This window comes from Dipodomys merriami, unplaced genomic scaffold (genome assembly GCF_024711535.1).
Source record: "Dipodomys merriami isolate MVZ:Mamm:240054 unplaced genomic scaffold, mDipMer1.0.p SCAF_166, whole genome shotgun sequence".
Lineage (NCBI taxonomy): Eukaryota > Metazoa > Chordata > Mammalia > Rodentia > Heteromyidae > Dipodomys > Dipodomys merriami.
Window position 1 is genome coordinate 1,177,076 of NW_027203004.1, and position 144,179 is coordinate 1,321,254.

At 40.1% G+C, this 144,179-nt stretch overlaps 1 pseudogene; it reads left to right on the plus strand.

Moving 5' to 3' along the window:
* The first annotated feature begins 46,158 nt into the window (after positions 1–46,158).
* Positions 46,159–46,255, plus strand: LOC138828868 (U6 spliceosomal RNA; annotated as a pseudogene).
* Positions 46,256–144,179: the final 97,924 nt, after the last annotated feature.

Sequence of the window (144,179 nt, forward strand, 5' to 3'; positions counted from 1 at the left end):
CAAGTCACCAAGAAGGATTCACTCCCTTTTCCACCAGGTGAAAAGTGCATGTAAAATTTGCTGACACTCATCCCAGATGTGCTTGTGTGTGAAAATTACAGTCTCTAATGAAGTAATGAACCCCTTTTTTCTGAAAGGGATGGATTTTGCTGTTTCTAGTTATATAGGTCACTAGTTGTAAAGGGAACATATACTAGAAATAGGGCTTGCCCACCATCTCCTCCATGTTCCTTTCTCAAAGGTAATAAGGGTAACATACCACATTGTACCACCTCAGACTAGTACAAGTAACCACTTTTGGTATGGGAAGACTTAACATTAGAGGTGCTGATGGCAAAGAATAGGAGAGAGAGTACATCAGTGCATCTTCCTCTGAGGAATTCTGTAAACCTGGGGGAGAATATTTTTTTGGATATGACAACCTAAGGCCTTGTTCTCCCATTCTGAGAAAAGAAGTAAACAGGTGTATGCAGGACACAGATAGAACTATCAGCATACATACAAAGACCAAGAGCCACAGACACTTAACCAATATGTGTCATACCTCTCAATGTTGACCTCTACAAGAGGTCCCAGATGACAGAGAGAATGTCCCAGATTGTGTCTTGAGGAGGCCACAGATGACCTCTGGATGATTTCACATATGTCCTCCCTAGTAGGCCCTAGATGACCTCTCATGGAGGTTCCAAATTGATTCCCAAGGAAGTGTCAGATAATCTCCAAAGGAGTTTACAGATGTCTTTTCAATGAGGCTGACATTACCTCTCAAGTAGCTCCCAGATGGCCACTCAAGGAGGCCACATATGAACTCCAGAGGAAGTTCCAAATAACCCTCTTGAGAAAGCAACAGATGACCTCCAGGGAAGGTCCTATATAGCTTCTCAAGGAAGTCCCAGATGATGTCCAAAGACGGTCATAGATTTCTCATCATGGTAGCCTGAGATGACCTCCCAAAGAAGCTCCAGATGACCTCAGGAGGTGGTCCTAGATTGCCTCTTAAGAAAGCCCCAATGCTACTTTTGAAGAGGTCTCAGGTGGCCTCCTGAGGAAGCTCCAGATGACTTCTGGAGAATTCCAAGATGGCCCCTGGAGAAGGCCCCAGATGACCTCCAGCATAGGTCTCAGATGGCTTCTCAAGAAAGTTGCAGATGTACTATTGATGAGGTTCCAGATGGCTTCCCATGGAAGCCCTACATTATCTCTCAAGTAAGTTCCAGATGGCGTCCCAAGGAAGCCACAAATTGCTTCCAGAGGGGTCCTAAACAAGCTGGCAATCTTGCCAACATGCACCTCTAGAGGTACATAAATGACTTTTGTCCATGTTGGACCTCCGGAGACAAACACTCGAGGTAGACTCTCAACCCTGAAGGCTTACACTCACACCTATGGGGATTTTTCCCTGGGTCCAAGGCCTGATGCAATCCAAATGGATTATCTCCATGGAGTCTTCAAAATTAAAACCTCTGTAGTTCAAGAAAATCCATCGAGACACGTTTTATATAATAAATGTTCTCCAAACCAGCAACCCCCAAAATTATGATATCCAAAGTTCCAAACATTAAAGGGACAGCCTCTTTTCCTCTTCTCTTTATCTCTCCTTTGCTACAGACCTATACTTCCTTCGAGGTCTTTTCCTTTTTCCCTTCTACCAGTTCCTTCTTCTCTTTAGAGCTCTCCACTCTCCACAGACCTGAACTGCTTTGCAGGGCTCGTCAGTTGCCATCCTTCACCTTCTACCCTCTCTCAACTTCCTCTCCACCCAGGTCTTTCCCCTTATGCTATCACACCAGTTCTTTCCTTCCAAGACTTTTTCCTTTTTCTCTCACCTATTGCTCTGAACAAGCAGCCTTTGTAAAGTCTGTACCCCTTCTCCACTCCAACTGCCTGTTTTCGACTATCACAACCCAAACTGCCCACAACCCAATCACTTCTTAACAGCTCAACACATGGTGATTAATGCATCAGTCCCTCCCACAGGATGCCTCACCTTCTTTGGTGGCATTCTTTGTCCTCCCCAGCTGGCCAGGAGATGGGCCCATGCTGATTATCAGACCCTATAGATTATCGGGCACTGCTAATTATTACAGTATCCTCCTTGTGAACTAGTAGCAATTGAAATTGGAAATTTGATTGTGGTATTACAAACTCGTTGTGACATCACAAATCCATTTTGACATCATCACCGCCACGACATCACAAAGCCATTGTGACAACATTGTCATTGTTACATGATGATTCCATTGTTACATCTCAAATCTATTATGACCTCTTAGCTCCTTTGAAAATCACATGCCCTTTTCAACATCACAGTCCCTTTGTGTATCCATATCCTTGTTGTTAAGTAATGACAATTGAGATCAGACATGCCATTATAACATCAAAAATTTTTAGTGACATCCTCAACAGTGTGACATCACATTTTCATTATGAGAGCATCAGCTCATTGTGACATCACCAAACTCAATGACAGAATCGCATTATGACAACAATTCTCATTGTGACATCATAGATACATTGTGAATGCCTATTCTGTGATTTCATTGTATTTCAAATGTGGCATGAGAGTTGATATCAGAAACGCAATTTTGTGCCTACAAACCATTTTGACATCATAATCACTTTGTGACATCACAGTACCATTGTGATATCACTAACACAATGTGACATCACAAAGCTCTCCTGTCCTCATAACTTTTGTGACATGCTGACATTGTGATATCTTAGACCTTTTTGCCCTCATAATTTGTTATCAACCTCATATTTCATGTATGACTTGAGATAACAGAAATCAACTGTGACATCATGACCATTGTGATATCACACTGAGAGATGTCATGATCATCTTGTCACATTGTGACATTACAAAAGGTTTTGATGTCACAATTAATTGGTGATGCCATACGGTAAGGGGTCTATGATGTCACAATTGATTAGTGATATCCAAATGGCATAACGGATCTCATTTGTCATGAAATCACAGAGAATATGAGTTCAAAACAGACTGTGGTATCTCCAAAGTCATGTGTTTTCACAAACGTTATGAAATCAGAGGAGGATTGTGATGTCACAGTGTGACACAATGTTTATGATGTCTGTCAGTGTGATGTCACAATGGTCATGATGCCACAGTGGATTTCTGATATCATATATCATAACTGCAATATTATAAGGTTGAAAACAGATTACGAGCTCATAAAGGGCCTAAGACATCACAATTGCTCTACATCACAAGACTTATGAGGACAGGGCAGGTTTGTGATATCACAGTGTGTTAGTGATATCACCATGGCACTGTGATGTCACAAAGTGATTGTGATGCCATATATTTATAAGATCACAATATATTTCTGACATCAACCCACATGCCACATTTGAAATAGAATGAAATAAGAGAATAGGCATTTACAATGTGACTATGACATCAAAATGACAATAAATGTCATAATGCTATGAGGTCATTGTAAATTGGTGATGTTGCAAGGAGGTAATTGTGTAATAATGAATATGTGTTGTCCCACTGGTGATGGGGTCACAAAGGTTTGTGATGTTACAATGGCATATATGAATTCAATTGTCAAGTATTCACAATGAGGATATGGGTACACAAAGGGACTATGATGTCACATATGCCATGTGTGTTTTCAAAGGTACATAGGGGTCATGATAGCTTTATTATACACAGTTGTGATGAGGTCACAATGGGCTTTTGATGTCATAATGATTTGTAATATCTAAACACAAGTCCATTTTCAATTGTTACTATTTCACAATGTGCATACTAGTTCACAGAATGAGTTGGAAGTACTAATGGACATGAATTTTTAAAAATGTTAGGAGGTCATTTTAGGTTTGTGAATGAACAATGGGAGAGTGATATCACCATGACAATGTCAACTCATTACATCATGTCAAAATATTGTTTTGGTGTCACTATTAGTTGATGATTCCACATTGGTTGTGAGGTCACAAAATATTGGTGATGTGTTGGGCATGTCACAATGACATTATGATTCTCAATTGTCCTAACTTACAATGAGTATATGAGTTCCCAAAGGGACTGTGGTTTCTCTAAAAGTATGTGTTGTCACACATATTTTGAAATCCTAAAAGTTTTGTGATGTCAGAATTTGACAAAATGGATATGACATCTGGCAGTAGGATGCCAACATGGTCATGATGTCACTGGGAATTTGTGATATCAAATGTCATATATGAAAACTAATGAGGTCAACAACAGATTATGAGGACAATAAGGCCTAAGGTATCAGACTTGCAGCATGTCACAAAAGTTATCATGATAGGTTTGTTATCATGATAGGATAGGTTTGTGATATCACGGTGGTTTAGTAATATCACAATGGCAACATGATATACAAAGGGATTGTGATCTCACAATGATTATGAGTTCCTGATTTTTTATGATATCTACCTACATGCCACAATTGAAATAGAATGAAATCACGGAAAAGGCATTCATAATGTGTCTATGAAATCACCATGACAATGTGAAGTTATAATTCTATCATTATAGTTTTGTGATTTCACAATGAGTAGATGGTATAAAAATGATAATGTGATGTCACAATTATGATGATCTCACAAACTGTTTTGGATGTCAAAATGTCATGTCTGATTCTCAATTGTCAGTATTTCACAGTGGGGCTTTGGGTACACAAAGGGACTCTGATATCACAAAGCTATGTATTTTTCAAATGTTACAAGACATTATAATAGATTTGAAATGTCACAATGTGATCTTGGTATCAAAAACAACAATGTGAAGTCACAATGGGTTTGTGATGTCACAGTAGTGATGAGGTCACAATGGGTTAGTTATGTCACGAGTTTGTAATATCACAATTATTTGTCCAATTTCAATTGCTACTAGTTGACCATGAGGACACTGTAATAAACAGCAGTGCCCCTATAATCCATGGGAACAGATAGTCATCATGGCCTCCTAATCTGGACCAATTGAAAGGGGGGGTGCATGACACTGGAGGGGGCAGGACATGCTGCTGAAGGAGATAGGATGTCAAGTCCCACATGGTGAGCTGCCAAGAAGTGAATGGGCATGGGCATTTGGTAAGTGATAATTGAAAACTGGAAGGCAAGAAATTATTGCAGTTGGCGAAGGGTACTGCCTATATATAAGCTGCATTTTCAGAGCAAGAGAAGGGGAGAGAAAAAGGTTAAAGGCCTGGATGGAAAGAAGTGATGAGACTGCTGGAGGCCAAAGACCTGGGAGGAGAGGAAATTGAGAGAGAGAAGGAGGTGAAGGATGGCAACTGGCCACCTGAACAAGGCAGGGCAGGCCTGTCAAGAGCAGAGTAGCCTGAAACGAAGAATGGAATCCTGGAAGGAAAAAATGAAAAGAGCTGAAAGTTAGGACAGATCTGTAGAGAAGGAGAATGAAGAGATAGGAAAAAAGCCTTGTCCTTTGAAGTGTGGAGCATTGGAGATCATTAATTTGGCAGTTGGTTGTTTGCAGACCAGTTAACAAATGGCTGAACTGCACTTTGGAGGTCTGAAGGTTCATGGTTGAGACTGAATTTAGCTCTCCGCATCTAGCCCGGCCAAGGTAGTCGCTTGTTACAAAACTTATGAGGACAAGACAGGTTTGTGATGTTACATTGCATTAATGATATCACAATGTAAATATGAGGTCAAAAAGGGATTGCAATGTCACAATGATGGTGTGGTCACAATGGGTTTCTGAAATAAACCTATATCCCACATTTGTGATATAATGAAATCACAGAATAGGCAATCGCATTGTCTCTAGGACCTCACAATGAAAATGTGATGTCATAATGCCATGATGTCATTGTCATCTTGGAATATAACAATGGGCTGATGGTATTATAACAACAATGTGAGCTCACTCTGGAGGTGATGTCACAATGCATTTGTAATGGTAATTTGGCATGTCTGATGTCAGTTGTCTTTGTTCATAATGACATGGTTACCCAAAGGGACCATGATATCACAAACACCATGTGCTTTTTCAAAGGTGCTAAGCGGTCACAACAGTTTTGGGATGTCACACGGTGATCATGATATCACTGTGGCAATATGATGTCACAATAGGTTTGTGATGTCAAGTGATAATAAGGTCACACTTGGATAGTGATGTCACAATGAATGTGTAATATCACCATTACATGTCCAATTTCATTCTACTAGATCACAATGAAGATACGAGTTCAGGTAAGGAGCTAGAAGTCAGAAAGGCCATGAATTTTGTAAAATATTATGAGGACATAATAGGCTGGTGAAAATGCAATGAGATAGAGATATCCCATTGGCAATGTGATGCTACCATTACATGAGATAGTATGGTTTTGAAGTTACAAATGGTGATGCCATACACGTGATGAGGTCACATAGGTTTGTGATTTCACAATGGGTTGGTGATGTCACAATCTCATGCCAGATCTCTAATTGTCAATGACTATATAAGTTCACAATGGATAATCATGTATCCAAAGGCATATGTTGGCACAAGTGTAATGAGTCTTAACACGTTTGTGTTGTCTCATGTGACTGAGTGTCAAGAAATCTGGCAGTGTGATGTCACAGTGGTCATGATATCACAGTGGATTTTTGATATCACATATCATGCCTGAAGTATTATGAGTTAAACAACTTATGAACTCAGGGAGGCCAAAGAGATCACACTGGCAGCATGTCAAAAAATTTATGTAGATAAGACTGTTTTGTGATGTCACAGTGCATTAGTGATATAATAATGGCAACGTGGTGTCATCAAGGTATGGTGATATTATAATGCTTATGTGGTCACAATGTATTTCTGATATCAACCCACCAGCAATATTTGAAATAGAATGAGATCACAGAATAGGCATTCCAATGTATCTGTGACATCACAATTACATGTGATTTGATGTCATTGTTGTTTTATGATGTCATGATGGGCTGATGTTATCATAATGACAATGTGATGTTACACTGGTGATTATGTCACAAAGGTTTTGCGATGTTAATTGGCATGCCTGATCTCAATTGTCATTAGCTCAACATGAGGATAGGAGTATACAAAAGGCCTGTCATGTCACAAAGGCCATGCTTTCTTTCAAAGCTTCTGAAGTCATAATAGTTTTGGGATTTCACAATGTGATCATGTTGGTACAATGGCAACGTGATAACACAGAGTTTGTGATGTCTCCAAGGTGATGAGGTCACAAAGAGTTAAAGATGTCTCATCAAGTTTGTAATATAACAGTGACATAGACAATTTCAATTTCTTCTAATTCACTATGAGGATACTAAAATAACCAGTGGGGCCAGAATTATCTGTAGGAGCTGATATTCATTGTAAATTCTTGGCTTGGCCCACGAAAGAGTGTGGGGAATGCTGCCAAAGGTGGAGGTGTCAAGCCTCACACGGTGAGCTGTCAAGAAGTGATTGAGCATTGGGCAGTTTTGGAAGTGATGGCTGAAATCTGTTAGTATTGAGATCCGTTGGAGGGAGGAGGGGTACAACCTATATATATGTTGCATTTTCTGGGCATTGTAAGGGGAGATAAAAATGGGAGTTACCTGGATGGAAGAAAGTTGTCAGACAGCAGGAAAGGAAAAACCTGAGAAGGGGGGAAGCTGAGGGAGAGCAGAAGGTTGGCAATTGGTCACTGGGGCAGAGTAGGGCAGGCCTGTGGAGAGTGCAGAGGCCTAAAGAGAAGAAGGAAGTGGTGGAAGGGAAAAAGGGAAAGATGAGGAAGTAATGACACGTCTGTAGAGAAGGAGGGAAGAATGGAAAACAAAAAAGCCTTGTCCATTGAGCTTTGGAGCTTTGGAGATCATAATTTTGTGGTTGGTGGTTTGCAGAACAATTAAGAAAGGGTGGAGCTGCCCATTGGAGGTCTGAGGTTTGGTGGTCAAAGGCTGCTCTTGAACCTGGGTATCCAGTCCTGGATAAGTTCATCACAGTCCCCTTTCTAGTGAAAAATGGTTTATTATATTAAATGTGACTCAATGTATTTTCTCCTTGCCTTAGAGGTCATATGTACATGAGTACACAGAAAGAGCTTGAAGTCTCAAAGTCCATGAATTTTCTAAGATCTGATGAGGCCATAACAGGTTTGTAAAAACACAATGGGATAGTGATATCACAACAGTAATACCACAATATCATGTCAAAATAATGATTTGATACAACAATTAGTTGTTGATGCTATTCTCATGATGAGGTCACAATAAGTTTGTGATGTCACAATGGGTTCATGATGTCAGAGTGGCATGGGGGATCTCAACTGTAATTAATTGGCAATGAATATGTGAGTTCAAAAAGGGACTGTAATGTCTCCAAAGGCATGTTTTGTTAGAAATGTGAGGTCACAATATGACAAAATGGTCATGTCATCTGGCAGTTAGATGTCACCGGGGATTTCTGATATCACCTGTCATACCAGAAATATCAGATTGAAAACAGATTATGAGCTCAGAAAGGGCCAAATATATGGCAATGGCAGTATGTCACAAAACTTATAAGGACAGGACTGGTTTGTGATGGCACAGCAAGTTAATGATATCACAATGGCAATGTGATGTTACAAAGGATTGTGATATCACAATGGTTTTATGGTCAAAATGGGTTTCTGATATAGAATGAATTCACATAATAGGCCTTCACACTGTTAAGTCTATGATGTAACAATGTCACTGTGATTTATATTGCTGTGATGCCATTGTCGTTTGGTTATGTCACAGTGAGCTGAAGGTGTCATAATGACAATTTGATGTCATTGCTGATTTATGATGTTACAATGGTTATGAGTTCACATTATGTTTCTGATATTAACACGCATGTCAAGTTTGAAATAAAATGAAAAAGCTGGGCGCCGTTGCCTCACGCCTGTAATCCTTGCTACTCCAGAGGCTGAGATCTGAGGTTACCGGTTCAAAGCCAGCTTAGGCTGGAAAATCTATGAGAATCTTATTCCCAGTAAAAACCATTAGAAAACTGAAAGTGGCTCTGAGATTCAAGTGATAGAGCACTCGCCTTGAGCTGAAGAGCAGGGACAGCACCCAAGCCCAGAGTTCAAGCCCCATGACCGACAAAAAAATATTAAAACAGGCATTCACAATCTTTTTATAACATCACAATGACAATGTGATCTCATAATGCTATCTTGTCATTGTTGTTTTGTCATGTCAAAAGCAGTTGATGCTGTTATAATGAAAATGTTATGTCACTCTGGTGATGTCACAAAGGGTTCATGATGTTAAATTGGCATGTTTGAAATCAATTGTCAGTTCATAATGAGGGTATAGTTCCACAAAGGGACTGTGTTGTCACAAAGGGCATGTGTTTTTTCTTTTCTGTTTTTTTTGGGGGGGGTCCGGTTGTGGGGCCTGAACTCTGGGCCTGGGTGCTATCCCTCAGCTCTTCAGTTCAAGGCTAGCGCTCTACCACTTGAGCCACAGCGCCACTTCCGGCTTTTTTCTTTTTGCTTATGTGGTGCTGATGAATCGAACACAGGGCCTCATGCATGCAAGGCAAGTGCTCTACCACTGAGCCACCTTCCCAGCCTGACATGTGTTTTTTCAAAGGTGATATGAGGTCTTAATAGGTTTGTGATGTCACAATGTTATAGTGATGTCAAATGGCAATGAAAGCTCACACTGGGTTTGTGATTACACATTGGTGATGATATCAAATAGTTTTGTGAAGTCACATCTCATAATCACATGTCCAATTTCACATGTCCAATGAGGATATGAGTTCACAGAAGAAGACACGTATAAATGGCCATGAATTTTCTAAAATGCTATGAAGACATACTAGGTTTTTGAAAACACAATGGGATAGTGATATCACGATGGCAATGTGATGTTGCAATATGATGACTTAATAATGTTTTGATATCATAATTTGTGATGCCACACAGATGAATTCACAAGAAGTGTCTGATGTCCAAATGGGTTGGTGAAATCAAAATGACACATGTGATTTCAATTTTCATTAACTCACAATAAGTACATGAGCTCACAAAGGGACTCTGATGTCTCCTAAGGCATGTATTTTCACAAAAGTGATGAAGTCCTAACAGGTGTGTGTTGTCAGAATGTGACAAAATGCTCATAACATCTATCAGTGTGATGTCACCATGATCTAGATGTCACACTGGATTCGAGTATCACATTTCATACCTGGATTGGGCTTGAGAGGATTGGAATTTCACAGTGGGTTAGTATTATCACTATGGAAATGTGGGGTCACAAAGGGATTGTGATGTCACAATGACTATTAGATCACAATGTGTTTCTAGTATAATAGGCTTGTGCTGTCACAATTGGTTGGAAATGTCACAATGGCATGCCAGATCTCAAATGTCATTAATTCACAATGAAGATATGAGTTTACAAAGGGACTGTGTTGTCTCTAAAGTCATGTGTTTCACAAATATGATGAAGTCCTAACAGATTTGTGAGTTCATAATGTGCCACTATGATCTTGATGTCTATCAATGTGATGTCACAATGTTCATGATGTCACAATGTTCATGATGTCAGAGTCAATTTCTGATATCATATGTCATACCTGAATTATTATGTTTCAAAACAGATTATAAGCTTACTAAAAGCCAAAATATCCTAATGGCAGCATTTCACACAAGTTATGACTAATTTATGACCTCCTCATCAGTATGGCATCGCGAATTGTGACATCAGAACATTATTATAACATGATGTTGAGACATCACATTGTCATTGTGAAATCACTGTCCCATTGGGTTTTCACATAGTATGACCTCACACTATGAAGCTTCTTCTATCAAATGGTATCCTCATATTGAATTATGAGTAATTGAAATTGGATCATTCTGATATTACAAACAAACTGTGACATCACAAAGCCATTGTGACCTCATCACCACGGTGACATCAAAACCGAAAGGGACATCTCATTCCATTGTGACATTATGGATCACATTGTGCCATTCCAAAACTATTATGACTTATAATCACCTTTGAAAACACACATGGCCTCTGTGACATCACAGAACATTTTTTGTATTCATAACTTCATGGGGAACTAATGACAACTGACATCACACATACCAAGGAAACATAACAAATCCTTTCTGACATCATAATTGTGACACCATGTTGCCATTATGACACCATCAGATCATTTTGAACTACAATGACATCATAGCATTTCCACATCACATTGTTATTCTGATGTCATAGACACGTTGTGTTTGCCTATTATGTTATTGATTCTATTTTTAATGTGGCATGTCGGTTATCAGAAACCCATTGTGTGTTGATGACCATTTTGATATCATGATGTCTTAATTCCATCACATTGCCATTGTGATGTCACGTTGCCAAATTAATGTCACAAAGGAATTTTGATGTGACAATCGTTGTGAAATCAGAATGAGTTTCTGATATCAACTCACATGCCACATTTCAAATAAAATGAAATCACAGATTAGGCATTCATAATGTGACTATGATATCACAATGACATAATGGCAAATGTTATAATGTCATTGCCATTTTGTGATGTCACCATAAGCTAAAGATGTCATAACAACAATATGATGTTACACCTGTTATGACGTCACACAGGGTTTATAATGTTACAATGGTGGGTCACAATGTGTTACTGATATCAACTGACATGCCACATTTTAAATAGAATGAAATCACAGGATATACATTCACAATGTGTCTAAGACAGCAAAATGGCAATGTGGTGTCATAATGCTATGAGGTCATTGTAGCTTGTTAATGTAACAATGTGCTGATGGTGTCATAATGACTGATATCACACTGGTGATGATGGCACAAATGGTTTGTGATGTCACAATGGTATGTCAGATCTTAATTGCCATTAGTTTACAGTGAGGACATGAGAATGAAGTCACCATGACATATACAAATCAACTGTGATGACACAAACGCCATGATTTTTGTCAAAAGTGCTAAAGTTCCTAACAGGTTTTGGTTGTCAAAATGTTAATGATATAAAAATGGGTTAATGATGTCAAAACTAGTTTGTAATATCACATATTATGTCAAATTTCCATTGCTACAAGTTCCCCATGATACAAGTTCACAGAAGGATCTTGATGTCCCAAAGGCCATGCATTTTCTAAGATGTGATTAAGTCATAATAGGTTTGTGAAAGCATGATGGTACAGTAATATCACAATTGCAATATGATGTCAAATTCTAATTAATTGGTGATTCTATAATAATGATGAGTTCAAAATTGTTTTGTGATGTTGCAGTAGATTGATGATGTGACAATGGCATTCCAGACCTCAATTGTAAGTAACTCACAATGAGTATATAAATTTAGAATGGGCTTGTGAGGCTTCCAAAGCATTTGTTGACACAAATGTAATGAAGTCAAAACAGATTTGTGATGTGACAATATGACACAATGGTCATTACATCTAGCAGTGTGATGTCACTATGCTCATGATGTCAAAGTATATTTCTAATATTTCATGTCATTCCTGAAATAATTTGAGGTCGAAAATAGATTGAGCTATCAATGGGCCTAACGTAACACAGTGGCAATATGTCACAAAACTTTTGAGGACAGGACATGTTTGAGTTGTCACAGTTGTTTAGAGATATCACAATTTCAATGTTACCTCACAAAGGGTTTGTGATGTCACAATGGTTATGAAGTCAAAATGTGTTTTTGATATGAATCCACATGCCACATTGGAAATGTAATGAAATCACGTAATAGGCATTCATAATGTATATATGATGTCACAATGACAATGTGATGTCATAGTGGTATGATGTCATTACAGATTTGTGATGTCACAATGAGCTGATTTCGTCACAATGACAATGTGATGTCACACCTATGATTATATTGTAAATACTTTGTGATATTTCTTTGGCATATCTGATCTCAATTGAAATTTCACAATGAGGATATGGGTACACAAAGGGACTTTCATGTCACAAAGGCCATGTGTTTTTTTAAAGGTGCTAAAGACGTCATAATGGGTTTGGGAGGTCTCAAGGTGATTGTACTGTCACAACAGCAATGTGATATCATAATGGCTTTGTGATGTCACCTTGGTGATGAGGTCACAATGGACAGGACCAGTTTGTGATGTCACAACAGGTTACTATCTCAATGGCACTGTGATGTCACAAAGGGATTTTCACAGCACAATGGCTTTGAGGTCACAATGGATTTCTGAAATCCACCAATATTGCTCACTTGAAATAGAATGAAATCACAGAATAGGCATTCACAATATGTCTATAATGTCACTATGACATATGATGTCATAATACTATGATATGTAAGTTTAGTGATGTTAAAATGGCATGTCTTATCTTACTAGTCATTAGATTACCATGAGGATCCCAAAGGTTGCTATTGTGCTGAGTCCATTACACAGGATTCTTTTTGCTATTTTTTAAAATCGTTCTGAGTCCTTGCAAGGTTGATATCCCCAAAAATCACACACACACACACACACACACACACATACACACACACACACACACACACAAACAAACATAAAGAGACACCGTGCACCAGCTTGGTGTGTGGGGTGGATGGAGAAGAGTCCTCTGTTGGGCTGAGTGGAGATTCGATCCCTCCCCCCTGGCAGCTGCTGAGGTTGGGGGGAAGCCCTGACCTGAGGTGAGGCTGCTTCTGCCATGGCCTGGTAGACTTAGGGCAGATTCAGGACAGCACAAAGCCAGGGATGGAGGCATGGCTGAGGGAGGGAGGAGGCGTGACCCAGCGGAGGACAGGGCGTGGCTGAGGGGACACATATCTGCTGCAGCCAGGGGCACACATGGACTGCAGCACTTGTGCAACAGGGGCAGGTCAGCCCTGGAGAGAAGTGGGGGCAGAGAGAGAGCAGAGAGAAGAGCAGGCACATGCACCAGGGGTGGCGGCCTCAAAACCTGATGCTGTGGGAGAATTGGGCTGGGCCAGGAATACAAAGCACAGAAAGCCAGCACATCAGGCACATCCCTCACACCATTGCTGCACGCTGCACACAGAACCACAGCCTACAGATTCTCCCAGCAGCACAAGTGAGTGGCCGATCACAGGTCAGCACCTTGCGACCTCCCCCTACCACTCCCACTCCCCCCCCCCCCCGCAAATCCCGCCTTCCTCTTGTGTCCCAACCATGCCTCCCCAGCACCAGGCAGGCCAGCCCTGACTCTGCCACAAATGCGCCCCAGGAGTTGGGGGTTGGGGAGTGGGTGTTGACTCTGGGAACTCACCCCCATCCCTAGTGGCCAGTATCCCTGGAAATGGGGAGATGCAGGAATGGGTGAGAAGGGGTCACCACTGAGCCCCTGGCTGGAGCAGTGGGAGCCACACAGTCCCACATCTGCACCCTTCCTCTCCCTGGTGGGAACCTGGTGGCTTTAGTCAGAGGTGAGGAACATCACCTCTGCACCTGCCTTATTGGGTCTTTTCCTTTTTTGCTGGGAGTGGGGGATGTTGGATGCAGAAGATAGGCCTCCCTTGCTATGTGAGCCCTTGTCCTCTGTGCTCAGTCACCCTTTCATCTGAGGAGGGTCCCAGAAAAGCCCACTAGGGAGTTGAGGGCACGGGGGTCAGATACTAGGTGAATATATGGGAGGAACACACACCCTCAGATACATATAACCGGCCTATCCCCCCACCCCAGCTGTCAACAGTACTCACAGGGTGATCACATTTCCCAGCTCTGCCAGAGTCTGCTGGTGTTCCCTGTCCATCTGGTCTCCTTGTCCTCCCCAAGAATCTGCCCAGTTGCCCAGAAGTATCTAGGCTGGAAGTAGGAGTCTGTACATGTATGTAGCCTTTAGGACCCCATCCATTTCCTCAACACCGCCCCCACCCTGGGTCAGACACCCCCCTTGGGACCCCATGACCCACTGCTTGTTTCACAGCCCTGCTCTGAGGACCCACCTGTCTGGGGATTCCTTCACCCAGCATCCTGGTGTAGGGTTTTGGTGAATGGGGAGTTAAGGCTGGTTGTTCCCAAGGAGAAGGGTCTGGCCCTGGAGAAGGGGAGAGGTGGGGTCGTGCTGTGTCATTAGAGTGGTGCTCCCCTTGTATGGGAGCTCTTTGTTCTGACAAGGGAACGGAGAATGGGAACCCACGTGCTCCGATGAGTAATCAACAAACTTAGGAGAAGTACTACTCTGAGTCTGTGTGTGTGTGTGAGAGAGAGAGAGAGAGAGAGAATCTTTCTCCTTGTACAGCCTGACTGTCCTCAGGTGAGTGATCAGTTGGCAAATTGCAGGTGCTGCATGGAAGTGTCATATGTCACCATTCTGGAGGTGTGTGTGTGTGTGTGTGTGTGTGTGTGTGTGTGTGTGTGTGTGTGTGTGTTGGGAGAGCAGGGAGATGAGAACAATGAAAATATATTTAAGTCACCATGTCTAAAAACAGCAAAAACATTTTATTTCTCTCTCTGTGTGTGTATTTGTTGTTGTTGTTCTTCATCAATACCAAGTACAAGCCCAGCCACACTTTTTGTTTTCTCCTTCACAGTTTCATGGCTCCTTTATGGAAGATTTCAGTAGGCATTACTTTCCTCCCCTTTCCACCTCTCTCTTCCCCCTTTCCTGTAGCCCACAGTAGCTGCTGGGCCAGAGTGGGCCTCCTCTAGAAGAACTGTGTGAACCCTGGACTGGAGTGGTCGCCTGTCCTTCTATCCCCAGCCGGAAGTTTCATGAGGCGAATGAGATCACAGCCACATTCTTCAAGCCAGACACTCTGCTCTTGTGTGTTTAGTTGGAGGTAATTCAAGGGTATGGAATGTGTTTGCCCAACATAATTAGGGAACGAGATGAGGGAAATGATAAGGCAGGGGGTGTGAAGCTATGAGGTTTTGGGGACTGGGGTATGGTGTGACATGGCAGATGGTTCACCATGACAATGGATGAGAGGGGAACCATATCTAGGGCATTAACGGTCTCTGTGGGCATTTCTGGCACAGGGTTGTGGGCCCCCACTGTTGGTGAGGATACCCTCCTGGGGCAGTGATCAGTGTCAATCCTCCCTGGAGTCCTGCAGAATCCAGTCTGTGTCCCACCTGGGCTGTTTCCAGCTGGGCAGTGGTAGGCAAGTCCATTTACCCTGCTGGAGCCCGCTCGGTATCAGGAGGTAGCAGTTAGTTAGGGCTGGCTGAATGCCAGTTTCTGTAACCTGTTATAGGCAGTCTGGAAGGAAAAGGGGACCACTGATTTTGGAACCCTTTAAGTTTGATTGGGACAAATTAAATACCACATTCTCCAGGGTTTTTTTTTTTTAAGCTGGCAATTTCCACTAATACCTGGGATTATGGATCAAATTAGATGGATGATTTCAGCCAACAAACAATGATGTTCAAAGCAGCACAGGCAGAGTTCCCAAGCCAGATTGTCTCCTGCTTTGAACATTGTGCCTTGACTGCCTTTCTCTGGCAGCTGTTGCATCTCACCAGGGTGATGACCCCAATCGAGGACATTGTGGGGAACAGACATTGTGACCTCACCATCCCCAGCCTGCCAACAATGAGCAGAGATGATTCCCAGCATCTGTACTGGACTCTGGGAGATTCAGAGAACCCAGGCTACCTCAAGCATCCTTCATCTGCAACATGAAATTTAAGGGCCACATGTGGTGGACAATCCTGGCCGGCCCCAGGGGGAGGACAGGAGTCCCCTTGAGCCAGCCATTCAGCTCACAGCAAACTCATTCACACCTCTATGGTGAATTGAGTGCCACAGAGCTGGTCAGCTGCTGGACAGAGATCGTTAAGAAGACAGGCATCCCAGAGGCCCTGGAATGTAGCGAGTACATAGTGGCTCCCACCCTCAGAGCCAAAACAGTTAAGTGTTGTGGCACCAGGAGTGGGTAAGAGGGAGGAGGGAGAACTGTGGGAGAGCTACATCAGGCTTTCTCCCCACTCCCCCACAGAGGATTCTTACCTGAATCAGATGGGATTTTCTGTAGTATTGTCATAGACAGATGCTCATTCATTTAACCAACAAACAATTACAGTGTGCACGAGGCTCTGGGGGGTCATAGACAATGAAAAGTTCCAGGCCTGGTTCCACAGCCCATGAAGAAACCTTGGATTGATCTGGATGCCAGTGCTTCAAGCCTGTCATCCTAGTTACTTAGGAGGCTGAGATCAGAGGATTGAGGCTTTTGGCCAGGGCAGGAAAGCCTGTAAGACTCTTGTCTTCAATTAACTACCAAAAATAAAACACCAGAAATGGATGTGTGGCTCAAGCCATAGACTGCTAGCCTTGAGTAAAAAGGCTTATGGAAAGCACCTAGGCTCCGAGTACAAGGCCCAGAACTGACACAAAGAAAGTAAAGAGAGAAAGGAGGGAAGGACAGAGGGAGAAAAAAGGAAAGGAAGGAAGAAGGGAGAACATGCAAGCCATGGTTTGGAGTCTCTGGATCAAGGGAGCCAATTATTCACAATCTATGTGGGGACAGTTTCAGAGCCTAAAGCCAGTATGGAGGACCAAGCCACTGACCCCTCAGAAACTTCATGCCATCCAGGAGCTGTGTGGTCACTGACAATATAGGGAACCAGCCTCAGGTAGAACCTAGGGCTCAGAGTGGGTCACCAGGTTTCAATTATGCCCAGCCTCATTGAGTTTATTTTCTGGTCAGATAAAAAGAAAGTTTTCAAGGGCTAGGGAGGTATTGGAGTGAGAGAGTTTCAAGGGGGGGGGGATCAAAGTATAAGTAGGAATTTGAAGAGGGAGAATGATCCTGGGTCACATGTGTCAGGCCTTTGGAGCCATGACCTCGCCTGACAACATAGACTACCAGCCTTTGATCCAGCCACACTGCTATTAAAAGTCCTGGCACCTTGGGTTCATCATTGACAACCTGACTGCCTTTCACTGCAGGATGCCTGTGCAGTACACCCTTAGGGACTAGGACTTTCCAGGGCTCAATCTGACGATACCACTCCCGGTGTTCATTCCTTCACCAAAGACTGAGGTAAGCATGCCACTGACACAGGACAGCCTGGGAATGAGGGCAGGAAGTGTGTCTCTTAGCTGGCTCACTCTTTAGTATAGATGGCAGATCTAGGATTCAGAGAGGGCAGGCTGAAGTTGGGGCAGAGCTGGGTAGAGGCTGGTGGAAAAATCAGAGGCACTGTGGTCTGAGCAGGGTTGTTTCTTTGATAATACTCACAACATAGGAAAATTTCTGGGATAGAGCAGCCCTTTTCACCTCCCAAAGAGGGAACTAGATCCCCTCAGTCTCCGTCCCTTGACCAGGAATCCCTTTGGTTCCCATATCATGTGGTGGATAACTAGATCTTACCTCACTGCCTAGTTTTCAGGCAGGACAGCGAGAGATCCTGAGTGATAAGGTCAGGGGATCTTCAGTATGAGGTTGTACTTGAATGTCCCAACTTGTTTCATGGTCAGTCCCATCTAAGACTGCCATGGTGTAGGACATAGAATCTAGAGAATCAGAGCTGGATGGGGTCTGTTCTGCGAGTCCTGAGTATTATGTGTTAGCTTTGAGCTCCCATGTGCCCACTTGCTTCCCTTTCTTGGGTGGGTCTATGCTAGAAAAAGCTTGAAACTAAGGCATGGATCTTATCTTCTTGGCTCCAAGATAGCACTCTACCATTTGAATCATAGCTCCACTTCCAGCTTTTTTGGGTGTTTAATTGGAGATAAAGAGTTCTCACGGGCCTTGCTGCTAAGTGGCATCCAACTGCAGTCCTCAGATTTCATTCTCCTGGGGGAAGAGGATGACAGGAATGGAAGTTTGTTTGGCTGGGTGCCAGTAGCTCATGGCTGTTATCCTAGGTACTCAGGAAGTGAGATCTGAGGATCACGGGTCAAAGCTAGCCAGATCAGGAAAGACCCTGAGACTCTTATCTAAAAGGAATTGGCAGAAAACCAGAAGTTGTGCTGTGGCTCAAGCAATTGAGTGCTTGCGCTTGCCTTAAGCTGAAATGCTCAGGGACAGCAACCAGGCCCAGAGTTCAAGCCCCACAATATAAAAAAGAAAGAAAGTAAGACATCTTTGCCTGCAAATGATGGTGGAAGTGTGGGGGTGTGGGGAGGGTGCTGTGTTTGGGAGACCAGGTGCTGGACTCACTGTAAAGATATTTGTAAGAACTCCCCAAGTTTGCCCCAGTTTGAAGCCACAGCTTCAAGAGGACGTGTCCTGTGGCAGGCAGGGAGTGGGCGAAGGGGTGCAGATGTGATTGTTTTGTCTTTATTTTCTCCATTGAAGGATAGATTTGGATGCTGGGTATCAAAATCTGAAGTGAAGGGTTGCAAAAAGTTTGTGGACTGACGAGATGGGTTTCCTCTGTGTATATGAAGGTGGCTGAAACCAGAAGCCACCCATGGCTCACAACTCCCATCCTAGCTACTCAGAAGGCTGAGATGTGAGGACCGTGGTTACAAGTCAGCTTGGGCAGAATAGTCTGTGAGACTTGATGATAGACCACTAGAGAACAGGAAGTGTTGCTTTGGCTCAAGTGGGAGAGTGCTCACCTTCAGCTGAATTGCTGAGGGACAGCACCTTGGCCCAGAGTTCAAACACCTTGACCAACAACAAAAAAGAGGTGACTAAGTTTTCCACATAGCAGTGTGCATGATAGGAAATGTCATACTGGTCTATGAGACATTCCAGATACATGTGCGGCTCAATGTTTTGTCTACAGTGGGCCTGATGTTGGTACTGCCACCTTCTAGTGGGTGGGATCTGATCCTAATTGAGGGAGTTCATGTTACTGTTCTCAGGGACTGTAGAATCCTTGGGCTATCTTGTGTGTGTTTGTGTGTGTGTGTGTGTCTGTCTGTCTGTCTGACTGTCTGTGTCTGTGATTGTGTGTGTTTGGAGGTAGAAGAACTGGGCCTTGAACTCAAGGCTTAGGTGCTGTCCCTGAGATATCTTGCTCAAAGCTAGAGCTCTGACACTTGAGCCACAGATCCACTTGTGGTTATTTGGTGGTTCAGTGTAGATAGGAGCTTCACAAACTTTCCTGAGTGGCTGGCTTTGAACAGTGGTCCTCAGAACTCAGCCTCCTGAATAACTAGGATGACAGACAGGAGCCACCCATGATGGCTGTGTGTGTGTGTGTGTGTGTGTGTGTGTGTGTGTGTGTGTGTGTGTGTGTGTGTGTGTGTGTGTGTGTGTAGAAGTTGGTTGTTACAAGGAGTGCTGGACCCTTTGGTAACTTCTAACCGCTGTCTTTAGGGGGGTGCATGGACTTTGTGGCTGAGGTCTGGGGGCTTGGAAGGGTGAGATGTTTGAAGGGGACTCAGCACCTTTAAATTATAAAAACAAGGGACCTTTGTGATCTGGAACTGTCTACTCTCTTGGGCCTGGTTGGTGGCAGAGGGAGCACGGGAGGACCTGGGGGTGGGGCCCTTACGGGTTGGCTCCCCAGGGGGACAGAGAGCATGGTTAGCACTTATTAAGGCTGTGAGCCCTGTTAGTATGGACCTTATTGGCATGGGTCAGACTCTGGGTCATCTCATCATGACGTCTGATGGGCAAGGCCAACCCTACTTTAAATCTTGACCTGTGATCTTCAGATCTCAGCATCCTGAGTAGGTAGCAGTATAGACATGAGCGTCTAGCACCAGGTCTCAGATTTTTTTGGTATATTAAGGTTTGAACTCAAGAGCTTAGGTTTTCCAATCAGGTCTTGTTCCATGGGAGCCAAGCCTTTCTGTCTTGGGCATTTCTGAGATAGAGACTCCATATATGTTCAGGCTTGGCTGGATCATGGTACTCCTGTGACAGGCAGGTGTCACCATGCCTGTCCTCTGTAGTTGGGATGGTAGATATGTAGCGCCATGCTCATTCATCGGTTTAGATTACTGTCCCAAACTCTTAGTCCACAGCAGCCGATTTTTGACCACAGTTGAAGCTCTGCGTTCAGCCTGGAACCATTGGTCCTCAGTCTCCTCACAGGACAGTTGTGAGGAAACAAGGGATCAATACAAGGGGAAATCTAGGGCAGGGCCAGGCATAGAGACAACGGTCATCAGATAAGTTTCTTGGCAATTCTGTGAGCATATAACAAGAAGATACCTGGAAAGGACTCAGAAGGGGCCTGCTATTTATTAGGCTAAAGGTATGGGATTATGAAACAAAACATGGCTCTCTTTCATCCTTACCCTATCCTCATGAGGAAGGGGATCCTTCACTGTTCAGCTTTGCAGCTGGGACAAATGAGGCACGGAAAAGCTGGGTGACCTACTCATGACCCCCAGGAGACAGGAAGCTTGGCCTGACTTCTTGCCCATGCTCCCTAGGACAATGGGTGCTATTCAGTCCATTTCATGTGGTGGGAAGTCCACTTATTGTCAGTCGTGGGGCTTGAACTCTGGGCCTGGGCACTGTCCACAAGCTGCTCAGATCAAGCTTAGGGCTCTACCACTTGAGCCATAACACCACTTCTGGTTTTCTGGTGGTTCTTTGGAGATAAGCATCTTACAGACATTCCTGCCTCGGCTGGCTATGAACCATGATCCTCATATCTCGATGTGTAGTTTCCATTGTAGGCCTGTGCCAACGGCAGCCTGATTAAGTGTAATTCTCTCCCCCTCTCTCTCTCTCTCTCTCTCTCTCTCTCTCTCTCTCTCTCTCTCTCTCTCTCTCTCTCTCTCTCTCTCTCTCTCTCTCTCTCTCTGTCTCTGTCTCTCTCTCAGTAACTTGTTGAATTTGTCCTGGAGGAGTTGGCTCAGTGTTCCCATGTGGCTGGGACCCAAGGTGACCCTCTCATTCTGGAGGTAGGCTGTGTGTCAGGATCATTCCCAATTGGACTGTGGAACTAGCTCCCTTAGGTAAGCCCCTCTGTGCCCGGGGTAGACTGTGATGGTTACTCATTGTCAGTCTGTCTGGTGAGTCTTTCCCCACTACCCTCTGCTAAGACAGTTAAAGCAAAGTGGATGAGGAGGCATCGCATTGTCCAAATGCACAGCACTATCCTGAGCCTCTGATCCTCACTGCCACCTATCTGGCCAGACCCTGATTATAAGAAACTGAATTTACTCTGTCTACTTCATGTTGCTGCAGTGTGTCATTTCAGGGAGTAGAGTCAGTGTGCAGAGGAAAGACCCCAGGTCTGACACCTCCTGGGGGACATTTGTTCTATGACAGCGTGAAGTCATTGCTGTGGATATGGAGGAAGCCGGCATCAGACTGAGCCAGAACAATGCTCAAAGGTAGGTAGGCGGTTGAAGAATCAAACCCACACAGTTCTGCTTCCAACTCACAAAAAGGAGGATGCAGTGCAGGTAGCCCAGCACTGGATCTAGGGGACTATGAATGGATGGTGGCAGTCAGGTACTGTGGAGCACATGGGCAGCAAGGATGGCGCTGAGAGGCGGTTGAGTGGGCAGAGCCTAATTTACTGTAGAGCACATGGGCAGCCAAGATGGCGCTGGGAGAGAGTAGAGTGGGCAGAGCCCAATTGACCTGCCGATCAGTGCCTAACCAGCCCGTGAAGGATCAGGTGAATGATAGGGTGTGACCTTGACAGTGATTGGTTCCTCTTCCTCCCTTACCATGCCACCAGTCCTTTATGTCTTTAAAAGGGGCTGCTCTCTGTTAATAAACGAGTTTTTTACCTGCTGGATTTGGCTCCCCGCTGTGTCTGATTGTCTCCTGGGCTGAGGGAGGCTGGGGAACAGGTGAGTGCCGCACTTACCTTTCCTTTCCTCGGACCCCGTCCGTCCGTCTTTTGTTCGGACAAAGACCCAACAAGGTGCCAGTGGCTGTCGCCTGTCATCCGGCCTATTCCGGAGGCTGAGTTCTGATGGTTGTGACTCAGAGCCAGCCCAGGCAGGAAGGTCTGCGAGATTCTTATCTCCCATAAACGACCTCCTTCACCCCACCCTGAAAAAAGCCAGTTTTGGTGCTGTGGATAAGTTATAGAGCCTCAGCCTTGAGTAAAAGAAGCTCAGGGATGAAACCGAGTCCCTGAATCCAAGACCTGGGACTCACAAAAAAAAAATGAATAGTGGACATTTGTTTTCTTACTACCAAAAAGGAAGGATACATTTTTTCTCTGGTACTTGTAGCCAAAGGTAAGGGGCTTCCCTTGATGTTCCTCTAAATCTCTCCTTCTCTCTACTATCTCTCCTGGCTTCAGTTGCAGGATAGAATTCAGATCATCCCACTTGATGTGACCTTAAGTACCCTCCCCTACCCACCTTTCTTGGGGTGGGGATCCTGGAGGTACTCACCTCTGGGTGAAAGAAGCACCAGAAAGATGGGGGTAGGTATCCCTGAAACTCATACACACACACACACACACACACACACACACACACACACACACTCACTCACCTAGGCCAACTCTGACTAGCCTTTTCCAAAGATATTTTATCTCCTTGGGTTAACTGACCTAGGAGAGGAACATGATCCTCTATAAATGACTATTTTAACTAGGGCTTGTTAGTTGACATGAGATAAACAGAAGCTCAAAGGAAAGGTTCTGGAGCCTGTCTGGCTCAGGCTCACACTTGACATCCTGGCTCCTCAGTAGGCAGAGATCTGAGAATCAAAGATCGAAGCCAGCCATAAGCTGGCAAGGTTATAAGACTTCTATGCATGGTACCACCAAAAATCCAGACGTGGAGCTGTGGTTCAAGTGGTAGAGTAGCAGCCTTGAACACGAAAACTCAGAGAGACAGCTCCCAGATCCTCAGTTCAAACCCACACAAGACTAAGATCTGGAACCAACCCAGATGCCCCTCAGTAGATGAATGGACCAAGAAAATGTGGTATATATACACAATGGAATTCTATGCCTCCATCAGAAAGAATGACATTGCCCCATTTGTTAGGAAATGGAAAAAATTATATTAAGTGAAGTAAGCCAGGCCCAAAGAAACATAGGTCCCATGATTTCCCTTATTTGCAATATCTAGTATATGTATGAGTCAAGCAGAAAAGGTCAGATAATGTGATGTCAGGAAAATGAACCCTTAGATATGTAATTTAATGTTTTATTTCTTTCATGCATGTGTTTCTAACGCATTTATAAGATTATCTCTTTGTTGCTTTGTATGTCCCTCCCCCACAGTATAACCCCTGCTTTCACTATATTTGATGTCAGTATAACTTGTGGAGGAGATGGGGAAAAACCAGTTTTTTAAGGATACAGGCGGACCTGTTGCAACAATGAGAAGTACAAGTTGTCATGTCCAAAACGAGCTTTACAACGTCGGTGCAGGGGGGGGGAGGGGGGCAGGAGAAGGATTGGGATTGGGGGGGAGGGAGGAGGCTGGGAAGTGATGTGAAGGGTAAACAAAGGAGGAGGCTGCAATGCTTGGTAAGAAATGTACGCATTATCCTGCCCATGCAATTGTAACCCCTCTGTACAGTATGTTCACAAATAAAATTAAATTAAATTTAAAAAAAACCCACACAAGAAATGGCCCCATTTGTTGCCCCTAGACTGCCTGGGCCTCAAGTGCCCTCTCACAGAGTGTGATTCCGCACTGATCCCTGGGTAGTGTATCAGAGCCTTCAGAAATTGGGTGGTGAAAGCAAGGCCTTTGCCTTTGTCCGCTCTCAACCTCACCAGCTTGAGGCAGAGCATGACAAAGCCAAAAGCCTGCAGAGTGGAGAAGATCCCCCTCTGCCAAGGTGATTAGAGAGGGCTTTTTAGAGGCAGCACTTGAAAGGAGGTCTTGCTTAAGAAGGAGGATGGGACAGGAAGCACAGAGAGAAAAGATGCCATAGATAAAGGACAACATAGCAGAGCGTGTTCTTTTCCAGACAAGGCTGCTGGTTAGATACTCGGTAAAGATGTGCCAGACTGTCCCGAGTCAGGCCTAAGGGGTCACAGAAGAACAGCCATCCAATATTGGGATTTTGTCTTAGCAGTAGTGGGCTCACCTAGCACACAGGAAACCCTGGGTTCGATTCCTAGGTCCCACATACACAGAAAAAGCCAGAAGTGGTACTGTGGCTCTGGTGGAAGAGTGCTCACATCAAGCAAAAGAAGCTCAGGGACAGCGCCTGGACCCTGAGTTCAAGCCCCAGCTCTGTCAAGGTAAAACTTCACTCCAAGGGACCTGGGTGACAGGTGGATGGTGTGCACTGTAGCACTTAGTAGATCCATTCATGCTTTGTGTCTCCTTCTTTGACAGAGGGGATCTGGACACTCTTTCTGCCCTGGGCACCCCTGGACCCAGTTATCAGCAACTTTCCAACGTCTTCCACTGGGACATGGAGCAGCTGGCCCCAGAAATTCTCAGATACCGGTTGGGTGTGACGGGGGGGGGGGTGTGATACAGGGCAGGCCTAAGAAGTCCTAGTAGGTCTGATCTCGCCAGACATCCAGGCCATCCAGAGGAAGTGGATGGGAGCTTAGAAAGGGTTAGTGATGTGATAGGGCCCCTTTTATGCCCATGGTCCTTCCCAGATTCTGAGCCTCCCTTTGCTGTCCCTGAGGGAGGTAGAGGAGAGTCTAGGTGGTAGTGTCTAGAGGAAGACTAGATGGAAATTGTAAAGAATGAGACATCATAGGCCAAGCACTGATGGCTCATGCCTTTCATCCTGGCTGAGATCCAGAGGGTCTTGTTTCCCCGCACAAGGAGGAAATTCTGATGAGATTCTCATCTCCAATCTCCAACTTGAAATGGTGCCATGACTCAAGTGGTAGAGCACTGGCTTTGAGCAAATTCATCATCTAGGACAGTACCCAAGCCCTGAGTTCAAGCCCCTCATCCAAAAAAACAAGAAAGAAAGACACCCCTTGTTTGCCAGAGATGGTGAAGGCGTGGGGTTGCTGTTGTTGGGACACCAGGTTCTGGCCTCAGTGTACAGCCATTTCTAAGAACTCCCCACGTTTGCCCAAGTGTAAAGTTACAGCAGGCTGGGCGTTGTCTTACCAAGAACTCCAGAGGTTGTGGCCTATCTTAGGCAGGGAGTGGGAGAATGGGAGTAGGGTTGGAGGGCAGTGTCGATTATATTCTCTCCAACAAAGGAAGAATGGCTTTGGATACTAGTTTCAAAGTCTGAAAGTGAAGGTTTGCATGTGCTTTATGGCCTGACATTTTGGATTTCCCCTGGTTGTAAGAAGGTGGCTGAAACCGGGCACTGCCAGTGTCTCACAACTGTCATCCTATCTACTCAGGAGGCTGAGATCTGAGGATCACAGTTCAAAGCCAGCTTGGGTAGGAAAGTCTGTGAGATGTTAACTCAAGGGAAGCACCAGAAAACTGGAATTGGTGCTATGGCTATAGTGGTAGAGCGCACACCTTCAACTGAAGAGCTGAGGGATAGCACGCAGGCACGCAGTTCAAACCCCATGACTGACAACCAAAATGCTGTGGCTGAGTTTTCTTCATCGTGGGGTGTACAGTAGGAAATGCCATGCTGTTTTATGAGCCATTCCAGATGTGTGAGAGGCTCTGAATTTTGTCAACATTTGGCCTGATGATGGTAGTGCCATCTTCTTGGAGTTTGGGATGTTCAGTTTCTCAGGGACTGCTGAGTCCTGGGGCTACCCATGTGTGTGTTTGTGTGTGTGTGTGTGTGTGTGTGTGTGTGTGTGTGTGTGTGTGTGTGTGTGTGTGTGTTTCTATGTGTGTGTATTTTTCCCTGATCATTCTCTACCCACTTCCTGGGTGCTTGTCTGCCTCTTCCTAACCTTGGATGGAGCCCTTCCTCAATAGCAACCTTGTCTTTAGTCCCCTATCATGGTCTACAATGAGTCCCAAATTGCCAGAGACCTGCATATTCCATCTTTTCCTTGGGACACAAGTCTGGCTGTCCATATCTTTGTCCTCATCCAGGGGATTTTGGGTCCTCACGGCTGGCTGGCATATGTTCTCTCCTGCCTCTGGGGGCCAGGGTGACTCATGCTCTGTCCTGTCTTTTTCTCAGCTGGGACCCTGGCTGCATTTCCCACTCCCAGCAGGCTGGCAGTGGTGTGGGGGAAGGGTGGTTGCCAGTGGCTCTGGCCAACTCGACCTTGATAGCAGACTGAAGGCTCCCCAAACAAGGATAATATGGGGCTACATGAGAGGTGAGGCCAAGGTGGCTTGGATGTATTGTTCGATGTCTAGGAAATGTCAACATACCTTATTGTAGGCAAATATATCTTCTGGCAACAGCTGGGCCTCTCAGGTACTTCTAGACAATTCTGGATTCCCAGAATACAGAGGCATATAATTTAGATTCCAGGACCAGGGAATTGGGGGATGAGAGACTGGTATAGCCAGTACCTCAATGTTCTGGGGCATTAGTTTTGCCCTGGATGAGCTGAGCTACAATTGGAGGGCAGTCCTGAGTCATAGTCACAGTAAACTCTCAAGCCAGATCAAGTGGTTTCTCCCTAAGTCCTTCTTGGGCTGAGGGGTTTGGGCCATGGCAATAAGTTCTATGGAACCTGCCCCTCGATCTCAACATGGGGCTACAGGATCAAGTGAAGGACACTAGGGTTGCTCTTTGGTAGTCAGCCCATGATTCCAGACCTTCATCTGCTCCTCTTCCCCAAGCACTGATAAGGAAAGCAGGGCAATGAGCCCTCGGACTCCTAGGATAGTGACTGCTACAAGCAGCAGCCAGTTGGCTGTGCATTCCTGAGCCTACAAAACTTTCATGATCACAACTCAACACCTGCCCAAGGTCTGAGTGATAAATTAGCACTCTTGTGATACTCATGTGATTGGCATTATCTGGTGTGACATCTTACAGCTCCTGCCCCTCCTGGCCCAGAACTGTGGTCTGAGATAGTGATTTACTGCTCTCATCCACATTGCACCCATGACAGATGCCATTCTGATGATCTTCATGCCCCACGGGTGGATACTTCTCTGCTACTGTGTCATGCTCTGTAGGCAATGTCCTCCAAACAGGCTGCTATCAAGACTTGTAGGACACTTAGACATTAGGAGACCCTCAGGAACCCACTGGAAAGAACTCTGCCTAGAGCTACAGAGTAAGGTCTAAGCAAGCCAGGTGTTGTTCATGGGGCTTGAACTTTGGGCCTGGGTGCTGTCCCCCAGCTCTTCACCTTACCACTTGAGCCACAGAGCAACTTCGGGTTTTCTGTAGGTTCCTTGGATATCTGAGTCTCCCAGACTTTCCTGCCTGGGCTGGCTTTGAAACGTGATCCTCACATCTCAGCCTCCTGAGGAGCTAGGAGGACAGGCTGAGCCACCTGTGCCTGGTGATCTGGCCTTACACCACAGTGGACTAGGAGCTCCTGAAAGCTTTTCTTTAATTTTCCTGTGCTAGTATTGGGGTTTGAACTCAGGGTCTTGGCTCTGGTCTCTTTTTTCCTTCAAGGTTACCACTTTACCATTTGTGCCACATCTCTATTTCTGGATTTTGGTAGTTAATCGGCAAGAAGAGTCTCATTAACTTTCCTCTCCAGAGCTGGCATGACCCTCGATCTTTATCTCAGTCTCCTGAGTAGTTAGGATTTACAGGGGTTGAGCCACTGGTGGCATTGGGCTAGAAGCTTTTCTAAAGCAAGAGTTCTTCCCTGCATTTGCCCTGACTCCTCCATGCAAAGGAGGCCTGAGGGTCAGGAGCTGGGAAAACAGGTTTCCAACCACAGGAAATGGCTTTGGGTCCCTGGCGAAAAGCCAAGCTAAGCTTCCCCCTGGGCACCATTCTAGGACCCCATCTTCTGCCCTATGACTCAAGTCAACGTTGACCCAGCCTTGAATTTCCTGCCAGACATTTCTGAAGCCATAAAACCTTCATACCACTCACACCACCTGATCTACAGCACATCTCAGGATCTTTGCCCATGCTATACCTTCTGCCTGAGGCTCTCTGTCTTGTACCCACATATTAGAACTACTGTGGAATTTTGGCATTAGCTATATCACTTCCTGGAGCAAATCTTTCCTTCCCTTCTCCATCTTTTTTTTTTTAATATTGAGTTGCTAGAGATGGAACTTGTGCAGGCTGACTGGCAAATGCTCTATATTGGTGTGTGTGTGTTTGTTTGTGTGTGTGTGTGTGTGTTTGTGTTTGCGTGTGTGTGTGTGTGTGTGTGTGTGTGCCAGTCCTGGGGTTTGAATTCAGGGCCTGGATGCTATCCTATCCTTGAGGTTTTGTGCTCCATGCTAGCACTCTTCTACTTGAACCACAGCTCTACTTCTGGCTTTTGGGGTGTTTAATTGGAGAAAAGTGTCTCATATTGACTTTCCTGCTTGCAGTTGGAATCTTCGGATCTCATCCTCCTGAGTAGATTACAGGGGTGAGCCTCCAGAAGTTCCAGAATAATATATCTCACCAGGCTCAATTTTTTTGCCAGACTTGGGCTTGAACTCAAAGCTCATACTTGGGATGGACATTAAATATGTGAAGACTGGGACAAATGCTTCCATTCAATTATGTATCATGTTTCAACACTTAATAAAACGTTAATTAAAATGGGTCAATGCCCTAAATTATTATGTATAATTTTATAATAGATGTGCAAAATATAATATTATGTGTATAATAATACTAAATACCATAATGAATAAATGAATCAAAGAAAATACAATATAAAATCAATAATAAAATTCATAATATGAAATTAACATTCATATATATGTATATATCATGTATTACACATGTATAGAAATATTTCTTCCATTGCAGGACCTTCATTCAGGCCCTGAGAACACTAGCCTGAATTTCTTTTCCTCAAGGACAGTGAGCTTCGCATTCACCCATGTTGCAAAAGAGTTACCTGGATGGTGAGCTCAAAAACTAGCAAAGGCAGAAATACTGACCCTAGTTCCAAGAGAGTAACTTAATTTTTTTGATGGAAGCAGTTATGTTTATTCAGTTCCATACTGGACATTTAAAAAAAGCAGTGTAGAGTTTTGTACAGCTATTCAAACGTCCTTCCCTTATCTCCAAAGTGCTTCTCTGAAAACCACATTGTTTCTCTTTTTTGTGTATATTTTTTATTGTAAAAATGCTCTACAGAGGGGTTAGAGTTCCAGGAGCAAGGTAATGAGTACATTTCTTATTGAGCATTGTTTATTCCTCCTGTGTTTTTCCCCTACCATCCCTTCCCTCACATCTCCACAATTACCTCCCCCTGCCGAGGTCAGTGACTTAGTTTTTCATTTTTGGTTGGCACGGGGTTTGAACTCAAGTAATGGCAACTCTTCGCTCACATTGCTACAGATTTACCAAGACCCTGAGTTAAAATCGCAGGCTAGAAAAGAAAACTGGCAGAAATTCCAAACCAGAGAGCTTTATTTTTTTAATTTAGTGAAATAATTAATTTATATATAAATTGTTTTTTTTTTGACCAAGCATGGGGTTTGAACTATTTAGTGGAAATTCTACTTCAGGTTGGATCTCCCTTTGCTGGTGTGCAGTCTCTGTTTCCATAGCCCATCCTGGGATCCTGGGCCCAAAGGTCTTTCAGGAAGAAAAAATCATTGGAAAACACAAAAAGTGGTGACCTGCAGAGAGCTGGGGTTTTACGATTTTTTTCTTTGGACAGTGACCATCCTGTGTCTGAATGACAAAGCTGCAATATGGACTTGAGCTGCCATTGCTTGTGGCTGGTGGGCTATCAGTGAAGCCATAGTCTAATTTTTCAACATAGGCCCTGGGTTCAAATCGCATTCCTGACATCAATCACAGGAGAATACAAGGGACTCATTCCTATTCCTATTCATAGGAATACTGATTGAAAGAGTATTTTATACATCGATCTACACTAAAATTGGATGCAATAATCCTAGAATGCTGATTGAGCATAATTAATAGTTTATTAAGCATGAAAAGAATAATATTTCTTCAATTGGGGTATAATAAATACCTAAGAGTTGGTAGGAACATAGTAGGTGTTATTCTATCATAGATGACTATGGAACTCTTTACATATATATATATATATATATATATATATATATATATATATGTATATATGTATATATGTATATTTGTATACCTCTGTATACCTCTGTCTGCCTATCCATGTATCACTGTTTTGGCCAAACCTGGGGGTCGATCTCAGTGTCTGGGGATCACCTGACATCTTCATTGGCTAGAGGCTGCCATGCTCAAACTCACCCAATCATGAATTGGGCCTGCTAGGCACTAAGTTCAGATCCTGGCACTGCCAGGCATGATGGAGAACACATCTTACATCTGGATGGTATGTGACAGGATGTAAACAATGTAATAAATGGTATAGGTGTCATCAGAGTCAATAAAATAAATTCTAAATAAATGAATGAAACAAGAAATAAAATAAATAACCACACCAAACACAATATAGACTGAACATCTGTATGGAAATATAAATCCTATCTTTAAAATATATATAAAGAGGGCTCGGATGGTGGCTCAATGGTAAGGCGCTTGCCTTGCATGGATGAGGTCCTGGGCTCGATTCTTCAGCACCACATAAGCAGAGAAAAAAAGCCAGCAGTGGCGCCGTGGCTCAAGTGATACAGCGCTAGCCTTGAGGTGTAGAGCTGAAGGTCAGTGCCCAGGCCGAGAGTTCAGGCCCATGAATGGACTAAAATATGTATATATATACATAAGGAGTATCTTTTCCAGGCCTGAGGCTTGAATTCAGCCCCTCTATGGAGAAGAAATGGCAGCAGATCCTGAGATACTCATTTCTGGACCTGGGATGAGTCATGGAATGTGATTGATCTCATCCTTGAATGAGTAGTTTGTGCATGATGCAAGTAGGAAATGATAGGCACCACTCATGGGGTATCGATTATTTGTAAAGAACAGTTGATGAAGCATGACAATAATCATCACAGTATGAAATGGAGGCATCAGGAAATATCCAAGAATCGGGAGTCACGCAGATTGGATTCCAACACAGGTTACCATCTCTCCTACTCTATTTTAATGTGTACTTATTTCCATATTACCTTCACCTTATGAATGGATGACTGTTGTGCTCCCCGCTGTCCCCTCGGGGGCGGAGGCTCAATCGCAAGTCCTTGGAACAGCCTAGCTCCTTCGTGGCTCAAAGGCTGGTGTGCTCATATGACCCCATTCACCGCTTGGTCCTGCTAGGTCCAGAATTCAGATTCCCCACCCTGCCAAAAAATTCATCTTGATGTCAGAAGTCAATCGTTGCACCTGTTTTCTGTCCTGTGCAAGTCCTGGATCTCAGTTAGGTCGGAGAAAGCATGGGCCACCCTGTGGCCATGGGAATAAGTTGTTATCCATGTCAGCCCAGTTATTCCTGTCATCATATACTCAGGAAAATACACAATACACCCATGAATAACATACAAAATAAAGAGAATAACTACACTCAATGCACGATGCAGTCCACACACGGATGTGAATATACATCCCATGTTTCAATGATCATTGAGGACTATTTTGGCTTCCCTGGGGCTCGATCTCAGTTCCTGGGAAAGGCCCAGTACCTTAGTGGCTCACAGTCTGGTGTCATCACATGGACCCATTGGGCAGTTGGGCCTCCTAGGCCCAAAGTTCGAATCCCAGCACTGCCAAAAATTCACCTGATGTGAGAAGCCATTCGTTGCACCTGTTTTCCTGTACTGTGCAAGTTCTGGGGCTCAGCCAGGAAGGAGAACGTATATGCAACTCTATACTCATGGGAATAGGTTGTCATCCAGTTCACCGCAGTTATATTTGTCATCCTATACTCAAGGAAATACAAAATACATCAATGAATAACACACAAAACAAAGAGAATGACTACACCAAACGCAAGATGCCACCCACCCATGTTTGGAAATATAGATCCTCTATTTAATTATGAATTTATGACTATATTGGCCCCCACCAGGGCTCCATCTCAGGTCCCAGGAATGGCTTAGTTCCTTAGTGGCTCAAAGCCTGGTGAGCTCACCATGACACATTCACCAATTGGGCCTGCTAGGCTTTGAGTTCAAATTCCTGCACTACCAAAAGATTCATTCTGATGTGAGAAGCCTAATGTGGCACAGGTTTTCCTGTCCTGTGAATGTCCTGGGTCTCATTGAGGATGGAGAATGCTATACAGGCAACTCTTAGCCATGGGAATAGGTTGTCATCCATGTCAGCACAGTTATATCTGTCACCCCATATGCAATAAAATACAAAATACATCCTTGAAAAAGACACAAAATAGAAAGAATAACTACACTGAATGCAAGATGCATACCACACCTGCAGTTAAAGAGAAAGCCTATGTTTTAAAAAGGTGGGCTTGTTATTTTGTCCAGTGCTGGGGCTTCAAATCAGGCCCTGCACCAGACCTGACATTCTACTCTTCAAAGATGGTGAGCTTCCCCTTCTCCCACAGTGCAACAGAGTTACCCAGACTTGAGCTAAAATCCCAGCAGTGACAAAAGATTCATCCTGATGTCAGAAGCCAGTCGTTATGCCTTTTATCCTCTCCTTTGAAAGTCCTGCGTCACAAATATGATGGAGAATATGATAGACAACCCTGTAACTATCAGAACAGGTTATCATCTATGTCAGCACAGTTATACTTGACACCATATTTATTAAAATACACAATACCTCCATGAATTAGAGACAAAAAAGGAGAATAATTGCACTGAACACAAGATGCTGTCCAAACATGTATGTCAACATATGTTTAAATTATGAATTTATGACTATAGTGGACCACCCTGGGGATAAATGTCAGATTCTGGGAATGGCCATACTCCTTAGTTGCTCACAGGTTCAGATGATCACCTTGACTGATTGGCCAATTTGTTTTGCTCTGCCCTGAATTCAGATCCCATCACTACCAACAAGTGGATTGTGGAGTAAGAAGGAGAATGTGAAACTTGTTTTCCTTTTCTCTGAGAATTCTGGGGGTCAGGCATAATGGAGAACATTTCTCCAAATATGGATGTTCTGTGATAGTTTTTCATCAATGTATTAAACAGAATGTGTTTCATCATAGTAAATCAATGGTAAATAAATGAATAAAACAAAAGATACAAGGAACAACCACAGCAAACATGTATGGACTGAACATCTATAGGTAAGTATAAATCCTATCTTTACAATACATATAAATAGTATGTTTTCCAGGGCTGTGTCTTGAATTCAGGACTAGTGAACATGCCTGACTTTTTAATCTTCATGTAAGGTGATCTTCCCCTTTATCCACATTGCTGCAGATTTACCCAGATCCTGAGTTCAAATCCAAAGCCTGTAAGTATAAACTGTGTGAATTGCAAGCCAGGCAGCTAATTTTTTTCTCAGCATGGGGCCTGAACTCAGGTCGTAGCAAGTCCGCCTTAGCTTCGTTAACCCTAGGATGGGGTGCAGCCACTGGACACCCAGGTGCTGCTGAGGTCCTACACCCCCAGGGAAAACAATGCACAGAAAAATGTGGCCTTATATGTTTTCTTCTTTTGCACAGTGACCCTTATGGGTCTGAATGACACTGTTGCAAAGGGTACTTCACCTTGCATTTCTGAAGGCTGGCAGACTATCAGGGAAGCCATAAGCCCACGTGGCAACATAGGCCCTCATTGCGAATCCCCGTCCTGACAACAACCAATGGCAGGAGGTACTAAGAAACTGGTTCCCATCCAAAGGAATAACACTAGAATTTTGTCAATGTCACTGTTGAATGAGTTGATCGTGAATGATGATCCTATAAAATTAAACAGCATCATTTCCGAAGGCTGGTTGATTTTATTTAATATTTATGAAGCATTAAAAGAATATTATTACTTACAGGAACACAATAATTTCAGGACACTGAGTGCTTTCATTAATATTTTAAGAATGAAAACAATAACATTAATAACATGGACACATAATAAATACCCAGGAATTGGTAGGAATATAGTCTATGTAACCGAATAATGTATAGACATCTCTGGCACTCTATAAATATATATATTTCTTAGCATACTGCCATTTGCATGTCAATCTGTTCTTATTGAGTTAACCCCTGGGGCCCATTCTCAGGTCCTGGGAACAACCTGTCAGCTCAATTTGCCCCAGGATGGCGTGTTTACACTCACCCATTCATGAATTTGGCCTTGTAGGACATGAGTTCAGATGCCAGCACTTCCAAACAATGAATCATGGATTAAGAAGCTGATGGTGACACATGTTTTCCTTTACTGTGAATCTTCTGCGTGTCAGGTATGAGGTGGAATACATATGTAACCTATATCCTATGTAGTCAATGTTCTATTTGCTATAATAGTCATTATAATAAATGGTCAATACATGAATAAAACAAAAAATAAAGTAACTGCACTGAACACAATATGGAGTCAACATATGTGTATAACTATAAAACATAGATGTAAATTGTACATGAATAGGGTTTTTTCTATTGCTGGGGATCGATTTCAGGCCTAAGGAACAGACTTGAATTTCTTGACTTCAAGGAAGCAAGTTTCCTCTTCCCACACAGTGCAACAGAGTTACCCAGACTATGAGTTCCAATCCCAGTCCTGGTAGAAAAAAATGTCACCTTAATAGTATGTGAGGCCCAATTCTTAGGTATGTCGTTATGCCTCCATTTAATGAATGTGATTGTTTAAATACTTAATAAAATATTAACTAAAATCAATCAGAGTCGTGTAATATAATTGTGTATAATTTTATGCTAGAATTATTCAAGAATTGTTCAATCATGACTTATATCACATTCCATTGGTAATCATATGGATAGGAACAAGTTTCTTAGGATCTCCTATCATTTAGAGGTGGCAGGACCAGGATTCGAATAGTGGGCTCCAGCTCCCACCACTTCAACCCGAGGATAGGGAACTCACCAGTCTGTCCAAGAACATAAACAAGACCAGTGATTAGGCAGGCACCAGTGGCTCTCAGCAGACCTCCTTGATACTTACAAGGCTGTGATAGTAGGATCATGGTCAAAGTCACCCTAAGCAGGAAAATTCTTGAGACACCTGTCCAACTTCAGTGCCAACAAAGCCAGAAGCTTTGTGGCTCTAATGTAGAGGACCAGCCTTGAGGAAAAGCAGCTCATGGACTGTGCCCAGACCCTGAATTCAAGGTCTGGGACTGGCAACAAACAGAAATACACAACAATCTGTGTAGCCATCCAGTTAAAGCAGGTCACCCTCTTCTCTCCAACTGAATTGGACAGAATTCCCTGGGAAAAGGGCTGGGAGAACCGCTGTGTTCTTGACTCCACCCATGCTGCATGCTTCACAGGATTCTGGCCACACCACCATTCTTTCATGCTTCTTTCTGACCAATGGAATACAAGAATGGTGGCCACGCAACATTCCATGTTGCCAGGTAGCACTGGGATTCCCTCTGTTAGTTTACACCATTACCAGCAGTTGAGGAAAGAAGCGGTGGCTGAGTGGTGAGGAAGAGACTTGAAGTGACTTTGGAGTATAGTAGAAAATTGATGCTACCACCCCCACCTGGCCCTTTCACTCCCTTCACATGGTGCCAGGTTTCAAACCTCAGGAAAGGCCGTGCTGCCAGCAGGCCTAAATCCCCGACCTGGTCCCTGCCCCTAGTCTTCTGCTCTGGGCCCATGTGTCCGCGATGCTGCCACCATCGCTGCTGCCCCAATTGGAGCAGTTGCGAACAGCTTCTCCCAGCAGCACAGGTGAGTGGCTGCCCCAACACCAACCTACCTTGGGTCAAACAACCCTCTGGAGGCACCATGACCCCTTTGGGTGTTTCCTCTCCCTGGCTCTGATGAGCCACCTTTCTGTCTTGAGCATTTCTGAGATAGAAACTAAATATGATCAGGCTGGGCTGGATCACGGTCCTCCTGTGAAAGATATGCTCCACCAGGCCTGGTCCTCTCTAATTGGGATGATAGACATGTGGTGTCATGCTCAGTCATAGGTGTAGATGGATTATCCCAAACTCAGTCCACAGCAACAGATTCTTGACCACACGTGATGCTCTTTGTAGGGCCTCAATCATTGGACCTGTCTCCTCACAGGACAGTTGTGAGGCAACAAGGGATTTATACAGAGAGATCTCTGTGGAATGGCTAGGCAGAGAGGGAGCGACCTTTAGATAAGGTTTTGGCAATTCTGTGAGCATATGACAGGAAGATACCAGAAAGGGCTCAGGTGGGGCTTGTTATTAATAGTGCAACAGGTGTGGGATTATGAACCGAAACATGGCTCTTTCATTATTACCCTATCCCAATGAGGAAGGGGATATTTCACTTTGTTCAATTTTGCAGCTGGGGAAACCGAGGCACAGAGAAGCCAGGTGACCTACTTATGACCTCAAATTCACAGGAAGCTCGGCCTGACTTCTCTACCATGCTCCCTAGGACAATGGGTGCTGTTCAGTCCACTTCTTGTGGTGAGAAGTCCACTTCTTTTCAGTCGTTTGAAATCTAGGTTTGGGCACTGTTCCCGAGCTCCTCAGCTCAACGCTAGCGCTCTATCACTTGAGATCACAGTGCCACTTCCAGTTTTCTGGTGGTTCTTTGGAGATAAGATTCTCACAGACGTTCCTGCCTGGGCTGTCTATGAACCATGATCCTCATATCTCAGCCTCCTGTGTAGTTAGGATTAGAGTTTTATGCCACTGGCACCCGATTTAAGTGTAATTCTGATTTCTCTCTCTCTCTTTCTCTCAGGAACTGGTTGAATGGGTGCTGTAGGAGGTGGCACAACGTCCCCAGGTGGCTGGAACCCAAGATGGCTCACTCATTCTGGAGGTAGGCTGTGGGTCAGGAGCTGTCTCATTCAGCGTGTTGATCTCCATGAGGTAAACCCTCTGTGCCATTGAGAGACTGTGAGGGTTATTCATTGTCCATCTTGCCTTACTGGATTTATTTTATTGTATTCTTTTCTACATTATTTTCTATCACCTGGACAATACTATGGTACATAGTTACTGAATGAAAATGTGATGTCAACTTAAGAAAGTCATTCAGGGCTCTGGGAATGTGGCTTCATGATACGGTGATTGCCTAGCATGCATGAAACCATGAGTTCAATTCCTCAGTACCACATAAACAGAAAAACATTGGAAGTGGTGCTGTGCCTCAAGTGGTACAGTGATAGCCTTGAGCAAAAAAAAACAAAAAAAAATCCCAAAGCAAAACCAAACCAAAAAACATTTAATTAGTAAATGCAAAATAAAGAACCCATACTTGGAATATATTATTGCTCATGCCTACTGACACCTGACAATAGTCCCTAATTCATGAACTTTACTTATATTAGGATATTGTGTTGAAAAAAAAGTTTTGTTCATTAGGTCACAGCAATTAATGTCTTGAATGTACTTAGATGTCAGGTGAAGATTAATTCTGGAAATTCAAAGATTCCAGGTTTTTGAATTGTCACTGCTAATCACAATGAGAAGTGTAGTCTAAGTGAGATTTGGAAATATTTTTGGTCATTCATTTCACCAAAACAGCAGAGGCAAATTATCAGTTGTGAAAGAAGAGAAGGAATAATTCCAGAGTTAAGTAATAAGTGGTAATAAGTAAGGTATACCAGAAACTGTTTTAGAGAACCATTTTTGGATATTGAACAAATAGTTATCAACTAGCCTTATTCCTCATTACCTTTAACATTCTAAATCTCTTACGCTACCTCTTAATAAATGTATCTCCTTCTGTGCTATTTTTTCTTACTTTATCTTCTTCGCTTTCTAAAAATCTTAGTCTTTCTATGTTTCTCTATGAACATTTCCTGATACTAAATACCTACACAGACGGAAGAGAATGATCATTTAAGGGTCCCATAACTGATGAGTTATTAATGAAACCACATGGACAAGGAGGACATATTTATTGTTACCTCAAATTTTCTGAAAAGCTGCAATGCCATCATTTGATTCAAATTTCCATTATTTGTTTACATAGTGTCATTCAGCACACATAAACGCAAATATGAGCTGGTCGTTGGTGGTTTATGCCTGTAATCCTAGCTATTCAGGAATCCTGAGGATTGCGGTTCAAAGATAGCCTGGTCAAGAATGTCCATGAGACACTTATCTTCAATTAACCACCAGAAACCCAGAAGTGGTGCTGTAGCTTAAGCGGTAGAGTGCTCAACTTGAGCTGAAGAGGTGAGGGAGTGCACCCAGGATCAGAGTTCAAGCCCCACAACAAACAAAAAGTGCAAATATTACCTTAAGTTTCCCCAAAAGGAAGAACAAGATCAATAATCTTCTCAAGCAGAAAAAGGTAATTTCAAAATGATTCAGTGCACCTACATTTGCTGAATTATTTACGTTATGGCTTCTTTGCTAGACATATTCTCTTCCTTTAAAAATTGTCAAATATTAGCTTTACAATAAAATTCATCTAATATTTCTTGTTTCAAAAGAGAAGTCTATACAGTTGATGTCACTTAGCTTTCTTACTATCTTAATTCAAACCCAAACCAGGCAGAAGAGTTTGTCAAACTCTTATTGCAAATTGAACACCAAAAAACCAGAAGTGGGGTTTTGGCTCAAGCAGTAGTGTACTAGCTTTGGGGGCAGGTGGGCAGGAAAGACAACTGTTCACGGGCAAGATCCAGCCTCTGGATTCAAGACCCAGAACCAGCACAAACTAAGGAACAAGCAAACAAAAATCCCAGATATTTCTTTGGGACCCTCCTTAAAGGAGTACTGGTCAGAGAAGATGCTCCTTTTGCTGATCAAACTCACTGGATCCTGCTTTTTTGGAATCCTTATTGCTCTGGAGAACTCAGGACCAGACCAAAGGAACTGATAACTGACTCCTGCATCAAGAGAATCATCTCAGGATTGAAATATCCATCCGTAAGGCACTTTAAAACCTCCATGTCTTTGTTCCTTTGCTGGAGAACACTTTTAAAACAATGTTTTTTTTTTTCTTTTGTTCTATGCTGGCCTTCAAATGGTACATTATTTCTTTTTGTAACACATGAACTAGAAGTTTACAGAAAAATATTATATGAGTAAAGAACACACTCAAAAAAGCCAGGGACAGAGTTTCCTTCAAGCCTTGGGATACTTTTCTTGTACAGTAAAAAGGAAAGCACAAGGTAACTTGAACTTTGTTATTCCTCTATGTTCCATTCCTATCCTGGGGTCAGTTTCCAAATCCAGTAACAGTTACTTCCAGTAACAATCGATGGTGCTGCTTGAGGTATAATGAATGTTTTCTGGCTTCACTGAAATAACACTAGAACACCTATGGACTCAGAGACAACTTAGTAAAAGGAAAATATGAAATTTATATTGCTTATACATACATTATACATGAGTACATTGAGATCAAATTTTGTAAGTTCTCTGTTAATAAAGGTGATTTTTAAATGGGAAGGTTTTCAGAACATTCTTTTTGTGAGTGTATGTGCTGTTCATTGTTTCCCAAGTGTACATGAGCTAACAGTAAGGAAACAATAGCAATAATAGGAGAAAGAGAAGTTCTGTGTTTAAGTATAAGGGTTCAATACAATATAGAAGACTACAAATAAGGCAACATTGAAACAATAAAGCCAAGTCCAGTATGTAGATTTATCGGAGTGTTATACAGAAAGCAAGACTCCTACATGGAACATGAAGTATGAGGCCAATCCCATTGTAAATCATGTTTGGTAATCATGCAACTTTGTAGAAAGTAGAATGGAAGAATGATTATGTTTTCAATGCAAGTCAAATATAACAACATGGAATTAACTGGAAAAAATGTCCATCTTGTGAGAGCAGGGATTATGCTAGCAATGAACTGGTGGCTAAGATCACATTTCTTTTTTTCTTTACACACATGCACACACACATATATTTGTTGGCGGTGGTCTTGGCACTTGAACTGTGGGTCTGCGAGCTGTCTCTCTTCTATTCAGTTCAAGGCTAATGCTCTACAACTTGATCCACAGTGCCATTTCCAGTTTTCTTTCAGTTAATTTGAGAAAAGAGGCTCTGGGACTATCCTACCTGGGCTGGCTTTGAACCTCAATCCTCATATCTCAACATTACCCACCTTACGATCACATTCCTAACAGTGTACACTCAGGGTATGTAATGTGTGGGTTCAACTATCTTTATAAGAATTCTTGAGTTAGGGGCTGGGAAGGTGGCTCAGTGGTAGAGCTCTTGCCTTGACTGCATGAGGCCCTGGGTTCAATTCCTCAGCACCACTTAAGCAAAAAAGAAAAATGCTGAAATTGGCAATGTGACTCAAGTGGTAGAGGGCTAGCCGTGATCTGAAGAGCTGAGGAACAGAGCCCAGGCCCAGAGTTCAGGCCCCATGACTGGACCTCCCACCAAAACAAACAAAAATAATTCTTGAGTTAAAAATCTGGGCTACAGCTTAGACATTACCCTCAAAAAATGTTTGTAGTTTAAAATTTGATAGTCCTGGAGAAATAAAACCTAAGAATGTAAAGGAGTCTTAGAAGTTCAGTTTGCATCCAGCCAGGGCAGAACACTCTTTGCAACTGTATATAAAATTAAGCAGTCAAAAGCTGGATTGGAAGAATGGCTCAGGTGATGGAATACCAGTCATGAGCTGAATAAGAGCTTGAGGCTTTTGCATGCATACATGCAAGCATACACATAGACAAAGAAGCACTTATATATGCACACACAAATACACAAATGAAACAACTCTCAGAATGTGTAGAAAAGTTAGAAAACAATAAATGTATGTCCTGAACAAGACTAGAATCAAGTGATAATTTTTAATATTAGAAGTCCTCAAATGAACTTCCTTCAATGAAGTTTGAGAATATTTCATTGGTAGGGATCAGAGATAGTAAGAGAGTCAATAATCATTATTAAAGGGATCAGATCCATGGTGGAATGAATCAGAGATCCCGCAGGTGCATCTGAAAATATTCATATCCTGTGTCAAATATTAGAACATCCTTGAAAATAGAAAACAGTCTAAGCAGTCACTCTGGTGTATAATATCACTGGAGAAGTTCAGAATTGGTAGTCTGTATCTAGATTAAATAAACCAAGAAACTATGGCAGGGCAATGTGATACAAGCTTAGAATTCTAGCACTGAGATTAAGACAGGAGATTAGATAATGGAATTACATAGTGATATGTTCCCTGGACCAGGTAATTTTGTCTTAATAAAACAAAACAAACAAGAAAGGAATACATAGTTGGACGTTTGGGCTAATTTTGTCATTATGTTTTGAGAAGTCAAATTTCCTGTTGAAATGCAACTCATACTTAATCCTCACTTGTGTTTTAAATTCTCTCTTCATTACAGAACATTCCTAGATGTTAAATGACTTATGATTCCCATCCAAAATTTGATAAATAAGTTATCATCATTCTGTTGTATCCCAAAGAAATGATGCAGGATTACAAAAGATTAGGCCTGGAAAAATAGCAAAGTTCGTCTAATATAGGATTTTGAAGATCTGGCTAAATTAGAATTTAGATTTAAAATAATTTGTTTTTGCTTGAAATTTTATATTCTATAGGATTCTACGAAATTCTTTTTAAGTAGAGAGTTAATGACAAATTCACAAATGATTTTGCATTCTATTTCCCTAGAATATTCTTTCAAGAGAGTTATAATTAGAACTTAATGTGAATGTTGTAGACAGAGTTGCCAAAAAATTGATGATATTAATTTATAAATTGAGAATAAGAGCAATTTTTGGAATCTTTGGTATAACATGGTATGAAGAGAATAACCGTGTGACATCTTCTTTCTTCTACCTGTATGTAACACAGGAAGCAATTTCCTTAATTATTTGCTACTGTATACACTGAGAAAAATGTTAGGTTTGGATTTGTTTTTGTTTTATTGGTTTGTCCTAGGGCTTGAACTCTGGGCCTGGACACTGTCTCTGAGCTTGTTTATGCTCAAGACTCGTGCCCTACCACTTCAACCTCAGTGCCACTTGCATCTGGCTTTTGCTGAGATGTTTATTAGAGATAAGAATCTAGGGAATCTTTCTGCCTGGGTGTGCTTTCAACTGTAATCTTCCAATCTTAGCATCCAGAATTTAGAAGATAGTTTAAAAAGTATAAATATAAATAATATTTACAAGTGTTCCGATCTCAAGAATCCCAGTGGCGGGGTGGGGGGTGGGATGATGCAACCCAGTTTATTATGGTATTCTTTCCAGAACATGTATGTCATCACATTAGTAGAGTTCTATTTTTTCACAATAGAGATAAGCTATTCATGATGTGAATGAAGGGAAGTTTGAGGTGCACCCTAAAAGTTGGAAACTGTTGGGCTAGGATGACTCTATATCATAAATATTGGGATTGATGGTCATAAAAAACTAGCTTATTGAGATAAACAATTGCTTACTCTTGAAGAATTAATTATTACCAATGCTACATAGTTTTATCCTCTACCAGAATGTGGTTTTTTTTCTGTTGAACCTCAATCTGTAACATCCCTTTGGAAAATGCATCTATTGCAGAATTACATAACATGCAAGCCGGTACTTTTTTGAATCTCTCAGGTATGGAATCTTCTGAATTTGAAAATGAGTAGTTACTAGTCATTGGAATGTTGAAGAACACATACATTCTGTCTTCTTAACAACTTATTTACTTTTAAAAGTTATAAATTTCCATAGAATTAAACTGTTTTCCCTTTTAGTATGAGAATGGACTATATTTATTCTTTTTTCAAAATATTGGTAAGTATAATGTGAAAATATTGTCTAGTCGGATAGCATTCAATTTGATGGTCCTCTGATTAAAAATGGATAATTAATTCAAATTAGACGCCAAACAGTATTGTTTTTTTTGACTAATCTGTAGTCAACAAGAAAGTTTAAAAATGCCTTAGAATGTGTTCCTAACCACCAGTTTTATAAATGGCTTTGTACAGTGGTTTGTGATTACTTTATTTTACATGGGATAATATTTTCTACTACTATAAGTTTTGGCAAAAGAAGAAAACTAAAAATTTACTACTGTAGAGGAATATGATAGAAATAGAAGACAGTTTTATGTTTGTCAAATCTGATGAGTACCCATATTCAAGACTTAAAATCATATTTCTTACTATGCTAGACAGATAGGGAAAACATAAAACACCATATGATAAGGCAACAATTCATGACTTTTTAAAATGTACTTATTATGTGATTAAATTTACTTTATTAGCTAATATTTTGGTTTGAAATATGGGAGGCTGATCTAGTTAACAAATTTTCGAAGGCACCTACTGAAAAGCACAAATGGAGGAGGGTACTATTTCTACACATTAATGAATGGTTGAACCTGTTTGGCATTAGTGCAGAGTAAATAAATCAACTCTATTGTAACTTGCTCCTTACACATGAAAAACCTGTAACATCACTAAATATCATCTACTTGTAAAGTGTTATTTTGGCAAATGTGATTTTAAAAAGTTTATTTGAAAAGGAATATACTTTCAGGAGATTCAATGTAGGTTATCATTTGCTTGAGAATGACAACATTTTTATACTACAGAACCAAGTTTTACTGAAGTACCAGTGTTTTGAAGCACTAAGGATCTTCTCAATTAATGTTTTCCTGAATTATATTTGACCTCTATGTCAAGTATTCCTAGCATTGGTAGACAATTATGAATCTATCGTTCCAGGAACTATTTTTTGGCCTGATGATGTTGGACTGAAATCATTTATTAATCATTAGGAGAGGGGTATTACAAATAATCTTGTGACATTTGTGATCTTTTTCACTCATATTGGATGGTCATCTGAAAATTGAAAGTTTGAATTACTGTACTTTCACATTTTGTGATTTCATCTTGCATTTTAGGTTGCCTTGCATTTCCCAAATTGCTTACTGCTAATTCCTGCATTTCAAGGAATTGGGGCCCTGAAATATAGGAAATGAGAAATTGAGATGGGTCTTCAATTACTTTCTGCTGGCATGTTGCATGGGCCTAGGTGAGAACTCTTGCCCTAGTTATGTGATGATGCGGATAACTGGGACCTGGGATCCTAGGACCCATGGATCCTGTAGAAGAATAATAGCTTTTATATATCATATCAATAAAATTTGAGTATAATCAGTAGGAATGCTTCAGAAATATGGAGAAAAACAGTTTGGGACAAGCGAGTTAAAACAATAAACATCAGCAGAGTAAAATCCCTTATAGATTAGAGGAAAACAACATTGTTTTTGTTTTTTTTTTACCATGTGAATTCAGAAACCAAGAACACTTAGAAGGTATCACAAGTTTATACCGAAAACATTGCATTGATACTTTTTATATTCTAATATATATTCTAATCCTGATTATTTATATTCCAATCTATTTATTGGAATAAATATCAATTAATTTGTCAAATTATAATTAATTCTAGTAAAATTCACTGTGTGAAATATAAAATCAGCATATATAAATATAAAATATATAATTATATATAATATATGAAAATGTTTTGCATTGTTCTGTTGTGGTTATGGTATCAAAGGCAACTGTTTGAAAGTATTATTCCATTACCTCTACCTCAGTGTTTGGTAGAATTAGAACTAAAGCATTACCATTCGGAGATGTACAGCCTAGAGACAAGAAGAAACACTGTGATTAAAACATTACCAAATTAAGGCCTAATAACAAGAAGAAACATATGGACTTCTCCTGGCACTATGGAATATATTTGGTGATAGAAAATCAGTGGTGTAAGTTTCTGCCTGGTTGGATGGTAGACAGGCCAGGGCATTAGGGAATCATGCATATGAATAATTTTTCACCTTCTAGGCTTTAGCTACTTTTGAAATAGTAGGGTGTAATAAACAATTATATTTTGAAAAAAGACCTTCTAGTCTGAACATTTCTGTCTGAACTGTTCGTCTCTCTATGATCCCTTGTAACTAAGATTAGTTTTGCTCCAGTAAGACAATCTATGCTATCAGGGTAAGATATTCTGGTTGGTCTGTTCCTACATGGAGCAAGGGTAAAGGGTCAGGGAGACATTTGTGCCAGTAAGCCTTTATTTGGGAAATTTTATGCTACTGAAGTTTAGAAGTAGCTCTTAAGTAAGGCTTACTTTGAATGCATTAGCTCCACAAAGCTCAATCAGTTGATAAACAAGTATTTGAAAAGCCATCACCTTTGGACCTAGCTATAAAGGCTTCAAAGTATGATCAAATTTCAAATGAAAAAGACTTAAAATAATCATTGACAAAAATTACAAATGTGAGCAATCGAAGAAAAAATATGTTTTTTCCACCATACACAGAATTTTACAGAAATAATATGAATAGAAATTTTGGGAACAATAAGGTTTCCTTGTTACAAATAGGCAACCAAGGATATATGCCTGTCTTAAGATTGCATTATTAACTATTTAAATTTACAGGATACTACATGCTTCAGCAGCACGTCTACCCAAATTACAATACAGAGTTTTACATGGTTCTTGTACAAGGATGATATGAAAATTTGTGAAGTATTCCATATTTTTCATTCTTCAGATGCAAGAAATTAAACAGTAATTTAAAAATTGAGTACAAATATACAAGTGTAATAATACATGTAATTAATAGAAATAAATGTTAGTTTGACATCAATGTATTCAATCTTCACCTTTTTAGAAAGGCCTTTACATAGCATAACTTTTATAAAACTTTGAAATATGATAACATTGTCATTTTATCCCAAAGAAATAAAATTCTATAAGGACCTAGGAATTAAAGGAATCTTAAACTGTTTCTATATGGAATGCAATCTGAAAGGTCACATTTATTAATTAATTTATTATTATTGTAAAACAATGTTGAATTCAAAGTATTGTATCTAGGAGAGAATGAAATAGATTATGGACATTATACAAACAGAATACTAAATATTTTAAAATACACTGTTTCAGAAAAGCACCAGAATTATCTTTAGTTTCTGTACTACTCATTTCAACAGATAACTTAAAATTATTTCTGATTAAAAAATCACAAAAATCATTATAGGTGTATAAAAACAACTCAAATATATTTTTATATCAAAGTCAGGCAGTTCACTTGGAAGAATACCATGGAATCCATGAATTTTTAAAGTAAATATTGCTGCTGTATTGTAAAAATATTTTGTATGGACACCTAGGATGGACTGGCAATTTTGAAATTTAAGAAACTTACCCAAACCATTAGGATTTAGGAGAACAATTTCTACAGCCTTCTACAACTTCAAAGAGGTAGTGATACATAATTATTATTTTGGCAATATCAAATGCAGTTTCTTCCAAGTTGTGCTTCAGACCTGGTTTTATATAATGGTTCAACAGAAGGAGATCTAGCATAACTTTGCTATTTCTATTCTCAGCAGAAAGATGCAAGGGGCTCAAGAAGCCTTTAGTTTGGTCATTTGTATCAGCATCATGATGAAATAAAGAAGCCACTCTGGTATTATTCCATGTATAAGTACTGTGCAGGGTTGTCCAGACATTCACGATTATTGCATGAATATCTACCTTGAGCCACCAACTCATGGACAATATCTAAGTGCCCACTGTAGGCTTCTCGATGAAGAGGGGTATATTCATCGTTATCCCTAGCATTCACATGAGTGGCCTTTTTGGAAAGTAGTCTCTACACTGTAGTAAGGCGATTATTTTCGGCAGACCAAAGAAGAAATTTACATGAATCCTTCTCCATTTTTCTTTTGCAATTGATACCATTTCTTACTTTTTCATCTTGTTCCTCATCTTCATCAGAATTGCCTAGCCAGAGATTTTGAGTGCCAGTGAGAATGAGGTGTCCATGTATTTCTCCAATAGTTCACATTGGATGAACTGGTCAGAAAAATCCAGTAAATTTTCTGCATCTGTTTTTTTCACTATTATTTATTTTCTCCTTTTTAATTTTTACTATTCTAAATTATTCTAACTGGAAAGTAGGGAATTGGTAGAGAGCAGAGGAAAGATTTTCCTCCGTATTCAAAGGTACAGACTGAAAATGAGGACCAGTGGTGTCTTCATGTACAGCTTATTCTAGGAATGAGAAAATAGGAAATAATGCCTTCTATATAAATGAATTGGGAAATGGCAGAGCAGAAAGTGAAATGATGCAACCAAAAATATAAAAGCAAAATAAATTAGGATAATTATGGAACAATCATATTACCTATGAGAACCATGAAAGGGAGAGAGGAAGAGAGAGACAGATGTAAAATGATCTAGCTAACTACAAAATCCATCCCTCTGATCAATTTATAAAGAAAATAATTAAATTTTTTAAAAGAGATGGAAATAGAATTTAAGATCAGATGTCTCCATTGTTTTTAATTATATTTTTATTATCTTAAATACTTGGAAAATGGAATTTCCATTCAACAAATCAGTATTTTTTTAAGTATAATGGATCTTTATATAACTTTTCCACACCCTTCCAAACCTCACCCCACTTTAATTTTTTCTAGTTTCATACTATCTGCATTGAATATTATACCTTCACTCTCTTCCTCCATAACTCTCTTTATTCCTTCCTTTTGACTTCCCCTCACATCTTCCAAGTGATAGTTTCCTGATATATATTTTGTTGGATTAAAACTTCAATTTTATAAGAAATTACACCTTTGAAATACTCCTCTGCAAATAGCACGCTTTGGTTAATATATTTGTGTAAACCTGTATAAAGTTCTAGCTTCCAAATATGAGACAAAACATGGGTCCTTTGTGCATCTGGCTTAGTTCACTTAGTGACTTAGTTCACTTAATATATTTTTAGATCTATCCATTTCGTTGCAAATAATGTAACAGTCTTCAGAATGGATGGGTGCAATCAATTGTGTATATGTGCCAAAATTTTCTAACCATCACTCGGCCAAAGGGTATCTGGGTTGTTTCTGTAACTTGGCTATGGTGAATAATGCAGCAGTGAACATGGTTGTGAAAGTGATTTTATTGTAATCTTTTGGTAGAATTCATCACTACCTTTATGGGAGCAATCCTCTAGCCAGTTTTCCAGAATAAGAACATCCCTCCCTTCATCTTCATCACAATGTATTGCAAGTCCTCAAAAACATACTTCCCCCTACAGGTCTAAATAAGCTAAAACCACATTGTTCCCATATTTTTTCAATACATTATTTCATAATTGTACATATAATTTAGTGAGAACCATCTATGTACTTTCCTAATGTGGGAATGAGGGACATCACAGAGTAAAAGTAAGAAGTATGCAATTGAATTAGCTATTATCACATTTAATATAATTTTCAGCTCCAATTCATAGCCTCACATAATATTATTTTAATCTTTATTTGATTACTTCATCTAACCTGTAAATTATAACAGGTGAGTTAAAAGCAAAGGCAAAAATTGTGGTTTGATTTTGACACTCATGTGTGAGGTTGCACAACATGGGCAAACAGATGGATTGGAATTAATAGCTCTTATCTATTTTGTTAACGTACAGATAATTTTCCCAAACTGATTTTTGCAATTCGTATTCCATTCAACAACAAGAAACATGTGGTCATTTCCTTTGTTTTGCTCCTTATTAACTTTTGTCTCCATTTTATTTTATAATGGATGATTTCATAAACCTACTGTAGATACAAAAATATGTTAAGATATTTCTATCTGTATGCATTGTTATATACATACACACATATATTACACAGGTTATAATGATAATGAATAACTTCAGTAACTGTACAGTTTACTAAATTATTAAAACTATCGACGGCTCATGCCTGGCATCCTGGTTACTCGGGAGGCTGAGATCTGATGATCATGGTTTGAAGTCATCCTGGGCAGTAATGTCCAGGAGCCTCTTATCACCAAACAATCAACAGAAAATCAGAATTGGAACTGTGGCTCAAAGTAGTAGAGTGGTAGCCTTGAGAGAAAATTTTCAGGGACATCATCAAGGCTCTTAGTTCAAGAAGTACAAACTACCCAAATAAAATCTATTTAATTTACACCTGTGTAAGTAAAGTATGTCCATCACCCAAATGTACAACCATGCTCATTTGCCAGGTAACTGTTTTTTCTGAAGTACCAGAAAATATTTTCACTTAAGTTGAAAGCATTGCACCATGGGTTCATTCTATCTCGCTCATGCATTTTCCACTCAAATATTCAAATCTTACAATTATTCCAATTATTTAAAATCATAGTTTTTTACTTTAATGCCCATAATATTAGAGTTTGAATTGAGTGTCTTGTGCCCCATAAGTGGGTGTTCTTACCACTTTGTCATGTCTCCAGCCCTAAATTATCTTGATTATTCTTCAGATACTTGTATATGATCTTGAGCTCAGTCCACATTATGTTATTCTTCCTGGAATTTAGAATATCAGGTGCATGGCATTGTGTACACATCTTTGTCCAGTCTGGGCTTTAACCTCTATCCTCACAAGAGTAGACTCCCATGTAGTCAGGATTTTCATAAGCTTGTCATACCTGATTTTTTTAAGTCTTTGCATTTCCTGCAGGTTCTTCAGTACTTAATTAATTTGTTTTCTTGGGTTGTTTTGTTTCATTTGAATGTATGTGTCGAGTTGTTCCTCACTTTTCCTTTTGTTTCTTTCAATCAAGTTCATTCCTAAAGTTCTGAGAAACCAATTCTTCTTTTTCACGATAGTCAAGGTGAACATGATTCATTCCAAAGCAATTTCAGTAATATTTAAACACCTTCATATCTATGAATGGTATATAAATGATAAGTGCTGCAAAGGGTCTTTTTATTTGCACAGCAGTCTTTGTCATACACAGACAGATCATGAAATATAAGAAGATATTAAAACTACAGATGCTAGCAAGGAGAAGAAAACCTATTATTAATTGTTTGAAAGAGGCTTCCCGTCTAGTGAAAGAAATACGTGGCTTGATGCAGGATTTCACAAAATTATATTGGTTGGACCAAGCTAAACAATCATCTAATTCTACAGAATTGAGGGAGATAAATCGAACTTCTGAATAATTTACATTTGGTTCAAATAAAAGCATGCTTCCAAAAAGAGAGTTCACTTTAGAGAAACATGATGAGTTGTATGTAAGTAGGTGCTTAGCTGATTTTGTTAATTTGTAAACTAATACAGGGAAATAGATTACAACACCGTAAAAAAAGAACTTTGCATTGAAATACTCATTTGTGTGTGTGTGTGTGTGTGTGTGTGTGTGTACACATGCACGCGTATACATGCACGTGCATTTGCAAGTGCTCATTCATTCATTCATCATTCCTGAGGCTTGAAAGTGACTGGGCACTCTCCCTAATCTTCTGTGACCAAGGATAGTGGTTTACCACTAGAGCCATTGTTCCACTTCTGTTTTTTTTTTTTTTTGGAGATAATCACATTTATTTTCATGATTGGACTGGCTTTGAATAGTGGTCTTCATATCTCAGCCTCCTGAGTAGCTAGCTAAGCTTATTCAGCCTCTAAGTAGCTAGTTAAAATTGGGCCTGTCCTTTATGTTTCACTGATCTTTTATTCTTGTCCTGAGGTTTTCACATGACTAAGTCATATATATGTGTAGTTGCTTTAAAAAAAAATAGTCTTACTGCGTGGCACCAGGGGCTCCCATCTGAACTCTTAATTATTGAGGAGGCTTGAGAACAGAACCCAGGCCAAAAGTTTAGTGGACTTCCTTCTCTATTTATTGCTGGGTGCATTGGATTATTTCCACCATCCTGCACTATCTACAGAATAAAATTGGAAGGACTACAGAATCCAGGCCAACCAAGGTAGGAATCTAGACAAGTTGGTGTGCAACTCTTATGCCATTGATAATGGGAAGGCTAAAAAGACAGATCAGGAGAATGTTCTTGTGGAAAGGGAACCCTTATCCTAAAATTAACCACTGATATGACACCAATTTAACAAAAATAATACCCCAAGTTGAACACAATTTCCAACAACCAAAATAGGTATAAACATTAACATCCAAAACTTAGTAGAATCTGCTCTTTGTTCTAATATCAGCTTCATCCCAGTTTCATATGATGTGACAGAATAGTTTCTTCATTAAACTTACTATATATTTTAAAAGACCTAGAAAATTCCTTCTCACTTATAAAGTGCAAACGAATGGCAAATTGCCTCATTTCTTACATATTTGATTACCACTATAAATTCATCTTTTGATTATTATTAATAGTAATATATTCTGATTTATTACTTTACTTTGTAACATTTTTAAACTTTTGGCTTCTCTGCTGAAGTTGAAGTATTTAAATAGTATCATCAAATTATATTACTTGGGTAATTAGGGAAGTTTTCTAAAAAGTTTTTAACCAATGGCTTCTAGTAATTCTGGTGGGGTTTTTTTGTTTTTGTTTTTTTTGGGGGGGGGGTCCAGTCGTGGAACCTGAACTCTGGGACTTCGCCCTGTCCCTCAAGGCTAGCTCAAGGCTAGCATTTGACCACTTGAGCCACAGCGGCACTTCCAGCTTTTTTTCTGTTTATGTGATGCTGAGGAATCAAACCCAGGGCCTCAAGCATGCAAGGCAAGCACACAACCACTGAGCCAACTTCCTAGCTCCCTACGAATTCTTAATTGGTATATTGATTAGTTCATTTTTAATTTCAATTTAATTCTACTGTAAAGGTAATGTAGAGAGGGGATACAGTAACATAAGTAAGATAATGAGTACATTTATGATGGAAGGAACATTGTTATCTCTTCCATTGAATTTTTGCACACTCAAAAAAAACTACTGATGTTTTTCCTGTCGCTATTGACCAATGGGTATATTTCTTTCTTTGTTCATGCATTTTTTATTAAAAAATTGATATACAAAGGGTTTACAGTTAATTAAGTCAACTAAAGAGAACACTTCATTTTATTTTCTAAATTTCAAATTTTGAACTTATTTTGTTTGGTTTCTTTAGGGTAATTCTTTTTTCAGAGTTGGAGGATTTGTTAATTTAGTTTTGTATAATATTAACACATGTAAATTATTCAGATATATATTTTGCTTTCAAAATAGTTAACATGTGAATATGTAAAAATTATTTTCTTAAATTTTATATGGTTTGTGAATTTAAATAAATGTGTTTTCTTATAGTTCTAAACATATTTGTCCATGTAACAAATACTGTATTTTCAAGAAGCACATACTTTATTTAAAAAGGCTTTATTACCTGGTCACATTTTGGAAATATTTGTACGAGAATTAAAAAAAAATGTTTGAGCTAGGCATAGTGATTTGTGGTTTTCATTTTCTAACTATTGTGGGAAGTGTAAATAGGGTTTGTAATTCGGAGAGACTGAGAAATTATGAGACCTTATCATAAAATTTCCAGAGTGAAATGATTAGAGATATAGCCATCCCTAGCAAGATATAGAGCACCTGGTTATCATATTCTAAATCTTGAGTTAAAACACTAGTAACATCAATCTTTTGTCAAAATAAAAGGACACATATTTCAAAATGTTTATTACTTAAAACTTTTTTTTTTTTTACAAATTTCTCATTTCTTTTATTTCTTAATTTTCAATTTACTTAATATATAAGAATCCACTCCCAAATTACTCAAGCTAATTCAAAACTTTGGCAAATTACCAGGGTATAAAATTAACCCCCCAAAATCAATGGCTTTTCTGTATCCCAACAATGAGAAAAGTGTGGCTGAAATTAGGAAAGCAACTCCATTTGTGATAGCCCGACAAAAACTAAAATACCTAGGAATTACCTTAACCAAAGAAGTGAAGGACCTCTATGATGAAAACTTTAAAAACTTGAAAAAGGAAATCAAAACAGAACTTAGAAAGTTGCAAAAACTTCCATGCTCCTGGATTGGAAAGATTAACATCGTGAAAATGGCAATACTTCCCAAAGTTATCTACAAATTCAATGTGATACGTATCAAAATTCCAACCTCATTCTTCAAGGAAATAGAAGAGGCAATCAAAAAATTCATATGGAACAATAAAAGACCCCGAATAGCAAAAACGCTCTGCAACGGAAAGAACACACCTGGAGGAATAACAATACCAAATTTCAAACACTACTATAAAGACATAGAAATAAAAACAGTTCTTTACTGGCACAAGAACAGACCTCAGGACCAATGGAATAGCATTGAAAACCTAGTAATGAAACTTCAGACCTATAGCCATCTAATCTTAAATAAGGGAGCTTATAAAATAGAATGGAAGAAAGAGAGCCTCTTCAGTAAATGTTGCTGGAAAAAATAGGTTAAGTACTTGTAGAAAACTAAAGCTAGATCCATATATATCACCTTGAAGCAGAATCAACTCCAAATGGATCAAAGACATGGAGTCAAAGCAGACACTCTGAAAACATTACAGGATGGAATAGGAGAAACTCTAGGTCTCCTTGGCGCAGGCCAAAATTTTCTTAATAGAGACCCGGAAACACAACAAATCAAAGGAAGGTTGGACAAATGAGATTGCATGAAGTTGCAGAGCTTCTGCATGGCAAAGGAAGTAGCTAGCAAGATCAATAGAAAGCCCACGGATTGGGAGAAGATCTTCAATATCCATAAAACGGACAAGGGTCTCATATCTAAAATATACTTGGAACTCAAAAAATTAAACCCCCAACAACAAATCCTCAAACAAATAACTGCCCAATAATGAAGTGGGCTAAAGACTTAAAGAGAAACTTCTCTGAAGAAGAAAGAATGATGGCCAATAGACACATAAAGAAATGCTCAACCTCCCTAGCCATAAAAGAAATGCAAATCAAAACAACACTGAGATAACACCTCACCCCAGTTAGAATGGCAGACATCAAGAACTCTAATAACAACAGATGCTGGAGGGGATGTGGACAGAAGAGAACCTTACTTCATTGGTGGTGGGAGTGTAAACTTGTTCAACCACTTTGGAAATTAATATGGAGGTTCCTCAAAAGACTTCACATAGAGCTCCCCTATGACCCAGCAATCCCACTTTTGGGCATTTACCCAAATATTTACAAACAAGACCACACTAAAGCTACCAGCACAACTATTTTACTGTAGCATTATTTACCATTGCTAAGATATGAAACCAACGCAGTTGCCCCTCAGTACATGAATGGATCAAGAAAATGTGGTATATATAAACAACGAAATTCTATGCCTCCATCAGAAAGAATGATATTGCCCCATTTGTTAGGAAATGGAAAGACTTGGAAAAAATTATATTATGTGAAGTAAGCCAAGCCCAAAAAACATAGGTTCCATTGTTTCCCTTATTTGCAATATCTCATATATATATGAGTCAAGCAGAAAAGGTCAGGTAAGGTGATGTTAGGAAAATGAACCCTTAGATATGTATTTAATTACTTTTTCTCTCATGCATTGCTTTCTAACGCATTTATAAGATTATTTCTTTGTTTCTTTGTATGTCCCTCCCCCACAGTGTAACCCCTGCTTTCACTGTATTTGATGTCCGTATAATTTGTGTGTGTGTGTGTGGGGGGAAACAAGTGGTTTAAATAAGGATACAGGTGGACCCATTGCAACAATGAGAAGTACAAGTTGTCATGTCGAAAACGAACTTTACAACTTTGGTGCAGCTGGGCTGGGGGAGGCTGGGAAGGGATGTGAAGGTAAAACAAAGGAGGAAGCTACAATGCTTGATAAGAAATGTACTCATTATCTTGCCCATGAAATTGTAGCCCTTCTTTACAATATGTTCACAATAAAAATAAAAATTAAAAAAAAAAGAATCCAAGAATCTTGTGACTATTTTATTTCTACTAAACTTTTAAATAGTATGAGCAATATTATGATTTCATATTTTAAAATACTTTTACTATTTGTGGTAATTTCCTCTGTTTAATATGATAATAACAAATGTGTGTATGTGGTGTGTGTGTGTGTGTGTTTATTTGTTATTTTGTGTGTGTGCTTTGGGTGTACTTTGTAATGCTTGGGAGATCACACAATTGCTTCACATATGTTAGGCCAATGTTTTACCTCTGAGCTATACTATCTAGTTATAATACAAATTGTATTTTAAATTATGACTTTGATTTTTTGGGGGGGTCCGGTCATGGGGCCTGAACTCTGGGCCTGGGCACTGTCCCTCAGCTCTTCAGCTCAAGGCTAGCGCTCTACCACTTGAGCCACAGCGCCACTTCCGGCTTTTTTTCTTTTTACTTATGTGGTGCTGAGAATCGAACCCAGGGTCTCAGGCATGCAAGGCAAGTGCTCTACCACTGAGCCACCTTCCCATCCCCGAATTTCAAATTTTCATACCTAGTATGGTTTTTCAAAATTATGTATGATAAAATGTGATCCATCTTCTATCCACGTTAGCAATTGTTATTGTTATTCTTTCTCTTATTTATTTGGAAATTAATTAGATTCCTAGTACAGCTTCTTTACATTGTAACAGCTCTATACAATGCTTTATTTTCTATTTTATTTTTCCCATGTTATCTGACTTTCAGTCCAATCTATCAGGTGGATTAAAAAGAAACTAGATTCAGGACACTTTATTTTTCTCCTTCTCTTCTCTGAAGTCTTTCTGTTTTTTGAAACAATACCAATGACATACAGCTCCTCTGTGGTCCACCATTCTTCTCCCTCTCACTCTCTTCTGCAGTGAAGCTCAAGTAGTTATCATTCAGCTTTATTATGCTGTACTGCTATCTAAATCTTAACTCATTCCTAAATGAGACTGCATTGAGCAGTCTCTAAGACTTTTTCTATATATAATATCAGGGGTTTGTATTTTCACAAGGTGTGAAATATGAATGACTATCAAATACTTAGTTATCTCTGTAGAACATTGGTCCACCTGCTCAATAATCTCATATGTAAATTCAAGGAATACAGGTCAGTCAGAGAAATCTTGTAAAATGGTGTAGCTTGAGCCTTCATACTAGTTTTGAATAGTATTACCATGTTTAGTAGTGAAGACAACATAGTTCTACTATAAGAACAGACACATAGAAGAAGGTAACAGATATTTCAAAAATAAATTCTTAGTTTTATGATCCACAGATTTTGAAAAGGATGCTATGACTTTATGAAATAAAAACAGAAACTTAAATGGTTGTATTGGCACTATTGCCTCTCTAGATTTAAAGAATGATCTTAGACTACTACCTCAATCCATTGTTTGTTTGTATGTCTGCTGGTCATGGGGTTTGAACTCTGGGCTTGGGCGCTGTCCATGTGCTCTTCAGCTCAAGGTGAGCACTCTACCACTTGAGCAACAGCAAAAACTTCCAGTTTTCTAGTGGTTTATTGGAGATAACAGTCTCATGGCCTTTCTTGCCAAGGCTGCCTTTAAACCACGATCCTCAGATCTCAGCCTCCTGAGTAGCTAGGATTACAGGCATGAGCCACCGGTACATGGCCTACCTCAAACCTTATAAAGAATGATTATCAAACTAAATGTGAATTGTAAAAACCTATAAAAATTAAATGTAAAAATTCATGACATTGATCAGTAAAGGTTTCTAAAAATTTGACATGGAAAACATTAGGGGATAAAGAAAAGAAAGAAGTGGATTATATCAAGTGATAACGTTTCATAAATCAAGGGACAGTCTAACAGAAATGAAAACATATCCAACAGAGGGCACAGATTTGTTAATGCTACAATGTTAATGCTACAGTGATTCTGAAACTTTATTTTTCTATCTTCTAATTCTATATAAATTTTTTCCTGAATATTTCTTTAAATAACATATGTAATTTAATAGTCAATAGGAGGAACATATGAAATAAGCTCCTCTTTAGTGTCTAAGAAATAATAAAAAGAAAACTCACTAGTATGACCATAATATAAAAAGAGGACCCAAAATATAGTAATGCATTTGTGGATAAATTGATATACTTCTCATAGTGATCGATATGTTTAATAATGCAATCATTTTAGCAAACAAGTTTTCAAGTCTTCATAAGGTGAAAGAATTGTACAGGATCCAGGTATTACACTTCTATGAATGTATTAAACAGAAGTAAAAAACTTTTTTTTTTAAATTGTATTTTATTTTATTTGAGAACATACTGTACAGAGGGGCTACAATTACATGGGCAGGATAATGTAAAAAACTTTTTTGGACAGAGAATGTAGTTAATTGACAGTGAACTTGAATAGTATGTGTGAGACCCTGGAAATGATCCCCAAAAACAAATTTTGAAAAGACACACTATAGAGAATGTATGCTGGGCAAATTCCAGTAACTGAATTTTATATCTATTTTAATGTCTGTTCTAAAATTTACAGCATTTCTATTTGAAGAAATGCAAGTTTGTGAAAATTAGGCTTTTAAAACCTATGAAGGTACAATTCACTTCCAAAGCACTAAAATGTATACAATAAAAGGAGATATTGTATTGTAAGTGAATTGCATGTCATTAAAAAAACTATTGTTAAAACTTCTTCACACAAACTGCAGAATTGCTAAAAAGATATTTTTGGTAAACTGCTGCATTTAAAACAAAGATGTGATTTCTGTTTATTTTGAGGGTATTTTGTCCGTTTGAGTTTATACAGAGATAACTCAATCCAAAAGTATATGTGATAAGTAATTTTTATTATTTTTTTTTTATTGTGAAAAAAACTGTACAGAGGGGTTACAATTACATGGGCAAGATAATGAGTACATTTCTTATCAAGCATTGTAGCCTCCTCCTTTGTTTGCCCTTCCCATCCCTTCCCATCCTCCCCTGCCGCCCCACCCAATCCTCCCTGCTACCCCCCCCCCCACTGTTGTAAAGTTCATTTTTCGACTTGTACTTCTCACTGTTGCAATGGGTTCATCTGTATCCCTATTTTTCCCCCATGGTTTCCCTTATTTGCAATATCTAGTATATGTCTGAGTCAAGCAGAAAAGGTCAGATAAGGTGATGTTAGGGAAATGAACCCTAAGATATGTATTCAAATGCATTTTTTGTTTCATGCGATTGTTTCTAACACATTTATAAGATTATTTCTTTGTTCCTTTGTATGTCCCTCCACCACATTATAACCCCTGCTTTCACTGTATTTGATGTCGGTATAATTTGTGGAGGGGAAGGGAAAAAATTTCTAAGTAATTGAGAAACTTTTCTGGAAGAAACTTTAGCAAATGACAGTAGACACAAATCTATGCATCTGCATTTTATGAAAGTCATATGTTACTTGTACAATCCAATTGCTTATCTCTACCTTGCTAGGAAAAACGTATTCTCAAGATAAGAGCCAAAAGCAATGAAAAGAACAAAATACACAATCATCTTGATTTATTGGTGATAGTAACAAATGAAATAAAGCAATTCCACTTAAGGGAATCCAATATTACTGTATGTGAAGATGTTCCTGAATACCAATATCCATTAAATTTTTGGAATTTTAATTTCTACAAACATATGAAAACTAGAACAAGAAAACAAATATAGACTTAGAGTGAACCAACCTTGAAATCATTTTCTTAATTGTTTTGAAATCACAAAAGAATTGATACTCCTTTGCTTTGGAAATCATTTAAAAATATTTATCACTTATGATAAGTCAAATACCAAGCAAGAGTAATTTTATATAATCATTATAAATATCATTTTATTACTATTGTAAAATAGAATAAAAATAGAATAAAAAAACCACTCCCAGTATATGACCTACCTATCATTATTCTTAACTTCTAATCATTACCTAAATATCTTAAACAGTATAAATAGTCATGTCTTTAAAACAGACGTAAATATTCTATACTTTTTTACTTAACATTTTACAGAGGTATGTATTCATGTTTCTAAGAAATGTTCACAGCAGTTAAAAGATGCCTTTGTGAAATTAATGTGATAAAATTTGTTATTGGTGGTGTTGTTTGCGAGGCCTGGGAATTGTCCCTAAGCATTTTTATGCTCAAAGACAGCACTCCAGAAATTGAGGAAAAGAGCTAATTCCTGTTTTCAGTGGTTAATTGGAGATAAGAATTTAATAAGTACTTTTCTGTCTGGGCTGGTTTTGAAAAAATTCTAAGATCTCAGCACCCAGAATAGCTCGTATTATAAGGGTGAGTTACCAGCACTTGGTTTCATGAAGTATTTTTTTTTATTTTAATTATGTTTTAAGATGTTTGTTTCACTATGATGTATATCACTTTGCAAATAAATTTAGATATATGTATATATTTCTGATCACAAATAGTCTCTAAAATGTACTTTTTTACACATAACATATATATATATATATATATATATATATATGACAGACACCCTCTAAAATTTTCATGTTACTATTCTTGACCTTTTTCATTTCAAAGATATACACTCTAGTTTTCTAAAAGTTTCCTAGAATAAAATAACTAATATTTCAATAGAAAGTAGAGTTCATTACTTTCAAGGGAATTTTAGATATACATATGATATTGTAGTAACATTTACAGTATATTACTTGAAAAGGTTCTGCCCAAACTCTTAAATATTTGTTTGTAGTTAAGGAGAGGGAGGAAGTTAATTCATACTGATTAGGAATTTTCAATGCTTCAAAGAAATCTATTCCATAATTTGTTATAAGCACATAGTGAAGCAACCTGATATGGTTTAGTTTTTTGTTTTGTTTATTTGTTCAAAATTTCAATATGGATGCATGCAGAGTGGTAACATTAAAATTATTAATCAAAAGACAAATAATAATAAAATCATAGACAAATATCCAACGTTCAATAATTAGCACTTATGATACTAATAATAATTTTGATGGAGAGGATGATGACGACAGTGTAGCCTGATAATGACGATGTTGTGATTGAAAAGGAATAAAAAAATCTTTAGATATCTATGAAGCTAAATTTCCCATATTGAATGCATAGTTATAAACAGAGTTGGATTACATATAATAACAATAACAAGAGGAAGGCTGGGAAGGTGGCTCAGAGGCAGAGTGCTGGCTTTGCCTACATGAGGCTCTGGGTTTGATTCCTCAGCACCACATAAGCAGAAAAAGTGGGAAGTGACACTGTGGCTCAAGTGGTAGAGTGCATTGAGCTGAAGAGCTGAGGGACAGTGCCAGGCCCAGAGTCCAGGCCCCATGACGAACCAAAAAGAAAAAAAAAAAAAGAACCAGAATAACAAGAGGAGAGTTTGAATATCAAGAAATACAATCACATAAACAGGTAGAGACAGTAAAAACAGTAATGTTATTCCAGCGGTCTTTCTAATGTATACTCACTGTTCTTGGTGGTATTATTTTCTTATAAATAAAATCATTTATTTCCATATTTTGATGTACTAAGATGTAGGTTTCAACTTAGTGTGATTAGTTCAAATAACATTCTCATATAGATACTATTCAATAACCAATGTTTACCAATGATATATTAAGAACATGTTCTTCATTACAGCTGTAAATACATGATACAATTTACATAATACCACTTACATAACTGCAGTTACCATAAAAGGACACAAGCTACAGAGCCAGGAGTTAAAATTTATTTTTATTTCTGCATGAAACTATTTCTGACTTTATACCAACAAACTGAATTTGACTCTTTCCTTATTTGTAAGCTAAGGTAGAAAATGTAAGGACTGTTTACTTTCTTTTTCCTTGCTCTAGAATAAAACAAATATAGTCTTCAATATTTCTAGTAGATTACATCCATTTACAGATGAAAAATATAACACCAACAGTCAATGTTGTGAGTAAATAATGGTACTAGAATTTTTCTCTGAGTTCTTTACTCTGTGTGCTTACAAGGAGAGTCATTTGGTGAAGGAGAGGACCAATATGAAAATACTATGGGGAAAAATGCATACTTTGTAAACAGTTGTTTTAGGACTGAGTGACTGGTGATGAGTATTTGCAATAGGCTGGTGTCAGGGGCATAAAAAGGAGTACATAGAAATTACATTATGACAGAAACTGAAAAAATCTTGATCATTCATCTTATCTATGGATGGAGGTAGGGTAAGAAGAAATATAAAGTGTTTTCACATCTCTGTCTCCTAACTGTGTTAGTTACATTCTTGGTGATAAGGACTACAGGAGGAAAAGATGGATTTAGAGGAAAATAAACTCTCTGATAGTTCTAAGGTTTATGTTAAACAGATGCCAAGATAGGTCTGTTTGAACAACATCAAAATATCCACGAACATGAATATGAAATGTAATGATAAAATCAGGGTCATAATTAAAGGGAAGAAGAAAAGGAAAGTTCTGACGAAAGTGTGAACAATGTGAGTACCAGTGTGGACAAGATTGGAGGAAAGAGATAAATAAGGAAAGAAAAAGGTAATAAACACAGATTAACAGAAGAAAAGGAAGGAAAGAAATTTCAGTAAGGAAATCTACTATTTGGATTTGAAAAGTAAAAGGACATAGACTAGATCAATAAGAACAGTGTTTTGGTGAAAGTCATATTGATAAAATGTTGAGCTATGAATGTGAAGACATAAAATTCTGGACCAATAAATTCAACAGGTCCTGTTGATTCTAAATGTTGGGAACAAATGCTTTAATCCTGACCTTAGAAATATTATACAGATATAACTGTCATGAACTTTTCTTAGAGGTATTCTGTGAACATTTTTGAAAACTTTATTTAGCCAGGAGATTATAGATTGAACTAAAGCACAGACAAGCCTACTTTGTCCTACAGTTCCAATTAGTGACTCTTCTATCCATATCAGTTCGGGATTTTATTGAAATATATTTAGATATGTTTGGATATCTTATCAGCCTACTCATTATAAATGTAGGACAAGTAACACCAAGTATTAAGTTGAACATACAGCTTTACTGATGTGACTGAAGACTCCTCAAATTGATTCTTCTTTAAAATAGAAAATGCTTCAATAGCTATAGACACATCATAACTGCCAAATACTCTATTGAAATGTAATTCTTGTTAGGTATATCTCCATGCTGAAATAACCCTGTCTATCAACCTGACACAAATTCATATATGTAGGAAAGTGTTCTTATAAATTTCAAGCTTTTTTTGAATGGAAGAGTTCAGACATTACCCTCACCACTAGGATTAAATGCCTAAAAAGATAAGACATTTTGCTTTAATGCCTTTCTTTCATTTTCTCATACACATTGCCAAGTTGTGAAGGTTTCTGTTGTAACAATAATACAATCATGACTTGTATTAACACAACATCTAGGATCTAATGTTAATTCGGATACTTAGTAATTAGCTCCAAATTTTGTGGATATTTTTATTTCTTTAGGGTAAACTAATGAGCTCCAGGAAAATTTCCCTAAGGAGCCTTTCAATTCTAATATCACTGTCTCAAAATGCTTTAAATTCTACATCCTCTAATGTGGGCATAGGATTATATTGTGGAACTTTTCTCCTCAGAGAGTAAGTATTACTCTATTGCTTAACATGGACAAAGTACTTTCATACATAGACTGGGCGTGTGCAAACAAGAAGTGGTAGTTGAACAATGTTCTTAGCAGTTTGTACAGATGAAATGGAAATAGAGCAACTATGAACTCAAAAGGAATGTGCAAAAAAGACAAAGGCACAAATAGAATGTGCCAAGAAAAACTGAAGTATAATTTCAAATAATGTGCTCAGGTGTGAGGGTGTGTTCAAAGTACAGCTTCAGACAATGTAGTTGGATGTCTTGGGGAAAAACGGCTTTAAACTATTCTGGGATAATTGTACAAATAGAAGCCCCTAACTCTGACTCTAAACAGCCACAACATCATCAACTTAGGGACTATTTTCCAAGTGCAAAAATGAGAAAAAGAGGGCTTATCACAGTTACTGTTCAAGTTGAAGCAATGGCAATCACATAACTTTTCTTAGAAGTATTCATTTATTTTGGAGCATTAGAGTAGGAAAAAGCCAAGTAAAAATTCTGCATGTACCTAAATTAAGTGGGACATATTATATTGGGATCTCTTTAATTTGGTAGTTATAGATTATATTTTTTGTACTGTAACTTGGGAAAATTTTCTGCTGTCAGTTATTTTCTTCTCTTACCCTTATTTTGCCCTTCCACTTACATGATTATTATGTAAAGAGACATAATTGAGGTTGCATTTCTAAATTATTCAAATTATCTGAACTAATTCATACTTCTGGCAGCCTCCTATATCTTTCTCAAGGGAAATATTTTGTCACTACCATTTTTATCCTATATGATATTGGATATCTTCCTGCCTAATTCAGTGCAAGATATGCACTCGACTCATTCAGATATCTCAACACTTGTACCACCATAAAATACTATCTTATTTTAAATCATGACATTAGTATATCTGCTGAGTTGCCATCTGTCATTTTGAATGGCCTTAAGTGATACTTACATGCAATCATGTTTTAAACCGATATACCACTCAGTAGATGAGGGAATTGAAAAAAGATGTGTTTTATATATGTACGGAGGAATTCTATGCTTCCAATTCATAAGGAAATGGAAAGAGCTGGAAAAATCCTACTAAGAAAAATAAGCAAGACACAAAAAAACAGATTCCATGGTTTCCCTCATTTGTAATAACTAGGAAGTATCTAGGATAGTCCTAGCAGATGAGTAGAATGGCTCAATAGCTATGTATAAATGACCACATAAAATGATGCTGAGCAAAATAAACTCCTAGATATGGAAAGAGAGGTTTTACTTTTTGGTTGTTGTTTTTAATGTACTATGTGATTTTTTTTTTCTTTTGTGTTTTCCTCTATGGTTTGTCCACTGTTGTATTTGATTTCAGTATCCTGTGTATGGTATATACATTTATCTTCATTTGGCAAGGGAAACGGAGCAATAAAATGGCCCAACAAAGGACAAAAGGAAAACCAATGCAATAGCAACACTCACAAGACAACATGTTAGAAATTTACTTTACAACTTGTGAGGAGTATTGGGTTGAAGGAAAAGTGGGAGAAAAATAAGGGAGGGGGGAAAATTTTTGAGATGTTATATATTCACTACCTTACAATTACTGCAACCCCTTCTATATATCACCTTGACAATAAAATTAACTTAAAAATGAGCTGCATAATATATAATTTCACTGTATTGGTATAGTAAATATTATTCTCTGTGTATTATCTTTTATAAAAATGAACATTTTGCCTGCTAATTTGAATTACCTCTTTATTTATCGGAGGGACATCAACATGAATGTTATAAAACTATACATTATTGTCAGAATACACTTGCCATTATTTTTTTAAAAAACAGTATTTTAGTATTGTCTCATACTAAAACAGAAAATAGTTCAATTCTATGGAAACTCCTAACTTTGAAAACTCACTAATTGTTAAGAGGACAGAATATATCTTTTCCTCAACATTCCTATGACTACTAACTACTCATTTTCAAATCCTGAACATGCCATACAAGAGACATTCAAAACAGTTTGCATTTTAATTAATTCAGCAATAGATTCAGTTTCCAATGAGGAATTACATATTTAAAAGTCAATAGGAAAAATAGACATGTTCTGGTAGAGGATAACACTATGAAGTATCTATAATAATTGATTCCTTAAGAGTAAACATTTCTTCATCAGAGTAAGCTTTTATTTCTATGACAATCAATCCCAAGTTTTTATCCCATAAAGTCATTCTAGCCCAACAATTTCCAGCTTGTAAGGTGCACCTTAAAATTCCCTAAATTCACATCATGACTACTTTATCACTATTGTGAAAAAATACTACACTACACTTATCCTAATGTGATGCCCTTCCTATTATGGCAAGAATACTACACTAAACTTTGCTACATCATTTTCACCGCAGTGGTATTCCTGAGATCAGAACACTTGCAAATATTATTTATTTTCATTTTATTTTATATTTATCATATATACATATATATTATCTATCATAGATATTCAGGAGATCTGTATATATTAATATTAAGATTTGAAGGTTATGGTTGAAAGCCCACCCAGGCAGGAAGGTTCTTTAGATTTTTACCTCCAATAAACTCATAAGGAAAAGCCAGACCCAAGAGGCACTGAGGTTCAAGTGGTAGAGCAGTAGCCTGGAGCAAAAACAGGCTCAGGGACAGTGCCCAAGCCCTGAGGTTAAGCCCTAGGACAAACCAAGCAACAAAAACAAAATAAAAAGAAACCTCAAACCTAGCATTTTTCTCATTGTTTACAGAGGTACATAAGTAATAAAATTTCTTCCTGTGTTATGTATAGGTAGAAAAAAAGATGTCACACAATTACTCTCTTCATACCACGTTACACCAAAGTCTCAAAAGATTGCTCCTTTTCTACATAAATCAATATAATCAATTTGTTGACAGTTTGTCTAGATTATTCACATTATCTTCTTACACATGAACTGTTGGAATTATCTATTAACTAATTCTTATTATACTTGCCTTGAAAGAATATTATATTTTTTTTTGTGAGGGTCCGGTTGTGGGGCCTGAAGTCTGGGCCTGGGCACTGTCCCTCAGCTCTTCAGCTCATGGCTAGTGCTCCACCACTTGAGCCACAGCGCCACTTCTGGCTTTTTTCTTTTTGCTTATGTGGTGCTGACGAATCAAACCCAGGGCCTCAGACATGCAAGGCAAACGCTCAACCACTGAGCCACCTTCCCAGCTGAAAGAATATTCTAGTCAATTAGAATGCCAGACTAATTAGTGAATTTGTAAATTAAATCTTTTACTTGAAAAGAATTTTGTAGTATTCTATAGAATATTAAATCACAAACAAAAAATATCTATTTTGACTCTAAATTCTAATTTAGCCAGGTGTACAAAGTCCTACATTAAATGAACTTTCTTATTTCTTCAGGCTTAAACTTTTGTAATCTTTCATCATTTCTTGGGACTCTAACAGAATGATACTTACTTTTTCAAATTTTTGGTTGGGAATCATGAGCTCTCTTGCATCTAGAAATGTTCTGTAATTAAGACAACATTTAAAACACAACTGAGGATTATATATGAGTTGCATTTCAATAGGAAACTTGACTTCTCAAAGCATAATGACAAAATTAGCCCAAATTTCCAACTGTGTATTCCTTTCTGGTTTATTTTTTATTCCTTTCTTGTTTGGTTTTATTGAGACAAAATTATAGTCTTCAAGTTGGCCAAGGTTCTGATCAGCTCACATAACTTGGGAATGGAATACATGGGGTTCATTAAATACAAGATCATGTCATTTTCATATTTTTTTCTTTTTTGCTATTTTTAAATTTATTATTTTTTTATTGGGAAAAAATTGTACAGAGGGATTAAAATTTCCTGGGCAGGATAATGAGTACATTTCTTCTGAAGCGTTGTATCCTCCTACTTTGTTTCCCCTTCCATCCCTTCCCACCCTCCTCCCTTGTCCCCACCCAATCCTCCTCCCCACCACCAAAGTTGTAAAGTTCGTTTTCGATATAATGACTTGTATATCTCATTGTTGCAATGGGTCCACCTGTATCCCTATTTAAACTATTTGATTTTTTCCCTTCCCCTCCACAAATTATACTAACATCAAATACAGTGAAAGCAGGGGTTATGCCGTGGGGGAGGGAATACAAAGCAACAAAGAAATCATCTTATAAATGTGTTAGAAACAATCCCATGAAACAAAAAAAAAAACATTTGAATACATGTCTTAGGGTTCATTTCCCTAATATCAACTTATCTGACCTATTCTGCTTGACTCAGACATATACTAGTTACTGTAAATAAGGGAGACTATGGGACCTATGTTTCTTTGGGCCTAGCTTACTTCACTTAATATAATTTTTTCCAAGTCTTTCCATTTCCTAACAAATGGGGCAATGTCATTCTTTCTGATGGAGCCATAGAATTCCATTGTGTATATTTACCACTTTTTCTTGATGCATTCATCTACTGAGGGGCATCTCGGTTGGTTCCATATCTTAGCTATGGTAAATAATGATGCAATAAACATAGTCGTGCTGAAAGCTTTAGTGTGGTCTTGTTTGTGAACATTTAGGGAAATGCCAAAAAGTGGAAATGCTGGGTCATAGTGGAGGTCTATGTGGAGTCTTTTGAGGAACCTCCATATTGCTTTCCAATGTCGTTGAAAAAGTTTACACTGCCACCGACAGTGCAGTAAGCTTTCCATCTGTCCACATCCCCTCCAGCATCTGTTATTAGAGTTCTTGATTATAGCCATTCTAGCTGACGTGAGGTGGTATTTCAATGCTGTTTTGATTTGCATTTCTTTCATGGTTTGAGAGTTTGAGCATTTCTTCATGTGTTTATTGGCCATCCTTCTTTCCTCTTCAGAGAAATTTCTCTTTAAGTTTTTAGGACACTTATGTATTGGGAAGTTGATTCTTTGAATATTTGTTGTTGGGGGATTTAATTTTTTAAGTTCCAGGTATATTTTAGATATGAGGCCCTTGTATGTTGTATGACTAGTGAAGATCTTCTTGCAATCCGTGAGCTTTCTAGTGATCTTGCAAGCCATGTCCTTTGCTGGGCAGAAACTCTGCAATTGCATGCAATCCCATTTGTCCAAGCTTTTATTTTATTTTTTTTTGTGTTTCTGGGTCTCTATTAAGAAAATTTCGGCCTGTGCCAAGGAGACCTAGGGTTTCTCCTATTCCACTCTGTAATGTTTTCAGAGTGTCTGCTTTGACTCCGAGGTCTTTAATTCATTTGAGTTCATTTTGGTGCAGGGTGATAAGGATCTAGCTTTAGTTTTCTACAAGTAGTTAACCAATTTTTCCATCACCATTTACTGAAGAGACTGTCTTTCTTCCACTCTATTTTTTAGTTCCCTTATCAAAAATTAGATGCCTATGGTACTGTAGGTTCACTTCTGGTTTTCAATTCTATTCCATTGGTCATCTTGGATGTTTTACATCATATTTCCCTATTTGGATTCCCTTTAAGTTTGCATCTAGTCTTATTGCCCCAGCTAGCATTCTAATACTAACTTGAAGAGGATTGGAGAGAGCAGACATACTTATCTCTTTCCTGAATTAATAAGAAATGGCTTTAACTTTTCACCATTAAGTATAATGCTAGCTGTAGGTTCGTCAATTCTTAGCAGAAAGAACAGCACTGCAGCAATATCAGTTCCAAATTTCAAACTATACTAAAAAGCCATAGTAATACAAACAGCTTGGTACTGGCACAAGAACAGTCCTGAGGACCAATGGAATAGGACTGAAGACTCAGAAATAAACCCACTGACCTATAGCCACCTAATCTTTGACAGGGGAGCTAAAAAAATTGAATAGAAGAAAGACAGCCTTTTCAGTAAATGGTGCTGACAAAATTGGTTCAACACCTGTAGAAAATTAAAGATATATCCATATATATAAAACACTCTGCATGATAATCAAATCAAAATGGATCAAAGACCTCAAAATAAAAGCAGACACTGTGAAAACATTACATGAAGGATAAGAGAAACTCTAGGGCTCTTTAGCACAGGCCAAAAATTTCTTAATAGAGAACCAGAAACAAAACAAATCAAAGAAAGGTTGGAGAAACGGGATTGCATGAAACAGCAGAGCTTCTGCATGGTAAAGTTCATAGATAGCAAGATCAATAAAAAGCCCACTTACTGGGAGAAGTTCTTCATGAGTCATAAAACAGACAAAGTCTTATACATAAAATATACTTAGGACTCAAAATCATAAATCCCACAACAACAAATCCTCAAAGGAACAACTGCCCAATAACTAAGTGGGCTGAAGACTTAAAGAGAGACTTCTTTGAAGAGGAAATAAAAAATGTCCATTAGACAAATGAAGAAATACTCAAATTTTCAAGTCATAAATGAAATGCAAATCAAAACATTGAGATTACACCTCACTCCAGTTAGAATGGCTGTAATCAAGAAATGTAATAATGACAGATGCTGGTGGGGATGTATCTAAAAGGGAACCCTACTGCATTACTTGTAGCTGTTTAAACTTGTTTAACCACTTTGGAAAGCAGTATGAAATTTCTTCAAAAGACTCCACCTAGAGCTCCCCAATGACCCAGCAACCCCACTTTTGCACACTTACCCAAATGATCACAAAACTACCAGCACAACCATGTTTATTGCAGTATTAGTCACAATAGCTATGTTATGGAACCAACCCATATGCCTCTCAGTAGACGAATGGTTCAAGAAAATGTGGTACACACACACACAAACACACACACACACACACACACACACACACACACACACACACACACACACTGGAATTCTATGCTTCCATCAGAAAGAATGGAATTGCCCCATTTGTTAGGAAATGGAAAGACTTGGTAAAAATTATATTAAGTGAAGTAAGCCAGACCCAAAGAATCATAGGACCCATGGTTTACCTTGTCTTACCTTTGTTGGCAAGGATTAGTACATGTCTAGGACAAGTAGAGAAGATCAAAGCTAGGTACATATGACAATACAAGATGATGTTAAGCAAAATGTACTCCAAGTCAGAGACACAATTGGTTTTTCCTTTCTTTCTTTTGTTTTTATTATGATTATAATGTACTCTATGATCATTTTGTAAGTTATTCCCCCACGGTAAACCCTGGTTTTCACTTTATTTGATTCCAGTGTTCTGCATCATATATATATATATATATATATATATATATATATATATATATATATATATATATATATATATATATATATATACATATACATATATACATATATATACATATATATATACATATATATATATATAATTGTAATTTGGGGAGTGGAAGGAATATAGCAGAAAGCTTAAATGGGCATGCAGGTTGACCATTGTGACAATGAGATGTACAGGACACTGTGTCGAAAATGAGTTTACAATGTCAGGCAGGGTTGAGGAGGGAGGAGTTGGAGATGTGGGGAGGGAAAAGATGGCAGGGGAAAAACAAAGGAGGAGGTAACAATGCTGTATAGGAAATGTACTCATTATCTAGTTCTGTAACTCTGAGCCCTCTGTACAGTTATTTTTACAATAAAAATATATTTAAAAATCTCTACCCGATGTTAATTTCCAGTGCTGCCCTCAGAATTGCATTTTCTGCTTATTCTGGCTGTGGTTAGGTCCACCTGCCCAATGGATCAGTAGTCTTCAAGGCATCTTGGTCCTGCAGTGGGACTTGGATTATCCAGTGCTGGTTGGAACCAGTCCAAGGACAGGACAAAACCACTTCCAGGACATGACTTCGTTATTGCCCAGGCAACTAGGATTGCAAGCAGAATTTCTCTGAATTTGACTACAGAAAACAATCAGTGAAACAAAAGGCAAGTCCACCAAACACCTCCTCCCTCCCCCCAACATTTCCTCCTTTCTCCCTCCCTGGGAAAGTAGAAAATAATTTTGCAAGTTTTGACACACACACAAAATGCCCACCATCTCCCCTGGTAAACTTGGTTTCAAGTCACTAAGTCATGTCAACGGATAATGCTGCATTCATTATTCTGGACAACATCTTCAGGTTGTTTGATGCTTTAATTTTTTGTTGCTGTTGTTGGTAGGGGGGCCTGAACTCTGGGTCTGGGTGCTGTCCCTGAGCTGATCAGCTCAAGGCTAGTGCACTACCACTTTAGCCACAGTGCCACTTCCAGTTTTTTCTGCTTATGTGGTGTTGAGGAATTGAACCAGGACCTCATGCATGCAAGACAAGCACTCTACCACAAGTCTTCTTCCAACCATAATGCTTTCATTCTTTAAAATTTCTTTTTGTCAGTCATGGGTCTTGAACTCAGGGCTTGGGTATTAACATATCCCAGAGTGCTTCAGCTCAAGGGGAGCCCTCTCCCAATTGAGCCACAGTGCCACTTCCTGTTTGGAGATAACTGACTCACAGACTTTCATGCCAGGATTTGCTTTGAACAGGTAAATTTTTAAATTATATTTCTTCTAGGTGTTTATTGGTACATTACAGTTTTTCTGGAATTTAAAGTTTTCTGTAAACCTTTGCCTTCAAATAATGCAACAGCATTAAATATTACATTTTGAAGCTATCCTTTATCACATCCATTTTGAAATTATTATCTTAAGATGAAATTCTAATTCTTTGTAGTAGCAACCCATAAAGTCCAAATGGGAAATATTCTAATTTCAGCAGCCTTGACTCTCCTTCTTCCTTTTTTTTCTCTCTAGTATCTTTTCTTGTTTTGGAACAAGTGTCATGGACTGTCCAACCATTCAAAAGGAAGATTATTCCATTAATTTAATAGAAAAGGAATCCAGCCTGCCTGCATCTCAAGGCAACTTTGAGAATAATGTTAATCTAATAATTCATGTCAGTGGATTTTCAGTCATTTCAATAATTTTTTGTTTAACCACTCATTAAAGAGGTCCCAAAAAGCTAGAATCCAAAAGCATGTTCTGCTTTCTAAGAATGTTTAAAAAGCTATTGATTCAACAAGACACATTCTATTCTTTCAAGATTCCTATGTGAAGAATTTCTGTTTTAACATAGCCCTTACCACTGACCCCTTCCCTTCAAACTTGTAGCTTTGTTCAATTTTCTTGTTTCAGCTTTCATTTTGGTTATAGCCTCAGTAATATCCTTGTAGTATTTGACAATGAAATCCCATTAATTGTTAGAGAGCTCAATTCATATTGCCAAAGGCAGACTCATGAGCATATCATAAAGCATAAACTATTGAGTATCACTAACATGATCATATGCAAATATTCCATAAATTAATACAAGTACCACATAAATGTGCAACTTCATAAACTTTTAAAACTGCAAAGTAGTTACATATCTATGTCATAAAATAATTCAGATCACTGGTAGAAGAGATTAAGCTAAAACTTTTGTTTATATCATTCCCAATATTTTTGTCAAATTTTCTTTTCTCATTAACTTTCACCTTAGGGCCTGCTTTTCCTAGCAACAAGTTATAAGTTGATATCCTTGGATTTTAGTCCCCTCTGAGTAACCTCTTTTCTTTCCACTACTAGTTAGTTCCTCATGTTAAATCCCTGAGGAATAACGTCCAATTGTGCCTGCAAGAGGAGTACCCAATTCGACTGTCTGTGCCTACTCTGGCCTTGCTTTGTTTGGGAATGTGGTACCATAGACAGGGGTATCAGGGATCAGGTGGCTGGAACCATGGTGTTAAGAATTATGGGTAGCAAAATGAGTAGCAGAGCATAGGATAACACGGAAAGGGTAATTGTGACTGTAATTGCTGAGTTGCATTGGCAGGAAATTGGGTAGCAGCAACAGCTTTGCAGGGGTTTGGGTAGTTAATACATGCATCCAGAACAATTTAGCATTGACAAGGAAGCATAGACAAAGTGAAAGATAAAAGTTGTGAGACATTGTGGGAATTCTTTTCTACCCATGCTAAAAACATGGAGGAGGGTTATTTTAAACTAAACTACAAAAGATAATTTAAGGTCTTGGTGCTAACAAATCTGTCCAGGTATTATTACTTTAAACAGAGAATTCAAAGTTGTTTTTCTTCATGAATACAGAGATCAAAGGTATTATAATTCTTATTTCAAAATGCAAATTAAAGGGAAAATTAGTCAGGAGGTAAATTTCATATTGAATGTTAATATTTAAGAGGAAAAGAAGATCCTAGATGGCAGACTAAAGACAAAGCAATATCAGAGCATTATATGTTCAATAATAATTAAGTAACTTTAATTGAAAAATTGAGTTGGAATGTACACATCAGGCAAAGGCAAGCAATCAGCCTAACACTAACAAAGAAACACCATAATGTATATCTCACAAAAAGGAACCAAGTTCCTTATCCTTGATTTCAATGATACACACACGCGCGCGCGCGCACACACACACACACACACACACACACACACACACAAATGTATGCAACAGATCAATCTACTCACATCCATTCAACATGAATCAAAGATCTTCAAACTTTAAAAGTTTGAAGTCTTACTCTGAAAACATTACAGGATGGAATAGGAGAAACCCTAGGTCTCCTTGGCACAGGCCGAAATTTTCTTAATAGAGACTCAGAAATACAAAATAAAATCCAAGACAAATGGGACAAATGGTATTGCATGCAATTGCAGAGCTTCTGCATGGCAAAGGACACAGCTAGCCAGATCACTAGAAAGCCCATGAATTGGGAGAAGAACTGCACTAGCCAAACAAGATACAAGGGTCTCATATCTAAAATATACCTGGAACTCAAAAAATTAAATCCCTCAACAACAAATCTTCAAAGGAACAACTGCACATTAAATAAGTGGGCTAAAGACTAAAAGAGAAACTTCTCTGAAAAGGAAAGAAGGATGGGCAATAAACACATGAAGAAATGCTCAACCTCTCTAGTCATAAAAGAATTGCAAATAAAAGCAACATTGAGGTACCACCTCACCATAGTTAGAATGGCAAAATCAAGAACTCAGATAACAACAGATGCTGGAGGGGATTTGGACAGATGGGAACCTTACTACATTGTTGGTGGGAGTGAAAACTTGTTCAACCACTGTGAAAAGCAGTACAGAGGTTCCTCAAAAGACTCCACATAGAGCTCTCCTCTGACCCAGCAATCCAAATTTTTGGGCATTTAACCACATGATCACAAACAAGACCATACTAAAGCTACCGGCACACCTATTTTTTATTGTAGAATTATTTACCATAGCTATGATATGGAATCAAACGAGATGCCCCTCAGTAGATGAATGGATCAAGAAAATGTGGTATATATACACAATGCAATTCTATGCATCCATCAGGAAGAATAACATTGCTCCAATTGTTAGGAAATGGAAAGACTTGGAAAAAATTATATTAAGTGAAGTAAGCCAGACCCAAAGCATCATAGGTCCCATGGCTTCCCTTATTTGAAATAAGTAGTATATGCTGAGTCAAGCAGAAAAGGTCAGATAAATTGATGCTAGAGGAATGAACACTAAGATAAGTATTCAATTTTTTTCTTTCATGCAGTTGTTTCTAACATATTTATAAGATGATTTCTATACTGCTTTTCCGGTCTCTCCCCCTGCTTTCACTGTATTTGATGTTGGTACAATTTGTGAAGGGGAAGGGCAAAAACAAATCGTTTAACTAGGGATACAGGTGGACACATTGCAACAATGAGATATACAAGTAATTATGTCGAAAAATTAACTTTACAACTTTGGTGAGGGGAGGAGGGTTTTGGCTATCTACTTTCCAGTTGAATTATAGGTGTAGAAGCAAAACGTAATACAAAGCAATACAAACCAGTTCTTACTATAAATCATTTTTCTCTGAACATCTTAAAAATAAATTAAGACATCATAAAATAAAAAATCCCTTGATACCTATCAAAATTCCAACCTCATTCTTCAAGGAAATAGAAGAGGCAATCCAAAAATTCATATGGAACAGTAAAAAACCCTGAATAGCAAAAACTCTCCTTAATGGAAAGAACACTGCTGGTGGAATATCAATACCAAATTTCTAACTCTACTATAAAGCCATAGTAATCAAAACAGCTTGGTAATGGCATAAGAACAGACCTCAGGACCAATTGAATAGAATCGAAAACCCAGAAATGAACCTACAGACCTATAGCCAACTAATCTTTGATAAGGGAGCTAAAATAATAGAATGGAAGAAAGACAGCTTCTTCAGTAAATGGTGCTGGCAAAATTGGTTAACTGCTTGTAGAAAACTAAAACTAGATCCTTATATGTCAACCTGCACCAGAATCAACTGCAAATGGAACAAAGACCTTGGAGTCAAAGCAGACACTCTGAAAATATTACAGATGGAATAGGAGAAACCCTAGGTCTCCTTGGCACAGGCTGAAATTTTCTTAATAGAGACCCGGAAACACAAAAAATCAAAGAAAGTTTGGACAAATGGGATTGCATGAAGTTGCAGAGCTTCTGCATGGCAAAGGACATAGCTTGCAAGACCAATAGAAAGCCCACAGATTGAGAGAAGATCTTCACTAGCCATACAATGGACATTGGTCTCATATCTAAAATATACTTGGAACTCAAACAATTAAATCCCCCAACAACAAATCCTCAAACAACTGCCAAATAAATAAGTGGAATAAAGACTTGAAGAGAAACTTCTCTGAAGAAGAAAGAAGGATGGCCAATAGACACATGAAGAAATGCTCAACCTCCATAGCCATAAAAGAAATGCAAATCAAAACAACATTGAGATACCACCTCACCACAGTAAGAATGGCTATAATCAAGAACTCTAACAATAACAGATGCTGGAGAGGATGTGGACAGAAGGGAACCTTACTTCATTGTTGGTGGGAATGTAAACTTGTTCAACCACTTTGGAAACTAGTATGGAGGTTCCACAAAATACTTCACTTAGAGCTCCCCTATGACCCAGCAATCCCACTTTTGGGCATTTACCCAAATGTTTACAAACAAGACCACACTAAAGCTACCAGAACAACTATGTATATTGCAACATTGTTTACCATAGCTAAGATATGGAACCAACCCAGATGCCCCTCAGTAGATGAATGGATCAAGAAAATATGTTATATATACACAATGGAATTCTATGCCTCCATCAGAAAGAATGATATTGCCCCATTTGTTAGGAAATGGAAAGGCTTGGAAAAAATTATATAAAGTGAAGTAAGCCAAGCCCAAAGAAACATAGGTCCCATGGTTTCCCTTATTTGCAATATCTCGTATATGTATGAGTCAAGCAGAAAAGGTCAGATAATGTGATGTTAGGAAAATGAACCCTTAGATATGTATTTTAATGTTTTTTTTCTTTCATGCATTTGTTTCTAACTCATTTATAAGATTATTTCTTTGTTGCTTTGTATGTCCCTCCCCCACAGTATAATCCCTGCTTTCACTATATTTGATGTTGGTATAATTTTTGGAGGAGATGAGAAAAACAAGTCATTTAAGGATACAGGTGGACCAGTAGCAACTATGAGAAGTACTAGTTGTCATGTCGAAACCGAACTTTACAACTTTGGTTAGGGGAGGGGGGAGATTGGGTGGGGGAGAAGAGGGAGGCTGGGAAGGGATGTAAAGGGTAAACAAAGGAGGAGGCGGCAATCTTGATAAGAAATGTACTTATTATCTTGCTTATGTAATTGTAACCCCTCTTTACAGCATGTTCACAAAAAAATTAAAATTAAAAAAGAAAAAAAAACTAAGTTTAAAACATCCTTCTAGACAAGTTAAAGAAATAATGAGACCAAGTATTTTTAGAATAATTTCAGAGAGCTTGAACTGAGGGCCTGGATTCAGTCTCTAGATTTTTTACTCAAGACTAGTGCTGCCACTTTGAGCCACAGTGAGACAGAAAAGTCTCACCAATTTTCCTCTCCAGACTGCCTTTGAACTAGGATCTAGAGGTTTCAGCTCTCTGAGTAGCTAGGATTATAGGCATGAGCCCCTTGCACCTGGCTAGAATAATTGCTTACCTGAGACAGAGGCCAGTTATTATTAAATGTCAATCATGTTTAACTTTGTAAAATAAAGTTAACTGAAATGTCTTCCACTAGAAAAAAGGAATTAAATGTGCAGATGGGTTACAAAGTTCTTACCAAAAGCTACATATTTTCCTTTTTTTTCTTCCAAAATTGTTTGCTTTCCAGAATCATACCTTATCTTTCCTTGATGGTTTCTTTAGTTTATTTCATACATGCCCACAGCTGCTTCAACTATCAATTCTTATGTTAAGACCTTGCTAATATCTATTTTCAGTCGAAACGACCTGTATGCACCTCTCATCCATCTATTCAACTGACATAAAAACTTGTGAAACAGTAATCATCTCTTATCATTTCTGGATATTAAAGTGTAAGTAAAATTTAAGAAAATAAAAAATACCATAAATAAACATAACATGATTTTAATAGTAATGCTAAACATAAATACAACGTTGATTATTTTCCCGAGCAATTTAATAAAAACCTCAAGGAAAAGAAATCAATTTTTTTGAGGGCTGATATTATGGTTTAAAATTAGGACCTAACCTTGTCACTTAGACTTTTTCCCTTAACAGTGGTGCTCTGTATTTGAACGACATCTCCCCTTCCAGTTTTATTTGGGGGATCAGAGAGAGAAAAGAATCTCATGGAATACAAATTATTTGTGTCCCTATCTTGGGGTTCATTTCACATAACATCCTCTTATATGGTTATATGTTACCATGTACTAGTTACTCCAAGTAAGATTGACCATGGGGCCTATGGTTATTTGAGCCTGGCTTATTTCACTTAATATAATTGTTTCTGCGTCTTTCCATTTCCTAGCAAATGGGGCGATGTCATTCTCTCTGATGGAGGAATAGAATTCCAGTGTGTGTGTGTGTGTGTGTGTGTGTGTGTGTGTGTGTGTGTGTGTGTGTGTGTGTGTGTGTATCACATTTTCTTGATCCATTTATCTACTGAGGGGCATATGGGTTGGTTCCATATCTTAGCTATGGTAAATAATGCTGCAATAAACATAGATGTACCAGTAGCTTAGTATGGTCTTCTTTGTGATCATTTGGGTAAATACCCAAAAATGTGGACTGCTGGATCATAGGGGAGCTCTAAGTGAGGACTTAGAAAACATTATATCAAGTGAAGTAAGCCAAAACCAAAGAAACATTGGTCCTATGTTTTCCCTTATTTGCAATAACTATTACATGTCTGGGATAAGCATAAAAGTTCAAAAGCTATGTACATACGACCAGATAAGATGATGTTAAGTGAAATGAACCCCAAGATAGGGTTTATAATCTACCATGTGTGTGTTTTTTTTATGTTCCTCCCCCATGGTTTAACCCTTGTTTTCACTATATTTAGTGTTGGTGCCCTGTATCTTGTATACACCCTTCTCTAGCTTGGGGAGGGGAAGGGAAAAAACAAAATAGATAAATAGTGATACAGGCTGACCCATTTTAACAATGAGATGCACAAGACACAATGTTAAAAAAAAGATCTTCACAATATAGGCGGGGAAGAAGGGAAGGGAGTACAGGGGAGTGTATTTGTGGAGGTGGGAGGGGAGGGTAGGGGAAAAACAAAGAAGGAGGTAACAATGCTTGATAGAAAATGTACTCATTAACTTGCTCATGTAACTATAACCCCTCTACACAGCATTTTTTACAATTAAAACCTCTTTTAAAAAATAGAAGGTGTGTCGGACACCTGTGGCTGACCCCTGTAATCCTAGCTACTCAGGATGCTGAGATCTGAGGATCACGGTTCAAAGACAGCCCTAGAAAGAAAGTCTGAGAGACTCTTATCTCCAATAAAACCACTAGAAAACAGATACTGGTGCTGTGGCTCAAGCGGTAGAGCACTCCCCTTGAGCTGAAGAGTGCAGGAACATCGCCCAACAACAGAGTTCAAGCCCCACGACCGACAAAAAAAAAAAAAAGGTGTCATGTACACCAAGTATAGTAGCTCCATCTGTAATCCCAGCTGATTGGGAAGCAGAAATGACAAGGATCTTGGTCTGAGGCAGGCCAAAGAAATAATTGTCAAGACAGCCATCTCAACAAATGAGGTGGTCATAGTGGTTCACATCTGTAATCCTAGCTAATTATGTGGGAGGCATAGGTAGCAAAGTCTCAGTCAATCTAAGATCTGACCAGGGTAAAAGTTCAAGACCTCAAGTAAATAAAATGGACTAGAAGTATGGCAAAAGTAGTTGAGATGCTTGGTGCTATACAAAGTCCTGTCTAGCAAGCAGAGAACCCCTGAATAGAACCCTACTAATATTCCTTTCTTCCACCAAAAACCTAAATAACTTTGTCCTATTTGAACATCTAATTTCAAGGCCACTGACAGATCAGAGATGGTGAAATTATCTTAAATAATTAGGTTTGCAAAAGAGACAAAATTCTTTAGGTTTTGAAAAAATTGAAAACGTAGGAAAATGCATGTGATTTTTGTTAGCTCCATAATTCTTGAAAACATAAAATGTACTCAAGTATTTAATATATATCCACATGTGTGCATATATCCATGTATGTATACATATATGTGTGTGAGTGTATAATCATATATATATATATATATATATATATATATATGTACATACATATATATGTATGATTCATCACTTTTCCGTGTAGCAAATGGTACAAATGAATCTGTACTATCACTACTCAAAGGCATGCATAGACAAAGAGAATGAGCAGAGAACTGATACTCAGGAATCTATGGTTAGCACTTAACCTGAAAATCTTTTACATCAGTTTGCATGTGTCAGTTACTGCAGTACAGGGACAATACGATGGCAATGAGATACCAGGCAGATGAAATGATAAATGAGAGATACAAAAGGTACAATATTCTATCTGATGAGTAAGAAGAATTTCCAGTGTGTGTGTGTGTGTGTGTGTGTGTGTGTGTGTGTGTGTGTATGTGTGTGTGTGTGTTACATTTACTTGATTCATTTCTCTTTTGAGAAGTATCTGGGCTGATTCAGTAAGCATGGTTGTGCTGAAATCGTTATGTCCTGGTTTGTATTCTTTCGGGTAAATACCCAGGAGTAGAGTTGCTGGATCATATGAAATTGGGTAGTCAAAAGAGGAGTGAAGTGGGAAAAGGCAGAAGATTGAATAGGAGAAAAGGGGGAAAATGCAGAGAGGAATCCAGTAAATATCCTATAAAATTAAGAAGAGTGAAGGAAGAGCTGTATATGGGAGGGATGGATGAGAATGTTGAAAGGGTTGGCATTGATCAATGTGTATTGTACACATAAACTGCTTGTTTAATGATAACTGCTTTGTTACTTAAAATACTAATTAAAAAATCATGTCCCTAAAATGTTATGCAATTAGAAGCAAAGCATGAGAATCTGTTCGGAAAATCTCTAGGGTCAATAAATCTTTTTTGGTTAGGATAAGTTTTTTTTTTTTTTTTTTTTTTTTTTTTTTTGCCGGTCATGAGGCCTGAACTCTGGGTCTGGGCATTGTCCCTGAGCTCTTCAGCTCAAGGCTAGCGCTCTACCACTGGAACCACAGCACCACTTCCGGCTTTTTCTGTTTATGTGGTGCTGAGGAATCAAACCCAGGGCCTCATGCTTACAAGGCAAGCGCTCTACCACTGAGCAACCCTAATGATATATATCATTTGAAGAAAATTTAATGATTTCCAGCTATTTAAAATAATCACTTTTGAAGATATGGCTCAAGTGGCAGAGTGCTACTTAGTGAGCAAAGCTGTCAGATAATGAATTCAAGTCTCAATCTCAAACAAAATTAAAAACATTCAGTATAATTCAGGCACTTTCCAGGACACTAGTAGCTCATGCATTAATCCTACTTTAAATCAGAAAGCAGAGATCTGGGGATCTCAGTTCAATGTCAGCGTAGATAGGAACGTCTGTGAGACTCTCATCTCCAATTCACTGTCAAAGAGAGCTGGAAGTGGACTCATGGCTCAAGTGGTAGAATGCTAGTCTACGGAAAAAAGCTCAGGGGCAGAACCCAATCCTTGAGTTCAAGCCTTAGAATAGTGTATATACATCACAAACAAAGAAAGTCACTCAATTTCTCAACTTTCCATTTCCCTAATCCTAACTCTAATTTTGGACAGAACCCTAAGAGTAATCTTGATGATAATAGCAACCCAATCCTAAAATTAATGGAAAATACTCGAGTTTAGACACATTCTAACAGATACTCATTGCCTTTGAAATGATTTGCAGTTTGCTCCAAATCCTAGATTCCCTAACTTGGACTCTGAAATCGTTCCCTGTTATGAATCATTAACCTCATATCTTCATATCATGAAAACTATCTCAGTTTCCACTGATCTTAACATTTACTGAACTCCTATATCTCCAAAAAGAAGTTGCAGGTTTATTTAAAATCTACTTTAGTACCTAACCCTAACTATATATAAACCTTACTAGAAACCTAACTCTAAATTTAACCCTATTCAACCTTGAATAGGAAACTTAGGAAAACTCTGTAGTTTTTGTTAAATTTCAAACTTATTATACTTGAAAATGTTAGCAGAAAACTCAGTTTTACTGTAAAGCTTACCTTTCCCTAAGCCTAAGTCTAACCTGAACTAGAAGAGTAACCCTAACCCTAGAACTAATAGCCTTTGGATTCTAAAAGCCATACAAATACATTAGTTTTTATTCATCTTAACTTTGATTCAACTCATCTTTCTAAAATAGTTTGTAGTTTTACTCAGTATCTTGCCATTTTTGTAAACCGAACCCTAACTGGAATATTGAGACTAACCCTCACACTAATCATACCCTAATCTTAATATTATTAGCACTTTCTTATTTTACATTCATCCTAATTCTAACTAGACTTGTTATTTGAAGATTTACTTTCAGTTTGGCCCTAAACTTTCCATTTCCCTAAGGCTAACTCTAACTCCAGCTGGAACTGAAATCTAACTTTCACTCTAATGATAGTCCAATTCTAATGTTTAAGAAAAAACTCTAGTTTATAATCATTCTAATGGATACTCCCATTTGCACTCTGGAAATGCATTTCAATTTGCCCTAATTCCCAAAAATTTTCTGACTCTACCTCTGAAGTTATCTTGTTCACTAACATGAAGTATTATATTATTTGTCCTCAAATTCACTTATCAGGAAAAATACTGTAGTTTCCAATGATCCTACCTTTCCCTGAATGCCTGTACCCTAAATCAATTTCAAATTTACTTGCCATCTAATCCATTACTTAACACTAACTCTCAAGCTAAACCTGGCTGGAAAAGTCTCATTAATCATTACAAGAATGATCACTGAGAAATAAATATAATGATAATGCTCTAGTTACTATTCAATCTCACGTTTTTGCTCCTACTTGTTAGTGAAAACTGAATTTTTTTTTGGTCAGTCAGGGGGCTTGAACTCTGGGCTTGAGCGCTATCCCTCAGCTCTTCAGCTCAAGGCGAGCCCTCTACTGCTTGAGCCACAGCTCCACTTCCAGGCTTTTGGGTGTTTAATTGGAGATAAAGAGTTCTCATGCACTTTGCTGCCAAGGGTGGCATCCAACTGCAGTCCTCAGATCTCAGTCTCCTGAGAGGATAGGATGACAGGCATTGAAAAGTATGTTTTGCTGGGTGCCAGTAGCTCATGGATGTCATCCCAGGTACTCAGGAAGTGAGATAAGAGGATCATAGTTCAAAGCCAGACTGGACAGGAAATACCTTGACACTCTTATCTCCAACAAACCACCGGAAAACTGGAATGGGTGCTGTGGCTCAAGTAGTAGAGTGCTTGCCTTGAGCTGAAGAGCTCAGGGACAGCACCCAGGCCCAGTATTCAAGCTCACAATCGAAAAAATGAAAGAAAGTAAAACATTTTCGCTGCAAAGATGTGCAGGTGTGTGTGGGAGGGTGTAGTGATTGAGAGACCAGGTGCTGGCCTCAATTTACAGACATTTCTAAGAACTCCCCAAATTTGCACCAGTTTGAAGCCACAGTAGAATGGATGGTGTCTTACCAAGGACTCAAGTGGTCGAGGCCTATGGCAGGCAGGGAGTGGGCAAATGGGTGCAGGGGTGGGATTGTTGTCTGTATTCTCCCTAATGAAGGATGGATTTGGATGCTGGGTGTCAAAGTCTGAAGTAAAGGGTTGCAAGAAATTTTGTGTCCTGATGAAATGGGTTTTCTCTGGGTATATGAAGATGGATGATGTCTGGCACCTCTGGTGGCTCACAACTGTTATCCTAGCTACTCATAAAGTGGAAATGTAAAGACCACGGTTCAAAGCAGCTTGGGCAGGAAAGTCTGTGGGTCTTGATATCCAATGAGCCACCAGAAAACAACAAACGTCACTGTGGCTCAAATTATAGAGTGTTCATCTTCTGCTGAAGAGCTGAAGGACAGCTCCCTGACCCAGAGTTCAAACCCCATGACCAACAATAAACAAAGGGGTTGGCTGAGTTTTCTACATTGCAGTGTGTACGGTAGGAAATCCCATGCTGGGTTCTGAGACATTCCAGATATCACAGGCTCAATGATGTGTCTACAGTTAATCTGAGGATGATAGTGCCATCTTCTCACGGGTTGGATGTGATCCTAATAGAGGGAGTTTATGGTTTTGTTCTCAGGAACTTCTAAGGGCTTGAAATATCTGTGTGTATGTGTGTGTGTGTGTGTGTGTGTGTGTGTGTGTGTGTGTGTGTGTGTGTGTGTGTGTGTGTGTGTGTGTAATTTTCCCTTGTCTTTTTCTGTCCCTTTCTTGGTGGCTGGGCTGCCTCTTCTGATCTCAGATGGTGCCCCTCCTTCACTCCGACCTTGCTTTAGCCCCCTATTAGGGTCTACAATGAGTCCTAAATTGCCACAGACCTGTGTTCCAACTTTTCTCTGGCACACAAGACTGGCTGTAACAATATTTGGTCACCTCCAGGGGATTCTGGGTCAGTGATGCCAGCTGGCATAGGGTCTCCTCTGCCTGAAAGGGAGGGCCTCAGTCATGTGATGTCCTATCATTTTCCCTAACGGGGACTCTGACATCATATCCCTCTCATCAGGCTGGCAGTGGAGTGGGGAACGGGGGATTGCTGGTGGTTCTGGCCAAGTCGAGCTTGACAGCTGACTGAAGACTGCCCAAGAAAGGAGGATCTAGGGCTACATGGGAGGTAAGGCCAAGGTGGCTTGGAAGTATAGGTCAGTTTCTAGGAAATGTAAATGTACTTTATCACAGGACAGTCTATCTTCTGGCCCCAGCTGGGCCTCTCAGGTCCTTCTAGACAATTCCAGATGCTCCGAATACAGAGGCACAGACTTTAGATTCCAGGGCCAGGGTCTGGGGGAATGAGAGGCTGGTATGGCCAATACCTCATTGTTTTGGGGTATTAGTGTTGACCTGGCTATGCACCCCCTTGTGTACTTTCACTTCTTAACCCAGTGTTGGCCACACACCGGCCCCTAGTGGCAGTACTGTGGAAGTGGCAGGAGTGGAAGTGGAGTCTAGGATGACCAAAATCAGGATTTATGGCCTTTGGGGGTGGCAAAGGATGTCTTTTAAAAAACTCTTAGAGCTGGAACTCAGGGCCTAGGCAATGTCCCTGAGCTTCCTTTGCTCAAAGCTAACATTCTACCACTTTAACCAGAACTTAACTTTCATCTTTTTTTTAGTAGTTTAGTGGAGATAAGAATCTCATGGACTCTCCTGCCTGTTCTGGTTTCAAGCTGCCATCCTAAGATCTCAGTCTTTTGAGTAGCTTGTATTGCTTCTATAAGCCACAGGCACCTGTTAAGGATGTTAGTGTGTGTGTGTGTGTGTGTGTGTGTGTGTGTGTGTGTGTGTGTGTGTGAGAGTGTGCGTGTGTGTGTGTGTGTGTGTGTTTAGCGGGACTTGAACTCATACCATAGATGCTATCCTTTAGCTTGTTTTCACAAGGTTGGTGCTGTACAACTTGAACTACAGTAGCTCTGCTTCCCAGCTTTTTGGTGATTTATTGGACATAAGAGTCTGCCCAGGCTAGCTTTTAATTTTTATTGATGCTCAGGTCTCAGGCTTGAGTTGCTAGGATGACAGGCATGAGACACCAGCACCCAGCTGATAATGGCCTTTCTCCACAGTGGATTGGGATCTCCTGAAAACTTTATTTTTTTTCTGTGCCAGTACTGGGGCTTGAACTCAGGGTCTGGGCTCTGATCTCTTAACTTTTTCCCTCAAGTCTCTTACTCTACCACTTGAGCCACAGCCCATTTCTGGATTTTGGTGGTTCATTGACCAGAAGAGTGTCACTAAATTTCCTCTGCTGAGCTGGCTTTGACCAACAATTTCTGATCACAGACTTCTTAATAACTAGGATTTACAGGGTTTGAGCCACTGAAGGCATTGGGTAGAAGTTTTTATTAAGCAAGAGTTCTTCCCTGCATTTGCCCTGACTCCTCCATGCAAAGGGGGCCTGAGAGTCAGGATCTGTGAAAAATAGGCTTCCAGGCACAAAATTGGCTGGGGTCTTTGGTAAAAAGTCAAGCTAATCTTCCCCTGAGCCCCATTCTGGGACCCCCACCCTCTGCCCTACCTTTGACTCAAGTACAAACCTTGACCCAGCCTTCATTGTTCTGCCAGACTTATCTGAGGCTACAGAACCTTCATTCCACCCACACCACCTTCTCGACACCACCCCTCAGGACCTTTGTGCATGCTCTGTACCTTCTGCCCGAGGCCCTCTGTCCTGTTCCACATCTTAGAACTCCTGTGGAATTTTGGCACTGGTCATATCATCTCCTGGAGGAAGCCTTTCCTTCCCTTCTCTCACTTGTTGTTTAATACTGAGTTGCTAGAGATCGAACTTGTGCAGGCTGTCAAATGCTCTATCTTTGTGTGTGTGTGTGTGTGTGTGTGTGTATGTGCGTGTGCGTGTGTGTGTGTGTGTGTGTGTGTGTGTGTGTGTGTGTGTGTGTGTGTGTGTGTGTGTGTGTGTGTGTGCCAGTCCTGGGATTTGAATTCATGGCCTGGATGTTATCCCTGAGTTTTTATGCTTAAGGCTAGCATTCTACTACTTGTACCACAGCTCTGGTTTTTTTGGTGCTTAATTGGAGAAAAGAGTCTCATATAGACTTTCCTGCCTGCACAGGCTTGCAGTTATAATCTTCAGATCTCAACTTCCTGAGTGCTATTATTACAGGGTTGAGCCACCACCACCTGCCCTCTACTCTTGCCTATAACCTTGGCCCTCTTCTGAATCCCAGAAGAGTATGTCTCACCAAGCTCACATTTTTTTTGCCAGTGTTATGGCGTGACTCAGGGTCTAGGCATGTTCCTGAGCTGCTTTTGCTCAAGGCTACATTCTATCACTTAAGCCACAGTGACACTTTTGGATTTTTCTGTTTATGTGGTACTGAGGAATCCAACCCAGGGCTTCATGCTTGCTTGGTAAGCACTCTATCACTTAGCCACATTCACAGCCCAAGGATTATTTCTACAAGGAACTATGAGGGTGGAATTTACTGGCATACTCTTTTCAGCACAGAAATCGCTGGCCATTTCAAATCTTTGCCAAGATTTGGGACCAGTGTAAGACTCAGCAATGAGGAATGATGAATGAGTGATAGCCACCAGGCCCCAGAGATCTAGGCTCATGTCCTAAAGAGGGATAGGGAATATGGAGCCAGAAACTTCCACAACTCCTACAGCCTAGGAACAGTGATCTCCGTAGAGGCAGAGGCTGGCTGCTAAATATCCCAATGGCACACCTCAGCCAGAACATAATGAACCCATTGCATACACCAGCCAAGGCAAGCCTTCAGTTATTAAATGGCAGAGAAGGATACTTTGTTCAAGCTACTGACTCAGACTTAGTACCTTCTGAGGGCTTGTCCCAGCTTGCCCAGGTTGGGGGTCTGTTCATGGGCAACCTGCTGAATGCCCATCATCCATACATCATCCATAAATACACAGAGACATGGAGTTACTGCCTTCTTTTTTTTCTTTGGCAGGTCTCAGGCTGAAATATGAGCCTAGGCCCTATCCCTGATCACCTCTTTCTCAAGAGTAGCGCCCTGCCCTTGAGCCACAGACCCAACCCATGGGGATATTTTCCTGTGATCTCTTAGAAATAAGAGTGTTGCGGAGTTTCCTGCCCTGGCTGAATTCAAATTGGCAATCTCTACATCTCACCCCCCTGAGGAGCTAGGATTACATACAGGAGCCACTGACACCTGGCTTTGTTTTCTTCTTGTTGTTCTTTTTTTAATCGTGACAATCTGAAATCTTCAGTGTCATTCCAATGGTTTGCATTCAAAGTAAACTTCCCAGGCGTGGAGTTCAAATCCCAGGACTGCCACACACAAATGGAGGGAGATCCTGACAAACTCATTCCTATTTACGTGAATGTTAATGGAATGTTATAAAAGTAATTAAATTTGCAGTTAATTCATGATTCTATTTTAGAAAGCCACACAACAATCATTGGATTTATATCTTCCATTCTTGCAACAAGTTGTGATTCCCCTAATGGAAGGATATTGATTAATTTTAATTAATGATTTTATAAGTATTCAACCATGATACTTCATTAAATGGAGACATAACTTAATAACTAAATATTGGTAACTATATATAAAATTTAATAATATCATCACATTCTCTCTCTACATATATACATATATATATATACAGCAATCTACACACACACACATACACACATATATATATACATACATATAGATAGATAGATATAGATATAGATATAGATTGGGCACTAGTGTGGCTTGATAATAGGTCATCAGAATTTTCTGGCATCTCAGTTTGCCAGAGGTTAGTGTGCTAAGGCTTTGACTCCATTTATGGATTTGACATTGTAGGCCATGAGTTGAAATCCCAGCATTGCCAAAAATTTATTCATTTTTTCCCTGACAAAATGTCCTGGGTCTCAGTATGCAAATATATCCTGAATGATAGGATGTAATAAATGAAATTGAATAAGGGTAATAAACGTCATAGTCACTAAACTCATGTGTGTATTTTTCCAGTGCTGGGGCTTCAATTCAGGCCCTGGGAACTGGTCTGAATTTCTTGTCTTCCAGGACGGTGATCTTCTCCTTCACCCACAGTGCCACAGAGATCCCCAGATGCTGAGTTCAAATCCCAGGTCTGCCAGAAAAATGGTGCAAATTCCAAGCCAGGGCCTTATTTTATTTTATTATTATATTTTTTGCCAAGCACGAGGCTTGAACTCAGGTCTTGGTATGTCTGCTACAGCTGGCCCTGGGATACTAGGACACAAGTTCAAATCTCGGGGTTGGCAAGAAATAAAATAAAAAGGAAAAGGATAAAATGGAGAAATTCAAGAAGGTGGTTTTACATTTTTTCCCTTTGCATTATTACCATCCTGAGTGTAAATGACAAAGCCCAGAAAGTGTTTGTGACATTGCATGCTGATGTTTAGCTGGCTATTAGGGAAGTCATAACCAAAACGAAAACTTAAGACTGGAGGTCGAATCACAGGGCTGCCACTAAGTATTGGCGGGAGATTCTAAGAAACCCATTTACATGTACATCCATTCGAATGGAATTCTATAAAAGCAACAAATTAGTAGTTAGTGTATGAGTATACTATAAAATTATACACATCAATTTTATTGCATTGACGAATTTTCAATTAATACTTTATTATGTATTCAATCATGATACTTAAAAGTAATATACAGACACATTTCTCTTGTTTTTTACATATATATAGGTATATATATATGTATATATATATATATACATATATATATATACCTATATATATGTATATACATATACATATATGCCAATCTACACATTTATCTGTTCATACACTTGTCACTCCTGGGGCTCAGTGGTATAATGATGACTAGTACATACAAAGCCCTAGATTCGATTCCTCACTATCACATGCACATAAAAATCTAGAAGTTGTGCTCTTGCTCAAGCAGTTGAGCATTAGCTTTGAGCATAAAAGCTAAGGGACTGTGTCTAGACTCTTACTCAAGGTCCAGAATGGGCATGAAAAAAGATTGAATGTTGTGACTGCAACTCTATAAGGACAGGACTTCAAATACCTCCTCACAGAGCAAGCCGGGAATCTGGTGCTGACAGCTGGCATCTAACCTGACTTAGTCAGAGGTATACAACTGCAACTCAGCCCCACAGAACCAGATGCTGCTGGCTTGCTCACCCCTGTCATCCAAGATACTCGGGAGCTGAGATCTGACACTGGTGGGTTTAAAAACCAGCCCTGGCAGGATGTCTGTGAAACTCTGAGCTGTGGATCAAAGTGATAGATCTCTACCCTTGAGCAAAAGATCTTACCGCAACATTTTAGTGTAATCGCTGTGGCTGACTCCACCCACCCCCAAAAATACCCCCTCTGAATCATTAGATGTGAACTTTGTGCAGTTTGTAATGTGTTTTTGAAAGAATGGTGATATTGATGAAAGCACCTTAATACTAATGACAGCTTGTGTGATACATCTACATGATGAGTCCTTTCTGGGGTGCTGGGGCCCTCACAGGGTGCTGTGTGCTGAGTCCTGCACAGGATGCTATGTGCTGATTTCTTCACAGGTGCAGTAGGCTGAGTTCTGCATTTGGTGCCGGATGCTGAGTCTTTCACAAGATGCTGTGTGCTGAGTCCTGTAAAGAGGGTTATTTGGAGCTGGGCACCAGTGGTTCACGCCTGTAATCCTAACTACACTGGAGGCTGAGATTTGAGGATAGTGGTTCAAAGCCAGCCCAGGCAAGAAAGTCTCTGAAACTCTGATCTCCAATTAACCACCAGACAACTGGAAGTGTCACTGTAGCTCAAGTGGTAGAGCACTAGCCTTGAGCTGAAGAGCTGAAGGACAGAGTGCAGGCCCAGATTTCAAGCCCCATGACAGACAAAAAAAAAGTTTTCTGTATTTTGTCCTTCAAAGGGTGCATTCTTTCATCTTGTTCTTGTAAGAACTCCACAACTCACATGAATATGCAGAAAATAATATTGAGGTTTGGATCTGTCCCAATGGCAGGGACAAAATTATGTATTACTGAAGACTAGTTAGTTGTCTACAGGAGATAAATGATTTGTCTTGTTTTTCAAAGTCATGAACGTTGAACTCGGGGCCTAGGCACTGACCCTTACCTCTTGGGCTCATTGCTAGCACTCCTCCACACGGAGCCAAGGACCCCCTTGCAGCAGAGTGCCACGACTTAGGGTTCTATAACTGAGGTCTTTCATCCTATCTTCTCAAGTAGCTGAGATCTGGGTTCCAAACAATCCCTGACACAAAAGATACCATGAGACTATTATCTCCAAATCATCACTAAGAAACCTGAAGTAGAAGCTGGGTGCTTGTGGCTCATGCCAGTCTCTCTAGCTATTCAGGAGGATGAGATCTGTGGATTATGGTTCAAAGCTAGCCTCAGCAGGGAAGTCCTTGAGACAGCTCCAATGAACCACCAGAAAACCGGAAGTTGCTTTATGGCTCAAGTGGTAGAACACAAGATTTGAGCTGAAGAGCTCAGGGACATCACCCAGGCCCAGATTTCCACTCCTACGATGACAACAACAACAAAAAAGACATAAACAAACTAACAAACTTGAAGTAGAGGACTGGGAATGTGCCTTAGGGGTAGAGTGCTTGGCATATATGAAACCCTGGGCTTGATTTCTCAGAACCACATTACTAGGAAAAAGCCTGAAGGGGCTCTGTGGTTCAAGTGGAAGAGGGCAAACCTTATACAAGAGAAACTAGGAACAGTGCTCATGTCTTGATTTCAAGCTCCAGGACTAGTGTATGCAAATGTACATGCACATACACACACTCACACACAGAGGGCAAGCAGAAGTGAAGCTTGACAATGTGGTAAAGTAATAGACTTTGGCTCTGAGCTCATAATCAGCACCCAGGCCCTATGTTCAACCCCAAAACCTAGTCACCCAGGGCCCAACTAGGAGAGGTAAAAGGTTTCAAAACCTGATGTGCTTCACCAGTACTAGATGACAGGAAGCTTTGCGATGTTCAACATTTGCTTGGATTTCCTAAGCTTCTGGAAACCTAGGAGTGGCATTATAAGCCCATCATTGCCGGCACTGAAACGTTTCATTATGCTCAGTGCCTTAATTGTCTGCCTGAAGGATTCCTGAATTATATTGAGCACTGTATCTGAACACCAGAATATAGTCTCATAAAGGCAGGATAAGAGCACAGAACCTGGCCTGCCATGGGAGGTGGCAAAAATGAAGGTCTCCTGTTAAAACAAAGCACTGGGGAGAGAGATAGCTAAGGGTAAAAAGAGGCCTTTTTCTCCTGACTTTCAGAGCCCGCGCACACATCCTCACTAATTGGCCCAGATGGAGTTATTTGGTACACAGCTGTACAGGAGTGAGGGCTTTTGTGTGCCTGTCCAGAAAATGAAAGAGTCTTCCTCCAGCAGGCCTGTGATGAAGAGAAACCCTTAGGTTACAATGTGAACAGTGAAGGGAGGCCTGGAACATGCAATATCATAAAAGCAGTCTCTGTGTTCTGAACTCATTGTATTGAATACAATTTTTCTTGCTTGGTGCCATTCATCATAGCTACTCAGGAGTTTCACCTAGAGGAATACATCCATACATACACAAAGAAATTGAGATACAGGATTTCTTTTGAGGGGGCAGGTCCTGGGGTTGAACTATGAGCCTAGGCCTGGACCAAGAGCTCCTTTTGCTCAAGGGTACTGCATTAAGCTTGCGTAACAGCCCCACTTTTGGGTTTTTCTGTGATCTCTTACAAATAACATTGTCAAAGACTTTATTCCACTGGCTGGTTTCAAACTCCAATTCTCTACATCTCAGCCTCCTGAGAGCAGGGATTACAGTCAGCAGGCACTTTCACCTTCATTCTTTTCTTCTTTGTCTATATTCTGGACTGACTTCTTAATAGGGTCATTACGATGGTTAGGACTTATAAGTAAACTACACAATGTTCTTTATAGCTGCTTTCTCTGAGAGTATTTTCTCTCTTCATCTTACCCTCTGGTCACAGGGTTGAAGCCAAAAGTGAGAAATGAGTGTTACAGGATTTAGGAGCAAATGTCAACAGGACATGTCAGTTCTGTCACTTAGCATTGAGCTGCAGTGAATTTACTGTCTCAGGATATGAGGACCGAAAGCTGGAGTGATCCTCATACAGTCTGCAATGCTCGATTTGCCTATAAAATGATCTAATAATTATGAGTGTTTTTATCTCCAACCTTAAGTATCTGGGACACACTAGAAGCATGTTCCTGTTTCCGTTTTTTTCTAGTACCTCTTAAAATTTAGACTAAAGGTTTGGGTGGAGTGGCTTCTAGGTGAATCGCTGAGGAAATCCACTTGAAGCCTCCTCAGGAGAACTCCATTCAAAGCCAGCCCTAGCAGGTAAGTATTATTGTCTCCAATAAACCACCAGAAAACCAGAAGTGCAGAGTAGCCTAGAGGGTAGAGCTCCAGCTTTGAGAGAGAAAGCCAAGCAGGAGATACAGGCCAGACCAGGCAGGAAAGCCTAGGGTGCGCTTATGTCCATTGAACAACCAGATAGCTGGAAGTGGAGCTGTGCCAGTGGTAGAAACTCAGCCTTGTGAAAAACAGCTGAGGAATGCATCACATCCTCAGTTTAAGCCATGGGATGGCCACAAAAGAAAATTGAAAAAGATAAGGCCAAGTTAATGTATCAGTGTCCTACTTACTAACATGTGCATATTACTTCCCTAAGTGCAAAGAGGTTGTATGCAAAACTTCTGCTTTTATTTACTGATTTATGTTTTAGATATGCTCATTGTACATACTGCATCATTCTCTTCATTTTAGCCCCATTGCTTTTCTTTTCCAAGGTTCTAGGCCTGTTTCCTTATATGATGCACACTGAAGGTATTAGCAGCCTTTATTTGCATTTTATTATGAGGCCAATTCAGAAGCAGTCACAAATCTGGCAGAGGAGGAGAAGATCAGAGTTCATAGAAATAAGCGGTATTCAGAAAATTATACTTGGGGATGCAAAATGGTAGCATATATATGTAAAAACTACCATTAAGAAAAAAGATGAGGGGGCTGGGAATGTGGATTAGTGGGAGAGTGCTTGCCTAGCATGCAAGAGGCCCTGGGTTCCATTCCTCAGTAACACATACACAGAAAAATCTAGAATTGGTGCTGTAGCTCAAGTAGCAGAATGCTAGAGACAGTGCACAGGCCTTGAGTTCAGTATAAGAAATGTCAAAGAGATAACTATGTATGTAGTTACGTAGGTAGGTAGGTAGGTAGGCAAGTAGGTACGTTTGTACATAGATAGATAGATACATAGAAAGAAAGAAAGACAGGAAGAAGAACAAAAGAAAGAAAGAAAAGAAAGAAAAGAAAGAAAGAAAGGAAGGAAGGAAGGAAGGAAGGAAGGAAGGAAGGAAGGAAGGAAGGAAGGAAGGAAGGAAGGAAGGAAGGAAGGAAGGAAGGAAGGAAAGAAGAAAGGAAGAAGGAATGGTCGATAGATAGATAGATAGATAGATAGATAGATAGATAGATAGATAGATAGATAGATAGATAGATAGATAGATAGATAGATAGATAGATAGATAGATGATAGATAGATAGATAGATAGATAGATAGATAGATAGATAGATAGATAGATAGATAGATGGAAAAATGATAGATGACTCTGGTCTTGGTCTTCAGGAGGAAAGAAGGGAACAATTCCCAGTCATGATGCTTCTGCAGTATGCCAGGACACCAGCATCACCTTCACACAACCACAGAGGATGAATAATGTCTCTTTCCCACTTCTCAAGCAGCCGAAGGCTCCAGAGTCAAGAGGACAGACCCAGGTTCTAACTCAGCTGCTTGGAGACAAAAGAGAAATGACACTGCCTCCCCTTGGACTGGGGATTAGAATTATGATGTGGAGAATGAAGGAAGGAGAAAAGACTGGCAGAGGTAGAAGAAGGGCCTTCAAATCTGATATATGGAGATTAAAAATCCCACTCCCTAAGACCAGAGAGCAACGCTTTTCTACTTTGTTCCTCCCCTCTCCCTCACTAAAGTGGCTCTCTATTGGTAACCTAAAGATAGCCTGAGGCTCCCTTCACCTGAGCGAGGAAGGTTAGTCATTGTTTGAGGAAGCTGAGAAAAGGCTGACCCTGGTGTAACTGTAACAAATGTTTCAGGTTTCCCCGATTGCTGGCTGTGCCTGGAATGAATGAAGTGGTTTTTTAGCTCAATTCCCTGTTGAGTTTCTATATTCTGCCTCCTTGTTCTCTTCACCTAGTCTGGCTTTTGAAACTGTTTTCTGTCCTTCAAATACAGTGTTACACTGGTGTTCTTCCTGCTAACTGTGCCAGGGCTTGGATCCTGAGAACTTCATTTGAACCCAGGATGGAGCAATGGGTCAAGAACACTAAGAATATTTAGAGTAACTTCTCATCACCAAGGGAAAAACAAGAAGCTCTTGAACATCTGAACTTGCAGACGTGGAAGTCATAGTGACATAGACTTTCCTGCCTTGGCTGGCTTCAATGTGATCCTGAGACCTCAGCCTCCTGAGCTAGGGTGATGAGCAAGAGATACTGGTGCTCTGCTAGGTTCAGACATGTAATAACTATGACAATACCAGTCAACTGCTTATCACAAAGGGCTTGAGGAGCATATTAAGCCTTTCAACATTGGACGTTTCAGAACCCTGTGGACACAGGTTACAAGGCTAGAGTCTGTGAGACTGAGCATGTGGACCTGCTACACTTAAGCCTGGAGGTCTGACTCCAATTCTGGTGTATATCAGCGTTGATTTTCCAGAGAATGTTCTCATAATTAGCAAATAGGAAAAGTACTTTGATTAACCCTCAATTTTTTCCAGTTGTGTGTCTTGTATCAACCCTGGGCACTGTCCCTGAGCAATTGAGTCAAGGCTAACTCTCTACCACTTGAGCCACAGCTCCACATGGGATTGTTTAGTGGTTCATTGGAGATAAGAGTCTAAAAGGCTTTTCTTGCCTAAGCTGTCTTTGAACTCTGGTCTTCAAATCTCAGCCTCATGAGAAGGTAGTTTTTAAGGTGTGAGCCACCAGCATCTGGCCTATTGCTTTTGACAGTCCTGCGGAATGTTTTTCTCAAGGCTAGCACTCTACCATTTGAGTCACTCCACTGTGTCTGGCTTTTTCTTAGTATGTGGCGCTCAGGATTCAAACCCTGGTATTCATGCATGTTGAGTGAGCTCTTTACCGCTATGACACATTTCTAGCCTCCCCCTTACAATTTTAACCCACAACTTGCCTGTCCTCAAGAAAAGGCTTCTCATGAGGGAGAAGAGGAGGAAAGGCCACTCCTCCCTCCTGCCCCCCAGTACCAGAGATCTCCATTTTTGATACTGACAAAGCTCAGTGGAAATGCTAGCTCCAACTTAGGCCTTGGAAGAAAACTAGAGTCATTTAGCAGGTCACAAGAACCTAAACTGACCTGCCAGACTCAGCTCCACCCAGGGAAAAGTCACCTAGCTTGGGCGCCAGCCCCAGGAACGTCTTTCTTCACTGGGTAATCAGAGCCAGAGGCTGCCCCTCCCTTTGGCAGCCTTGACAATCAATTGAAATTCAGTAATCATAAACCCTGAAAGTGGCTCCAGGCTAGGCTCTGTGAGTTTCTCACAAACTAGCCACCGGGAAAAGCTACTGTTTGCTGAAAAGCCTCAACTCTACCCAGAACCTAGCCTCAACATCTCCAAACTTGAGGAAAAAGCCATCTCCCTCTTTTGTGATATTCAAAGCAGATCTCCCTCCCATTGAACTGAGCTGGGAAGAGGATCACAAAATCCTGGGTAAAGCAGAGCATTTTTCTGCCTGTTCCAAAAACTGACTTAAGAAACCAACCAAGCCACAGGAAAATCAAACACCACAAGCAGACCAGAGACTCCAACAAGAGGCTGGTTATGGACACAGAGAGATACAGGATTTTTCCCACCCCTCCTAAAAAAAAATCAAAGAACTTTTTTGGTAACTTTTATAAAAAAATTTTTCTAAAACTTTTTTTTTAATTTTTAATTTTTACCTTTTTTGCAAAAAATTGTTTTCTAATAAATATTTTCCTCTTATAATTTTTATTTTAGGGGTATGTGTGTGTGTGCATTTTTCTTTCTTTTTTCTTTTTTTTTGAATTGTTTTTGTTTTTTTGTTTAGCTCTATTAAACTTCTGATCTTTTTTTCTTTCTTTCTTATCCTTTTTACATTTTCTTCTTTTTCGTTCTTCTTTATGTGACTTAATTGTTGTTCTGCACATCCTCAGATAAACCCGTAGTTGATTATTAGACGATATCCCCCACTGTGTACACACTTAATCCACAAATTAATTCAAAACCTCTTAGACTTAAATTCCTTAATAGCAGTACTACCTCTTTATACCTATATAATATTTTAAGTATTTTTATTTTGTTTTTCACTTCTCCTTTATATCCATCCCCTTCTCTCAGTATTTCCACGATCTTCTCCGAATATTTTGTTTGTGGCCCTGCATAATATTTTTAATTTTTACTTTTCTATTTTTTCTGGTATCTTTTTTTCCCTTACTCTTTCTTCTTTTTATTCTCTCCCTACTTTCATCCTATCCAACCTATTTCCTGCCTTGGGATTAGGATTTATTTAAGTTAACTCTCCCTGTGCCTTCCCACATCACTCTATTCCTATTTTTTACCCACATCTCTCCCTAAACCTAATAATTTCTGATTTACCAAATTCTTCTTTGTGGTTCGTAGTCCATTAATATATAGTTGTTTGATGTTGAATAGATGTATCTGTTGAACTACATTGTATCTGCAGACTATTGACTGTGCAAGTACAGACTTTGGTTGATGCTTGCCTTAACATAGGGTTCTAGCACAAAACTGGTGTTAATTTCATCCTAAATGAGCTGAGTAAGGCAGAAAAACACAAAACCGGGTATCTCAACTTCCACTCATGATAACCAGGGGACAGAACAGATAATGAATAATCCAGAGGAGAGTTCCCAAATAGCTCTACAAACACTGCTGTCAAACATACAAAGGACTCTATGAGCGTGATAAGCAGAGAGTGGAGGCAAATAAAAGGTCAATGGAGGCAAACAAAAGGTCAATGCAGGAAAAGATTGAAAACCTAAAAAGGACACTGTATGAGCGTGATAGGGAGAGAGAGGAGGCAATCCAAAGGTTTATACAGGAATATCATGAGCGTGAGGAAGCTACTAAGAAACTGATACAGGATTTACATGAGCAGCTTGATAATAATCAAAGAGAAAGGCAGGAATGGTGTGAGCAGGCTGAGCACACTCAAAGAGAACTACAGGAATCTCAAGAATGGGAGGAAGCTAATCAAAGAGTACAGGAATTGAGAGATCAGGATGAGAATACACAAAGATCACTAAAGGCATTCATGGAATCCATTAAGAAAGAGCTGAAGAAAGTCAGGGACCACAAAGGGAATGCTGAATGAAATCGAACAGATTGAATGGGAGTCCAAGGAAACCATAGCCAATCAAGTAAGTGATTTGAGAATAAACACTGAAAACCAAATTAAGGAAATAAAGAAGTTCATACAAGATCTAAATCAAAGCTTCATCAAAAAATTTGAAGACATCACAGCTGACAAATTAGTAGGAAAAGAAATAAAAAAACAAAGTAGAAATCTTGACAGCAGGTTAGAACATGGAGAAGATCGAATCTCGAGGAGTGAAGTCAGCCAAGATATTATAGAGAAAGAATGTACAACCATCGAAGACAAGTCCAAAAAATATGATAGATCTATACAACACTTGGAAAAAAACATCAGAAGGCCTAATCTAAGGATAATGTGTGTAGAGGAGCACCTAGAAACAGAAGTTAATGGTCTAGGAAATTTGTTAACAGGATCCTAGAAGAGAACTGCTCAAACATGCAAAAAGATAGGCCTATTCGGATACAAGAAGCTTTCAGAACTCCAAATAGACCAGACCAGAATAGGATATTCCACTGTCACATTATAATTCACAAAAGATCAATTCAGACCAAGGAAAAGATCCTTAAAGCTGTGAAGGAGGAAAGATTAATCTCCTCTAAAGGGAAACCAATTAGAATCACCTCAGATTTCTCAGCAGAGACAATCAAAGCAAGAAGAGCCTGGAATGATGTATGCCATTCCTTAAAAACAAACAATTTTCAACCAAGAATACTGTACCCAGCTAAACTCTCCTTCATAACTGAAGGCCAAATAAAAACCTTCCATAGCAAAGAAAAATAGACACAGTAAATCTCCACCAAACCAGCCCTACAAAAGTTTCTTAAAAATGTCCTACACATAGAAAACCAATAGGAGCACAATAAAGGCCAAGAAACTGCACAGAAACTGAGAATCCAAGAACCATGGGCAGAACCCAGTTTTTGCAGCCCCCAAAAAGGTGGATAACATGTCAAGAACTCCCGAACAACTCTCAGTCCTATCTCTCTATATTAACGGACTTAATTCTCCAATTAAGCGATATAGACTGTCTAGTTGGATTAAAAAGCAAGATTCATCTATCTGCTGCCTTCAAGAGTCACATCTTGCCCATAAAAACAAAGACATTTTCAATGTTAAAGGCTCGAACAAAATCTAACAAGCAATCAGCCCCCAGAAACAGTCGGGAATTGCAATTCAAATATCAGATAAAATAGACTTCAAATTAAAATTTGTGAGAAGAGATAAAGAAGGTCACTACATACTAATTAAGGGATCTCCCCTTCAAGAGGATATCACAATTCTAAATATCTATTCGCCAAACAACAGAACACCCAAATTTATTCAAGAAACACTACTTTCCCTCAAATCCCACATAGACACAAAGACTTTAATTGTTGGGGATTTTAACACACCACTCTCCCCACTAGATAGATTAACTCGGCAAAAATTCAACAGAGAAACTGCAGATCTAAACAACTGCATAGATCAACTAGATTTAACAAACATCTACCGAATATTTCACCCAGCAGCATCAGAATACACGTTTTCTCAACAGCACATGGAACATTTTCTAAAATAGACCATATTTTAGGCCACAAAGCAAACCTGTCCAAATTCAGAAACTGAAGTTATACCTTGCATTCTCTCTGACCACAAGGGAATAGAATTAGAACTCAACACCAAAAGCCACCAAAGAAAGTCCGGTATCACATGGAGGCTGAACAACACACTGCTGAATCACAAGTGAGTCATCGACGAGTTTAGAAATGAAATTCAAATGTTCATGCTATTCAACAAAAATTAGCACAGAGATTATCTCTCCTCTGGGATACAGCAAAGGCAGTACTCAGAGGCATGTTTATAGCTCTGAGTTCCTACATCAAAACATTGGAGAGATCTGAAACCACCAATTTACTGAGACATCTGAACCTCCTTGAAAATGAGCAGCAAGAAAAACCCCAATCAAGTAGACAGAAATAAATAATTAAAATTAATCAGAATTAAATGAATTAGAATCTAAAAAACTATAGAAAGAATCAACAAAAAAAAGAGTAAGTTCTTCAAAAAAATTAACAAAATAGACAGACACTTAGCAAATCTTATCAGAAAAAGAAGAGAACACACCCAAATAAATAAACTCAGAGATGAGAATGGAAACATCACCTCAGAAACAACCAAGATTCAAAACAATATAAGGGAATACTTCTCAAAACTTTATGCTAATAAGCTTGAGAACCTGTCAGAAATGGATCTTTTCCTAGCAAATATTGACATGCCAAAACTAAACCAAGATGAGTTAAACCATCTTTACAGGCACATATCAAGCATTGAAATAGAAACCGCAATAAGAGACCTCCAAGCTAAGAAAAGTCCAGGACCAGATGGTTTTACAGCAGAATTCTACAAGGCCTTCAAAGCAGGGTTCATACCAGTACACCTCTAACTCTTTAATGAAATTGAAAGAGAAAGTTCAGTATTGAACACATTCTATGAATCCATCATAACCCTCATCCAAAAACCAGGCAGGGACTCATCAAATAAAGAGAACTATAGACACATTTCTTTGATGAACATTGATGCAAAACTTCTCAACAAAATTTTAGCCAATCGACTTCAAGAATTCATCCAAAAAATCATACACCATGATCAAACAGGAATCATTTCAGGGATGCAAAGCTGGTTCAATATACGCAAATCAATGAATATTATTCATTACATCAACAGGAGCAAGGATAAGAACCACATGGTTTTCTCCATAGATGCATAAAATGCATTCGACAAGATCCAAAACCTTTTTATGATGAAGGTTTTGGAAAAAATAAGAATCCATGGAACATTCCTCAATACAACAAAGGCCATATATGACAAACCTACAGGTAGCATTATACTTAATGGTGAAAAACTACAGCAATTTCCTCTTAAATTAGGAACAAGACAAGGATGTCCACTCTCTGCAATTTTCTTCAATCTAGTATTAGAATGCCTAGCTACAGCAATAAGACAAGATGCAACCTAAAGAGGATCCAAATAGGGAAAGAAGAAATAAAACTCTCCATCTTTACAGATGACATGATCTTATATTTAAAGAATCCCATAGACTCCACTCCCAAATTACTCAAGGTGATTCAAAACTTTGGCAAAGTAGCAGGGTATATTTTTAATCCCCCAAAATCAATGGCTTTTCTGTATGCCAACAATGAAAAAAGTGTGGCTGAATTTAGGAAAGCAACTCCATTTGTAATAGCCCCACAAAAAATAAAATACCTAGGACTTAACCAAAGAAGTGAAGGACCTCTATGATGAAAACTTTAAAAACTTGAAAAAGGAAATCAAAACAGAACTTAGAAAATGGCAAAAATGCCCATGCTCCTGGATTGGAAAGATTAACATCGTGAAAATGGCAATATTTCCCAAGGCTATCTACAAATTAAATGTTAAACCTATCAAAATTCCAGTATCATTCTTCAAGGAAAAAGAAGAGGCAATCAAAAAATTCATATGGAACAATAAAAGACCCCGTATAGCAAAAACGATCCTCAACAGAAAAAAACACTGCTGGAGGAGTATAAATATCAAATTTCAAACTCTACTATAAAGCCTTAGTGATCAAAACAGTAATCAAAACTGGAACAAGAATAGACCTCAGGACCAGTGGAATAGAACTGAAAACACAGAAATGAACCTACAGACCTATAGCCATCTAATCTTCAAAAAAATAGAATGGAAGGAAGACATCCTCTTCAGTAAATGGTGCTGGCAAAATTGGTTAACTACTTGTAGAAAACTAAAGCTAGATCCTTATATATCACCCTGCACCCAAATCAACTACAAATGGATCAAAGACCTCGAAGTCAAAGCAGAAATTCTGAAAACATTACTGAATGGAATAGTAGAAACCCTAGGTCTCCTTGGCGCAGGCCAAAATTTTCTGAATAGAGACCCGGAAACACAACAAACCAAAGAAAGGTTGGGCAAATGGGATTGCATGAAGTTGCAGAGCTTCTGCATGGCAAAGGACATAGCTAGCAAGATCAATAGAAAGCCCACGAATTGGGAGAAGATCTTCACTAGCCATACAACGGACAAGGGTCTCATATCTAACATATACTTGGAACTCAAAAAATTAAATCCCCCAACAACAAATCCTCAAAGAAACAACTGCCCAATAAATAACTGGGCTAATGACTTAAAGAGAAACTTTAAGAAGGAAGAAGGATGTCCAATAGACACATGAAGAAATGCTTAACGTCCCTATCAATAATGAAATGCAAATCAAAACAACATTAAGATACCACCTCACCACAGTTAAAATGGCAAAATCAAGAACTCTTAACAACAACAGATGCTGGAAGGGATGTGGACAGAAGGGAATCTTACTTCATTGTTGGTGGGAGTGTAAACTTACAAACTTACAAACAAGACCACACTAAACCTACCAGCACAACTATGTTTATTGCAGCACTATTTACTATAGCTATGATATGGAACCAACCCAGATGCCCCTCAGTAGATGAATGGATCAAGAAAATGTGGTATATATACACTATGGAATTCTATGCCTCCATCAGAAGGAATGACATTGCCCCATTTGTTAGGAAATGGAAAGACTTGGAAAAATTTTATTAAGTGAAGGAAGCCAAGCCCAAAGGAACATAGGTCCCATGGTTTCCCTTATTTGCAATATCTAGTGTATGTACGAGTCAAGCAGAAAAGGTCAGATAAGTTGATGTTAGGAAAATGAACCCTAAGATATCTATTTAATTTTTTTCTTTCATGTATTTGTTTCTAACACACTTATAAGATTATTTCTTTGTTGCTTTGTATGTCCCTCCCCCATAGTATAACCCCTGCTTTCACTGTATTTGATGTGGGTATAATTTGTGGAGGGGAAGGGGAAAAACAAGTCGTTTAAATAAGGATACAGGTGGACCTGTTGCAGCAATGAGAAGTACAAGTTGTCATGTCAAAAACGAACTTTATAACTTTGGTGGGCGTGGGATTAGGTGGGGGTAGGAGGGAGGGTGGGAATGGATGGGAAGGGGAAACAAAGGTGGAGGCTACAATGCTTGATAGGAAATGTACTCATTATCTTGCCTATGTAATTGTAACACGTCTGTACAGTATTTTCACAATAAAATATAAATAAAATTTTAAAAAAAGACTTCCCTGTATAAATCATCTAAAGACATCCCTATAGGAAGGTGTCCAAAGATAAATAGAACAAAGCTCATACTTGGGAGAGACTCTAAATGTGAGAAGACTGTGACAAATGCCTCTATTTAATTACGTATCATGTTTCAATGCAAAATTTTTAATGATAAATGAGTAAATGTCCTAAATTATTGTGTATAATTTTATAATATATTTGCAAAATGTAAATGGGAATGATAATATAAATAAAATAAACATTAAAAGATTGTATCAAATAAAAAATAAATACAAAATCAATAATGAGAATCATAACATGTAATAAACATACATATGTAAGTATGTATCATATATTACACATGTATAGAAATATCTTTTCCATTGCAAGGCCTTCATTCAGGCCATGGGAACGGTAGCCTGAATTTCTTTTCCTCAATGACAGTAAATTTTTCCTTCACCCATGGTATATAAGAGTTACCTGGACAGTGAGATCAAATCCCACCAATGGTATAAATACTGGCCTCAGTTCCAAGACAGTAACTTAATTTTTTAATGGAAGCAGTTTATTCAGTTCCATACTGAACATTTAATAAAAAGCAGTATAGAATTTTGTACATCTATTCAGACATCTATCCTTCCCTTAACCCAAAAGTGCTTCTCGGAATACTACATTTTTTCTGTTTTTGTATGTTTTTTTATTGTAAATATGTTGTACAGAGTGGTCACAGTTACATGAGCAAGGTCATGAGTATATGTTGTATTAAGCATTGTTACCTCCTCCTTTGTTTTCCCCCTATCATCCCTTACCTCCAATCTCCACAACTACTCCCCCTGCCACGCTCAGTGACTTAATTTTTTAGTTTAGTCTTGGCACTAGGTTTGAACTCAAGTAGTAGCAAATCTGCACTTTCCTTCACATTGCTACAAGTTCCTGAGTTCAAATCCCAGTCTAGAAAGAAAACTGGCAGAAATTCAAAACCAGAGAGCTCTATTATTTTTAAATTTAGTTAAATAATCAATTAATTTTTGTCTTTTTTCGTTTTCTTTTCTTTTTTTTTTTTTTGGCCAATCATGGTGCTTGAACTCATGGCGTGGCAACTCTGCCTCAGCTTCGATCACCCTAGGCTGGGTGCTGCCTCGGGATCCATACCCAATCCTGGAATCCGAGGCCCAGAGGGCTTGCAGAAAGAAAAAAGAGTGAGCTAGCATAAAAAGTGACAAGCTGCAAAGGGATGGGGTTTAATTTTTTTTCTTTGCATGGTGCCCATCCTGAGTTTGAATGCCACGGTTGAAAAGTGGACCTGACCTGCCATTGCTGAAGGCTGGTGGGCTAGCAGGGAAGCCATAGGCCAACCTGTCAACATAGGTCCTGTATTCAAATCCAGGTCCTGACAACTACCAGTGGCAGGAGATCACAAGACACTCATTCCTATGCATAGGAATACCAATTGAAAGAGAAGTTTGTGCATTGGTCAAGCCTAAAATTGGGTGCAATAATCCTAGGACAATCATTGATCTTAATTTCATGCTTTACTAAGGATGAAAAGAATAGTATTCCTTTAATTATGGTATAATAAATACCTAAGAGTTGGTAGGAATGTAGTATATGTCATTCAATCATAGATAGGCGTCTATGGTGCTTTTTACCAACATATATTTATGTGTATAATACGCGCTGCCTATCCTTGTATCGCTGTATTGGCCAATCCTGTGTCACGATCTCAGCACCAGGGAACCACCTCACAGCTTCATTGGCTAGAGGCTGTTGTGTACACACTCACCCATTCATGAATTTTACCTGCTAGGCCCTGAGTTCAGATCCTAGCACTGCTAAAAATTTAATCTTGGAGTATGAAGCCAAGTGTGATACCTGTTTTACTTTTCTGGGAGAGTCCTGGGTGTCAGGCATAATGGAGAACACATCTACAAATCTAGATGGTATGCGATCATATGTAAACAATGTAATACATAGTTAGGATTCATCACAGTCAATAAAATAAATGGTAAATTACAAATTTCAAACTCTACTATAAAGCCATAGTAGTCAAAACAGCTTGGTATTGGCATAAGAACAGACCTCAGGACCAATGGAATAAAATTGAAAACCCAGAAATGAACCTACAGACATATACCCAACTAATCTTCGATAAGGGAGCTAAAACAATAGAATGGAACAAAGAGAGCCTCTTCAGTAAATGGTGCTGGCAAAATTGGTTAACTACTTGTAGAAAACTAAAGCTAGATCCTTATATATAACCCTGCACCAGAATCAACTCCAAATGGATCAAAGACCTCGAAGTCAAAACAGACACTCTAAAAACATTACAGGGTGGAATAGGAGAAACCCTAGGTCTCCTTGGCTTAGGCCGAAATTTTCTGAATAGAGACCTGGAAACACAACAAATCAAAGAAAGGTTGGACAAATGGGATTACATAAAGTTGCAGAGCTTCTGCATGGCAAAGGACATAGCTAGCAAGATCAATAGAAACCCACGAATTGGGAGAAGATCTTCACTAGCCATACAACGGACAAGGGTCTCATATCTAAAATATACTTGGAACTCAAAAAATTAAATCCCCCAACAACAAATCCTCAAAGAAACAACTGCCAAATAAATAAGTGGGCTAAAGATTTAAAGAGAAATTTCTCTGAAGAAGAAAGAAGGATGGCCAATAGACACATGAAGAAATGCTCAACCTCCCTAGCCATAAAAGGAATGCAAATCAAAACAACATTGAGATACCACCTCACTATAGTTAGAATGGCAAAAATCAAGAACTCTAACAACAACAGATGCTGGAGGGGATGTGGACAGAAAGGAACCTTGCTTCATTGTTGGTGGGAATGTAAACTTGTTCAACCACTTTGGAAAGCAGTACGGAGGTTCCTCAAAAGCCTTCACATAGAACTCCCCTATGACCCAGCAATCCCACTTTTGGGCATCTACTGAAATGTTTACAAACAAGACCACACTAAAGCTACCAGCACAACTATGTTTATTGAAGCATTATTTACCAAAGCTAAGATATGGAACCAAACTAGATGCCCCTCAGTAGATGAGTGGATCAAGAAAATGTGTTATATATACACAATGGAATTCTATGCCTCCATCAGAAAGAATGACATTGCCCCATTTGTTAGGAAATGGAAAGGCTTGGAAAAAATTATATTAAGTGAAGTAAGCCAGGCCCAAAGAAACATAGGTCCCATGGTTTCCCTTATTTGCAATATCTAGTATATGTATGAGTCAAGCAGAAAAAGTCAGATAATGTGATGTTAGGAAAATGAACCCTTAGATATGTATTTTAATGTTTTTTTCTTTCATGCCTGTGTTTCTAAAGCATTTAAAAGATTATTTCTTTGTTGTTTTGTATGTCTCTCCCCCACAGCATAACCCCTGCTTTCACTATATTTGATGTCAGTATAACTTGTGGAGGAGATGGGGAAAAACAAGTCGTTTAAGGATACAGGTGGACCTGTTGCAACAATGAGAAGTACAAGTTGTAATGTCCAAAGCGAGCTTTAAAACGTCTGTGCGGGGGGGGGGGGTAGGAGAGGAGAGGCTGGGAAGGGATGTGAAGGGTAAACAAAGGAGGAGGCTGCAATGCTTGGTAAGAAATATACGCATTATCCTGCCCATGTAATTGTAACCCCTCTGTACAGTATGTTCATAAATAAAACAAAATAAAATTAAAAAAATAAATAAATAAACGGTAACTTAATGAAAAATATAAAAAAGTACAATGAATAACCACACCACACATAATATAGACTGAACATCTGAATGGAAGTTTAATCCTATCTTTAAAATGTATATAAGGAATATGTTTGCCAGGTCAGGGGCTTGAATTCAGGCCTAGGGAACAGGCTTGACTTACTGGTCTTCAAGCACGGCGAGCTTCCCCTTTCCCCACAGTGCAACCGAGTTACCCAGACCCCGGGTTCAAATTCCAGGACTTGCAGACAAGAAAATGGCACACATTCCAAACCAGGGAGCTTCATTAGCATTTTTAATATTTTTTAAGTTCACTTTGCATTTATTTGATACATACTGATTTTATACCATGAGAGTTTTTCAAAAAGGCGTTTAAACTTTTACATTTTAGCATAGCACATTGGTGTTTCTATTTTGACCATCTGCCCTGAAGAGTGAGAACGAAATAAGGATATCATTTCTCTCTAGAATGTCGGGACAGTTGAATTTATTTCTATTTAGAGTTATTTCTACAATTATAAACTCTCTGCATTTGTATCGTATGAGTTTTCCTCAGTGCCTACCACGACATACAGTAGCGGAGTCCTCATAGCACAAAAGGTTTGGTTTCTGAATAAAACCTCACTTCTATGAGGACAGTAGGTACTTCTAAGCATTTTGGAAATAAACTGGATTGTAAAATGAAAAACGAAAACAATGGGACTGTGATGTATCTCAGTAGTGGAGTACTTGCCTAAAGAGCATAAGACCCTGGCAGGAATGTTTCCTAAAGCTCAGAATGTTAGAATTTTATGATCTGCATGAACAAACTTCTTTTTTTACTTATTTTTTGGTCCTGGGGCTAGAACTCAGGGGTTATCCCTGTGCTCTTCAGCTCAAGGCGAGTGATCTACTACTTCATTCACAGCGCCACCTGGGTTTTCTAGTGGTTTATTGGAGATAAGAGTCACTCAGACTGACATTGAACCACCAACCTCAGATCACAGCTTCCTGAGTAGCTAGGATTATAGGCATGAGTCACCGGTGCCAGGCACATGAACAAATTTCTTAAAGATTGATTCTGAGAAAAGAAACTTGGAATACACTTTTAGTATAAATAATTTATAATGCCGTGTTTAAGGCACTAATTCAGAAATATTTATTCATTGGCTGGTTTCTTATTTTATTTAAAGATATATATATATATATGCATTATTAATATATATACATATATATTTTTAAAAACATAGCTTAGAAGTGCACCTAAGAGTTTATGTGCTCATGAAAAGTTATACAACTGCACAAGCTTCATTTTTTTCATTTTGGTTGGTACCTTAAATTAGGTGGGATTTGTGTATTGTCATTTTGTTCTCTGTTTTTGAAGGATTTCTCTCCCTTTTATCCCCCTAATTCCTCTCCTCACATTTGAAGTCAGTTGCTCTTTCTTGGCTTTGTTGTTCATAGCTGATTTTCTACCACTTCAGCTATGCCTGTAGCCTGGTATTTGCCAGTTAATTGGAGATGATATCTCTCAGGCTTTTCTGCATTCATTGGCTTTGAAATTTCATCTTGCAGTTCTCAGCCTCCTGAGTAGTTACAGATGTGAGCCACTGTGGTGCCTAGGTATAAATTAGACTTTGGTTGGTGTATTATTTTTGTTTTTCTATGCATGGGATCATCTACTATAGTATTTCTCTGAATGTCCTAGGTCTAAAGTAAGATATAATACATATGCAAATCTGTATAATTTTCATAAGATGTAGTAAATTTAATATGTGTTTTAAATGTAATAATAGTCAGTAAATATAATTAATAAATACTACAAAAAGCACTATGCAGTAAACATAAGTATGTACATATTAATCATTTCAAATGTGGATGAAAATTAATTTACAGGGCTGGGAATTGAATTCAGGCCTAGGGAACAGGCTTGGATTGCTTGTATTCAAAGAGTCAGTTTACCCATTCCCCACAGTGCATTAGAGTTTCCCAGACTCCAAGTTCAAATCCCAGGCCTGGCAGAAAAAAAATGAGTACGCATTCCAAGTCATCACTCGCAGTATCTACATATACATTTATTTGTATACCACCATTTGCATAGAAAGATACTGCTATTTTGGCCAAACCTGTATCTCCATCCTAGGTCCTGGGATCCACCTGGCACCTGAATGTGCTATAGGCTGCCTTGCTGACACTCACCCATTCGTGAATTTGGCATCTAGGCCCTCATTATAGGTCCCAGCATTGCTAAATATCTTCCTGGAGTAAGATTGCAAGTGTGATACCTGTTTTCCTTTTCTTTGCAAGTGCTGGGTGTCAGTTATGATGTTTATAATATGTCTGCAAAGCTACATGCTATGGAATAGATTTGAATGAATGTAATAAATGTTATAGGTGCACTCACAGTCCATAAAATAAATGGTAAACAAATAAATATATAATTAAATATAATGAATCATTCCAACAAACAAGATATAGACTGAATGTATGGATGTAATTATAAATGATATAATAAAAATGTGTATAAATGTTATGTTCTCCAAGGCTGAGGATTGAATTCAGGCTTAGGGAACAGGCCTGAATTCCTTGTCTTCAAGGGAGGAGAGCTTCCCTTTTCTCCCATCCCCTGCCCCAAGTGGATCAGAATTACCCAGATCCCAAGGTGACATCCCTGGCATGGTAGACAACAAAATGGCACAAAATCCATGACATGGAGCTTCAATAGTATTGTTAATTAATTAATTTATTTATTAATTTTTGCCAAACATGGGGTTTGAACTGAGTTTGTGGCAACTTCTCCTCAGTTTCCATCACCCTAGCCTGGGATGGTGCAGCCTCTGGACCCACAGCCCATCCTGTGGTGCTAGTCCTCAGGGGTTCACAGGAAAAGAAAATGAAAACAGCACCAAAAAAAAAGCCACAAACTGCAGACGGTCAGCAGTTTCTCTTTTCCTTACTTGCACGTTGACCATACTGGATGTGAATCATATGGCTGCAACATGTAGGTCATCTAGCATTTCTGAAGGCTGGCTCTATCAGCGAAGCCATAGGCCAAAGTGGACACTAGGCCCTGAGTTTGAATCCCAGTCATGCCACTTACAAGGGACTGAAGTGCCTAAGAAACTATTGCTTTTCCATAGGAACACCAGAGGAATGTGATTAATGTCATGGTTGGAAGAGTAGTCCATCAATCAGTCTTGAATAAAATTAGACCCAATAATCACTGGACAGGGATTGAATTTAATTCATAGTTTATTATGCATTAAAAGAATACTATTGCTTAAATGGACTGTCAAATTCTCTATTTTGGTGTGTGTGTGTGTGTGTGTGTGTGTGTGTGCGTGTGCCAGTCCCGGGGTTTGAATTCAGGGCCTGGACGCTATCCCAGATCTTCTGTGCTCAAGACTAGCACTCTATTACTTCAACCACAGCTCTACTTCTGGATTTTTGGGAGTTTAATTGGAGAAAAGAGTCTCATATAGACTTTCCTGCTTGCATTTGGCATCCTCAGATCTCAGCTTCCTTTGGAGCTAAGATTACAGGGGTGAGCCAACAGCACCTGCCCTCTACCTGTTACCCATAACCTTGGCCCTCTTCTAAGTCTCAGTAGAAAATGTCTCACCATGCTCACTTTTTTTTTTTTTTTTTTTTGGCCAGTCTTGTGGCTTGAACACTGGGTCTGGGCATGTTCCTGAGCTTCTTTTGCTTAAGGTTAGCACTTTTATTGCTTAAACCACAGTGTCACTTTTGGATTTTTCTGTTTCTGTGGTAGGGAGGAATCGAACTCAGGGCTTCATGTGTGCTAAGTAAGCACTCTACCAGTAAACCACATTCGAAGCCCAAGGCTTGCTTCTAATGGGAGTTATGACGGTGGGATTTATTGGATTACCCCTTTTGGCACAGAAATTGCTAGCTATTTTCTATCTTTCCCAGGAATTGGGACCAGCCTGAGACTCGGCAATGAGGAATGATGAATGAGTTATGGCACCAGCCCCCAGAGGCCTAGGCTCACATCCTACAGAGGGATAGAGGATATGGAGTCACAACCTTCGACAACTCCTACAGCCTAAGAATTGTGGTTTCCCTTGACAAGTGCCAGGACATAATTTACCCGTTGTACACAGCAGTTGCACACACCAGCCCACACAAAGCTTTCCTGGCTTCAGTTATTAAACTGCAGTGAAGGATGCTTGTTCAAGATGCCTGCTCAGACTTAGTACTCTCTGAGAGCTTGTTCCAGCTTGCCCAGTTTGGGGGGCTGGGCATGGGCAACTTGCTCAATGCCCATCATCCAGGCCCTGTCCCTGAGCCTTTTTGATCAAGGGTAGTGCTCTGCACCTTGAGCCATGGGCCACTCTGGTATTTTTTGTTATTATTTTGTTTTGATTTCCTGTGATCTCTTAAGAACTATGAATGTCGAGGTCTTTCCTACCCAGGCTGAATTCAAATTTGCATCTCAGCCTCCTGAGGATCTAGGATTACAGGCAAGAGCCACTGACACATGGCTTCCTTTTCTTCTTGTAGTTCTTTTTTTTTATGACAACCTGAAATCTTCACGGTGTCATTCCAATGGTTTGCAGTCCCAGGCCTGGAATTCCAATGCTAGGACGGCCACCCACAAATGGAGGGAGATCCTGACTAACTCATTCCTATTCATGTGAATGCTAATGGAACATTACAAAAATAATAATTAAATTTTCAGTTAATTCATTACTCTATTTTAGAATGCCACACAAAAATTATTGAATTTATATCTTCCATTCTAGCACCATGGTATGATTAAGGATATTGACTGATTTTTTATTAATGATTTTATAAGTATTAGATGGTGATACTTCATTAAATGGAAGCATAATTTAATGACTAATAATTTGTAAAAATATATAATCTAAGAATATCCTCACATTCCGTCTGTCAGTTTATATATATATATATATATATATATATATATATATATATGTACATACATACATATATGGCACTGCTGTGGATTGATCACAGGTCCTCAGAATGTCCTGGCAGCTCAGTTTTCTAGAGGCTGGTAGGCTAAGACTGTGACCCCATTTATGGATTGGGCATTGTAGGCCGTGAGTTGAAATCCCAGCATGGCCAATAATGTATTCATGGAGTAAGAAGCCAATTTTGACACATTTTTTTCCTTCTCTGTAAAAGTCCTGGGTCTCAGTATATGTGATATGATGTAATAAAATAAATGTTTTTTGTGTAATAATACTAAATAAATAAGGGTAATAAATGTCATATGGAATGAACCCATGTATGTATATAGATCTCCTATATGAGTATTATTTTTTCCAGTACTGGGACTTCAATTCAGGCCCTTGGAACTTTTCTGAACTTCTTGTCTTCAAAGATGGTGATCTTCCCCTTAACCCACAGTGCCACAGAGTTCCCAGACCCTGATTTTAAATGCCAGGCCTGCCAGTGAAATGGTGCAAATTCCAAGACAATGCCTTATTATTATTATTGTTGTTGTGGTGGTGGTGGTTATTGTTATCATTATTATTATTATTTGGTTTTAGGCAAACCACCGGGCTTGAACTCAAGTCTTGGCATCTCTGCCAAAGCCAATCCTGGGAGCCTAGGTCCTGAGTTCAAATCTCAGGGCTGGCAAAAAAATAAAAAGTAAAAGTATAAAACTGAGAAGTTCAATCCAGTGGTTTTACTTTTCTTTTTCCTTTGTATTGTACCATCCTGGGTCTAAATAACAATGCCCAGACAATATACATGACCTTGCATTGCTGATGTTTGGCGGGCTATTAGGGAAGCCAAGCGGAAATCAGCAACTTAGGCCTGAAGTTTGAATCCCGGGACTCCCACTAATTAATGGCTGGCGGGAGATTCTAAGAAACACTTTCCAGTGCTGGGAAAGTGGCTCAGTGGTAGAGCACTTGTCTTGCATGCTAGAGGCCCTGGGTTCGATTCCTTAGCACCACATAAGCAAAAAGAAAAAAGCCAGAAATGGCGCTGTGGCTCAAGTGGTAAAGCACTAGCCTTTAGCTGAAGAGCTGAAGAGCTGAAGAGCTGAGATACAGCGACCAGGCCCAGAGTTCGGCCCCAGGACCGGACCCCCCAAAAAAAAATAAAAAAATAAATATTAAAATTAAAATTTAAAAAAGAAACGCTTTCCAATAGACATCTGTACTAATAGAATGTTGTAAATGTAACAATTACATTAGCAGTTGCTGAACAATTATATTAAAAATTATACACAACAATTATACTACATTTACTAATTTTCAATTAATACTTTATTATGTATTCAATCATGATACTTAAAAAAAGGAAGGAATAATTTAATTGGCAATATTTGGTAGAAATATATATGCAATTTCATAATTTACAGACATCCCTCATTAAATAAATCTACATCTATCTATCTATCTATCTATCTATCTATCTATCTATCTATCTATCTATCTATCTATCTATCTATCTATCTATCTATCTATCTTTCTATCTACCAATCTACACATTTATCTGTTTATACACTTGTCACTACTGGGGCTCAGTGGTAAGAGTGCTCGCCTAGTAAGTACGATGCCGTTGGTTCGATTCCTCACTACTATGTGCATAGAAAAATCCAGAAGTTGTGCTGTAGTTCAAATACTCGAGCAATAGCTTTGAGCATAAAGGCTTAGAGACTGTGTCTAGAGCCTTACTCAAGACCCAGGATTGGCACCAAAACAAAACAAAACAAAACAAAACAAAAAACGAAAAGATAGAATTTTCTGACTGTAACCATATAAGGATAGGGCTGCAAATACCTCATCACAGAGCAAGCTGGGAGTCTAGTGCTGACATTTGCCATCTAACCTGAATTAGCCAGAGGTAATCCGCTGCAACCCAGTCCCATGGACTAGATGCTGCTGGCTTGCTCATCCTGTCATCCAATATACTCAGGGGCTGAGATCTGACACTGGTAGGTTTAAAACCCAGCCCTGGCAGGAAGTCTGTGAAACTCTGAGCTGTGGATTAAAGTGGTAGAGTTCTAGCCTGATCAAAAGACCTTAGGACAGTACCCCCAACATTTCAGTGCAATCCCCGTGGTTGACTCTCTCCCCCCCAAAAAAACCCCTCACTCCTCTAAAATCTAAATTTGGACTGTTTGTGGTTTGTTTCTGAAAGAATGGTGATAATGATGAAAGCACCCTAATTCTAATGATATTATGTGGGTTACAGCTATGTGATAAGTCTTTCATGAGTTGTTGTGTGCTCAGTACTTCATGGGGTACATTTTTTCATTTTTTTCATCTGGTTCTTGTAAGAGCTCCACAAGTAAGATGATTGTGCAGATGGGAAATTTGTGGCTCAGATATGTCCTCATGTCAGGGCCAAAATTATGTATGTACCTAACTCTAGTGAGTTGTCTCCTGCAGACAATTGTTTTGGTTTATGTTTCTTGATCATGAAACTTGAATGCAGGGCCTAGCCACTGACACTTACCAGTGGGGATCATGGGTAGCGCCCTACCACGTGGAGCCAAGGACCCCCTTGCAACAGAGTGTTACAGTCTAGGCGTTTAGGAGCTGAGGTCTGTCATCCTGCCTACTCAAGAAGCTGAGATCTGACAATCTGGGTACAGAACTATCCCAGAAAAAAGGTCCCATGAGACTATTATCTCCTATTCACCACTTAGAAACTTGAAGTGGAAATTAGTCGCTGCTGACTCGTGTCTGTCATCCTAGGTACTCAGGACGCTGAGAGCTGAGGATCACGGTCCAAAGCCAGCCTGGGCAAGAAATTCCTTGAGACGCTTCTCTCCAGTGACCCACCAAAAACCTCAATGGGTGCTGTTTTTCAAGTGGTAGAGTGATTGGCTTCAGCTAAAGAGCTCAAGGACAGCACCCAGGCCTAGACTTAAATTCCTCCAACTTCCAACAAAGAAAGAAAGAATCCTGAAGTAGAGTGCTGGGAATGTGTCTTAGGAGTAGAGTGTGTTGCATGTATGAATCCCTGGGTTTGATTTCTTAGTACTACATCTCTAGAAAAAAGCCTGAAGTGGCTGTGTGCCTCAAGTGGTAGAGTGCTATCCTTGTACAGGAAAACTCAGGTGCAGTGTTCAGCTCCTGAGTTGAAGCTTCAGGACAAGTATGAACACACATACACACACCAATACCAGAAGTGAAGCGCTGACACCAAATGATAAAGAACTGAGCTTCTGCTCTGAGCTCATGGTCAGTACCCAGGTCCTATGTTCAACTTTGAAACACAGCCACCCAGGGCCCAACTAAGATAGGTCAAATTTTCAAAATCTGATGAGTTTCACAAGCCCTAGATGACAGGAAGCATAGTGATAATACACATGTGTTATGATTTAGCAAGTTTCTGGAAACCCAAAGAGGCATCATTGCCAATAATGAATCATTTCATTAGGTTCAGCTCGCTAGTTGTCTGCCAGAAGGACCCTTGAAATAATTGTAGCAGGTTATTTCAACACTGAAACATAGTCTAACAAAGACAGGATAAGTGCAGGGAACTTGGGCACGGGAGGTTCACAAATGAAGTCTTCCTGTTACAACAGAGCTCTCGGCAGAGAGATAGCTTCAGGTACATAGAGGCCTTTTTCTCCTGGACTTCAGAGCCCACCCACACTCCTCACTACTTGGCCTAGAAGGAGTTTTTTTAATCACTCAGCTGTACAGGAGTGAAGCATGTTCCAACAATGAGGAAGACTTCTTCCAGCAGTCCCCAATGTGGAGAAAACCTCAGCCTACAATGGGAACAGTGAGAGGAGCCCCGGAAGATGCACTGTCTTGAAAACTCTATCTGTGCTATGAAATCATTCTATTCAAAGCAAATTTCCTAGCTGGATACCTTTCATTATAGGGATTCTGGACCTTCACCAATAGAAATACATGTGTGCATACATGGGGAGACATGTTGTTACTGGCTTTTCTTTTAATTTCCAGGCTCGGGAGTTTTACTATGAGCCTAGGCACTGTCCCTGAGTTCTTGTGCTTAAGGTTAATGCTCTGCCCTTGAGCCATAGCCCCATTCGTGGGGATTTTTTATTCCTGTAATCCCTCAGAAATAAGAGTGTGGTGGATTTTCCTGTCCTGGCTGAATTCAAACTGGTATTCTCTACCTCTCAGCCTCCTGAAGAGCTAGGATTACAGGTAGGATCTACTGACACTTGGCTTTCTTTTCTTCTCTTTCTTTTCTTTAATCCTGACAGTCTGAAATCTTCACAGTGTCATTCCAATGGTTTGCATTTTGAAGTAAAATACCCAGGCCTGGAGTTGAAGTGCCTGGACTGCCACCTATAAATGGAGGGAGATCTTGAGAAAATCATTCCAATCCATGGGATCACCTAATGGAATGTTATAAAACTAACAATTAAATTTGCAGTTAGTTCATGATTCCCTTATAGAATGCCACACAAAAAGTATTGGATACTGTCTTCCATTCTAGCACCATGGTATGATTCTCCAAATTAAGGAATACTGACTACTTTTACATTAATGCTTTAATAAGTATTCAACAATGGTACTTCATTTCATTAGAAGGAGGCATAATTTAATAACTAATAATTCACAGTATATGTAATTTAATATCCTCACATTCTCTCTCTCATATACATAGCAAACTACACATCTATCTATCTATCTATCTATCTATCTATCTATCTATCTATCTGCCACTAATATTGCTTGATCACAGGTTCTCAGAAATGGCTGGCAGTTCAGTTTGCAAAGGCTTTTGTTTTACTGTGAGTTCAAATCCCAGCATGGCCAAAAGTTTATATGTGGGTGAGAAGCCAATTTTGACTCATTTTTTTCCTTCTCTGTGAAAGTCCCGGGTCTCTGTATTATGTATAATCTATATGCAAATAAATCCATGTCATAAGATATAATAAATGAAATAAATGTTATATATGTAATAATACTAAATAAAATAAATAAAAAATAAAGGTAATAAATGTCACATGGAGTAAACACATGTATGTAAATACATCTCATTTATGAATAATACTTTTTCCAGTGCTGGGGCTTGAATTCAGGCCCTGGAAACTGGTCTGAAATTCTTGTCTTCAACGATGGTGGGTTTCCCCTCCCCCACAGTGCCCGAGAGTTAATCAGACCTTGAGTTGAAATCCCAGGCCTGTCAAAAAAATGGTGAGAATTCGAAGCCAGGGTCTTAAATTATTTTTAACCAGGAACATGAACTGTCTTGAAAGCACTCTCTGTGCTATGATATCATTCTATTCAAAGCAAATTTGTTAGCTGGGTGCTATTCTTCATAACGACTATGGATGTTCACTGAAAGAAATATATGCATATATATGCAGACACATGCAGTTACTGGTTCTTTTTTTTTAGTGCAGATTCTGAGGCTTGAACTGAGCCTAGAAATTGTCCCTGAGCTCCATTTACACAAGGAAGCACTTTATTGTGCCTTAATCCATGATACTTCATTAAATGGAGGCATAATTTAATACCTAATAATTATTAGTAATATTTTACATGTAATTTAATAATATATAGACATCTCACATTCTATAAATATATTTATATTTTCTATAAATATATTTATATTTAAATGTACAGTGGAATATACATATACATCTCTCTATATATATATTTATATACACTTATTTGCAGCAATTTACACATCTATCTATCTATATATTGGCCACTGCTGGGGCTAGAACTCAGGTCCTGGAAACTGCCTGGCATTGAATTTGTTTGAGGCTGCTGTGCTTGAACTGACCCCTTGATGAATTGGACATTCCAGGCCCTGAGTTCAAATCCCAGGAATGCTGAAGTCAATTGGTGGAGTAAGAAGCCAATGATGACCTAATTTCCTTTCCGTGGAAATATTGTGCCCTAGGTACAATATGTAATATCTATGCAAATACATATGTATGATATATATTATACATGTATGTAAATATTATTTTGCCAGTTCTAGGCCTGGAATTCACACACTGGGGAATGCTCCGGATTTGTTTTTCTTCTAGGTTAGCCTTCACTTCACCCAGAGCACAATAGTGTTACCTAGTCTCTGAGTTCAAATTCTAGGTATGGCAGATAAAGTGGCCCAAACTCCTAGCCAAGACCTTAACTTTTTTGGGGGGGCAGGCATGGGGCTGGAACTCAGGTCACCACAACTCTGACTCAGCCTTGATTACCCTAGGCTGGGGTGCAGCTTTTAAACCCACAGATGATCCAGGGATCCTAGGACCCGTGTTCAACTCCCAGCTGTGGCCAAAAAAGTAAGGCAACCAAAATGGAAGAGGAAAATCCAGGAAGTTTTAGACAACAGTTTTACCTTTGTTTCCTTTGCACTGTGACCATCCTGGCTCTCAATGACTCGGCTTGAAAATTGCATATGTCCTTGCATGGCCGAAGGCTGGCGAGCTGTCAGTGAAGCCTGAGCCCAACCAAGACACCTAGGCCCTGAGTTCGGTGCTGGGACTTCCACCTACTCGTTCCTATCTATAGGAACAATAATAGAATCTTTGTAATGTACCAATTGAACTACTAATTAGCTAGTCATTGTATTATAAGATTGTACGCAATAAATATAGGTCATTGATTAACTTAATTAACACTTTATTAAGTCTCCTACTGTGATTAATTCATGGTGGCATAATTTTAGACCAAATAATTCATAGTAATAGAATATATAAAAATAAGATATAGATCATCATTCTTTATATAGAGTTACACACTAGAATCTACATAAATGTCTATCTGTCTCTATCTATAACTTTATTTATAGATTCATATACATATCTAAATACACACACACGCTGCAATTCTACACATCTATCTGTTTATATATTGGCCACTCCTAGGGCTTCATCTCAGGTCCTCAATTTTGCCCGACAACTTCACTTGCGTCAGCCTGGTGGGCTAACATTGACCCACTAAAATATATAATTGATCCTCTAAAATATATAATAACTAAATAAAAAAAATAAAATGAATAACTACACTAACTGCAATATGCAATAAACATGTATATGTAAATATAAATCATGTGTTTAAAATGTATATGAATATTATTTTAGCAAGTGCTAGGAACAGGCCTGTCTTTCTTGTCTTCCAGCATTGTGAGCTTTCCCTTCCCCAACAGTACTGCAGATTTACCCAGCCCCTGAGTTCAAATCCCAGGCCTGGCAGAAAAAATGGAATGTATATATCACCAAGTAGCCTAATAATTGTTTAAATATTTTAATGTATATATGTACGTATGCATTTATGTATTACATATTTTTATTTTGTCAAGCACAGGGCTTGAACTCAGGGCATGGCAACTCTGCCTAAGCTTTGATCACTCTAGGCTGGGTTGCAGCCACTGGACCCACAGCCGAACCTCGGTTCTCGGTTCCTGGGCCTCAAAGGATGACAGGAAAATTAAATAAATAAAACGACACAGAAAAAAAACCAGTAACTTGCAATGGCTGCCAGTTTTACATTTGTTTTCTTTTCAAGGTGACCATCCTGGGTCTAAATGACAGGGCTGAAAAAAGTGTTCGTAACCTGGCATTGATGAAGGCTGTCAGACTTCCAGAGAATCCATGGGCCAACACGGCAACATAGGCCTTGTGTTCGAAGTCGGGTCCTGACCCCAACCAATGGAGGGAGATCCTAAGAGTCTCGTTCCTATTCATAGGAATACCGATGGAAAGATATGAATGTCAAGGTTGAATTACTTGTTCCTGAATGATACTGGCATAAAATTAGAGAGGGATTTTAGGAGGTTGATGGATTTTAATGAATATTTTAGACACATTAAAAGAATACTATTAATTACATGGACACAATAGCTTCGGGACAGAGGTCGATATAATTAATAATTCATTAAGGATGAAAACAGTAATATTACTTACATGGAGGCATAATAAATACCCAAGAATTGGTAGGAATGTAGCCTATATAAGTAAATAATGTATATACATCTCTGGCACTCTATAAAGATCTATATTTATTTGTGTACTACCATCTGCATGTCCATCTGTTCTTGTTTTGTAAACCCCTGGGGCTCAATCTCAGGTGCTGGGAACTGCTTGTTGGCTTCATATGCCCCAGGCTGGCGTGCTGACACTCATTCATGAATTGGGCCTTGTAGGCTATAAGTTCAGATGCCAGCACTAACAAAAATTGAATCATGCAGTAAGACACAGGGTGACACATGTTTTCTTTTTCTGTGAAAGTCCTGGGTGTCAGGTGTGAAGTTTTATACATAGGCAATTCTATACCCTATGTAATAAGTGTAGTAAATATTCCATGTGTTACAGCAGTCAATAAAATAAATTGTAAATGAATAAAAAATAAAATGAATAACTACACTAAGCACAATTTGGAGTCAACATATGGGGCTCAATCTCAGGGCCTGGGCACTACCTGGCAGCTGAATTGGCTAGGGCTGCTGTGCTGGCAGTTCCCCATTCATGAACTGAGACTTCTTTGCCCTGAGTGTAGATCCAAGCACTCCCAAAAACGTAATCTTGTAGTGAGAAGCCGAACATGACACATGTTTTCCTTTTCTGTGAAAGTGCTCGGTGTCAGGTAGGATATATAATTTGGATATTAATCTATATGCTATGTAATATGATGTAATAAAGTTAAAAAACATCATAGGTAGAAGAATTGCCACTACAGTAAATGATAAACAGATTGAATTTGTAGTGAATCATTCTAGGATAAAATTAGATGCAATAAATGTAGGATGTGCACTAAGTTTAATATTTTATTAAGCATGAACAGAATAAAAATTACATGGAGACATAATTAAATAACTAATAATTGGGAGTAACACATGATGCATAATTTAATAATATATAGACATTGGTCTCATTCTATGAAATATCTAATTATATGTATGGATATATGTACAAAAATGATAAACAATTATAGGATATTGAGTAATTATTAATTAATGCTTTATTAATTGTTAACTGGGACACATCATTAAATGGAGACATAATTTAATACCTAAGAATTGGTAGCAATATTATCTATAATTTAATAATATGCAGAAATCTCTTTTTCTGTATATAATATTTATATATAGTAATCTCTATTTACACCTCGTTCCCTCCAGAGGTTCGGGGGTTAAGTGCTCTCATAGTAAGCACAAAGCCCTGGGTTCGATTCCTCAGTGTCACAAAACAGAAAACTCAGAAGTTCTGCTGTCTTTCAATCAATTGAGTGCTAGCCTTGAGCACAAACGTTTAGGGACAGTGTCTAAGTTCTTACTCAAGCCACAGGACTGATGCCAAAAAAAGTAGGATATTCTAACTGCTTAATAAAATATTAATTAAACTTAGTGCACATCCTACACTTATTGCTCATTACAGACCAATCTAGGAGTCTGGTGCTGACAGCTGCCACATAACCTGACTTAGCCACATGTAAACTGCTGCAACCCAGCTCCTTGAGTTACCCAGGTCATCCTGGCTTATGCCCGTCACCCTAGCTGCTCAGGGCCTTTAAAACCCAGTACTGGCAGGAAGTCTGAGAGACACCTCAAAATGTGGCTCCAAGTGGTAGAGCTTTGAGTTCAAGCCCCATGGCTAACACCCCAGAAAAACACCCCTCTAAACCATTAGATGTGAACTTGTATGGTTTGTAAATTTTCCTCAAAGAATGGTGATACTGATGAAAGCACCCTAATTCCAATGACAGCTTGTGGAATGGAGCTATGTGCTGAGTCCTCCATAGGTTGCTCTGTTCTGAGTCCTGCACAGGGTGCTATGTGCTGAGTCTTTCACAGGATGCAGTGTGCTGAGTCCTGCATTGGGTGCTGGGTGCTGAGTCTTTCACAGGATGTTGTGTGCTGAGTGGTGCAAAGAGTGCCATGTGCTATGTCCTTAACTGGGTGCATTCTTACACCTTTTCTATGTAAGAGCCCCATAACTTAGATAATTATACAGACAAGAATATTGAGGCTCAAATAGGTCCCCATGTCAGGGACAAAATTATGTATTACTGAAGACTCGTGAGTTGTCTACAGCAGACAATGGCTTGGTTTGGTTTTTTCTTGGTCATGAACCTTGAACTTGGGGCTGAGGCACTGACCCTTACCTCTTGGGCTCATGGCTAGCACTCCACCACGTGGATCCATGGACCCCCTTGCAGCAGAGGCCATAGCCAAGGGGTCAGTAGCTGAAGTCTGTCATTCTGCCTTCTTGGGAAGCTGAGTTCTAAAGGTCTGGGTTCCAAACTATCTCACACACAAAAGGTACCATGAGACTATTATCTCCAATTCACTACTAAGAACCTGAAGGGGAAGCTGGGTGCTTGAGGTCATGTCAGTTATCCTACCTACTCAGGAGGATGAGATTTGAAGATCATGGTTCAAAGCTAGACTAGGCAGGAAAGTCCTTGAGAAACTTAGCTCCAATGAACCACCAGAAAACAGGAAGAAGCTCTATGACTCAAGTGGTAGAACACAAGAATTGAGCTGAAGAGGTCAGGGACAGCACCAAAACCAAGACTTCAACTCCTTCAATCGACAACAACAACAATAAAAAAGACAGAACTAAACTAACAATGCTGAAGTAGAGGGCTGTGAATGTGCCTTAGTGGTAGAATGCTTTGCATATATGAAATCGTGGGCTTCATTTCTCAGGACCGCATTACTAGGACAAAGCCTGAACTGGCTCTGTGGCTCGAATGGGAGAGGGATATCATTATACAAGAGAAACTTGGTACAGTGCTCAGATCAGGAGGTCAAGCTTCAAGATTCATGTATATGTGTGCATGCACACTCACACCCGTGCACACACACAACGTGGTGTGCACATACACACACACACACATACATCACAGACCAGATGTGATGTTGTTACACAAAATGGTAAAGTACTGAGCTTCTGCACTGAGCTCATTGTCAGCACCCAGCCCTATGTTCAATCCCAAAACCTAGCCACCCAGGGCCCAACTAGGAGAAGTCAAAGGTTTCAAAACCTGATGAGCTTCACCAGTCCTACATGACAGGAAGCTTTGTGATATACAACATGTGCTTGGATTTCCCAAGCTTCTGGAAACATAGGAGAGGCATCATAGGCCCAACATTGCCTGCAATGAATCGTGTCATTATGTTCAGTGCCCTAGTTGTCTGCCCTTCAGGCAGACAACTGAATTATATTGAGCACTTTAACTCATCACCAGACTATAATCTCACAAAGGCAGGATAAGTGCACAGAACTTGGCCTGCCATGGGAGGTGGCACAAATGAAAGTCTCCTGTTAAAACAGAGCACTGGGGAGAGAGATAGCTAAGGGTACAAAGAGGAATTATTTTTTGTGACTTTCAGAGCCCGCCCACACTCAGCCTCACTAACTGGCCCAGATGGCGTTGTTTGTTACCCAGCTGTACAGGAGTGAGGGCTTTTGTGTGCCTGTCCAGACAATGAGATAGTCTTCCTCCAGCAGGCCTGTGATTCAGAAAAACCCTTAAGTTACAATGTGAACAGTGAAGGGAGCCCCGGAACATGCATTATCTTGAAAGAAGTCTGTTATGAACTCATTGTACTGAATACAAATTTCCTAGGTTGGTGCAATTCATCATAGCTACTCTGGATTTTCACCTACAAGAATATAATACAAAGACAAAGACAGGCTCTTTTTGAGGGTCCAGGTCCTAGGGTGGAAGTATGAGCCTATACATGGTCCCTGAGCTCCTTTTGCTCAAGGGTAGTGCAATAAGCTTGATTCACAGCCCCACTTCTGGGTATTTCTGTGATCTCTTAGAAATAACTGTGTCATGGATTTTCCTACACTGGTTGGATTCAAACTAAGTTACTCTATATCTCAGTCTCCTGAGGACCTGGGATTACAGACAGCAGCCACTGGCACCTTTTTTCTTCTCTTCTTCATTTTTTAATCTGGACAATCTGACTTCTTAATGGTCATTCCCAAGGTTTTAATTTATAAGTAAAATACCCAATGTTCTTTACAGCTGCTTTCCCTGAGAAGGATTTTCCCTCCTCATCTTCCCCTCTGGTCACAGGTTTGAGGCCAAAAGTGAGAAATGAGTGTAACAGGATTTGGGAGCAAATATCCACAGTACATGCCAGTTCTGTTACTTAGCATTGAGCTGCTGTGAATTTACTGTCTCAGGATATGAGGACCGAAAGGTGGAGCGATCCTCATACAGTCTGCATTGCTCCTTTAGCCTATAAAGTGATCTAATAATTATGAGTGCTTTGTGTCTCCAACCTTAAGTGTCTAGAACACACTAGTAGCATCTTCATGTGAAGGGTTAAAGTTTTGAGGCAGTGACCAATTGTTGCTTGTTTCTAGCGGAGCAACATATGGTGGTAATCCAAACACCTGGTTGGTTGTGTGCCTTTATAAACCCTGCAAATCTTTAGCTAGGGGTTCTCCTCCTAGGCTCCACTGTGTTGGAGTGTAGGATGAGACCCGAGCTCCCGCCCATTTAAATAAAACCTTAAAACAGCTGTAAAGTCTGACTCTCGATGGTCTTCTTGGTGGGGATCCTGCGACCTGGGTATAACATAATAGTGGGGGCTTGTCCGGGATCCCCCCAAAGACCTCCGAGATCTCAGACTCCAAAAGTAAAACAGCACTGTCTTTATTAATTTGTCTTTTCCTGTCATTTGTCTGTTTTACTTTCATTTTCCTTTGTGAGGATGGCCTCTCCGATTTGTAAAGGGTTGTTGAAGCAGGTGCCCTTTCACCACAACCCTGGAGGAACTAAGATATGTCCAAGATCCACTTGTGGGGCAGGGGTCCTTGGAACCCTGCCATATGGGGCGGGGGTCCTTGGAACCCCACTGTGTGGGGCAGGGGGGGCAGCCCTTGGAACACCACCGTGTGAATTGTGGCGCGGAGGTTGGTTCAGTGTTGGGCCAGAACTGACCAAGAGGGTCTCCTAACAGAGGCTCAACTTGCCCACTGTGGCTCTGCTCCTTCTGCTGTGTGGTGTGGGTGTGGAACCCCACCATGACAGTAGTCAGTGGACCAATTTGGGAGATCTCCACTTTGTAAGCTTTTTTTAGTAATTGTCAGGCCTGCATGTGTTTTGTTTGTACTGTTTATTGTTTTTTGGACTGTACGTCTGACAGGACTGGAAACCATAGGCACCACTCCATCTAACCCCCTAGACTTACAAAAAGAAACTGAGATACAGGGTACCCCCCGGTTTTTCAGGGAGATAACTTGAAAGAAGAAATGTTTCCTCCACCATATTCTCCTTTCCAGGTCCCTTTTGCAGAACCTGAGAATGATCAAGAGGAGGAGGGCGCTATAGAACACTCGGCACCTGCCCTTAACGTTTCTGAGGAGCCAGTCACTCGAAGATGCCATGGGATCAATCCCCCTTCTAATGCAGCTGTTTTTCCCTTATGCTCTATAGGTCCTGTGGAGGGGAGGGTCAACAGCAACTCTAATATTGGCCATTTTCTACCAGTGATCTATACAATTGGCACACCCAAAATGCCCCCTTTTCTGAGAAACCCCAGGATTTAATTTGTTTGCTTGAATTTGTTCTCTTTACTCATCAGCCCACCTGGGATGATTTTAGTCCACTTTTACAGGTCATTTTTACCACCGAAGAGAGAGACTATATCCAAGAGGCAGCCCGGAAACATATCCCTGGCCCCACAAGAGCACCTATTACGGATCCTGCCCTTATCACTGTCTATTTTCCTTAGATCTGACCAACATGGGACTACAATACAGTTGAAAGTAGGGAGCGACACTTCGTCTATCATCAGGCTCTGTTGGCAGGTCTCAAGGAAGAGACTTGCCAACCTACTAATATGGCCAAAGTTTATGATGTTATACAGGGAGGAAGTGAAAGTCCCGCAGCATATCTTGAGCAGCTCAGGGAAGCTTTTAGTCAATATACCCGTATGATCTTGAGAACCAGGTGTGGGCTCAGATGATTATGTTTGCCTATATAAATCAAGCTTCACCAGACATAAAGCAGAAGTTGCAGGCTCTAGACAGAAGTGGTGAAAAGTCTATTAGGGATCTAGTAGCAACAGCAGAAAAGGTTTACAATAAGAGAGAGAGAGTACCAAAGACAGGAAAGGAAGGACAGAGAATGTGAAATTAGTGTGAAAAGAGTGACCAGGCCAAAGATAAGAGGCCAGACTTGTTGGACTCACCACTATCGCACGCCGAGCATACCTGGTTCACAGACGGCAGCAGTTTCATTTGAGATGGAAAAAGGTATGCTGGTGCAGTAGTCACCACAGACACTGAGATAGTGTGGGCAGAAGAACTCCTCAAGGGAATGTCTGCACAAAGAGAAGAACTAGTGGCACTAACAAAAGCCCTACAGATGGGAAAAGGGAAGAGACTAAACATTTACATGGACAGTCGGTATGCATTTGCCACTGTGTATGTCCATGGAGCCACTTACCAAGAGAGGGGGCTGTCGATAGCCGAGGGAAAGGCTATTAAAAATGAACAAGAAATTTTAAGGCTCATCCGGGCCTTATGGGAACCAGCAAATATTGCCATTATCTACTGTCCTGGCCATCGAAAGGTAACTGATTCAATAACCAAAGGAAATAACTTGGCCAATCAGGCAGCTAAGGAGGTGGATCTCCAGCCCAAAGCAGAAGTAGACCCAGGGCCCCAAGCTTTGCCTCCTGAGCCTCAGTACTTCCAAGAAGACTTGGAGTGGATAAAGAAAAGTTCAATGGCCTATAAACCCCCAAACAGAGAAAGAAATAAAGACTGGTGGAAAACTGGTGAGAGAAAACTTATCTTGCCACAAAGATTGGGCAAGAGGATTCTTATGAGAATCCATCGGGTCTCTCACAAGGGAACCCGAAGAATGGAGGACTTGTTCCTACACACAGAAGTAAAAATCAGGCAAGGAAATCAACTCATTGAGGACATTGTTAAAAATTTTAAAGCCTGTCAGCTTACCAATGCCCCTAATCAACTGGTTACAAAAGGAGCTCGCCTCCATGAAGATAGGCCAGGTGTGTATTGGGAAGTAGACTTCACAGAAATTAAAACTGGAAAATTTGGATATAAATATTTGCTAATTTTTGTAGACACCTTTTCAGGATGGGTTAAAACCTACCCAACAAAGCATGAGACTGCACACGTCATATCTAAGAAGATCCTGGAAGAAATCCTACCCAGGTATGGCTTCCCATCCACCATCTGGTAAGACAATGAACCAGCTTTCATCCCAAAAGTAAGTTAGGGAATAGCCTCCGCACTGGGGATGGATTGGAAATTGCACTGTGCTTATAGACCCCAGAGTTCAGGGCAGGTAGAAAGAATGAATCAGACTATAAAAGTCACCTTAACTAAATTGGCCTTTGAGACTGGCGCAGACTGGGTATCACTACTTCCTTTTACCCTGTTTAGAGTAGGAAATTCACCCTATCAGCTTGGCTTTACTCCTTTTGAAATAATGTATGGACACCTTCAACCCATTATCCCTAGCCTTCAGACTGAATTGCTTGCTGATTTGGATGATATTGAATTTCTGTGTAAGCTTGTCTATTTACAGCTGGTGCATAAGAGGATGTGGTCCCAGCTTAGAGCATTATATGATTCTGCTTCTATTCCTACCCCCATTTGTTTAAACCAGGGCACTGGGTGTTTGTTCGAAGGCAAAACCTGAGATCTCTGGAGCCACAGTGGAAGGGACCTTACATGGTTCCACCCTTACATGGTGCTACTGGTGTGTAGCCCTGCTGCTACTGTGGCATTGCTGCTTGGATCCACTGCTCCCACGCCAGACCAGCTGACCCGTTTGCCCTGGACAAGCATGGGGAAACATGGGAATTCTCCAAGCATCTTACCCAACCAGTCTGCATACACCTCAAGAAAAGAAAAATGAACTGATTGTTATTGGTATAGTTGTTTAATAATATGGCTAACCCGTTCAAGATCAAGAGCTGTTGGAGTTCAGTTTAAGGCTGGAGCCACAAGATTGTGTTCCAGGACCATAAGTCAAGGGGGGAATGAAGGGTTAAAGTTTTGAGGCAGTGACCACTTGTTGCTTATTTCTAGAAGAGCAACACATGGTGGTAATACAAACACCTGGTTGGTTGTGTGACTTTATATACCCTGTAAATCTTTACCTTGGGGCGCTCCTCCTAGGTGCTACTGTGTAGGAGTGTAGGACAAGGCCTGAGATGCAGCGCGTTTAAATAAAACGTTACAACAGCTGTAAAGTCTGACTCTCGGCGGTCTTTTTAGTGGGGGTCCTGCGACTGCGGTATAACAATGTTTCCTTTTTCTCTAGTACTCCTCGAAATTTAGACTAAGGGTTTATGTGGAGAGGCTCCTTGGTGAATCCCTGAGGAAACCACTTGAAGCCTCCTCAGGAGAAAGCCATTCAAGCCAGCTTAGCAGGAGAGTCTCTGAGACTATTATCTCCAATAAACCACCAGAGAACCAGAAGTAGAACAGTGGCCCAGAGGGTAGAGCTCCAGCTTTGAGAGAGAAAACTGAGCAGGAGATACAATCCAGACAGTCAGGAAAGCCTGGGAATTGCTTATGTCCAATTAACTACCAGCTGGCCGGAAGTGGAGCTGTGGTGGTGGTAGAGCCTCAGCCTTGAGCAAAGCAGCTCAGGAACACATCGGCCCCTGAGTTTAAGCCCTGGGATGGCCACAAAAAATTCAAAAAAAGAAGGCCAAGTTTATGTATCAGTGCCCTAACTACTTATGTGTGTATGTAAATTACCTCCCATAGTGCAAATTCTGCTTTTATTTACTGTTTTATTTTTCAGATATGCTAATTGTGCATACTGCATCATTCTCTTCATTTCAGGCCCATTGCTTTTCTCTTCCAGGTTTCTAGGCCTGTGTCTTTATATGAGACACACTGAAGCTTTCAGCAGCCTTTATTTACATTTTATCATGAGGGCAATGCAGGAACAATCACAAATCAGGCAGGGGAAGAGAAGATCAGGTCTCTTGGAAGTAACCAGTATTCAGAAAATTAAACTTGAGAACATAAATGGTAGCATACTTATGTAAAAACTACCATTAAGAAAAAAGTGAAGGGGCTAGGAATATGTATTAATGAGAGAGTGCTTGCCTAGCATGCAAGAAGGCCTGGGTTCGATTCTTCAGGCACCCGTACACAGACAAAGCCAGAATATGTATTGTGGCTCAAGTAGCAGAGTGCTAGAGACAGTGCCCAGGCCTTGAGTTCAACCCAACAACTGGCAAAGAGATAGCTACCTAGTCAGGAAGGTAGGTAGATAGATAGAAAGAAAAAAGAGAAAGAGAGATAGAGGGAGAGAGAGAGAGAAAGAAGGAAGGAAAGAAAGAAAGAAAGAAAGAAAGAAAGAAAGAAAGAAAGAAAGAAAGAAAGAAAGAAAGAAAGAAAGAAAGAAAGAAAGAAAAGAAATGAAAAGAAAGAAAGAAGGAAGGAAGGAAGGAAGGAAGGAAGGAAGGAAGGAAGGAAGGAAGGAAGGAAGAAGGAAGGAAGAAAAGAAGGAAGAAAGCTGATAGATGAATCTGGTTTTGACATCAGAAGGAAAGAAGGGACCACTTCCCAGTCACGAGTCTTTCTGCAGTGTTCCCGGACTCCAGCATCACCTTCACACAAACACAGATCAGGATAACTGTCTCTGTCCCACTTCTCAGGCAGCCAAGAGCCCCAGAATCCAGAGGGCAGAGCCAGGTTCTAAATCAGGTGCTTGGAGACAGAAGAGAAATTGCCCTGTTCCTCCTTGGACTGTGGATTTGCATTAATGATGTGGAGAATGTAGTAAGGAGAATGGACTGGCAGAGGTAGAAGGGCCTTCAAACCTGAAAAATGGAGAGTCAAAAACCCACACCTTAAGACCAGAGAGCAGGATTTTCTACTCTGTTCCTCTCCTCTTCCCCACTAAACTGGCTCTCTATAGGTAACCTAAAGATTGCCTGAGGGTCCCTTCACCTGAGGGAGGAAATTTAATTAGTCATCGTTTGAAGAGACTGAGAGAAGCCTGACCCTTCTGTAACTCTAACAAATGTTTCAGGTTTCTCCCACTGCTGGCTGTGCCTGGAATGAATGAAGTGGTTTTGCAGCTCACTTCTCTGTTGAGTATGTACATTCTGCCTCCGAATCCTGCAGGCCTAGTTCTCTTCACCTAGCCTGGCTTTTGAAACTTTTTTCTGTGCTTCAAATACAGTGTTACTCTGGAGTTCTTCCTGCTAACAGAGCTAGGACTTGGATCTTGAGAACTTCATTTGAATCCCGATTGGGTCAATAATATTTCTATCCTTCTTCTGTAGCTCAAGAACTCCAAAAACACTTAGAGTGCAAGTAACTTCTCATCACCAAGCGAAACACAGGAATTTCTTGAGCATCTGACCTTTCAGAACAGGAAGCCAGAATGTCCTAGATTTCCCTGCCTTGGCTGGTTTCACACTGTGATAGAGACCTCAGCCTTCTGAGCTAGGGTGATGGGTGTAAGCTATTGGTTCTCTGCTAGGGTCAGAACTGTAATGACCTTGACAATACAAGTCAACTGCTTATCACAAAGGGCTTGGGGAGCATATTAAGCCTTTCAAAAATGTGCCTTTCAGAACCTTGTGGGACGCAAGTTTATAATGCTAGAATCTGAGAGACTGGGATTATGGATGTGCTACACTTGAACCTTGAGGTCTGACTCCAATTCTGGTGTACATCAGCATTCATTTTCCAAACCATATTCTCATAAATAGCAAACAGGAAAATTACTTTGATTATCCCTCACTCTTTTTCCAGTGTGTGTCTCAAACTGAAGCCTGGGCGCTGTCCCTGAGCCCTTCAGCTCAAGGCAAACACTCTACCACTTGACCCACAGTGACACATGGGGTTTTTTGATGGTTCATTGGAGGTAAGAGTCTAACAGGCTTTCCTTTCCTAGGCTGTCTTCAAACTGTGATCTTAAGATCTCAGCCTCCTGAGAAAGTAGGTTTCCAGAGACACTGTAATCTGGCGTATTGTTTTGGCCAGACCTGGGGCTTCAAATTAGGGCCTGGGTACTGTCTTTGAGCTTCTTTTTCTAAATGCTAGCACTCTACCACTTGAACCACACCACAGCTTCTGGCTTTTTCTGAGTACGTGGCACTGAGGATTCAAACCCTGGCATTCAAGCATGCTGAGTAAGCTCTCTACCACTAAGCTACAGTTCCAGCCCCAACCTTACGATTTTATCCCTCAACTTGCCTATCCACAAGAAAAGGCTTCTGAGTATAAATCATCTAAACAAATCCCTATAGGAAGTTGTCCAAGATAAATAAGACAAAGCTCATACTAGGGACATAGTCTAACCATGTGATGACTTGACAAATGCCTCGATTTAATTATATATCATGTTTCAACACTTAATAAAGTATTAATGAAAAATGAGCATGAGTCAATGTACTAAATTATTGTGTATAATTTTATAATATATGTACACAACATAATAAATATTATGTGTATAATAATACTAAATAAATAAACAATTAAATGAATAAAAAATTAAATACAAAATCAAAAATAATCATGAATATGAAATAAACATACATATGTACCTATATATCTTATATTACACATGTATACAAATATTTTTTTCAATTGCAGGGCCTTAATTCAGGCCCTGGGAACACTAGCTTGAAAATCTTTCCCTCAAGGACAAGGAGCTTAGCCTTCACCCAAGGTGCAAAAGAGTTCACTTAGAGCTCACTTAGACAGTGAGCTCAAATCCCAGCAATGGCAGAAATATTGGACCCAGTTCCAAGACAGTGACTTAATTTTTGTAACAGAAACAGTTAAGTTTATTCAGTTCCATACTGAACACTGAAAAAAAGTCGGTGTAGAATTTTGTACAGCTATTCAGGCATTCATCCCTTACCCCCAAAGTGCTTCTTGAGCACTACATAATTTTTTGTACGTTTTTCATTTAAAAATGTTGTACAGGGGTGTCACAGTTACATGAGCAAAGTAATGAGTACATTTCCTATTGAGCATTGTTGCCTCCTCGTTTGTTTTTCCCCTACCATCCCTTCCCTCCCATCTTCACAACTAACTTCCTTGCTGAGGTTAGTGCCTTAATTATTTATTTTTGGCTTGGCATGGGGTTTGAACTCAAGTAACGGCAACTCTGAGCCTTCCGTCACATTGCTACGGATTCATCAAGACTCTGAGTTCAAATCCCAGGCTAGGAAAGAAAAATAGAAGAAATTCCAAACCAAGGAGCTTTATTATTTCAATTTAGTTAGTTAGTTGGTTAATTAATGAATTAATTAGTTAATTAATTTTGCCAACCACGGGGCTTGAACTCAGGTCATGACAACTCTGACTCAGCTTCACTCTCCCTAGGATGGGGTGCAGCCTCAGGACCCAAAGCTGATCCTGGGACCCTAGGCACAGAGGGTTTGCAGGAAGAAAAACAAAGCACAACAGCACAAAAAGTGGGGAGCTGTAGAGGGCTCAGGGTTTTACAAGTTTTTCTTTGCATGGTGACCATCCTGGGTCTGAATGACATGGTTTCAAAGTGGACCTGGCCTGCCGTTGCTGACGGCTGGCAGGCTATCAGGGAAGCCATAAGCCAACATGTCAACATAGGCTCTGGGTTCAAATCCTAATCCTTACACACTAATGGCCTGAGATCACAAGAGATTCATGCCTATGCATAAGAATACAGATTGAAAGAGTAGTTCATGCATTTGTCTAGTCTAAAATTGGATGCAATAATCCTAGGATGTTGACTGACCTTAATTAATAGTTTATTAAGCATGAAAAGAATAATATTTTTTCAATGGAGGTATAATAAATACCTAAAAGTTGGTAGGAATGTAGTAGATGTCATTCAGTCATAGATAGACAGCTCTGGAACTCTTTAACAATATATATTTATTTGTATACCACCTTCTGCCTATCCATGTATTGCTGTTTTGGCCAAACTTGGGGCTTGATCTCAGTGCATGGGAACCACCTGATAGCTTCATAGGCTAGAGGCTTCTGTGCTCACACTCATCCAATCATGAATTGGGCCTGCTAGGCCCTGAGTTCAGATCCCAGCACTGCCAAAAATTTAATCTTTGAGTAAGAAGCCGAGTGTGATATATGTTTTCCTTTTCTGGGAGAGTCCAGGGTGTCAGGCATGATGGAGAACACATCTACAAATCTAGATGGTATGTGATATGATGTAAACAATGTAATAAATGGTATAGGTGTCATGAAAGTCAATGAAATAAATCATAAATAAATGAATAAAAAAGAAATAAAATGAATGACCACACTAAACGTAATATGGACTGAACATTTGTATAGAAGTATAAATCCTACCACACCAAACACGGTATCTACTGACCATCTGTATGGAAGTATAAATCCTATCTTTAAAATGTATATACGGAGTATGTTTTCCATGACTGAGGCTTGAATTCAGCCCACCCCCATGAGAAAGCAATGGCGGAAAATCCTGAGATACAGGAAAAGTCATGGAATGCGATTGATATCATCGAATAAGTAGTTAATGCATGATATGACTAGGAAATGATAGGCAAGACTCATGGGGTATCACTTATTTGTAAAGCAGTGTTGATTGAGCATGATAATACATCACAGTCATGAAATGAAGGCATCTGGAAAGATCCAAAAATCAGTAGACACATGGTAGATTGGATTCCATCACAGGTTATCATCTCTCCTACTCTATACAATTGTGTACTTATTTGCATACTACCTTCAACTTATGAATGGATGACTGCTGTGTGCCCTTCCCCCACACCCTCTCCTGGGGGTCCATCTCAGGTCCTGGGAACGGCCTTACTCCTTAGTGGCTCACAGACTGCTGTGCTCACATGGACCCATTCGTCAATTGGGTCTGCTGGTCCCCGAGTTGAGATCCCAGCAGTGCCAAAAGATTCATCCTGATGTCAGAAGCAAATTGATGCACCTGTGTTCCTTTCCTGTGCAAGTCCTGGGTCTCAGCTAGGATGGAGAATGCATGGGCCACCCTGTGGCCACGGAAATAGGGTGTTATCATGTGAGCCCAGTTATACCTGTCATCATATACTGAAGAAAATACACAATACATCCATGAATAGAATAGAATACAGAATAGAATAACTACACTAAATGCTAAATGCACAATGCAGTCCACACATAGCTTTGAATATATATCCCATGTTTAAATGATGCATTCAGGACAATTGTGCCCCCCCCCCCGGTGCTCGATCTCTGTTCCTGAGAACCGACCAGCTCCTTAGTGGCTCACAGTCTGGTGTGATCACGTGGATCCATTGGGCAGTTGGGCCTCCTAGGCCCAAAGTTCAAATCCCAGCACTGCCAAAATTCACCCTGATGTGAGAAGCCAGTCATTGCACCAGTTTTCCTGTGCTGTGAAAGTCCTGGGTCTCATCTAGGATGGAGAATGTATACGAAACTCTATACTCATGGGAATAGTTTGTCATCCAGATCACCACAGTTATATCTGTTATCCTATAGTCAAGAAAATACACAAGACATCAATGAATAAGACACAAAATAAAAGAATGACTACACCGAATGCAAGATGCTGCCCATCCATGTATGGAAATATAGATCCTCTGTTTAAATGATGAATTTATGACTATATTGGCCCCAACCAGAGCTTCATCTCAGGTCCTAGGAATGGCCTCCCTCCTTAGTGCCTCACAGGCTGGTGTGTTCACCATGACCCATTCACCAATTGAGCCTGCTAGGCCTTGAGTTCAAATCCCAACACTGCCAAAAGATTTACCTTGATATGAGAAGCCAATCGATCCACCTGTTTTCCTGTCCAATGAAAGTACTGGGTCTCAACGAGGATGGAGAATTCTATATAGACAACTCTATAACCATTCGAATGGGTTGTTATCCATGTCAGCATAGTTATATCTATCACCATACTCAATAAAATACACAATACATCCATGAATAAGACACAAAATAAAAAGAATAACTACATTGAATGCAAGATGCATACCACACTTGTAGGTAAAGAGAGATCCTATGTTTTAAAAAGGCAGGCTTGTTATTTTGTCCCGTGCTGGGGCTTCAAATCAGGCCCTGGACCAGGCCTGACATTGTAGTCTTCAAGGATGGTGAGATTTCCCTTCCCCTAAAGTGCAACAAAGCTACCCAGACCTCAGTTCAAATCCAAACACTGACAAAAGATTCATTCTGTTGTCAGAAGCCAGTCGTTGAACATGTTTTCCTCTCCTGTGAAAGTCCTGAGCTTCCACTAAGATGTAGAATGTATAGGCAACCCTATAACTATGGGAACAGGTTGTAATCCATGTCTGCATAGTTATACCTGTCACCATACTCAGTAACATGCACAATAATTACATGAATTCGACACAAATTAAGAAGTGCACTGAATGCAAGATGCTGTCCACACATGTATGTAAATATAGACCCTATGTTTAAATTATGAATTCATGACTATCTGGACCTCCCTGGGACTTGACGTCAGGTCCTGGGAAGGGCCTATCTGCTTCGTTGCTCACAAGCTGGTGTCCTCACCTTGACACTTTCCCCAATTGGGCCTGATAGGCTCTGAGTTCAAATCCCAACACTGCCAAAAGATGAATCCTGATGTGAGAAGCCCATCGATTCACCTATTTTCCTGTCCTGTGAGAGTCCTGAGTCACAGCTTGGATGGAGAATGCATAGGAAACCCTATAGCCAGGGCAATAGGTTGTCTTCCATGTAAGCACTGTTATATTTGTTACCTTTCTCAGTAAAATACACAATACTTACATAAGAAAGAAAATGAGGAGAAAAAGTACTCCAAAGGCAAGATGCTGTCCAAACATATATGTAAATATTGATCCTATGTTTTAATTATTAATTTATGACTATCGTGACCCACACTGGGGATCAATGTCAGATCCTGGGAATAGCCTAACTCCTTTGTTGCTTACAGGCTGGTGTGGTCACTTTGAACAATTCACCAATTGGTCCTGCTAGGCCCTGAGTTCAGATCCCAGCACTACCAACAATTGGATCATGCAGTAAGAAACCCAGTGTGAAACTTTTTTCCTTTTCTCTGAGAGTCCTGGGTGTTAGGCATGATGGAGAACACGTCTACAAATTTAGATTCCATGTGATAGGATGTCATCAATATAATAAAGGGAATGGGTGTCATCATAGTAAAATCAATGGTTAATAAATGAATAAAACAAAAAGTACAAGGAACAACCACACCAAACGTGTATGGACTGAACATCCATAGGTAAGTACAAACCCTGCATTTTCAATGTATATAAATAGTATGTTTTCCAAGGCTGGGGCTTGAATTTTGGCTTAGAGTACAGGCCTGACTTTCTTATCTTCAAGTACGGTGAGCTTGCCCTTCTAACACAGTGCTGCAGATTTACCCAGAACTTGAGTTCAAATCCAAAGCCTGGCAGAATAAACGGGGTGAATTGCAAGCCAGGGAGCTAATTTCTTTTAATTATTTTTTGCTCAGTAGGGGGTTTGAACTCAGGTTGTGGTAACTCTGCCTCAGCTTCGACACCCTATGCTGGGGTGCAGCCACTGAACATACAGTAGATCCTGAGATCCTAGACCCCCAAGCCTTGTGTGGCAAAAATGTACAGAAAAAATGCAGCGAGATGGCCTTTTTATGTTTTCTTCCTTTGCACGGTGACCCTCCTGGGTCTGAATGACACTGTTGCAAAGGGTACTTCACCTTGCATTGCTGAAGGTTGTCAGACTATTGAGGAAGTCATAGGTCCACGTGGCAATGTAGGCCTTGATTTCAAATCCTAGTCCTGACACCAATCAATGGCAGGAGATACTAAGAGACTCGTTCCCATCCATGGGAATAACAAGGTAATATTATCAATGTCACAGTTGAATGAGTTGATGGTGAATGATGCTCCTATAAAATTAGACAGCATCATTTCAGAAGACTGATTTTATTTAATATTTATGAAGCATTAAAATAATACTATTACTTACAGAATGTAATAATTTCAGGATATTGATTGATTTACTTAATAGTTTGTTAAGAATGAAAACAATAACATTAATTATATGGAGGCATTATAAATACCCAAGAATTGTTAGGAATGTAGTCTATATAACCAAATAATGTATAGACATCTCTGGCACTCTATAAAGATATATATTTATTAGTGTACTACCATCTGCATGTCAATCTGTTCTTATTTTGTCAACCGCTGGGGCTCGATCTCAGGTACTCAGAACTGTCTGTCAGCTCAATTTGCCACAGGATGCCAGGCTGACACTCACCCATTCATGAATTGGGCCTTGTAGGCTGTGAGTTCAGATGCCAGCACGCCCAAAAAATGAATCATGTAGTAAGAAGTTGATGCTGACACGTTTTCCTTTCCTGTGAAAGTCCTGGGTGTCAGGAAGGATGTGCAAGACATATGCAAACCTATATCCTATGTAATCAATGTAATCACTGTTCTATGAGTCATAATAGTCAATAAAATGAGAAGTCAATACATGAATAAAACAAAAAATAAATAACTACACTGAATGCAATATAGAATCAACATATGTATATAAATATAAATCATATATTTAAAATGTACAAAAATATGATGTTTTCTAGTGGTGGGCATCGATTTCAGGACTAAGGAAGAGACTTTGAATTTCTTGAATTCAAGGAGGCAAGTTTCTGTAGAGAGCTGCGAGAGGCCGCACCCGGAAGATGGCGCCGGCTTCCGCCCTCTGCCTTCCCGATGGCGAGTGCTCTCTGTGGTAAACAACTCCTTATATGTCTAAGGCAAAGAATCTGGCTTGCTTCCGTGCACCTGAACCTATTGGTGGCTCTCACTTGGCGTATCAGGGTTGGTTACCAGCGGGTATTTAAGGCTGTGGGGAATTCTCCCCAGGGTTGGGGTCAGAAGATTGCTCAAAGGTCCTGAATAAACTGCAGAGAGAAGAGTTCGGTGTCGTGTCTTCCTTGGTGGTCGAGGCAGTAGCGACACGTGGTGGTCCGTACGGGGACTCAGCCATAACCCCAACGAGGACTCAGAACTCTCTGCCGGCAGGGTGGTGCACCGGTAAGTTCCCAGGTAAAAGGGGAATTCGCGACAAGAGCAGGGGGGGGGATTTTTTGCTCTTCTCTGTAGATAGAGAGCGAGATCCCGGGGCTAGTCAATAGAGTAGCCAAAAGTAAAAGTAAAAGTTTGTTTACCAGCTTTAAATGTTTAAAACATGGCTGCTTCTTCTTCGCACCCAATTTTTTTGGCTGTCAATGAGCTACTGCACTCAAAAAAGTTAAAAATAAAAAAGAGTAGAGAGATTTTTGGATGAATGTGACATCGTTGCCCCGTCGTTCGCTGTCTCCGGAAGCCTCCTCACCGTGGCCTCTTGGGAGAAACTAGGGAGGGACCTAGATTTTGCCTCTGAACAAGGAACGCTTAAGAGCGGAGTGAGACCAATATGGAAACTGATAAGAGGCTGTCTTGAGGACCAGCGTTGCAGTGAGGTGGTAGAGAATGGTCAGACTGCCCTAGTAATGCTGCAGGAAGAAAGATCGGAAAGGGCAGACAGCGAAAAGGAGGAGAACAGGGGGGGGGGGGGTTATATTCCGATCTTGCTGAACTAGAGACCTCTGAGTCTACAGATTTAGAGAAACTACAATCACTCATACAACAAATAGAGAAAAAAAAAGATAAGAAAGAGGAGGAAAGGGAAGGAGAGAGAGGACCCAGATAAAGACGAATGCACGCCTTTCATGTGCCATGCCGCAACCTCGGCCTCTCCGCTTTATGCGGAAGACCGTGGAAGTGGCAACCCCAGCTGTTCTTTCAGCCCAGGCATGTGGAAAGCGGTCAGAACCGAGTTACATCTAGCCTGTCCAATATTTCAGGATCCACAGGGACAGTGGTATCATGAACCCTTAGATTTTAAGGTTATAAAATCTTTAGCTGAGTCTGTGCGGACATACGGAATCATGGCCTCCTTTACTGTGGCCCAGGTGAAGGCCCTAAACAGACACTGCATGACACCCGGTGATTGGAGTGGGCTCGCACGAGCTTGTTTGAGCCCAGGTCAGTATTTAGATTGGAAGGTCTTTTTGATTGAATTTGCTAGTGAAGAGGCTGCGGCCAATCAGGCTGCGGGAAACCCAGCTTGGGACAGAGATATGCTGCTTGGACAGGGGAGATTTGCCAATCGGCAGATAGGCTACCCGGTTCAAGTTTATGAAGAAATCAATAAAATTGGCATAAAGGCATGGAAGGCCTTACCAAATAATGGCGAGGTAAGTGGCAATCTCACCATAATCCTGCAGGACTCTACGGAGCCGTTTTCGGACTTTGTTGCCCGTATGGTCGAGGCCGCTGGCAGAATTTTTGGTGACCCAGACGCAGCCATGCCATTAATTAAACAGCTTGTTTACGAGCAATGCACTAAAGAATGCAGAGCTGCCATAACCCTATATAAGAATAAGGGACTAGAAGCATGGATGAAAGTTTGCAGAGAGCTGGGCGGACCACTAACTAATGCTGGATTAGCTGCTGCTGTGGTGCAATTAACCCAGAAGGGGCTGGGAAGGTGGCTCAGTGGTAGAGCGCTTGCCTTGCATGCCTGAGGCCCTGGGTTCGATTCCTCAGCACCACATAAGCAAAAAGAAAAAGCCAGAAGTGACGCTGTGGCTCAAGTGGTAGAGCTCTAGCCTTGAGCTGAAGAGCTGAGGGACAGTGCCCAGGCCCAGAGTTCAGGCCCAGGAAAAAACCTATTCAAAAAATGCTGCAAATTTGGCTAAACAGTTGTCTAGTTATCTTTTAGGTAATTGAACTGGGGAGTTCGACAGCCTGATGGAACAGCTCAGGGTTGCCATCGTCACGGTGAACTCGACACGAGTGGATGCCGGATTGGCGGAGGGGTTATCTTCATGGATCTCCGCTGCTATGAATCATCTTAAGGAGTGGGTGGCTTTGGGAGCCCTGACAGGCCTCCTGGTGTTAGCCTCCTTGGTATGTCTGTGGTGCATTTGCCAAATTAGAGGTTCTCAACGTCGCAGTGAAGCCATGATTATCCAAGCCTTTACAACCATTGGAGCAGGTCAGTCCCCCAAAGCGTGGCTTGCCACCCTAAAACAATGAACACAGATTGCAAAGCCAAAGTATTGCAGTCGAGAGGCATGAGTTTTGCCCTCGAGGAGAGCATGTTTGATTGCACACGGGTTCGATTCGCCTTTTCCTGTCCTTGTGAAAAACGAATCAATGGACAGGCTGAGTCATCCCTAGAGAAGGCTCCCTCTGGGAGAAGGCTTGTATGCAGTCCTTGCGTTGCACAACAGGGATCAGACCTCTGTTCTCATCTGTGTTCTTTAAACAAAAAAGGGGGAACTGTAGAGAGCTGCGAGAGGCCGCACCTGGAAGATGGTGCTGGCTTCCGCCCTCTGCCTTCCAGATGGCGAGTGCTCTCTGTGGTAAACAACTCCTTATATGGCTAAGGCAAAGAATCTGGCTTGCTTCCGCGCACCTGAACCTATTGGTGGTTCCCACATGGTGTATCAGGGTTGGCTACCCAGCGGGTACTTAAGGCTGTGGGGAATTCTCCCCGGGGTTGGGTCAGAAGATTGCTCAAAGGTCCTGAATAAACTGCAGAGAGAAGAGTTCGGTGTCGCATCTTCCTTGGTGGTCGAGGCGGTAGCAACAAATTTCCCCTTTCTACACAGTGCAACAGCAGGGATACCTAGGCCACCAGTTCAAATTCCAGTCCTGGCAGGAGAAAAAATAGCATCTCCATGCTATGTGATGCCCAATTCATAGGTATTTCATTTGGCCTCCATTTAAAGAATGTGATTGTTTAAATGCTTAATAAAGTATTAATTAATATTGACCAGTGTCCTATAATGTAATTGCGTATAGTTTTATCCTCAAATCATTCAAGTACTGCCCATTTAATCATGATATACATCACATTCCTTTGGTAGTCATATGAATAGGAATGAGTTTCATAGGATCTCCTGCCATTTGTTGGTGGTAGGACCAGGATTCAAACTGTGGGCTCCAGCTCCTACCACTTCAACCTGAGGATAGGGAATTCACAGGTCTGTCCAAGAACATCAGCAAAACCAATGATTAGCCAGGCATCAGTGGCTCTCAGCAGTCTTCCTTAAAACTTACAAGGTTGTGAAAGGAGGATCATGGTCAAAGTCACCCTAGACAGGAAAGCCCTTGAGACTCCTGTCGAACTAGAGCCAACAAAGCCAGAAGTAAAGCCATGTGGATCCAGTGGTAGAGAGCCAGCTTTGATCAAAAGCAACTCACAGATTGTGCCCAGATCCTGAGTTCAAGGTCTGGGAACAAACAGACATAGACAACAATCTGTGCAGCCATTCGGCTAAAGCAGGTCACCCTCTTGTGCCCAACTGGCATGGACAGAGTTCCCTGGGAAATGGGCTGCGTCATTTTGACTCCTCCCATTCTGCCTGCATCACACGATTCCAGCCACACCCCCATTGTTTCATGGTTCTTTCTGACCAATGGGATACAAGAATGGTGGCCACGCCCACATTCCATGCCGACCAGTAGCACCATGATTCCCTCTGTTTGTTGACACCACTACCAGCAGTTGAGAAAGGTAGAGGTGGCTGAGTGGTGAGCAAAATACTCGAGGCCTAGGAGGAAAGGGCTTCCTCAGGCCCATCATGTGCCTGCCTGTACTCTGGCCCCCTCCCCCCCTTCCCCATGGAGCAGCATTTCAAACCTGGTGCTGTGGGCTCAGACTCATGGTTTCCTCAGGCAATGGTGCAATGGTGTGCCACGAGCCAGCTTGCGGCCCTGACCTGGTCCTGGCTCCCCTGTCCTCTGCTCAGGGCCTGAGCGTGTGTCATGCCTCTGCCATTGCTGCTTGCCCCACCTGTAGCAGCTCCCAACAGCTTCTGCCAGCAACACATGTGAGTGGCTGCCACACATCCCTGCACCCTGCACCCCATATCACCTCCTCTCTGACCTGGACCCTCGCCTCCCCTGTGCCCCACAGTCTGGCCCACGCCATGCCACAAATGTGCCCCAGGGGTAGGGGTGGGTGTTGACCCGAGGATCTCACCCCCATCCCCAGCGGCTAGTGTCCCAGGAAACCAGGAGATATATGGTTGGGTGAGGAGTGGGCACCACAGATCCCTTGGCCTGGAGTAGTGGGAGCCACACTGCCGCACATTTTCACCCCTCCTCTCCCTGGTGAAAACCTGGTGGCTTTAGTCAGAGGTAGGGAGGAGCATGTCTACACCTGCCTTCTGGGGTCTTTTTCTTTTTTTCTGGGGATGGGAGGTGTTGGATGCAGAATATAGACACCCTTCCTGTGTGAGCTCTTGTGTTCTGTGTTCGGTCAACGTTTCCCCTGAAGACAGAGAAACACATAGAGAGAGACATAGAGAGACAGAGAGAGAGAGAGATAATCTTTTTCCTTGTACAGCCTGACTGTGCTCAGGTGAGTGATCAGTTGGCAAATTGCAGGTGCTGCATGGATGAGTCTTCTGTCACTGGTCTGGATGTGTGTGTGTGTGTGTGTGTGTGTGTGTGTGTGTGTGTGTGTGTGTGTGTGTAGAATTGGGTTGTAACAAGGAGGCAGAATGCTTTGGTAACTTCTACCTGCTATCTTTGAGGCATGTATGGGCTTCACAGCTGAGGTCTGGGGGCCTGGAAAGGTGAGAGGCTTGAAGGGGACCCAGCACTGTTAAATTACAAGAACAAGGGATCTGTGTGCAATGGAGCTGGGTACTTTCTTGAGCCTGATTGGTGGCAGTGGGAGATTTGGAGGACCTGGGAGTCTGGCCTGCAGGGGATGGCTTCCCAAGGGGACAGAGACCATGACCAACACTTAGTAAGGATACGACTTCTGCTAGTATGGAGCGCAACAGCATAGATCAGACTCTGGTCTTCTCATCATGATGTCTGATGGGTGAGGCCAACCCTATCTTAAATCTTGAGCTGTGATCTTCATATCTCAGCCTCCTGAGTATCTAGGATTATAGGCATGAGCCTCTGGCACTGGGATTCTGGTTCTTTTTGGTATTTTAGGGTTAGACCTAAAGACCTTAGGCTTGCCAGTCAGGTCTTCTACCATGCGAGTCAAGCATTTCTGTCTTGGGCATTTCTGAGATGGAGAAGTAATATATGCTCATGCTGGGCTGGATCATGGTCCTCCTATCTGTGACAGGCATGAGCCACCAGGCCCGGTCTTCTGTAGTTGGGATGGTAGACATGTAGCACCACGCTCAGTCATTAGTTTAGATGGATTGTCCCAAACAAAGTCCACAGCAGCCGATTCTTGACCAGAGGTGAAGCTCTGGGTTGGGCCTCAACCATTGGACTTCAATCTCCTCATGGTACAGTTGAGGAAACAAAGGATTAATACAGAGGGATATCTGGAACAGGGACAGGCACAGAGGGAGGGGCCATCTGATCCTTTTCTTCGCAATTCTGTGACCATATGATAGGAAGATTCCCAGAAAGATCTCAGATGGTGTGTGTTATTAATGGTGAGACAGGTATAGGATTATGAAACAAAACATGGCTCTCTTTCTTTATTACCCTATCCCCATGAGCAACAGGATCCTTCATTTTGTTCACTTTTGAAGCTGGGGAAACTGAGGCACAGAGAAGCCAGGTGACCTACTAATGACTCCTAGCTGACAGGAAGCTCGGCCTGACTTCTCTGCCATGCTCCTTAGGACAATGGGCGCTATTCAGTCCACTTCTTGTGGTGGGAAGTCCACTTCTTTCCAGTCATGGGGCTTGAACTTTGGGCCTGGGGCAGCTCCCCGAGCTCCTCAGCTCAAAGCTAGTACTCTACCACTTGCATCACAGCACCACTTCCAGTTTTCTGGTGGTTTTTGGAGATAAGAGTTTCACAGGTGTTCCTGCCGGGCTGGCTATAAACCACGATCTTCATATCTCAGCCTCCATTGTACTTAGGATTATAGGCCTGAGCCACCGGCACCTGGCTTAAGTGTAATTCTGACATACTTTCTTTCTCTTATTCTCTCAGGAACTGATTCAATGGGTGGTGGAGGAGGTGGCCCAGCATCGCCATATGGTTGGAACCAAGGTGGCCCTCTCATTCTGGAGGTAGACTGTGGGTCAGTCTCTGTCTTGCTCACTCTGTTGTACCAGCTCCAAGAGGTAAATCCCTCTGTGCCCTGGCTACACTGTGACAGTAATCCATTGCCCAACTAGCCTTACTGGACTCAGTACTGTGTTCAATGTTCTTTTCTAGCAAAAATTTCTGGTTAAAATTATGATACATAGTTACAGAATGAAAATATAATGCCATCTTAAGAAAGTCATTTAGGGTTCTGGGAATGTGGCTTCATGGTATGGTGATTGCCTAGCATGCATGAAACCCTGGGTTCAATTCCTCAGTACCACATAAATTGAAAAGGAAACACTGGAAGTGGTCCTGTGCCTCAAATGGTGGATGGTTAGCCTTGAGGAAAAAAAAAATCTGAGGAATAATTCCCAAGTGCTGAGTTTTAGCTCGAGGACTGCCAAAACAAAAACAGCAACAACAACAACAGTCTAAGTGAGATTTGGAAACTCTTTTGGCAAGTCATCGCACCAAAAGGGCAGAGGCTAATTAACAGTTGTGACAGAAGAGAAGGAATAACTCCAGATGGAAAGAAAAAATGATAGTAACTAAGGTATAGCAGAAACCGTTCTAGGAAACCATTTTTGGATATTGAAGAACTAGTTATCAACTAGGCTTATTCCTCATTGCCTTTAGCATTCAAAATCTCCTAGGCTAGTTCTTAATCTCTGTGTGATAAATGTACCTCCTTCTATGCTGTTCTTTCATACCTGATCTACTTTGCTTTCTAAAAATCTGTCTTTCTATATTTCTCTGTGAACATTTTCTGATACTAAATACACCTACAAAGATGAAAGAGGATGCTAATGTAAGAGTCCCATGGCTCATGGGTCATTAATGTAACAAAATGGGAAAGGAGGACATATTTATTGCTAACTCAATCATTCTGACAAGCTTCAATGTCACATCATTTGGTTCAGATTTACATTCTTTGTCTACATAGTGACATTAAGTGCACATAAATGCAAATATGAGCCGGGTGTTGGTGG